A 119,262-nucleotide genomic window follows, 5' to 3' on the forward strand; every position below is an offset into this window, starting at 1 on the left:
AGAGGGGAAGTTCTTCCTTTTTGTGGATCTAGTTTCCCATTTGCGGAGAATTCCCCCCCTGCAAAAGGAAGATCCCAAGCTGTTCTATCTGTAGTCCACAGAACAGTCTATTCTGTTGTGGCAGCATTCTGCCTTTATTTCCTTGCAAGTGTGAAAATGATTTGGCTGTTTTGGTTTTTTTTCCTGCTCATGTCTACTGAGGTTGAACATCTTGGTCAAAACCAGCAGGTCAACTCTCCTGTTTGCAGAGGTAGTTACAAAGGGGTATGCACAAATAAGTTGTACTTCTGTGGTTCAGTAATCTACATGGAAAGGCACTTAGTTCTGACCTGGATAGCCCTGGCTATCCTGATCTCATCCATTTCAGAAGCTATGCTGGGTTGGCCCTGGTCAAGATTTGGTTGGGAGACCACCAAGGAAGTCTAGGGTCACAACATAAATGCAGGCAATGACCAATCACCTGTGAATGTCTCAATCCTTGAAAATCCTATGGGGTTGCCCTGTCAGTTGTGACTAAAACAAAGCTTAAAAGATCACTTAGGTACTTGTTGACACTCGCTTTTAATTTTTATCATCCGTTTCTCCTTTATCAGGACTCAAACCGGCTTTCACTCCCCTCCACTTTATCCTCACAACTAACTACCTTGTGAGGGCAGGTTAGGCTGAGAGTGTGGGGGCCCAAAGGTTGCCCAGTAGACTTCCATGATTGAGTGCGGCATTTTGAATCCAGAAATCCCAAGTCCCACACTCGAATCACTAAGTCATATCTGGACAGGATAAGGGAGGAAAGGCCATAAAGAAAATCTGCAAAAGGAGACAAAAGTTGAGGAGGGGTTTGAAAATCTGGTGGACTGGCAAAAGTTGGGACAACCAACCTGAAACTCATAACCCAAGACTCATTCATAGGACAGGAAAAAACACTTTAGACCAAGGGGAACAATTGGTCCATCCTAGGTCAGTATTCCTCCCCCCGATTGGCTACTGCCAATCACACACTCCTCCATTGACCTGCCACCCAATTTTGTAGGGGTGATTAACAAGAAGGGAGGTTTTGTAAGCATCAATGATGCTATCAGAAGGCAAGCAAATCTGCTTTTTGGCTACTAAGCCAGTGGGAGAGGCCACAAAGGTTCCTCTTTAAACAAAAATTGCTATTCCCTCATCCATTGAAAAACTAGTGCATTGAGAACTGTTCTACCCTCACCTTTTCCCTGATATGCTAGATTTCTGTGCAGTGCTGGAGGAAGGAACAGTCTGGACTGGAGGAGCATTCTGTTCTTTAAAAAACCATGATGCACAAGCCCACACTTCTGTTACTAATTCATGCAGAAATGGAACATTCCACAAATCCCTCAAATTCCGGGATAGCCCAAAAGGTGAAGCATCAAAGAAGCTCCTGTGTCCAGAGAGACATCTTGGGACATTGGATTCCCAAGATGAGCTCCTGGAAGAATTCTTCTGTTCCAAATCAAGCTTACTCTTTGAAAGGGAAGTTTGACAACGTGCATTTTGCTGGATGATGTCTCTCTGTACTTATTAACCTCAGTGCTACATTTCCCCCGGCTTTAAAATTCTACATCTTCCGGAACAGCAAACTCAAGCCTATAACCCCTACAAATGCTTCCAATCCAGTAAGGTTATTTCAATCCCCTCTTGCAAGCGAAGGTAGGGCAGATTGCAAAGGATGCTGAAGAACCACCTCTGACCCAGACACCCAGCTGCTGAGATTTCGGTTCCACCCACATATCTCAAGCCCATGTTGACACTTGCATTTTAAACAGAGGCTAGATAGCCATCTGAGGAGAGGCTAATTCTGTGAAGGCTCAAGGGAGTGGCAGGTTACAGTGGATGAGCGATAGAGTTGTGAGTGTCCTGCATAGTGCAGGGGGTTGGACTAGATGACCCAGGAGGTCCCTTCCAACTCTATGATTCTATGATTCTAATGCCTTCCTTCGGCCACGCACATCGGAAGGAAGCTTGATTGTGTCACTCTGCGGCACTCTTGTGGAACTGTTCTCAAGAGCCATCGTGCTGGAGGAGACCAAATGTGCAGCTAATGTAACAGCCCATGTCCGGCACTGGCCAGTCAGATGGCCGAGCCGGCCTACAAGCGTGACACAAAGACCAAAGCCCCCTCCTGTGGTTACAACAGGTAGAGAGAGGAACTCCATCTAGCCATAACGGCTAATAGCCATGTACGAATCTCTTAATTTGTCAAGCCGTCCCTTTGAAACCTAGCAAAACAAGTGGCCCGCCAGTATATCCGATATCAATGAATTCCACCAGTCCTTTCTTTCCTTTGAGAGAAATTTCCCTCCAGCCTTTCTAAATCTCCTGCTCCTCTTCTTCGCTCCCAGCTGTGTTCCAAAACTGACAGTCAAAAACACTCTTCCTTGTCAGAGAGGAACATCTTTATTCCATGTTTACCAAAAAAACAACAAAAAAAAAAGGCATTGTCGAGATACTTCCATGGATTCAACTGATCTTTTGCCACATATGCCAGACATTCCGAGACAAGGAACATTTCTGCTTCGAGGTGAAAAAAGGGGAAAAACTCGCATAGGGTTTTCCCCATCGTGTTGCCATCGGCAACCTCCACCTCTCACTGTGGAGCTTCCTTTTCAGAATGCGAGAACACCACTCACGGATCACCCCGCTGCATTCTGGGAGTTCCCAGGACTGGAGAAAACCTGGCAGGACTGAAAACAGGAAGACCAAGGCGATGGGAGGACATTTCAGCCATAAACGAAGCGTGGAAACCTTGCCGCTTACAACCAGTGCATAGCTCTGAGCCAGGTTGGCTGAGTTCAGCTGCCACCCTCCAAACATCCAAGGTTTCTGGAGCTGGCCTGCAGGGCACGGCTGAACAAAAGCACTGCAACATTTCTCAAATTCCAGGGGTGCAGCGAGGGAAGAAATTTGTTGTCCTGCTGCACCAAGACTCCCTGCTGGCCTCCCATGGACCCCTTGCCAAGCGTGGGCTGGTGCCTCCACCCACAGCAATCCGCACAAGAGTTGATCTGCAAATCAACTCTGGGCACCAGTTTTAAAATCAGCCTTTGCAAGTAGAAAAACAGCCCTGGCTGGCTTCTGTACCTTGTGGGACTACTTTTCTATTTGCAGGGAGGCTGCCTGAATTCCTATCATGGTTTCTTACTGCAGGGGGCCCTTGCACCTCATTCTAATGCATTTCTGGTCCAGACCCACCATAGATGAACAAGGTTGATAAAGGCTAATCGTATCAGAAAAAGGGATACACAGATAAGGGATACACCAAACCCTCCTTTCCTTAGATAAGAAGGGAGCATTCAACAGAATCCTCCTAACCTGGACTGTGGCAGACCAGATGGTGGACACAAATGTTTGGGGCAACCAAGGATCTCTGTTTTTCCTTCTGCGCCCCCCCCCCCCGGGCAGGCTGTTGAGGTAATGTAGGAACTCCAAACTCCCACAAGAAGTAACCATACAAGCATCCCCCCCCCTCCCCCTCACCCCATTTTGCTAGGCCAGTACCAAACAGCAGATCTCCTTTTGACAGCAGCAGGAGCTATGCCCTTGGTGTACTGCTGAAAGCTACCTGTGTGCATAGGAAAGGAAGGGCCAGAGACATGAAATGGAACGCATAATACTGGGGCACCGAGGGCTTCAAACACGCACAAGAAAAGGAGGCTCCAAAATAAGTTGGGGACGCTTACTTGCCTGGCGACAGAAACTAAGGCAGATTATAGGCAAAAACGAACAATTCTGACCGCAAGCTGACTCCCAACACAAATGGGGGGGTTGGATGCCCAGTACCCTGAAATCCGGACCCCAGGGGAAAAACCCAGCTGGGGGGAGGGAGCCCCTCCTTCGGTTCCTTGAACGCAATCCTTTGTTGTTTTCTTCTCGTTCCTTCCCCCAACCCCCCCCGAAAAAAATCCAAAAATAAGTTTGACAAAGATAAAGGGGGCCTTTTCATTAAAAAAAACCAACCTTTTATATATTCATTTTGTCTTTTGAAATCACACGAGTAAAGGAAGGGGAGGGGAACGAGGTGCGGATTGGGAGGAGGGGTGGAAAATAAACTGAACGGCAACAAAAAATAAGGGGGATTGGGGGGGGTGGAAGCGGGAGAGATACAAACGAAACAGTGGCCAGAGGTTGCCCCGGAAGTTCATTATTCTCTACGGGAGAGGGGCAACAGAGGACGGGAGGGAGGAAAGAGCACAGGAGGGCGAAGCGGGGAGGGGGCCTAGAATGTCATCTATCGCGTGGCTGAAAAAGCATTTCTGAAACACGAGGTGAGGCAAGAGGCTGAGTTTTCAGGCGCCGTGGCGTCATGGCGATCCTAGGGGAATCCTCCTGGCAGTCTCAGCTCTCGTTGTCCTCGTCGGCAGAGTCTGACTCGGCGTGGGACCTCTCCCGCTCTGTGGCTGGCCGGTCCAGCTTGGGATAGTCTTGCGCTCTGGAAGGAAGGAGGGAGAAGAGAGAGACAGAATGACCTTCCATGGCAAAGGCAGGAAATGATGTCACAGAGCAACAGCCAAGTAAATTGTAGGGTCCAACAGCCCAATGTAGGGTCCAACAGCCCAATTGTAGGGTCCAACAGCCCCAATCCCCGGGCCGCGGCCCGGTACCAGGCTGTAAGGCCCTTGGTACCGGGCCGCAGCAGGGGGGAGGCACGGACGCTGCACGTTTGCACCTGCCGACAAGCGCTGTGATGAGGGGGGGGGAGGCACAGGTGCAAATGCGCAGGTACAGCCGCTCCGCACCTGCATGTTTGCACCCACCGGCAAGCTCTACTCACCCCGCAGTGAAGCACTTGCCGGCAGGTGCAAACGCGCAGGTGCGGAGCTGCCACACCTGTGCGTTTGCGCCTGTGCCTCTCGCCGGTGCCCCACCTCCCTCTCCTCCCTGGTCCCTGGGCCTCCCTCTCCCCCCTCCCGGTCCCCGGCCTGAAAAAGGCTGGGGATCACTCTACACAATCAAGCCGTAGGACTCTCTATCTCACCCCTATTTCAAATTCCTTCTAGGATCCAATATGGAGAAAAGGAGACACTGGGGTCTGGACCTTCTTCACGCAAAGTGGATCCATGGCCAACAATCTACAATCCCTCTTAAAAAAACAAACAAAACCCACATACCATGCCTCGAGCATGGACAGTTCAGACAAACAGACTGCACAAGGCATCTGCCACGGTGTTCAAGGTCACCCTTGTAAGGATGGGCGCTCAGCGACTCGACCCCACAGCTTGTGGCCACCACGCTAAGCATCCCACAGCCCTTGTGCTGAACCTACCAGGCTTCAGCCCCACCCAAGAGCAGTCTGGAGACCTTTTCTCACGGCAGCTGAGGGTAGGACCCAAAGTAATGGCTTTAGACTACACGTAGAACAGTATCAGCTACATATCAGGAAAAACTTTTTACACTCCAAGTAGTTCAGCAGGAGAATGGGCTGCCTAAGGAGATAGTGAGCTCCCCCTCACTTGCAGTCTTCAAGCAGCGACTGGACAGGTCCTTATCCTGGATGCTTGAGGCTGATGCTGCATTGAGCAGAGGGTGGGACTAGATGGCCTGGATGGCCCTTTCCAACTATCATTCTATGAGTCTAGTTCAGCAGGAGAATGGGCTGCCAAAGGAGGTGGGGAGCTCCCCCTCACTGGCAGTCTTCAAGCAGCGACTGGACAGGTCCTTATCCTGGATGCTTGAGGTTGATCCTGCATTGAGCAAAGGGTGGGACTAGATGGCCTGGATGGCCCTTTCCCACTCTAGGAGTCTATGATCCCAACACACGCAAACACCTACACACCCCTGCCTGCTATCCACATCTCTTCCTCTGCCAACAAAAGGCCGCCAACTATCTCCTGTACTCCCTCTGAGCTGCAGTTAGCCCCGCCTTCTCTCTAAGCGGCGATGGGCGTGGCTCCAGCCTCCTGTTTTGTCCTGGAAAGTACCCGGTGAGGTGGCTCATGCTGAAACCAGATGCTAAACATTCTCAGGTGAACGTATGTGCTCACTGACTAGTAAGAGAGTTAGGCAATAGACCCATCAAACTCCCTGCGCTGAAAGGAGTTTGTTTCCGATCCTCGTTCATCTCTCCGGGCTTCTGGAACTGAACGTGAGCACAGATGAAGCTTCCTGATACTGAATCAGCCCCTGGGCCCATCAAGGTGAGTATTGTCTACTCAGACTGGCAGCAACTCTCCAGGGTCTTAGGACAAGGCCTTTCATGTCACCTCTTGCCTCTTCCTTTAGCTAGAAACGCTGGGGACTGGACCTGGGACCTTCTGCCTGCCACGCAGAGACTCTTCAACTGAGCCGCCCCCCCCCCCACCCCCAACAACAATTGGATTCTTTAACTTCCAGAGCCTGGGATGGTTACAACAGATTCAGAATCCACCGAGGGGCGTCCAGTCCAGCCCTCCACCTTCTCGGGGACCTAAAAACACACACGCTCCTGACAGGGGCTCATCCAATCTCCTCAAAACCTCCAACGAAAGGGACTCCACCACTCTCCGAGGCCGCATATTCCATCTATGACCAGCCCTCACCGCCAGAAAACGCTTCCTAATGTTGAACTTTCTTTCCCATCATTTGAACCTCTTGCTCCTAGTCCTTGTCTGTAGTAAGCAAGTGGGCCCCCTCTTGAACAGGTCTCCCCTTTACATAGTTAAAGACAGGTGTCTTCTCACCCCTGGCCTTCCTCTTCTCCGAGCGACACAGACCCAACTCTCTCAACCACGGATTCCCACAATTCCTGCCAATGGGCGCCATGGCGAGGAGCGTGCTCTTTTGAGCCATCTGCCAAACCAAGTCCCAACCCGCAGCCAATCCTTACTCATTGTGGGTGTCTTCGGGGGATGACCCTCTCTTGAGGTCCCCAGGAGTCCAGTCTTCGTCTCTGTCCTTGTTCTCTGTTGCACCTTCTCCTTTCTGGGCTGCCGACTCTCCATTAACAGGTGCTGGGACATCTGGAGAGGGGGGAGAAATAAAAATGTTCAATATAGAGAAGGAGAGAACCGACAAGGAAAAGAAATCCGGCAAAAAAGAAAAAAAAGCGTATTCTCTTCACTTTGCTAATACCCCACTAAGCCCTCTGCTCTCCTTCCCCTTTTTGGAGGCAGCCAAGGAGGGTATCAGTGAAGCTTCTGTTTGCCTTGCCTGGAACCAAGAAGGGGGGGATTATACCCTCTTTATCCCTACCTTCAGAAGTTTCAAAGTCTCTTCATCTCCCCACAGCAGGCACCCTGTGAGGTAGGTGGGGCTGAGAGAGCTCTGACAGAACTGCTATAAGAACAGCTCTAATAGGACTGTGATTAGCCCAAGGTCACCCAGCTGGCTGCATGTGGAGGAGGAGCGGGGAATCAAACCCAACTCTCCAGACTAGAGGCTGCCGCTCTTAACCACTGTGCCACACTGATTCTCTTTGAGCTGTCGTTCAGCTCCTGCCCTCCCCTTCCTGCAACTGCCTCCGTCAGGTTGCATCAGGAGAAACGAGAGCAAGCACTCGGGTGCCCCCCCCCCTCCCAGAACTGCATCCTGCCTGGGTGTTATTTAAATTCCAAAACGATTCCACATTTTTCTTTGGAAAATGCCTGTGCCCGTATGTTTATCTATAGTTGTAGAGGCTGTTGTGCTGCAATCGATCAAGTGAGAGGGAATACGGAATACGACAAACTAATGTTGCTTTTACAAACTCCAGGCTTGTACATGGCGTGTTTTCTTTGCTAGCCTTATTTGAAGCAAGAATCAGAAAGTTTTACAATCCACCGTTTTCCTGGAAAACTTGTATCTGCCTGGGGCAGATTGTCCAAAAGGAAGCAAATGAATACAGTAAAAGACACAACTGGAATCGTGGGCATTTCATCTGTTCTGCTAGAGTCTCTTGTGTCAAGGGAACAACTCAGATTTAACAGTCACAAGTTAAGAGACTTTAGGATGCTTAGGGCTGATCCTGCGTAGAGCAGGGGGTTGGACTAGATGGCCTGAATGGCCCCTTCCAACTCTGTGATTCTATGATTCTAAGAGACGTACAGAATTTTTAGGGTATAAAGCAGGGATTCCCAACCTGAGTTCCAGGGAACCCTGGGGTTAAGCCAGAGCTCCCCAGGGCTTGACATCACTGGATGTCCCTGGAGCCCCCCTTCCCCTATTTCTCTGCAAGCCTAATCTCTTCCTCCACAATGGAAACTCTCAATGGTCAGTTGATCAGCTGGCTCCCACATTTTATTCTTCTTATTCTTATTGTCTTTTTGTATTCCGCTCATCTACAGAATGCTCTGGGCAGATCACATCAGGCTTAAAAACAATCAAGCAAACAGTTTGCACATATAACAAATTAGGGGCCCGTTGCATTCAGGACTACAACAGACACTAGATTGAGGAGGGTGGGTGGAAGAACTCTGTGGATGGCCTCCCCCCAGGACCTGGAAAGGCTGCAGGCAGCTGTTAGGGAACTCACCAGCAGGGGCAGCTCTCACGCAGCAGGGATCTGCAGCCCCCGAGGCTCAGAGGGAAGGAGGGGGGTCGGGGGGGGAAGGTGATTGGCTGACCGTTGGACAGACAGGCAAGCTGGTTGGAGGAGGAGGAGGCATTCAGGGGCGGGACAGCCGCTCTGAGTGGCACTTAGGCCATGAGACACGCTCCTCCTCTTAGGCCTTACCAGAAATATACTATGTGGAACAGATACTTGGGTTTCAAAAGCATTTAAAAGCCGCTGCCTCTTTACAAATTAAAAACTGACTGCGACTAGCCAGGATTTGGAGGGCATGGTGGATTGGACGGGGTTTCAGGCAGGGAGGCTAACATCTTATGTTATTTCCTGGCCTCAACCATAGGCCTGGCGGAACAGCTCCATCTTGCGGGCCCTGCAGGACTGTTTGAAATTCCACCCCGCCCTGACCTCACTGAGCAGAGCTTCTTTGGAAAATTTTAAGCAGAGGCTAGATAGCCATCTGACAGAAATGCGGATCTTCTGAACTTAGGCAAACTGTGAGAGGGTGGGCAGGAAAGAAATGGCCGATTGCCACTTTGGGATGGTAGGTGCATCTCCTCCAGGCCAGGCTGGATTCTTGAGATTTTTGGTGGGGGGAATCATTTGGCCATGAAATTGGGGTCACTCTGGGTGGACAGGCAGTTGTGAGTGTCCTGCATTGTGTAGGCGGTTGGACTAGATCAGGGGTAGTCAAACTGCGGCCCTCCAGATGTCCATGGACTACAATTCCCAGGAGCCCTTGCCAGCATTCGCCAGCGAATGCTGGCAAGGGCTTCTGGGAATTGTAGTCCATGGACATCTGGAGGGCCGCAGTTTGACTACCCCTGGACTAGATGATCCTGGAGGCCCCTTCCAACTATATGATTCTAAGTCCACCAGACCAGGGCCAAAAAAGCCCTGGTCCTGGTCAAGGCTACCTTTTTGGGGCTGGGGAACTTGAGTAAATTTTGATCACTTGATCTCAATGCTCTTGGTGGCGAGCATAATGGAAGAGGCAGTCCTGTAGATACATGATCCCAGGCCATTTATTTATTGTATTTATATACTGCCCTCCTGAAACTAAGAATTCCGAACCTTGAACTTGATCCAGGCTCCAATCTGGAGCTAGTGCAGCTGGGACAGCATGGGTGTAATGCAATATTTCCGTAGGTTCCCTGCAAGGACCCGAGCTGCCACGTTCAGGACCAGTTGGGAGTTTCTGGAGCAACTTCAAGGACAGCCCTGCCTAGAGCAAGTTACAATAGTCTAGCCTGGAGGTTACCAGCAGGTAAGGCGCAAGTTGTCGTGGCTGTCTGAGAGGGTAAAACACCTGGCAGGTACCATTTGTGGCCTGGACCTCCAAAGACAAGGAGGCATCCAGAATCATACACAAGCTCTTGACAGTGGTCAATGGTGTCGACTGGACACCGTTAAGAGACTAAAAAGGTAAAGGTATCCCCTGTGCAAGCACCGAGTCATGTCTGACCCTTGGGGTGACGCCCTCTAGCGTTTTCTTGGCAGACTCAATACGGGGTGGTTTGCCAGTACCTTCCCCAGTCATTACCGTTTACCCCCCAGCAAGCTGGGTACTCATTTTACCGACCTCGGAAGGATGGAAGGCTGAGTCAACCTTGAGCCGGCTGCTGGGATCGAACTCCCAGCCTCATGGGCAAAGCTTTCAGACGGCTGCCTTACCACTCTGCGCCACAAGAGGCTCTTGTTAAGAGACTAGATGCTAATAAATTACTAGAACAGGAGGAAACTCGAGCTATCTTCAAAATTGGAACTATGGAACCAAAGGGGTTAAATAACTTGCTGGATTTTCGCTGCTTTCTATAACTATCTTAACTTTTGATTCATTTGGTGTTTTGCTGTGTCCCAGCTGTGGGCAATTATAGATAGTATTTAGTATTCCCTTCACCCCGATTCAGGTGTGTCTGGACGCCATAAGCTAGGAGTAGCTACTGTTATAATGACCTTGCAAGTCTCTGCTTTGTTTTTGCTTTCTAAAATTTTTAACTGATAATTCTGTTCTAGATACTCTGTTTGAGAGACATATATGTCTGAAGTTTGTCTGAAAACTATTATTATGTATTCATGACACAATACATCTAAAAGATACATGTCATTTATTTACTAATTACTGTTGTACAACCACTAAGTATGAGCCTCTTGTGGTGCAGAAATGCTGTCTGAAGCTGTCTGCCCATGAGGCTGGGAGTTCAATCCCAGCAGCCGGCTCAAGGTTGACTCAGCCTTCTATCCTTCTGAGGTCGGTAAAATGAGTACCCAGCTTGCTGGGGGGTAAACGGTAATGACTGGGGAAGGCACTGGCAAACCACCCCGTATTGAGTCTGCCAAGAAAACGCTGGAGGACGTCACCCCAAGGGTCAGACATGACCTGGTGCTTGCACCGGGGATGCCTTTACCTTTACCTTTACAACCACTAATTTCATCTTTGTATTTCCTAAGATTTAATGTCCCTTGACAAAGCCAGTGGGTGAAACGCGTTGGGACCGCTTTGTACAATAAATAAAGAAATAACAGAAGATTCAAGACTCTACAGAAGTCTATTTTGGATATTGTGCTTGCCACCTTGGTATCCCAGTGCCTCTATACTTGATTTGTATTTGATTCTTCACTGGGGCCTACCCCTCTTAATTTATCATTTTTGCTACTTCACCCTCAGCATGCCCGACTTAGCCAGAGGACCTCCATCTTAGCAGGATTTAACTTCAGTTGACTCCACTTGAGCCAGTCCATCAACAGAAAAAGCTGAGTGTCATCAGCGTACTTGAGGGCAACCCAGCCTGAAACTCTGGACCAGCTGGGCAAGGGGATGCGTTGAGATGTTAAATACCCACCCAGTCCCACCCCTTACCGGAACTCTTCTCTTCATCCTCTTTTTCATTTTGTGTTTCTCCTTCTGGCAGCTTCTCCTTGTCTTTGTTGTCACCTTCTCCTCCCTTGTCCTTCTCCAGGTCAGTTTTGTTGACTTTCTGGTTAGACCCAACCTTCGGCCCCAGGACCCGGGACTTCAGGCACGTGTACACCTCCGCTGCTTTCTCCATCACGTCCTTGTTGGCCTTGTAGCGACGGATCTTGAGACACACACGCAAAAGACAAGGATGAGCATGCCGTCTTCAAGGATTCAAAATGGCGAGCGTAACCCATTCCCATGGAGGGACTGCTCAAGAAGATAAGTGGCTTATTATAGAAATTAATGGGCGCTGTTGAGTCACAACTGGCTCATGATGACCCCGTGAAGTTCCACCTCAATGTTTTCAGGGTAAGTGACGAGCAGGGATGGATTGCCATTGCCTTCTTTAGATTCATAGAATCCTAGAGTAGCAACCTGATGTCCCTCAGCTAACGTGGGGCAGTTGGGGGGGGGGGGTTGGGGGGGTTAGTTAGGGCTCGCCTGTTTCCTAACGTTGATAACGCTGATAGTGTAAAGGTAAAGGTAAAGGTATCCCCTGTGCAAGCACCGGGTCATGTCTGACCCTTGGGGTGACGCCCTCTAGCGTTTTCATGGCAGACTCAATACGGGGTGGTTTGCCAGTGCCTTCCCCAGTCATTACCGTTTACCCCCCAGCAAGCTGGGTACTCATTTTACCGACCTCGGAAGGATGGAAGGCTGAGTCAACCTTGAGCCGGCTGCTGGGATTGAACTCCCAGCCTCATGGGCAGAGCTTTCAGACGGCTGCCTTACCACTCTGTGCCACAAGAGGCTCTATGCTGATAGTGTAGATTAGTTTTAATGGTTTTAACTATGGGTTTTATTGCAATTTTTATCTTGTAAACTGCCGTGAGCCTAAGGGAACGGCGGTATAAACGTTAAATAAATAAATAAATAAATAAATAAATAAATAAACAAACAAACAAACAAACAAACAAACAAACAAACAAACAAACAAACAAATAGGAAGGGGCCATCCAGGCCATCTAGTTTAGCCCCTGCAATAAGGAAGAGAGGTGGTGCAAGGAAAGCAGTCAAAGAACCAGCACAGTGCTATCAAAATCCGTCCAACATAGACTGTCCCCCCCTCCTCGTGTATCTAAACTGGAAAGAGGAGGAAGCTTATTTTGGACATATAACTGAGTGATGTTGAGTGATAACTGAGTACATATGTAGTTTCTTTTTAAGATGATTGTTTTAGCTTTGATGTTACCTGCCCTGAGCCAACCAGGAAATTTTTAAAGAATAAAATTATTATTATTACTACTTCTAGGGACAAAACCCACTGCATTGACAAATACAATGGGTGCTAAATGGGGTGTGTGTGTGGAAGAAATCTGCAGATGGCCTCTCCTTCCCCCCAGGATCTCACCAGCAGGGCAGCTCTCACACGGCAGCAGGGATTTGCAGCCTCCAAGCCTCAGAGGGAAGTGCGAGGAGGAGGGGTTGGCCAGAAGTGGGGGACAGAAGGCGATTGGCTGGCCACTGGGCAGACAGGCAAGCTGGTTGGAGGAGGAGGAGGCACTCAGGGGCGTGACTCAGGCACTGAGTGGGTCTTAAGCGCTGAGTGGCACTTAAGCCATGAGACCAGCTCCTCCTCCAAGGCCTTACCAGAAATATTAAATGGAACAGATTAGCAGTAGTAGCATTAAGAACCCAAAGGAATGAGCAAGCGCAGAACAGGATAACCTAAGAGTGGAAACAGTGGGAAGAGAGATAAAGAGCAGTAGAAACTCCGGAGAAGTCTTTGGCTCCCTCAAGAAAATGGAGTTTGAAAGAGATGCAATGTCGACAAAAGCGGGGCCAGCCGGGCAAGATGCTACGCCGACTGCGTTGCGTCTGGCCACGCGTCCCTCCCAATCGAGACCCTCCTACCTTTTTCAGCGTGGCCACCACGTCTGTGTGTTTCTGGAGGATCTGAGAGGTGACCTGCAGGCTCCCCAGCTCTTCTAGCGCGCTCAAGCACCTCTTGATGTCCTAACAGGAAGAGAAATCACGGTTACCATCTCTGTGCGCCCCGTTTTCCAGAAGTCAAGAGTGGTTTTATACAAGTTGGGCTACCGACTTCCTCGGACTTCGTGGGTGGAGGGGGTTTGTGTGTGTTAATGTTTCACTCTGTTATACAACAGCAACAATAACGCAGACTGAGGTGGGTGACGGTGTTAGCCTGGAATAGTAGAACAAAGGTTGAGTCCAGGGGCACCTTCCAATCTTTTATCGTGTAGGTTGATCGACAGCAGCCACCTGCCACGCTGGATAGCAGGGAATTTTCAGTCGTGGCACAGAGTTTTTATTGTATTGGACAAACAAACAAACCAAAAAATTAAATATGCATATAATTCAGCTAAAAAGATAATAACTGATACATTTCAATTGACCGTTTGAATATAATGTTCTAGGTAACACTGTGTGTGAACGAGACCTTGGGGTACTTGTGGATTGTGAGCAGGCAGTGTGATGCAGCGGTAAAAAAGGCGAATGCCATTTTGGGCTGTATCAACAGGGGCATTGCATCAAAATCACAAGATGTCATAGTCCCGTTGTATACAGCACTGGTCAGACCACACCTGGAGTACTGTGTGCAGTTCTGGAGGCCTCACTTCAAGAAGGACGTAGATAAAATTGAAAGGGTACAGAGGAGAGCGACGAGGATGATCTGGGGCCAAGGGACCAAGCCCTATGAAGATAGGTTGAGGGACTTGGGAATGTTCAGCCTGGAGAAAAGGAGGTTGAGAGGGGACATGATAGCCCTCTTTAAGTATTTGAAAGGTTGTCACTTAAGGAGGGCAGGATGCTGTTTCTGTTGGCTGCAGAGGAGAGGACATGCAGTAATGGGTTTAAACTACAAATACGATATAGGCTAGATATCAGGAAAACATTTTTCACAGTCAGAGTAGTTCAGCAGTGGAATAGGCTGCCTAAGGAGGTGGTGAGCTCCCCCTCACTGGCAGTCTTCAAGCAAAGGTTGGATACACACTTTTCTTGGACGCTTTAGGATGCTTTGGGCTGATCCTGCGTTGAGCAGGGAGTTGGACTAGATGGCCTGTATGGCCCCTTCCAACTCTATGATTCTATAATATTTAGAATTTAAGTCTTAGAATACCATTTTCCCTGTGGTCACTATAACTCTAATATTCTGGGCCACTAGAGAATCAAGAGCCATTCTACTGGATATATATAGCTAGCTAGAAATTCAGTTGTGTCCGACTCTTGGCGTAACTATGGGTCCACTGTCACCACTTCTGTTAGTTGTGTGGTGCTCCAGCCATGTAGTTTATCAGCTTAGTTTCCTTTTCCCACTGATCAGTCCTAGTATAACAGCTATACTGAGTTGGATCACATGATAATGGCCAAAGTAAGTGAGCCGAAGTTTCATGCCTTTGCCGTCCTGTGAACTAGCAGGCTTTATGTACTCTAGTATTTCCTTATTTGTGACTTTCAGCTGTCTATGGAATCCGCAGAGGACTTCTCCAGCACAAATTAACTCTCCTCCTGTCCGATTTCTTCAAGGTCCAACTTTCACGGCCGTAAGTGGCTACTGGAAACATGGTAGATCAGAATAATCCACATTTGATGACCAGGCTTATGACCTTGCTTTTCCATCCTCGGATCAATATCAGACAATAAAACATCTTGCAATCTGATCCCTCCTACGGGTTGACGACAAGAATAACGTCACACTGGTCAAAATTTTAGAAAGAAAAGGAATATCCAGCATTTGGGTCCTTAGTCTAATGGAATGGGAAGGCGACTGTAAGCCGCTTTGAGCCTCCTTCGGGTAAGGAAAAGTGGCATGTAAGAACCAACTCTTTTTCTTCTTCTAATAAGATCTGTCTAACAATTTGCAGATATAAACTACAGATTCTGCAGGGGGGAAATAAATTTCAGGCTAGAAATCATGGCACACTGCTTGGGATTTTAAAAGCGATAGGCCTTGTTTCCATAGCAGTCTTTTAAAATCTTTTGTCCATGGAGGAGCCCCTGAAATTTTTCAGGCTTTGAGGAACCCCAGAAGTGATGTCAGCTGACCAGATCCAATGAAATCAAATTAATTCAAAAGAAATTCAGTCTAAACATCCAGAAGAAGTTCCTGACAGAGCGGTTTCTCAGTGGAACAGGCTTCCTCGGGAGGTGGTAGGCTCTCCATCTCTGGAAATTTTTGAACAGAGGCTGGATAGAGGCTGATTCTGTGAAGGTTCAAGGGGCTGGCAGGTTACAATGGATGAGCGAGAGGGTTGTGAGTGTCTTGCATTGTGCGGGGAGTTGAACTAGATGACCCTGGAGGTTCCTTCCAACTCTATGATTCTATGGTAGCAACCAAGAAAATTGATTGCAGAGGTGCACGGGGGGTGGGGTGGGGGGCATGTAAAAGCCCTTTTGCTTTTGTTTTCAGGACAAAAAATATCTACCACATGTTAAGGCAGTCTTCCCCAACCCCCGGGTTGCAGACCGGGACTGGGCCGTAGAGCCCTTGATACCAGGCTGCAGCGGGAGGGAGGGAGGTGCGGGCACTGGCGCACCAGTGGGCGCACCTCCCTCCCCCCCAAAGCATGGCGCTCGCTCCTGGGCCCTGGCACAGCAAGCACCACGCTGTGTGGGGGAGGTGTGGCCGCCGGTAGCTGAGCTGCCATGCCTGTGCATTTGCACCCTCCAGCGCGCTGGCACCTTCCTCTCACCCCACCCCCCCGGTCCGAAAAAGGTTGGGGACCACTGTGCTAAGGGACGTCTGAATGGCAGCTACAGTTAATCTGCTTGGGTTTGGTACAATTAATCTGGGGGAAAAAAAACCTGAATCAATACTGATGCAGGTTTTCTTCGGGCTCCCCAAACCCGAATCACATATCCCTATAGGAATGGTCCACCCAAATCACCAAAACCAAATCGATTCATGTTTTGATTCCGGGCCATTTGAAGGAAAAGGGAAACAAACTTACCTTCTTCCCACTCTCTCTCCTTGGGCTCCTTCCTGCCTTCTGCTCTGGGGTTTGCAGGGCAACAGAGGGGAGAAGGAAGAGGCATCTTTTCAGACCACTGGCTGAAGCTCCTTAAGGCCATGAGGTCTGGAAACTTGAAGAAGAGCTGTTTCTTTTGTGCCCTGCTTTTTACTACCCAAAGGAGTCACCAAGTGGCTTACAGTTGCCTACCCTTTGTCTCCCCACAACAGAGGCTCTGTAAAGCAGGTAGAACTGAGGAAGCTCTGAGAAAACTGAGATTAGTCCAAGGTCACCCAGCTGGCTGCAAGTGGAGAAGTGGGGGTTCAAACCTCGCTCTCCAGATTCGAGTCTGCCACCCTTAACCACGACCCCAAACTTGCTGCAAACCTCACAGTGACAGGGAAGGGGAAGGGAGTGGGCAAATAGGAATACAGGTTTGAGGGAAACAGCTCTATGGCCAATCACAGAAGCTGGCTCTTTTTTGAAATCTTCTGTGCGTGGTCAGAAGGCATAAACGCAAGGGTCTGGCTGTTCCCACCTGGCTTTGCTGTTTAAGTCTGTTACTGGAGATGGGTGGCTTGCATGTTGTGTATGCTGCTGCTCTGAGCCTGCCTGACTCTGGCGTCCTCGAGAGACCCTGCGGGATTCTGGTCTGGACCGGTTCTTCCGATCATCGCTGGAGAAAACACCTACTGGTTTGACTCGCTGGTCTTTTTTTGTTTGTTTGTTTTAAGTGTGCATGTGTTTTTTAACTGCTGTTGTTTGGGCTGGGTGGGTGGATGCTGCTAGGTAGGGGCAAGGCCCTCAGGCTTGGGCCTTCTAGGTTTCTTCTTTGCTTTTCTTGTGGTTTGTTTTAAGGTGTTTTCCTTTTCTATTTCCAACTTGCTGGCTGTCGTTGGGAGGGTGCTGCTTGGTGTTGTGGGTCAGGCTTGGAGGGGCCTCACTCAGGCCCAGGCCTCCATGTTGCTTTCTTTGATTCTGTGGTTCTGTATATGTGCGTGTGTGTGTGTGTGTGTGTGTGGGGGGGGGGTGTTCTTTGGTTCCATTTTGGTTCTTCTAGTGTCTTTTCTGTTCAACTTCTGAGTTTTGCTGCTTTGGGCCTGCTTTTTACGGGGTAAAGGTATCCCGTGTAAGCACCAAGACATGTCTGACCCTTGGGGTGACGCCCTCCAGCGTTTTCATGGTAGACTCAATACGGGGTGGTTTGCCAGTGCCTTCCCCAGTCATGACCGTTTACCCCCCAGCAAGCTGGGTACTCATTTTACCGACCTCGGAAGAATGGAAGGCTGAGTCAACCTTGAGCCGGCTGCTGGGATCGAACTCCCAGCCTCATGGGCAGAGCTTTCAGACTGCATGTCTGCTGCCTTACCACTCTGCGCCACAAGAGGCTGTTTTTTACAGGGTGGGATGGGGCAAAATAAGGCCTGCTTTTTTGTTTTCTGTTTGCCTTTTTATGGTTTATTTTGTTTTTTCCTCTTTTGAAGTCTGCTTGGGATTTATAGGGAATGGTCTTTAAAAACACTTTCTATAAGCTTGGTTTTTTTTGGGGGGGGGGATATTATCTGTTGTTGCATCAAGAATGAGGACTTCTGGTTTCAGGGCCGAGACAGTTAGGCTGTTCTGCGGGACTAATTAGGCTTTTAACAGGGACTGTTAGGAATCTTTAACATTTTAAACACTTAAGGTCTAAGCAGAGGGGTTTTAGTGCCATTCTCCTTACATAGGCAACTTCTTAAGATATTGAAGGAGGAAAGGTTCTTCAAGTTAAAAACTGGTAGCTATTGTTTAATAATAACTAGTGACTATAAAAGACAATGGTAGACGGCACCCTGTTTTCTTGATAGAAGGCAGACACTCCTAGATTTCCAGCTTCCTACAGTTTTCTTGTAGTTTATCACTTTTCATGAGAGAGGGCTTTTGCATTTCCAGACAGGAAAGCAGGCTTGTCCCTGTAGATGGTGTCGTCAGGAAAGAAGTCCATACAAGAACATCTAAAGGTTTCCTTTCCACCTCTAGGCTAGTTCACTGAACCACAGTCAAGGTTTCAGTGTTGGGGCACTCGCTAGTTTTACAGCACCCACCGAAAACTGAAGTGATGGTAGGTTAGGCTCTCTTGGAAAAAAAAGCACACTCGTTTTGGGATGGGAGAAATACATTAAAAAGTATCAGTCTGTCCAGACAGGTTGCAGGGCAGGTAGTCAGGGGCATCGAATATCTTCTTAATGCAATTGGGAATATGGTCCAGGGTGACATAATGAGTGCCAGGAAGGGAGCACAGCAGGGTCCTGGAGGCAATGCCATGAGAAAGACCAGAGGGATGGAGGGAAGGGGACGGCTGCAGCTTCCCTCCCGTCTGCGCCGAGGTCTGCTCTGCAGCAACCTCCCAGCACTCTGGCCTCTGGCTGGGTTGGTGCAGTGATGGTTTCTTGCAGGGGGCTCATCATGCGAGGCTGCTGCTGAAGCACCCCCTGCGCAAAGGTGCAGGTAAGTGTAGGTGCTGGTATCAGGCAGGGGGTTCGCTGCTCAGGTAACACCTCCTCTGGCTGTTGTTGCTGAGGCTCGGGGCCAGGAGGAGGAGATCTCTCAGCCTCACCTGCCTCACAGGGTGTCTGTTGTGGGGAGAGGAAGGGAAGGCAGTTGTAAGTCACTCTGAGACTCCTCTGGGTAGTAAAAAGCAGGGTGGAAAAAAACCCAGCTCTTCCTTCTTCTGCTCCAGAAAGGGAGTCACTTCTCTCAGCAGCATGAGGGACACCCATCTGCTGCACAAGAAGCAGGCACCGATGGGCATGCAAAGCACCACCGTCACTTGTTGGGACTCTACCTGTGCCATGCTCAAGTGCTTGGTGGAGCCGAAGAGAGCACCAAACACCCTGGTTGCCTCCTAGGGGCAGAATATCTTTCTGACAAGGCTAAAGGAAGGATCTCGATTCCATTTGAAACCAGCTTGGTGGGCTTCCCAAGCGGACGTGAATCTCCCTTACCGGGTTATCGACTTTGAGAGCAAACTTGATCTCGCTGTGTAGCTTCTGGAGTTTCTCTTCAATTGTCGGTTCTGCAAAAGGGATAGCCAAAGAGGGCCGATTGAGCAAACCTCAAAATAAATATAATTTAAAAACAAAGAAGCAGACCTAAAATGAGTTTCGATTATCCATAAATCATGCATACACCCTAAGAACTGTTCTACGGCTGCCTTCATTAGGGATGCAATGAAACAATTTCTAAGAAATAGAAAGGTAATTGCCGCATACAAACGTATTCAATTGTCTCCTATATCAGCAAGCCTCCTAATGACTATTCATCGAATGGGAAGTGAGGAGAATTCTTACAGTCCACATTCATGACAAGGCCTCTTTGAAGCCGCATAATCCAGGGGTAGTCAAACTGCGGCCCTCTAGATGTCCATGGACTACAATTCCCATGAGCTCCTGCCAGCGTTCTTTCATGGGAATTGTAGTCCATGGACATCTGGAGGGCCGCAGTTTGACTACCCCCGGCATAATCCAATAAAAAATGACTAAAGTAGCATTCGGATAAGCATCCAACAGTATTAAAGGCCAACAGGGAAAACAGTACAAAATACATCCCATTAATCCAAATTTTAAAGATCACATGGAGCTGGTGCAGCTTGAGAAAAAGGCAAAGCGTGGATCGACGTGAAAGGAAGTACGGCAAGAATCAAGCAAGCAATCATGGGGATTCTACTAAAAGGCCATCAGCCCCTGAATGAAACCAGTTTACAGGGCTGGAGCGATCAGAGCAAAAAAATTGTTCTATTGTTCTAAATCCAGCTTAGCAGGGAAGCGGTTGGATTTCCTATGCTTAATTTCCTAACTGATCAAATTGGCCTTTTTGAGGCAGCCCGGATCTTTGTACCCCCCAAGCAAATCCAAACAGAACGACGGTCCTTATTTAAAGAAACGGCCAGTTAACGTGGCTATCCAAACAGTTTACCTGTGTCGGGCCAAAAACACAACTGTATCACCTATTATTATGTGAGGACCCATTTCCAAAAAGGATGGGTGGGTGTGTAATGCATTGGTTGACTGGATGGTGCTTTAACATGGACCCCTCCACCCCATCTGGCAATGGAGAAGCAAAGTGCCAGAAGTGACAGCTGAGCCACCACTGGCCACAACAGACATCTGAGCTTGATTCACCAATGTGCCGCAATTCCACAAAGAGCATGTGCAAATGACAGAGCTCAGCCTGTGCAAATGACAGAGCTCAGCCTTAGATGTTCTGCCCCCTTCTCTGTGTAGCCCTGCCTCCCCCCAAAAAGAGCCACTGTAATTCAACTTCCTGCTTAGACCCTCCCCTCTCACCTTTTTTCTTTTCCAGCCGTCTCTCAGGGACCAGGTCAAGTTTTTTCCTGCCTCGTTCTCCTCTCAACACTCTATGGAAAGGAATTTTTTTAAAAAGAGCGTTACAGAGTCTCTCCGCATGGGGATCGAGAAGGGGAGGATCGCAGGCTGGATGCCACAGGCAGGGCCGTGCGGAGTGAATGCAGCAAGAAACTGAACCAGCAAAAGTGTCTTCCCCCTCCCTCAAGCTGGAGCCTCCATGAATTATCCTGCAAAAGTTATTACTTTGCAATACATGCTCCTCTTTGGCACCTAGGGAAGAAGCAGATGTATAGGATGCTGAAAGCTCTGCCCCCACACAGCCCCTGAAATTTGGAGACTGCAGCAGGGGACCCCAACCACCATCACCAGTTCTTCTCACCCCACGAGGTCTGGAATCCCACCCCCAACAAGGAATGTCCAGATCCGCCACATGGTTCTCTGCCCTAAATATTGCCTAATGCTATATATCCCAGGTGCTCCTGCAAAACCACAAGGGTGAGAAAGACAAGAAACCGGGGGCAGGAGGGAACTAAGTGGAAGTGAGAAAGCACAGAAAGGTCCGCGTGATAAAAGGTACCATCTCTTCACAGCAGGAAGGGCAATACGTCAGGGGGTTTTGTAGGAAGCAGAGGAGCAGTTTTGTAAGAAACGTTTTTTTGGGGGGGCTCACTTGTTTCGGGGTTTCTCATCTCCATGGACCCTCTTCTCCTTTGGCTTCCTCATCAGCTCTGACGGTGGTTTTTTTGGATGCTTCTTCACCTAGAAGAGGTGTCGGAGAGGACAGTCACACAGAGAGAAACCCTTCCATGTTATTTCCCAAGATGCATTGGGCACATTCGCATCCTCCGCCCGGCTTGGAGAATGGGTGCCAGGCTGGTCTCAACGGAAGGAAGGCCCTGCTCCGTACGGCACACCGGGTGTTGACAGGAGTTTGGAAGCTCTTTGAGGGTTCAGTTCTTATATCTTACATGGGCTAGAAAAAGACCTTTCCCTTCCTTCTGGCAGCCAACACTAAGCTAGTTGACTGACACTCAGAATCAGAAGAGTTGGTTTTATATCCCATTTTTCACTATCCAAAAAAGTCTCAAAGCGATTTGCAATCACCTTCCCTTTCCTCTCCCCACAACAGACACCCTGTGAGGTAGGTGGGACTGAGAGAGCCCTGACAGAACTTCTCTGTAAACAGTTCTAACAGGACTGTGACTGGCCTAAGGTCACCCAGCTGGCTGCCTGTGGAGGAGAAGTGAGGAATCAAACCTGGCTCTCCAGATTAGAGGCCATCACTCTTAAACAAGCAACTTCAGAGGAGCTTCAAGTCCGTATCTGAGGAGCAACCTTTGAAGGACTTCCACCCCACCCGAGGATATTTGCAGCCAATCATCCAGGGGGAAGGGGGCACTTAAAATAAGGAACATCCCCTCCCTATCTAGGCAGAAGACAGAAATCAGTAAATATGGCAGGCAGGCACAAACTGAGCCAATGCCTCCCGCCCTGTAACCTTTATGCAACATACAACAGGATGCCCACATTTAGCCATCAAAATGAGTCTAGGAAACCTTTCTCCTAGAGAGCCAGTTTGGTGTAGGGGTTAGGAGTGCGGACTTCTGATCTGGCACGCCTGGTTCAATTCTGCGCTCCCCCAAATGCAGCCAGCTGGGTGACCTTGGGCTCGCCACAGCACTGATAAAACTGTTCTGATCAAGCAGTGATGTCAGGGCTCTCTCAGCCTCACCCACCCCACTGGGTGTCTGTTGAGGAGAGAGGGAAGGGAAGGTGACTGTAAGTTGCTTTGAGCCTCCTTCGGGCAGAGAAAAGCTGCGTATAAGAACCAACTCTTCTTCTTTTTACAGGGGGGGGGGGAGTTGAGGGGCGTGTTCCCTTGACCTTGATGTATTATGCTGAGGACTACAACTGAAAACAAAAAGGGGAAGGGGACTTAACCCAAACTGAATTCAGAACCGTAGGCAGCTCTTCATGTAAAGCAGTGGTCCCCAATCTTTTTATCACCAGGGACCCGTCAACGCTTGACAATTTTACTGAGGCCTGGGGTGGTAGTCTTTTGCCGAGGGACGTCACCACCGCCTGAGCCCCTGCTCCACTTACTTTCCCGCCAGCGCCCCTGATTTCCCACCACCCACTGGGGAGCGCTGCCTGCAGCAGCTGTGCAGTGCCATGCCGAGGGGGAGCCCCAGCCATGGCGGCTGCTGGAGAGCACCAAAGGTGAGCCAGCCGCAGACTGGCAGGGCAGCCCCCAAGGCAGCAGCCGGGGAGGAGGAGCTGCAGCCCAGTACCGACTGATCCACGGACCAGTACCGGTCCCGGGACCGGGGGTTGGGGACCACTGATTAGGACCAATAGTTCTGCCAGTCAAATTAAAAAAGTTAAATACTGACAGACATGCAAAAATATGTATTTATTACACGGTTGATTTTAAAAAAACAGACGTTGGCCCTGGTGATAGCCTGAAGGAATCAAACTGTACAGGGACTCCCTGTGTCAACACCCACTGAGGTCGACCATGCCTACAACCTCTGTTATTGCATCAAACTGGGTGGTCGGAAGGTTACTGGCATGGGAAAGGAGAAAACCAATGGTTCTATGGAATGTAAAAAGAACTACCAAGAGATTTTTTTTAAGTCAAAGGGAAAGGAACTTTGCTGTCTGAAATGGGACAGGAGATAAAAGGGCCCCCCGAATACTTCTCGAATGGCCTGGTACGCATGATCACCACCCCCACCCATCCCACCCTGCAAACCCACCTCTTTCTCCACTTCAGAGTCTGAAGAGGATGGGGCCTTGGGCCGCCCCTTCTTGTTCTTCTTTGGGACCTCACTGTCCATGCTGCCATCGCTGTCTGAGTGCTCCACTGTCCCCTTTTCCACCCGCTCCTTCTTCCGCTCCTTCTCCTCCCGTTCCTGCTCCCGCAGTCGACGCAGCTCCTCCTCCTGCTCGCGTTTCCGCTTCTCCTCCAGCTCCCGCTGGCGCTCCTCATCACGCCGTTTCCATTCACTGATGCGGTCCACATCGCTATCGCTGTCACTACGCGGAGCAGGGAACGAGAACGTGAGCCAAGAGAAAACAGAGGAGGGGGCTGCTCGACAAGTTGACTTCCTCTTTGGAGGTGAGGGGAGCGGCTGGTGCTTTGGAAATGGTGCTTCAACGATCCAAACAGGCCCGCCACCGTTCTCGCTTTCTGCTCTCAGAAACTGCCCATCTATCTGGGGTCAGATAGGCCTTTTGCTGGCCTGGGGTCAGATAGGCCGTCAGAAGGCCTTTTGCTGGACCAGTCCAAAGGTCCATCTAGCCCAGCATGCTGTTTAACACAGTGGCCAACCAGATGCCCCTAAAAGGCTCTACAAACAAGGCAGGGGAGGCCGTGTTCTGGTCTTGTTATGGTTTTTTGTTGTGTGATTTCTTATGCCCTTGTATTGTTTTATTGGGGTTTTAGCATGGACAACTTGTAACCTGCCATGAGCTGGTCTCGGGAGTGATGGGAAATAAATTTTAATCATCATCATCATCATCATCATCATCATCTGTTCCACATATTTCTGGAAAGGCCTTGGAGGAGCATGTCTCATGGCTTACGTGCCACTCCGTGCTTAACACCCACTCAGGGTGGCTCAGTGCTTAACACCCACCCTGAGTGCCTCCTCCTCCTACAGGTTTGCCTGTCTGTCCAGCAGCCAGCCAATCGCCTTCCGTCCCCAACCCCTAGTATTCAAATACAGACAGTCTCTAGGTTCCATTTACTCCAGGAAGGTTCCATTTACTCATGGCAGTATAAATCTATCCTCCCATCAATTTATCCAACACCTTTTTAAAGGCCCAGTCGACTAGCAGCAATTGCTACATCCTGTGGCAGTGAGTTCCACAGTTCATTACTTTGAATGAAGAAATGCTGTCTTGTCAGTCCTGAATCTACTGCCTGTCAACTTTGGGGGGGGGGGGGGAGATTTCTCTCTGTTACGTTTAAAAACAAGGCAGCTGGTCTCCCTAACACGGCTGAATGATACAAGGGTTTCCAAACGCGGTCAACTCCACTGAGGTTTTAAAGAAAATGCTACAGATTAGAAATAAATTGAGGTTGGCTATGGACAGGTCTCTCTTTCACTTTCTCCAGCCCCTGCCACACTCCCCCAAACCCTTGGCAACAAGCTCTCCCACTTGGGCTAGTAAGTGGATGTTCCTAAGCTGCCTGGGGAAGGGAAGGATTGTCTGCAGGTGCCCCGAGAGAAGGCTGAACAAAATTATACCTGTGGAAGTCTTCAAAAAGCCACAAGCAACTCTGAAACAGGAGCTGGTTCAGCCAACAGGCTCAAGTTTCTGCAGGCCTGCCTGGGCACTGGGAACCGACTACCCCACTCCCTGGCTGGCTTCCGGCTCCTCCGTTAACCGAATGGCACCACCAATACGCTCACCTGTCACTGCTGGAGCTGCTGGGAAGCCTCTCAGGTTTGGGTTTCCTCCCACGAGGCTTAGGAGGGGGCTTTTCTGCAGCTGTGGGGAGGGGGTAGCAAGAGAGGAAAAGGAGAGAGCGGAGATTTAACCAGACGGGAAGCAGGCAAGCAAAGCACGCCGGCCTTGTTCTAACACAAGGCTCCCAACACCAAAGTCGCACACATATTGAGCAAGCCGCGGCACTGTATTCGGCTACATTAAAGGTGATTCCGGTAGAGCTATCAGCCAGGAGAAGACAAGGACAGAGGTGGTCTGTTCTGCCTGGGAATTTAGAGGCAAGATTGGCAAAACAGATTGCATGTGAATATCCTGATAAAATTGTCCACATAGCAGCACACGACCCATGGATTCTACCATTCCTGACTTTTTAAGTTTTGGAGGGATAGCCACATTAGCTTGCTGGGACCAAATTTCACAGGGGTCTGGAAGCAACCTAAAGCAACATGCCAGCATGAGCTTTCACCAGTCAGATCTCACTTCTAGAGCAGGGGTAGTCAACCCGTGGTCCTCCAGATATCCGTGGACTACAATTCCCATGAGCCCCCACCAGCAAATGCTGGGAGGGGCTCATGGGAATTGTAGTCCACAGACATCTGGAGGACCACAGGTTGACTACCCCTGTTCTAGAGTACACATCTGTTTGGCTGGGTTACATCACCGGCTGGGGTTGGTGGTGGCAGCAGGGAATACTACAGAGGGTCTGGGATAAAGAGATGATTTTTAAAAAAGGGATCCTGCTGACCCAGAGAGGGTGTGAGACCATACCAGCCGATGGCAGACTCAACTAGCCATTAAAGCAAGCTGCAGGATGCAGTGAGACAGCAGTGCACATTAAAACATCTGCAAGGGAAGTTTGGTCTACTAAATGCAAAAGAAATATAAGTTGCATAATTTAGAACATCAGGAAATTTTCAACGCAAACTCCTCTGGAAAACCATCATCTCAGCTTTCTTTAATTTGTCCGTAAGGTAGACGGCCTCCAGCCATGGAAGTTCCAACCGCAGACATGGTTTACTTTACTCTGCTCTGGTTCGGCCTCACTTGGAGTCCTGTGTTCAGTTTTGGGCACCCCAGTTGAAGAGGGATGTAGAGAAACTGGAACGTGTCCAGAGGAGGGCAACAAAGATGCTGAGGGGTTTGGAGACCAAGACGTATGAAGAAAGGTTGGGGGAGCTTGGTCTGGAGAGGAGACGACCGAGAGGGGATTTAATAACCATCTTCAAGTATTTAAAAGGCTGCCATATAGAGGATGGAGCAGAGTTGTTCTCTCTTGCCCCGGAGGGACAGACCAGAACGAATGGGGTGAAATTAATTCAAAAGAAATTCCGTCTAAACATCAGGAAGGAAATACCTAAAGAATTGAATATATTGTTATTGTATGCCTTAACAGCAGCCAGAATGGTGGTAGCAAAAGTTTGGAAAACAAAGGAGATCCCATCGCTGGAGGACTGGAAAATGAAATTATTGGATTTTTCAAAAATGGCTAGACTCACAGCATTGTTCAAGGACACAGACTTAGAAAAGTATAAAAGTCAATGGAGACCATTTTGGAATTATATGGGGAAATCATATATAAATTTGGAGTGGGAATCCTCAGTTGAGATTTAAATAGGAGGTTCAGAATTTGTTTATTTGCATTTGTCTCAGTGTACAAAAATTATACAATATGTTGTATAAAGTGTTACTGGAAGTTTAATCATGTTATATTGGAAGACTACAAGATTTATGTTATTATGGGAATGTATTATTAATAAAGTTACTAATTATTAAAAAAAAAAAAGGAAGGAATTCCTAACAGTTAGAGTGGTTTCTCAGTGGAACAGGCTTCCTCGGGAGGTGGTGGGTTCTCCATCTTTGGAAAGTTTTGAACAGAGGATAGGTAGCCATCTGACGGAGAGGCTGATTCTGTGAAGGTTCAAGGGGGTGGTAGTGGATGAGCAATAGGGTTGTGAGTGTCCTTCATAGAGCAAGGGGTTGGACCAGATGACCCATGAGGTCCCTTCCAATTCTATGATTCTATGATTCTATGATCATAGCACTACGTTCTCCGATCTCTTCCCTGTTAACGTTCTCTCTGAAGCAGTGTCAAAGCTCCTGCTTTAGATTTTTCACATCTCTCCATTTGAAGACTGCATCGGCCAGGAGGGCAAAGGATTAGTCAAAAACAGCTCTTCTGTAATCAAACCACCCCACCCACCCCTGCTGCGGGCTGTGCAAGTTCACTCCTTAAGGGGGGAAACGTCCGTTAACAACACCAGCTACAGAAATACAAGACAAGGCACCTACCTGGTTTCCGGCCCCGGGATGGCTTCTTGATGGACTCATCCGAGTCAGAGTCGGAATCCGATTTCGGTGCTGGAGCCCTGGCGTTCTCTCTGGCCTCCTCGTCTTCCTCCTCCTCCTCTGAATCTGGCTTGGACTCCGAGTCAGAACCTGATTCTACTTTCTGCTGTTGAGTCGAGAAAACGGTGTTAGGCCAGAAATCTGGCAGTCAAAGATAGACAGTGCTGGGAAATCCTCCTTCAGCAGTTTGCACTTAATACTGGGAGAGGAATCTGCAAAGAACTGCAGGTGGCAGGAGACAGGCATGACAGTTGAAAGGGCCAGGATCCAACACTCTGGCGCTGAAGCAGAGAGATGGGGTCAAGCTTTTGAGCAGAGAATTTCCCATTGTCAGATATGAGTAGGAATAGAGACCTTGGAGTCTTTCTATTCCAATCAGAAGATGGAAGGGACACTATAAAGAAGGGACTCAAGATGCAAGCGTACAATGCATACTGTGATCAACTTGACTGAAGCAGAGGAGAAGTTAAAACCACCTTTGAGATCACAGGACCTTTTGATTGAGTGTGTGGGGGGGGGGTGCACCCAAACGAACACCCACATATCAGACATCTGGGAAGTGCTGCAGCCTCTACTCCCCTCCAAGAAGGTGCTTGGGATGTCAAGAGGACGTGCACATAACATCCATCAACCAGTGACTGACAGGCCACGATTAATACGTCCTGCTGAAAAGTCAACCTTAACGTAATAATCTGGACATTAGGTTTGGCTTTTCTGAAGCCATTGTGTGGGGACGGAGGGCAGCTGCCCTTTTTTAAATTTCATGGCACAAGCTTGGAAAACTCCAAGCAAACCGTCAATTCCTTGTGGTAACTCCAATCCAAAATATATGAAAGCCAGTTTGGTGTAGTGGTTAGGAGTGTGGACTTCTAATCTGGCATGCCAGGTTCGATTCCGCGCTCCCCCACATGCAGCCAGCTGGGTGATCTTGGGCTCACCACGGCACTGATAAAAGTGTTCTGACCGAGCAGTAATATCAGGGCTCTCTCAGCCTCCCCTCCCTCACAGGGTGTCTGTTGAGGGGTATTGAGGGGCGTGTTCCCTTGACCTTGATGTATATAATATCTATATCTATATCTCTATTATATCTATCTCTATATCTCTATATCTATCTATCTCTATATCTCTATATCTCTATCTATATATCTATCTCTATCTATATATCTATCTCTATCTCTATCTCTCTATCTCTCTATCTCTATCTATATATATATATATATTGGATACAAGCTTGGAGAAGCCTAGCAGTACACCACAACTTTCTTCGCAAGTTATCAATGCAGGAAGTTCAGGCTCGATATATGTTTTTTTTAAAATAAGGAGCTGTTTTGCATTATTCCCTCATCTCTCACTTAGAAACTGTGGGCTGATGCCACAGGACAATGCAGGACAAAGGCTTCAGACAGAAACAGTTCGGAAAATGGGTCACATTTATAGAAACCTGACTTTGCAATCTTGACAGCTGTAACGTTCACTACCGTCTTCATCATTTTGGCGAATCTTTTAAGGGTTATTCAGCATTCAACCAGACAATGATTAAAACATCTCTCTTTTTTGCCGTTCTAAATTAAGTGCTTTAAAAACACTTGGCTGGTCCACTTTTTTTTGACACCCCTTTGGGGGCCCGATGCCCAAGCTTACGTTCACTCAGTGGAAGCAGCTTTCTACCTTTGTGAGCAGGCCAGACGGCAAAGAGTTAAATAGTGAGGGCACAGATAGGAGGAGTCAAAAGAGGGCAGGAACTTCACAAGCTCCTCCCCTCCCCTTACCTTTTTCTTCCATCCACCGGCAGGTGCCCTCCGGGCAGCCCGGGGCAGTGGCTTCTTCTCAGGGGTGAAATCCTAGAGTGGGGGAAAGCACCAATTTACAAGGAAGTCCCACCCCACCTTGACCCCTTAAAAGAAGAGGTGCTGTAAACTTGCATTTTTACAAACAACAGTATCTTTCATATAAACTCTCCAGCCACTTCACTGAGCATGGAAAGAGCACATTTCTAGAACTATATTATATTCTTGCACAATGTGTTTTGCTCTGCTGAGTTATGGTTATTTGTCACCATTTGTAACTTGGATTGGCCTGTGCTTTGTGTGTTGGATCTTCCCCTGCTTGTTTGTCCCATTAGGCCAATGGGTCAGTTAGTGAAGCTGAGCAGGAGAAAGATTAAGCTAATATACTCAAGCATATTCTGAACAAGGTAAGGCTCCCCTTTCTTCCCAGCCCTGCCACTATGCAAGTCAATGTTACTGCAGGCCCTGCAAGGGAACCGGGGTTACATAATTCTGGGGTGCTGGGGTCTCCAGGTTCTCCTTACCCCGTGTTTTCAGAACAGTTATCAATAGCCAGTTTGGTGTAGTGTTTAGGAGTGTGGACTTCTAATCTGGCGAGCCAGGTTCGATTCTGCGCTCCCCCACATGCAGCCAGCTGGGTGACCTTGGGCTCCCCACGGCACTGATAAAACTGTTCTGACCGAGCAGTGATATCAGGGCTCTCTCAGCCTCACCCACCCCACAGGGTGTCTGTTGTGGGGAGAGGAAAGGGAAGGAGACTGTAAGCTGCTTTGAGCCTCCTTCAGGTAGAGAAAAGTGGCGTATAAGAACCAACTCTTCTTCTTCTTCTAGCAAATCAGAGCACCAGAGGAGTCCAGATGAGATGACACAAATCTACCTAATTCAGCATCCTGTTATCCGCAATGGCCGACCCACCCCTCCCCATAATTCAATATTTAGGATTCGGATGCTGTAGATGAGGATTTCTATTAAACCATATAGTTATCTGCAGAGAGGGCTGCCAGCTCTGGGCCCGGAAAGGGCAGGGTCTGGGGAAGGGAGGGTATAATGCCACTGAGTCCTCCTTCCAAAGCAGCCATTTTCTCCACGAGAACTGATTTCTGTAACCTGGAAGCCAGCTGTCGTTCCAGATCTCCAGCCATCACCCAGAGAACAGCAGCTGTATCTGCAGATCATTAGTGTGTCTGATCCCCTGTTAAAGCTATCGAAGGAAGAGGCGGCAAATTCCATAAGATAACCCTGAGCTACACGAAGGAGAACGTCCCTTCATCTGTCTGCCGCCTCTGCCCACAAATCCCACCAAGAAAAGAAACATGCGGCTCAATAAATCCTGCACGTTTCCGAAGCCTTCGTATCAACTGCCTTAATACGGTCTTTTGTTTCAATTGGAGGTCAACATTAAGCTGAGCAAGAAGTATCCTGTCTTCAATATCTCTAAAAGTAACCATCAAACACGTCCTAGGTATAAAAGAGTTCCACTGACTTCCTCAGTCGCATGATAGTTGCACGCAGCCAATACATTCAGGCAGAACTCAAAGTCTCCTACATCAGCCTTTCTCAACTTTTTTACTGTTGAGAAATCCCTGAAACATTCGTCAGGCTTCATGAATCCCCAGAAGTGGCACCATTGTGCAGAATAGCAGAGCTGTGTCCTTGTCCACCCAGGACCCCTCCCCTTCCCACCCCCTCCAGGCCTCTCATTGGCCATGGGGGGTGGGGTTTAGGTCAACATGGCCATTTATGGTCATCCCATCCAATGTTTCACAAATGTAAAATAGATAAAAACAATTAATATTTTAAAAAATCACACTCTCCCCCATGCTTTTTAACATCTATATGTGCCCTCTAGCCCAGCTAGTCCGGGGCTATGGGCTGGGTTGTCACCAATATGCGTATGACACCCAGCTCTACCTCCTAATAGACACATTCACCAGCTGGTTGGAAGCAGTGGCTGGATGGCTCAGGCAGAGTCGCCTGAAACTCAACCCCTCCAAGTCGGAGGTCCTGTGGCTGGGTAGAAGAGGGCAGGGTCAGGAAGCACGACTTCCCTGCCCGGATGGCATACAGTTAACTCCTGCACCAGTCGCCAGGAATTTGGGAGTGACCTTAGATGCTTCCCTTTCCATGGAGGCTCAGGTCATGAAAGTAGCCCGAACAGTGTTCTTCCATCTGCACCAAGCGCAACTACTAGCGTCCTACCTGTCCTCCAACCACTTGGCCAAGTGATCCCTGCAACAGTCACTTCCAGATTAGACTACCATAACTCGCTCTACGGGGCCTGCCCTTGGCTTTGACCCGGAAACTGCAGCTGGTACAAAATGCGGCTGCGAGGGTTATCACTAGAATTCCGTGCAGGGCCCATATTCAGACGGTGCTCAGACAACTGCACTGGTTACCAGTCTGCTTCCAGGTAAAGTTGAAGGCATTGGTATTAACCTTTAAGGCTATATGTGGCCTGGGTCCCACTTATTCGCAGGACCGCGTAGTTGTTTATGCCCCCCACAGGGCTCTTAGCTCTGCAGGTATGAACCTACTGGTTGTCCTGGGCCCCCAGGACATCCGCCTGGCCTCGACCAGGGCCAGGGCATTTTTGGTCCTGGCCCCAACCTGGTGGAACGACCTCCCAGAAGAGCTGAGGGCCCTGACGGACTTACCAGCTTTCCACAGGACCTGGTTGAGCGTTACCATATGAGGATCCCCTGATAAAATGATGTAATGTAATACAGGATTCGATCTGGGCTGTCCAGAAACCCTGGTTGAGAAAGCCTGCCATAGAGACTGAGCTCTGCTTGAAATATAAAGCTGAAACTAATTTTTGAGTTGAAAAAGTTGAAACTAATTTTTCGGAAACTTTCAAGATTTTATTGAGCAACGTACTTTGTGTGTTTTTGTGTGTGTGTGTGTGTGTGTTTTTGTCTGCACAAATCCCACCAGGCAATCCCAAGTCCTGGCGCTTGATGAAGGAGAAAGCATCTCTATCCATTGCCTAAAAACTAGACATTAATTCCCCCTTTTAAAAGCCAGCATGTGGGTGCCTCCGACGGGTGAACTCACCTGGTCGCTGTACTTCTCGGACTCAGAAGAGCTTTCAGAATTTTCCTCGGACGGAGATGCGCTTGCCTGCTCAAGGTCACTCGAAGACTTCCGGGGCCGTTTTGCTGCTGGCATCTAAAGGCAAACAGAGGTGCGAGGAGAGGTGTTCATTTCTTGGGCAATTGTGAGGCGACAATAAGCCACTCCTGTCCCAGGGCCTCGTGGGGTTAAAATGGCCATCTGAAGCCCACCAACTTTGGGAAAGCTCCGCCTACTCCAGCATACAGAACATGGACTGCCTTCTTCCAAGACTCACTTGAAAAAACAACATTTTTTAATTAACTGTTTCAGTACAGATTAAAAAAGAGAAAGGAAATAGAAGAGACAGGATCCAAGGGGGGAAAAAAGAGAAAATGAAAGCACGAAGAACAGATATATCGGTCTCGTTACACTAGATTTTGAGTTTCCAGCCTTCCATACCTTAAATCAGGCTTTCTCAACCAGGGTTTTTGGCCCCTGGTGGCCCTGGAGGGGATGGGAAGGCGCCCCTCGGTGGGCATGTACACAGCTATGCTGGGGTTTCTCAAAAAGTTGAGACTACCTTAGAATTACTACCTTAGATATCACTTATTAATTCAGATTCAATCTTTACTTCTAAATAGCTTTATAGTTATTACAGCAACTATCTTTCTTGAATCTTTAAAACCACAAGTCCTCAAATTGCTTTTCTCTATGTATTGCGAGAAGTCTAGAAGAGATTTCCAATTAGTAATGAAAGAAGTTGTTGATTTTTCTCAAATCAATAAGTGTAGCCATTTCTACAAGTTCTCTCATTTTCATCAGCCAGTCTTCTAAAGTTGGAATATTTATAGCAGGGGTCGTCAAACTGCGGCCCTCCAGATGTCCATGGACTACAATTCCCAGGAGCCCCTGCCAGCATTTGCCCCTGATTTATAGCTTTCCAGCTCTGAGCATGCAAGAGTCATGCTGCTGTTAACATATATAAGAACCAAGTTCCATGGCAGCTCAGGGCCACTGCAAAGTCCAGGCTCCCAGGCTAGAGACTCGGGAGAGTCACCAGGGCTGGGTGATCTGGACAGTTCCCCCCCCCTACATTTCTATCAATCAGACCTAACAGAGATACTTTTGGTTACATCTGAAAATTAGCCTTTAGGCTCTTTTGTATACATGCATGTATTCGTATCCTTTTCTTCTTCTTCTTTTTTTTGCTTTAGTGCAAGTCCACCACATGTGATAAAACATTCTTGGTCCAAAACTCACTTTCATGGCTAATGGTTTCCGCTTCGCACCACTGCGGTCGCTCCCCTTATCGGACTCGTCCTCACTCTCCAGCTTCTCTGTGGCTCCTCCCTCAGCCCCGACTGCCACCACTGGCTCCTCTTCCTCTGCGACGTCACTTCCTCCGCCAATGGGGTCAATGTCAGCAATTTCACTGTCGGAGGAACTCACTGGCTGTTGTAATAGGAACAAGGAGGGAAGAAGGGAGACAAATGACAGGGCATTTGGTGCACACAGACTCATCAATGTATCTCCCAATCGGATCTCATGAAGAATGCAAGCAGGAAGGAGATCAAAGGAGGCAGATCAAAAAAGAAAACTAAGGCTACAGCAAGGTAAGTATTGAGGAGAATGGACTAAGTTGACATAGAAATCCAAATCTACATCAAGGGTTGAACACAAGTTCCAGTTTTTCCTTGGCCAGGACAAATTCTATCTCTCCACATGAGCTATGTCACGGCTTTGTAGCAAAATTGGAAACTCCTGCCCACACAACATACTCAAATCCTTTGGAGAAGGATGGTTCTGAAATGTCAAGCATCCTGCCCATAACACCCAACATTACTTTAAAAGAAGATGATGCAAACACACTTGGAATCCCACAGATTATGCTCAGCAACCAGCTATGATGCTCTTATTGTTCACTTCTTTCTTAGGCACAGGTAGGGATAAAGAGAGATGAAAAGCACTAGAGCAGTGGTCCCCAACCCCCGGTCCGGGGACCGGGACCGGTCCGTGGATCAGTCAGAACCAGGCCACGGCTCCTCCTCATTCTCCTCCCCGGCTGCTGCCTTGGGGGCTGCACCACTCTGCCGCCGGCTCACCTTTGGTGCTCTCCAGCAGCCGCCATGGCTGGGGCTTCCCCTCGGCGTGCCACTGCGCAGCTGCTGCTGGCAGCGCCCCCCCCAGCGGGCGGTGGGAAGTCAGGGGCGGCTGCAGGAAAGCAAGTGGAGCAGGGGTTCAGGTGGCAGCAACATCCCTCGGCAAAAGACTACCTCCCACGGGCCTCAGTAAAATTGTCAAACATTGACTGGTCCCCAGTGATAAAAAGGTTTGGGACCACTGCACTAGAGTACAGCATGGTGCAATGCACACCTCCTGAATGCAAGGCATATGCCTCTACCAACTGGCTTTGTCTAACAGAAGAATACAATCACTCTTGTTCACATTGCTTATTCTGAGGCTGATTCTGTGAAGGTTCAAGGGGGTGGCAGGTGACAGTGGATGAGCGATAGGGTTGTGCGCGTCCTGCATATTGAAGGGGGTTGGACTAGATGGCCCAGGAGATCCCTTCCAACTCTATGATTCTATGACATACGCGTGAAGCTGCCTACTTGCCCAGCTGACCAACCTCTGTGGCCCAAGAACTCTTAGAACAGGGATCCTCAACTTTTTTGAGCCTGTGGACACCTCTGGAATTCTGACACAGGGTGGCTGGTGCCACCACAAATATATCTGCAACAGGAGGTAGAGCCACACACAGAAAGAAAACCCAAGTATAGGAGACAAGAGAAGTTATTTTAAAATATATACTGGGAGAAAAGAGCATAAAACCAACACCACAGTGGTAGCTGCCACCAAAAGGCGGTTACTTTAATCTGCACAGCTCATCAGATGTCCAATAGCCAATCAGTTCTGCTTGGCAGGAGCCCCACCTGCTTTCTAAGAACACCTGATGGACTCCAGGAAAGATGCCAGCAGGCGCTGTGGTGCAAAGGGGCTGCTACTAAGGCATGGGTCACCATCTCTCTCCTCCTACCACTAGATGCATGAAGATGACTAACTGTTATTTCTCAAGGTCCATCCCTTGCTCTCGCTGCTCACCGGAGGCGCGCTGTAGCTGGCGTGTGGGTTGTTCTGGATCTCCCACAGTCCCTCATTGAAGCCTTTCCGCTTGTTAGGTTTCCCATACTTGTCCTTATATTTCTCATAAGGGAAGAGGTCTTTTGGCCCCAAGAAGGCCCTGTGAGGACAGGAGAAAACGCATCCAGTTCAAGGTCAGTGCTGGGGAGGCAAACAGTAAAGAAGGGGCCCCTCCCTCCAGAGACCAGAACTCACGTCTCATGGGTGCCAAAGAAGAAAATGGGGTATTTGTTGGGAGGAGGCTTCACAGCGCCATCGATGATGTCGTCAATCTGAAAACGAAAAGGTAAGAGGGAGAATGGTTAGAGGTCTATGCCCCCCCAAGGTTTGCAAACTGGAGTTCAGACTCCAGTCAGCAGCAAATGAGATATTCGTAACTCCTGGTATCCTGCCGAAGAGGAGGCAAGCTGCAGAATAAAGGATTTCTAACCCTCCCCTCAAGTGCTGCTTTTCCTTAGGAATCCTATCCCAAATTACCATGCTTCTGAAGCATTGGATACTGCTTATCCAATAAAGTAACTTCCAATAGAACAACTAGTGAGCATTGCCCTGTCCATGTCGGCATGATTTAAGGCTCTGTCTTTGCCTGTTTCCAATCAGTCTCTAACTGGGTCAGATATGTGTGCACTGGATGAACTGGATTCTCCAGCAACAAATTATCTAACCTTTGGATCAGTGGTCCCCAACCTGCGGGCCGCGGCCCGGTGTCGGGCCGCTAAGGCCATGGCTCCCTCTCCCCCCCCCACAGTAAAAAACTTCACAGCCCGCAAGGTTGCGGCCCGGGAAGCTTCTTACTGCGGGAGGGCGGGGAGAGGGAATCAGGGCCGGGCCGCGCCCGTGCAGGCCATGCCCGCGCATTACGCATGCGCACGGCGCATTCACGCATGCGCAATGCGCGGGGCGCGGCCTGATGTACGGGCGTGGCCCGATGTGCGGGCACGGCCCGCGGGCGCGGCCAGATGTGCGGGTGCGGCCCGCGGGCGCGGCCCAATGCATGGGCGTGGCCTGCGCGGGCGCGGCCCGATGCCCTGCTAGTCCCCAGCCTCAGAAAGGTTGGGGACCACTGCTTTAGATCATTTCGGATTACGATTCGAAGCGATTCAGATCAAATCTGATTAGTCCAAATCATCCATAGTTTTTTTGGATTCAGTCAAATTGATTTGACCAAATACTAATCAATTCAGCACCGCTGAAACCAATGGTGCCATTGAAGTCTATTGGAATGTCCCCCCTTTAGTCTTTTCCATGCTCTTGGGACGTAGGTTGAGGTAAAGACACCAAATTTGTAGTGTGGATGCAGGAGCCTCTCCTCAAAAGAACCTCCAAGGTGCAAAAAGATTGGACCAGGTGGCCCAATTCTAGGGAGCACCCAAAGAAGATGCCTCCTTCTGAACTCCATTATTTCCTTCGATGAGGGGGAAAAAAGATTCACTGGTCTGTTCAAAAATTCTCATCATAGGAAATGATGGAGGTCAGATGGGGGCATTCTCTTTGGGTGCCCCTAGAATTAGATTCCCCTGATCCAGTCTTTTTGCAACTCGGCAGTTCTTTGGAGGAAAGACTCCTGCAGCCACACTGCAAGTTTGGTGCTTTTAAACCCAAGCCCCACTGAAATCCCACAAACCCAAGAGCCCAGAAAAAATGAAAAAGGAGAACTCCCCCCCCCCCTTTCTCTTTCCCTTTAAAGCAATGATTCTCAGACATGGGGTCCCGACCCCAAGTAGGGTCCCCAGGACAGGTTGGTGGTAGCACCAGAGCCATGACACTGGCCACCTCCATATCACTGAGCACCTACTTGCACACCTGGGTGCGTCCATGCATGGGGCGCCCCCTGCTGCAGTTGGGGTTGTGGTGCTACTGTGGTTGAGAACCGCTGCTTTAAAGTTTAAACAGCCACTTGTCTGAATCGACGAACTGTGCCAAATCACAATTTGGAAATTTGAGCAAAGTTGATTTGGCTAATTAAACATTGGGGAACAGCGATTCAGATCAGATTTGGCTGATTCAGGTACTGGAAGGTACTTGGGCGGATCAGTTTTCGAGTTGCACATTCCTGGTAACAAGCCATGATCTCACAGGCACCTCCATCCAATCAGGATCTCTCAGAAGCACACAAGGTAAAATAACAGAGCAGGGGTGTAACTGGTGCCCACCAAGGGTTTTTAGAAAGTGCTTTATTTTCCTACTCTTCTTCCCCAGGGTATTTTGAATGACTCTTCTCCTCCTTTGCCTCCAGCCTCCTATGGCAGTCATTTCACAGAATTCCAAAAATGCTGGAAGACTCCAAAAAGTTGGGATCCCTGTCCTATGACGTGCTGGTTCTTAATAAGCTCTGTTTTTCTTCCAAACCTTCTGTTTGGAACACAAACTCTCAGAATCAGGAGGAATGGGGTTGTTCTCTTCGCACATGTTATCCTAGAATCTTAAAAACGGTGAACAACTGAATTGTATATTTGACGGCTGTAAACTCCATCTCTGCAAGGCTAGACTGACCAGTGATTCTGGTTAGAGGGAGGCCTCATCTGGGCATGAATCCGGGATCACTGTGGGTGGGCAGGTAGTAGTTAATTTCCTGCATTATGCAGGGGGTTGGACGAGATGAGCGTGGAGGTCCCTTCCAATTCTATGAGCTCACAGAACCGGCTCCTCCAAATCTCTCCACACAGAGAGCTGGGGCTGAATTAACCAGCCACACGGGGCATGAAACTCAGTGAATCTAGGAAAGAGGCTTGTAAGACACCTGCCCACCATTCATAGAATTCAGGAGCAAGATCCCCAGAACTGCAGAGATGGGGTTGCAAATGACAGGATGCAGCAGAATCTTAAACACAGTGCAAAGTCACAGGTGACTGGAAGTGCTCAAGGCTACATTTTCCCTCTATGAGTTAGGGGTACACAAGTCACTATTAGGCTTGGGGAGATGTCTTCATCAGCAGCCCTGCTCCCCTCATACCAGTTTAGTCTGCATAAGTAGAATCCCAGCCCATAAAGGCAGACACAAAGTCAAACTCTAGGGCTGCAGAAAATTAGCTACGCCCTGCCTTGTACTTGGGATGGGAAACCACAATGGAAATCCAGGACTGGGACACAGAAGCAGGCAATAGCAAATCACTTCTAGTTGCCTCTCAGCTTGAAAACCCTATGAGGTTGCCATAAATTAGCTGCATGCATGGCATCAACACAAGATAATAGAACACACAAAAGCAACAGTAAACGGCAGGAGTCCAGTAGCATCTTAAAGACTAACAAAGTTGGTAGCAAAATGGGTGAGTCACTGCTCACTTCTTCAGACTCACAAACGTTCAAACTCTGCCACACATTTTGTCCGTCTTGAAAGTGCTCCTGGACTCTTGTTCTTTTCTTCTGCTGCAGGCAGACGAACATGGCTACTCATCTGATCTACCTGCGTAGATCTCAATTATTACATGAGAAGGAAGACGCTTTCTAGAACTGCCAGTATAGAGGCTCAATTTCTCTCCTTTTATTCCCAGAAACCAAAAATGGGAGGAGACGAAGTCCCACACTACAGCAACAGATATGGACAACCCATTCTGTACAGATTTTTAAAAAATGCTCTCTCACCCCAAAACTGGAAGATTCAAAAATCAAAACATTCCAGCATCCTCACTAAAACTGAGGGCTAAAGAGGACATGCGCATAATAGAGGGGGATTGTAACACAGACGACCAACAAATTTGGGAAGTAGAAATATGCAACTTATTCCCTCTCTGCATAACTATCTCCCCCAATATGGAGGAGGGAAGGTATAAGAGGCACTCCTTGTGTAGCAGTTATGTGCAATGTCCCCCGGCCGCCCAGCTTCAAATAGCCCACATTCTCTTCCAGAATGATTTCAGAGGTGCAACCAGCCTACTGCCCAAAGCAGGGGTAGTCAAACTGCGGCCCTCCAGATGTCCATGGACTACAATTCCCAGGAGCCCCTGCCAGCAAATGCTGGCAGGGGCTTCTGGGAATTGTAGTCCATGGACATCTGGAGGGCCGCAGTTTGACTACCCCTGGCCCAAAGGATAAACACACAATGCTTATCACAAGTTCAATCTAATGAATTCCACTTCCCAACCTTGAACCAGGAAGCACATGCATGAGATACTAATACAGCCTCCCTGGTTCTAATCTAGCCCTTTTGCATTGCCCAATCCAGGCACTCTTGCCCACCACACGGTGATGGTAGATGCCAAACAAAGTAACTGTGGCTTCCACCCTTGGCAGAGTCAAAGAATTTCCATGGAAGTGCTGGTTTACTGAAAGGAGGACTACAGTTATCTCACGCCCACATGCCATCAAGGGGGGGGGGGCTGAATGTATACACATAACAGGTTGCAGTTTTAACATTAATACAATTTGCGTGTGCGTTTTGGTGACGGTGTTACATTCAGGGTCACAGACATCCCCTCTATGGCCTGAACCAGTCTGAGCTTTCTAAGGGCCTTAGCTAAGTTCCTGTTATATTGTTGTTTAAGATCACCGAAATCGTGTTATCTGGAACCACTGTTAGATTATTGTTGTTCTATTTGACTATATGTTAATTCGTTCCATATATCCCCCCCTGTGATGTTGTATGTAAACCGCCCTGAGCCATATGGAAGGGCAGTATAGAAATCAATCAATTAATCAATCAGGTACATAGGTGCCCAATCCACCATCTCCCTCCCTTGCAAATGCAAAATTGTGGACGTTGGGGAAACAAACCATAAGAAAGCTCCCTACATACGAAAATATACACATGGAGCTGCCATATACTGAATCAGACCACTGGTCCATCACAGTCAGTATTGTCTGCTCAGACTGGCAGCAGCTCTTCAAGGTCTCCGACAGAGGCCTTTGGCATTACTCCCTACCTGGTCTTTTCAGCTGGAGATGCTGGGGGTTGAATCTCAGAATTTCTGCACCCGAAGCAGACCCTCAACCACTGATCCCCTAGTGGCTAGACCCTCCCAAAATAAGTGGTGAAGGTTCGTCAGCCACATGGCTGAAAGCTGTGACAGGCTGGCTCAAGCAGAACTGTCCGAAGCTTAATCCTCCAAAGACGGAAGTCCTGTAGTTTGGTAGCTGAGACGAGGAAGTGTGCTTGCCCTACATGGATGGGGTACAACTATCAGTGCCTGGGCATGATCCTCAATACCTCCCTCTCCATGGAGAAGCAGGTCACAAGAGTAGTAAGGCTAGCATTCTTCCATCCACATCAAGCCAAGCTACTACCTGGACCCAGAACAGCAACCACAGTGATCCAAGCAAGGGTCACCTCTAGCCTGAATTTCTGTAACACTCTATACACGGGCCTACCCCTATCCCTGACCCAGATAGTACAACTGGTCCAGAATGCGGCAGCCAGGGTTCCTATGAGAACACCTTGGAGGGCCCACACTCCAACAGCTCCGTAGCTGAATACTGGCCCCAGGAAGGCTCATCTGGCCTTGACCAGGGCCTTCTCCATTCTGGCCCCCACCTAGTGGAATGAGCTCCCAGAAGAGATCAGGGCCCTGCTGGAACTAAAGCAGTTCCACAGGGCCTGCAAAATGGAACTCTTCCAACAGTCTTTGGTCAAGGCCAATTGGTGGCAATTCCACCAATCAGAGCCCAGGGACCTCTCTCACCACCAACTACATCTTGCAGATAGGTGTGTCGAATCACAGAGCTGAAAAACACAAAATAGTGAGTTGTGAAATCAGAATGTTATAATTAAACATGATGACATTCTTTGTATTATGCTAAACCAAAAAAGGAACAAACCCCAACCTTAACAGGTAGGAACTCATAAGTTGAGCTGAACAATAAAAATAATGTAAAACTTGTTAATTATTTATTATGGGGCACAATTAAAAACAGAATAAAAACTTCTTAAAAACTATACCGAACTAACAGCACATAGAACCAAGGACCAAACGTGTTTTGACCCTTCCGGGTCTTCCTCAGTGGTCAAGATTATAATAATACACTCTATATATAAATATACCTATATAGAACTCTCTATAATGTATAGCTGAATGGTTCAGTGGGATTTGTAATGTGTAAATTTTATCGTTTTTGGAGACCAATTCCTATGTTATTTCCCTAAAGTCACCACTCTTCGCTGTCATTAAGTTCTGTACTCAGAGTGTAATCTCATGTGCGTCAGAAAAAGCTTTATTATTATAATCTTGACCACTGAGGAAGACCCGGAAGGGTCAAAACGCGTTTGGTCCTTGGTTCTATGTGCTGTTAGTTCGGTATCATTTTTATTCTGTTTTTAATTGTGCACCATAATAAATATTTAACAAGTTTTACATTATTCTTTGTATTATACCATGAATTTCAGTGTAAACCACCCTGAGCCAAGGGTGGGAGTATGCAATGAAATATATAAATAAAATAAAGGAGTAGACTTTCTGAAGAAAAATGGAAGTAAAAATTACAAAACCTCAAAGTGTAGAGAAACGTTCCTCTTTTCTTCCACTGCCAAGGTCAATCACAGAATCTCCGAGATGGAAGGGGCCATACAGGCCATCAACCCCCTGCTCAATGCTGGATAAGCCTAATGCATCCAGGATAAGTATCTGTCCAGCCACTGCTTAAAGTCTGCCAGTGAGGGGGAGCTCACCACCTCCTGAGGCAGCCCATTCCTCTGCTGAACTAGACGCATAGAATCTTAGAGTGGGAAGGGGCCACACAGGCCATCTAGTCCCACCCCCTGCTCAATGCAGGATCAGCCTCAAGCATCCAGGATGAGGATCTGTCCAGCTGCTGCTTGAAGACTGCCAGTGAGGGGGAGCTCCTCATCTCCTTAGACAGCCACTGCTGAACTATTCTGACTGTGAATTTCCCCCCTGATATCTAACTGATACCATTCTGTACAGAATTTAAACCTACTGCTGCTGCCAACAGCATCAAACTTTCAAATACTTAACAGAACAATCATGTCCCCTCTCAACCAACTGTTCTCCAGACTGAACACTTCTCAGACTTTCCTACTAGGGCTTGGTCCCCAGGCCCCAGATCATCCTCATCCCTATCCTCTGCAACCTCGCAATTTTGTCCACATCTTTTTTGAAGTGAGGCCTCCAGAAGCACACAAAGGACTCCCGGTGGAGTCTGACCAATGTGTTATACAGCGGGACAGGTGCTGACCGAACAGGAAGTCAAAGGCTTCCGCAATGCAAAATTCTGCAGGCAGTAAGGCTCAACTCCTTCCAAGTAAACATTGGAAATCCCTCCCCAAACACCCCGGTCACAAAATCAAAGCTCTGTATAATTGCAGCTGTGCAAGCTATGGGGATGAAGGACCCTACAATGCAAGACCATGCGTCTCGGAGAAGACAAAACCAGAATGCTGAAGTGCCCCGCCACAACGGAGGAAGAGGTTTCGCTACCATGCTTTGGGACAGACACGCATGACCAATCCTGCACAAAACCTCAGGGTATGGAGAATGCACCTCCGATACTACCGATCGCGTCGAATTCTGGATTAAAACAGGAAGACCAGCCTCTCAAAAATGCTGGGCAGGCCATGCACGGTCAGTCCCTCCTAAACAAAAAACAAAAACAATACCTGTATGGTAAGATGAAAGATTACCCATTCCAGTTTCCCCTAATGGTACAAGCTCGGAGGAAGATGATATGCCCTACAAAAGCTAAACCAGTAGGACACAGAACCAATTTCTGGGCAAGAACAATGTCACCAAATGCAGCTGACCCCGTTTAGGAAGAGCCCACTGCTCACATCAACAACGTATGCCTACAACCAAACCCGTGCAAATCTCAACAGTACAACCCAACCAACATTCCTTGCAGGACTGACCAAACCTTGGACATCTGGAGAGCCACACTTTGGCCAACCTTGCAAGGCATGATTACAGACGCAACAATAAATGCACTCTTTTGGTGGCTGCAAAAGATCCCATTCAATCCAAGGCAACCGCAAACACATACCAGAAACCCACAATTACGAGACAGAAATGGGATGTTCCCCAATGCAGCACCCTTTAATAGCAGGTAGCACCCCTCACCTCAAAAACCATGGCACAGATACCGGTGCAAGCCGACGCAGCAGCTGAGAACGCCAAGCAACAATAACAATGCAACCCTCCAGCACAAAAATCCTGGGGCACGGTCACCACACGGCGTGCCTGTGCAAGCGATGACCCGGGGGGCTGAGTGCAAAAGGAGCGCGCACCCCAGAACCTTTGCAAACCCTACAGGCTCAACCGCGTGCAGAATCTCACTGGGCAGCGCCGCTCTTTCCCATTGCAAAATAAGACGGGCAATAGCTGCAAGGTGTAGGGAGGAGGGGGCGGCGGGTGGGATTGGGGGGGGACCCCATTGCATGCATGCACGCCCATGCACCCGCTCCCCAGCTCCTCCCCTGCAGAGCCTTGCCGGGTGCGCTCAAAGGGGGCTCGGGGGGAGCGCCTGCCCTCCCCGCGCCTCTCACCCACCCGGGCCGGCCAATGCGGGTAGCCCTTCATCTTGGCGAAGACGAGGTCCCCGGCTTTGAAGCCGTGCGGCATCTCTGCGTCGGCGGCAGCGGCGAGAGGCGAGCAGGCCCCAGCCAGGCCTCAGGCTTCGCCAGGCAACGGCGGAGGGGGCGTGGCCGCCGGGCAGAGGGAAGGCCCGAGGGAGGGAGGGAGACTGGCGGCTGACGATTGGCCCGCGCGCTCGCCCCGCCTTCCAGCCCTCCGCAGTGGATTGGCCGGCGGCTGAGTCGCTCGCGCGCTCCCCAATGGGGACGCGGAAGGGAAAGCGGAGGAGGGAGAGGATTGGGTGGCGGCGCGCGAAACGGGGAAGAGGGCGTGACCGCGAGGCAGGCGTGAGGGGACGGGACCAGGGAGGCTTTTGACGTTGGGCTGAGGGGGCCGCTGAGCACATGCGCATAAGCTGTTCGGCGGTTTGAGGCCTTTTAGGCCCCCCCACAAAAAAAAATAAAGCTTTGCACATGCTCTAAAAGCACCCGTTTCTTTGTTTTTTTTTAGCGTCACCTTCCCATCAAAAAGCACTTAAATCTTGGGTGAGGCTCAGGGTGGGTAACCTCAGTGGATGAGACACAGTTATAAATATCAATAAAAATAACACTAAAACACTTCTCCAGTACATCTGCCAGTTTGGTTTGGGGACTGAGAAAGGCTTTCATTCCTTGGATGGGTCAGTCTGCCCTTTGGTGCTGCACAGAGGAGGCCAGCCAACAAGTGCATTAGGTGTTATATTCCCTGCCTCAACCCTAGGCCTGGCAATAGCTCTGTCTTACTAGGTAAAAGGTAAAGGTATCCCCTGTGCAAGCACCGAGTCATGTCTGACCCTTGGGGTGACGCCCTCCAGCGTTCTCATGGCAGACTCAATACAGGGTGGCCTTGCCAGTGCCTTCCCCAGTCATGACCGTTTACCCCCCAGCAGCAAGCTGGGTACTCATTTTACCGACCTCGGGAGGATGGAAGGCTGAGTCAACCTTGAGCCGGCTGCTGGGATTGAACTCCCAGCCTCATGGGCAGAGCTTTCAGACAGCTGCCTTACCACTCTGCGCCACAAGAGGCTCTGTCTTATTAAGAACACCCAAAACAACAGAAAGCATATAAGCTTTGGAGATCTGTTGAAGTTGCACCATAAGGCACCGTATTTGGTAATGAGACAAAGAACGGAAGACAAATTGGGATATATTACATAGTGAATGGGGGACAGGATGCCCGTTGCCTGGCAAATTCCCCTAGAATTTTTTCATATTAATATTGAAGAATATTTATTCATTCAGCTGTCCACAACATTCTTTATGGGTCCTATCTTCCAGGAGTTGGAGATTCCTTCTCTTTGGCAGCTAAATTTGGTATTTCATTATCCGTCTTGTGATGCAGCCCCACATTGGGACTGTGCAAGTACAGGCCAGCCATGGAAAGCTTTCATCAGCTAAGTTCCTATAAGGGGCACTACCACCCCGACATGGTGCACATGCGCCCTGCCAAAGCGCACACATGATTTGAGGCAGAGCGCCCCACTCCCTCAGTTCCTTTTTCACCACCACGAAGAACAGTCGCGTATTTCAACAGCTCCTTGTTTTATCCTATGGCCTCAAAGGCTATTTTCAAGAAATGCTCCCATTGTGGGGTTAAGACAGGAGTAGTCAACCTGTGGACCTCCAGATGTTCATGGACTACAATTCCCATGAGCCCCTGCCAGCGTTCGCTGGCAGGGGCTCATGGGAATTGTAGTCCATGGACATCTGGAGGACCACAGGTTGACTACCCATGGGTTAAGAAACCCCACATGGATGAACATGACCGATGCCTTCTTTTGTCTTGGTGAAGCACGTAATGTCGGTGCAGGCCACATCTGCCAGAAGTTCAACCCGAAGGCCAGGTCAGATCATACTTCCAGACTGAGTGTGCTATTCGGTGCCTGGTGACCATGAGGTGATTTAGACTTCGGATGCCTTGTTTATGGGTTTGGGTGCGCATTGTATGGACAGAGCAGCCCAGGGTCTGTCGTCCCCTTCGGAACGGTCACTCTATATTAACTTCCTAGAGTTGCATACCGTTTGTTTGGCCTTAATGCAGTTCTCAGATATACTACGGGGCAAGAACCTCCTAGTACAGACCGACAGCACTTCCTGCAGGGAGGAGTATCTTCCTGGCGCCTCTGCCTGGAAGCAATGAAAATCTGGGACATTGCAGTTGGGATGGGAGTAGGCCTCAGGGCGATACACATAGCTGGGGTGCTGAACGTCCAAGCGGATGCTTTCAGCAGAGCCTCACGATTGGTCCATGGAATACAAGTACCTCCTCCCAGTGGTCAGTCTATGGGGGTTGCCCTAGGTGGACCTCTTCACTTCCCCACCCTCAGACAAGTGCCAACAGTTCTGCTCGATGGCGGGCATGGGTCAGAGTTCCATAGAGAACCCATTCAGTTCCACTGGGTGGGAACTCTGTTCTATGCCTTCCCCACTCTGCCCCTCTTTCCCAAGGTGCTTCAGAAGACACAACGGGAATGTACCTCCATGATTTTGATTGCTCCAGATTGCCACATCAGTGCTGGTACCCGGCCCTTCTCGACCCTTTCCAGAGGACGAAGAATCCCCTTTCTGGAGAACCCCAATTTGATCTCCCCTCCTTTCCTTCCGCTCCAGAAGTTGCACCTTACTGCTTGGAGGATCCATTAGGTTCCAAAGCCCTATCTCAGGAGGTGAAAGAGGTGCTCTTACAATCAAGATGCCCATCTACTAGATATGCATACAACCTTAAATGGGCCAGATTTGAGCAATGGGCCCTGTGATATTGGAGTAACTGTTATCTCTAGCTCGCCAGGGCTAGTCTCCTCCATCCGCACTCACTTGGCGGCTCTGTCCACTTTTCATGACCAGTTCCAGGGATCTCCTCTGTTTTCTCACAAGTTATCCCAACATTTCCTTAAAGGTTTACTTAATATGTTTCCCCCTGTACTAATGTGGCCTCCCCAGTGGTCCCTGTCCTGTGTCCTCTCAGCTTTAATGCTGTCTCCCTTTGAACCATTAAATGCGGTACATTAGGGTCTGCTGACCATGAAGACGGTTTTCCTGGTTGCAGTCACCTCAGCTAGAAGACTGGGGGAGATAGGTGCTCTAAGATCTGATCCCCCTTCTTACAGTTCTTTCCCAGCAAGGTCACCCACGCTTCCTTTCCATATGTCTCAGCCTATGTCTTTTCCCCTGAACCGTCCTCTGAGTCTGAAAGGTCCCTGCATTCCCTCAATGTCCGCACATCCCTTTTAGATTACCTACACAGAAGTTCAGAAAAACAAATTCTTTATTCATTTGTTACTGGGGCCCTAACAAGGGCAATAAAGCATCTTGCAGCTCTATCTCTTGGTGGATGGTGTCTGCAATCAAGGAAGCCTATTTATCTGCGAAGCTTCCTTGCCCTGCTGGAGTCGAGGCTCACTCTCTCCAGGCGATGAGTTCATCAGCTGCCTTCCATCGAAGCTTCCCATGAGGGACATCTGCTGGGGAGCTACCTGGGCAAGGGAAGAGACCTTTGTGAAGCACCATGCCATTGACCTCCAGGACAGAAGAGATTCGGAGTTTGGGAGAGCGGTCCTCCCAAGAGAACAAGAGTTCTTGCTCTCTTAAGGGCTTACCCCGCCTCCTCAGGTATTCAGCTCATGAAGGTCCCAATGTTGGGCTGCACCATAAGACAGACAATGAAAATGGGGTTGCACTTACCTGTAACCATTGTTCATTGACGTCTTGTGTGCAGACACATATTCCCTCCTTCTGTCCTAGCTGTGAGCCTTCTTTCTTGGAGGTCTCAGCTTGGCTTGTTCTGGCCTGGGCTCTCGGTAGCGATTTGGAACTGAGGGAGTGGGGCGCTCTGTCTTGGATCATATGTGTGTTTCGGCAGGAAGCTACCTGCATGCAAACTGTGTCAGGGCACAGCGCCTACTGTAGGAGCTTAGCTGGAGAAAGCTTCCTGTGGCTGGCCTGCGCTGGCACAGCCCCAATGTGTGGCTGCACACAAGACATCAATGAACAACGGTTACAGGCAAGTACAACCCCGTTTTCCCCATTATTCCTTTGATCTGAGCTTGGCCGAGACCTTTTAAGAACTTCCAGTTTTTGGCAGAATGGCATTTCTTTTGCTGTCTGTCTTCCAAGAGGCTGCCAAGTTTAGTGACTGGAAGGCCCTGCACTTAATGTTCATGCTCCCAGGGCCATTTTGTCATCATTTCCTTTGTTCTACATATTTCACACTTCACAACATCTCTGTCGCTCCAGTTTGATTTGTGGTGTTTATGGCATTTAATACATGCAGATTCTGCATCTTACCACTATGCCTGGATTTTACAATGGGCCTTTCTGGAAATATATAATGAAAGACTTAACTTTTGGTGATGCCATTTTTGGGGGGCATTTTACACGATGTTGTCAGCATCCGGCATTCCAGCAGCTATCCAGGAGCTATATTGCCCATTTTAAAGCACTAGTTGGATTCCCCCAGCCATGTAGTGCGAGCAAGAGGAGAGCAACCAGCAAACACACGCGAAGGAAAGGTGTGGAGGTGACGCAGCGCTACATGGATGATGATACATTAATAAAACTTTACTTTTGTATTCCACACTTCCCAGATAGTTCAGGGTAGTTTAAAACATCAAATTCATAATAAAAAAAGATTAAAATTAAAATTTTAAAACCTACGTTTGGCTCACTGCTTTGTTTCCGCTGAAGGTAGGGCCTTGGAGGGTCAATGGTTTTTTCTTTTTGAGGAATGGGGGAAGCACTTTCTGATGGTCTATATATAGAATCATAGAATCATAGAATCATAGAATCATAGAGTTGGAAGGGGCCATACAGACCATCTAGTCCAACCCCCTGCTCTATGCAGGATCGGCCCTAAGCATCCTAAAGCCTTAACCATAAGCTTAATGGGACTGTTCTGTCTCGCCAGTCTACCCTCAATAGCATCCATTTTCTCCAGGGAATCTGATCTCTGCATTCTGGAGATGAGCTGTTATTCCAGGGGAATCCCCAGGTCCCACCTGGAGGCTGGTAACAGTACAGTCTGAGAAAGTGTCTTCTCCATTGTGGCATCAAAACTCTGGAACTCCCTCCTCAGGGAATGTCATCTGGCTTCCTCTATTGGAGTCTTTCACCAGCAGGTGAAAACTTTATACATTTCATCTGACATATCCCTCAATAACTTTTTTTGGCTGTCCTTCTAGTGTTATGTGTTTTTAATTTTATTTTATATTGATAACTGTAACTAATTTTTAATTGTCTAAATTAGCGATCCCCAACCTGTGGTCCGTCGACTAATTGGAGGTGGGCCGCGGACGCCTTCTCCCCCCCCCCGCCCCTTTACAACACACTTCGGGTGTCATTGTCTCCCATCACTCCCAGATGGGACTATCTCGTTGCAGAGAAACAAGCTCAGGGTTCCCATTGATTTGTCATTGTCATGAGTTAAAATTTCCATGGAAATAAAATGTTCCTTATGTTCATTGTCGTGGCATGTCTGTATCTTATTTTGAAGGGATGTTTAAACATTACCATAGTGATCAGAGAGCGTTAGGGCAGGGGTTGAGAGTAGAAGAGTAAACTACCCCCCCCCAGGCCTCAGTAAAATTGTCAAGTGTTGAGTGGTCCCCGGTGATAAAAAGGTTGGGGACCACTGGTCTAAATCAGTGGTCCCCAACCCAAAGTCCGTTAACCGGTACCAGACTGTAGATCAGTCGCTACCGGGCCGCGTCTCCTCCATGTCCTCCTCCCCGGCTGCTGCCTCGGGGGCTGCCCTGCCACTCTGCTGCCAGCTCACCTTTGGTGCTCTCCAGTGGCCCCCATGGCTCGGGCTCCCCCTCAGCGTGGCACTGCGCAGCTGCTGCTAGCAGCGCTGCCCAGCGGGCGGCAGGAAATCAGGGGCGCTGGCGGAAAAGCAAGCGGAGCAGGGGCTCATGCGGTGGTGGCGACGTCCCTCGGCAAAAAACTAACCCCCCCCCGGGCCTCAGTAAAATTGTCGAGCGTTGACTGGTCCCCGATGATAAAATGGTTGGGGACCACTAGTCTAATTTTGTGGACCTTCATTAGGTGGAAAGGTGGCATGAACATGTTTAATGTAAACAAATCGATATTTTGGTTGGCCCTAAAAATAGCTTGACTTTTGCCTGTGAGAATGAAGGAAAAATTGAAATCCTGCACATCCAATGCATACACATGTTGTTGGTGCCCTGGCAGCTACTTAAGAAAGAGCCTGACTCACTTTTCCCTTTTGCTTGAGGCCTCGAAATTGCTGTCACACACCCACACCGGCCTTAGCTTGTGTAGTGTGCCTCAGGCTTCTACAGCAAAGGTGTTTTCACATCTGGGATTTGAATGCAGAGAACGTCACAAACCTTCATTTGCATGACAAATGCGAAATATGCCTGCTTTCTCAGTGGACAGATTTTAACTCTGAAGAAAATTCTCCAGGATTCATTTCCCTTCTTTCCCTCCCAGATCTCCGGCAGTGATGCTGTAATGCTTGATCAGAGGCTGAAATTGCAGTTTTACTTGGTGGTTAAACCATTTTGGAGTCAGTAGGTCTTACATGTTGAGGTTCAGCCTGGGACTAGGATTATTAACTCTAGGTTGGAAAGGTGACCTTCATTTCTAGTGCACTGTACAACATGAATTTATTGGGTTTAATTAGTGTTTATATTGTTTCTGCTCAATCTTCATCGTACCTGTTCAGTTTTTCTGTTCTATTTGGGGTGGGTGCCAGGGGAGGGAAGGTGCTAAATATAGTACCATGCCATAGCATCCACCCTCCAAAGCAACCATTTTGTACAGGGGAATGATCTCCATCATCTGAAGCTTAGTTATCATTAGTTATCATTCCTGGAACCTGGCCACCTTAGGAATGGCATGTTACGCGATAGGGTCAATTGGGAGAAAAAAATCACAATTCCTGCATTTGTATCCCCACATAGAAGGGTTAACAGCTCTGGGTAGCAAAATACATGGAGAATTGTGAGCTGGAGACCTGGAAGGGTAGGGATTGGAGAGGGGACAGAGTCTAATGCCATAGACTCTGCCTTCCCAAGTGTCAAGACCCTGTTCACATATTCACTGGTTGCCTGTTCTGATGTTCTTGCCATGGGATGTTTCCTTACCCTGTTTATGCCCTGCTATAACAGTGTAATATCTTAGCTCCTTTACATAGACAAAACCTTAATAATAGGCAAAAAACACTGCCTGGACTGTTATATAGAGAAAGGGACCAGATCAAATAAATGAAAGCCTCTAAATTCTCAAAAACAGACCTTGGTCAAGGCAAGCATTAATAGCTTGCATTTTCAGCATCCATATAAGTGTCATCCAATAGAGTAGGGAGCCAAGTTAATAGAAATTATCTGGTTCCTTGGAGCAGCTGTTCCGAATCCCCGGTCTGCAGACTGGTACCGGTTCGTGGATCAGTCGGTACCAGACCGTGGCTCCTCCTTGTCCTCCTCCCTGGCTGCTGCTTCAGGGCTGCCCTGACACTCTGCCACCGGCTCACCTTTGGTGTTTTCCGGTGGCTGCCATGACTGGGGCTCTCCCTCGGTGTGGCACTGCGCAGCTGCTGCTGGCAGCGCCCCCCAGCAGGCGGCGGGAAGTCAGGGGCGCCAGTGGGAAAGCAAGCGAAGCAGGGGCTCGAGTGGCGGTGGCGACGTCCCTCAGCAAAAGACTACCTTCCCCCCTGGGCTTCAGCAAAATTATCAAGTGTTGACTGGTCCCCAGTGATAAAAAGGTACTCCTTGGAGGACATCTGTGACTAACAGTCCACACAGTATTCACACAGTGAGCTCCCCCTCACTGACATTCAAGCAGTAGCTGGACAGATCCTTATCCTGGATACTTTAGGATGATCCTGCATTGAGCAAGGAGTGGGACTAGATGGTCTCTATGGCTCCTTCCAACTCTAGGATTCTATGAGTCTAGTTCAACAGTGGAATGGGCTGCCTCAGATGGGGAGCTCCTCCTCACTGCTGGTCTTCAAGCAGCGGCTGGACAGATCCTTATCCTGGATGCTTGAGGTTGATCCTGCACTGAGCAGGGAGTGAGACTAGATGGCCTCTATGGACCCTTCCAACTCTAGGATTGTATGACAGATCTTCAGTTGACAGAGATCAGTTCACCTGAAGAAAACAACCACATTAGAAGGTGGACTTTATGCCATTATACCCCATTGTAGTCTTTCTCCTCTGCAAACCCTGCCCTTCCCAGGCTCCATTCCAAAATCTCCAGGTATTTCCCAGCTCTGAGCTGGAATTCCTTTGAAAGAGGAGGCTCCCCTCAGTCACTACAGCAAGAAGCTACTGATAGACCCGTCCTCCATGAATCTATTTATCTAATCCCTTTATATTTTTTTAATGTTTATTTTAATATAATATACCGCCCTCGTGGCTCAGGGCAATTTACATTTGAACTTGTGATGCAATCCAGGAAACGCCACTTGTGATCCAATACAAAGGAAAAACATCATAATTGTAAATGAATAACATTACTAATGGCTAATTCAAGTGGATAGCCGCATTGGACTGAAGTAGTACAACAACATTTGAGAAGATCAATAAAGATGTATTCCAGGGGTAGTCAAACTGCGGCCCTCCAGATGTCCATGGACTACAATTCCCAGGAGCCCCTGCCAGCGAATGCTGGCAGGGGCTCCTGGGAATTGTAGTCCATGGACAGCTGGAGGGCCGCAGTTTGACTACCCCTGATGTATTCCATTGTATCGGTGGAAGCGTGCACAAACATGGCCGCTCATACCTTGAATAAAACTTTGTTGCTCTTAAAGGTGCCCCTGGACTCTAACTTTGTTCTGTGCATAGTGATGTCGCTCTGTCCCAGAGGCTAGACTACAATTCCCATGAGCCCTTGCCAAGGCGCTCATGGGAATTGTAGTCCATGTACACCTGTAGCGTCACAGAGTTTGACCACCCCCGCTAGTCCCAACCTTTTCGGACTTTATGGCTGATTTTAAAAAATATTATAACGCCATTTCCGCTTTGGCCCGGAAGAGGCCGAAAGGAGCGGCCCGGTCTTCGTCTCTATGCTCCTTCCTCACTTGTGGAGCCTTCCCTCGGCTTTACATGGGAGTGACATGTGACCGGAAGCTATCGGGTCATTGTTTCCGGTCCACCCGGAAAAGCCGGGAGCATTGTTTTGTTTTGGTTATATTGGGGGAGGGGGGCGGAAGTTTCAGTCGCGGCGGCGCCATGAAAAAATTCTTCCAGGATCTTAAAGCAGATTTGCAGTTCCGGACGGCCGGGCCGGGCCAGAAGCTGACTGAAACGCCTCGGTAACTGCGGCTGCGACTGGAAAGCTTCGGGGAGCGGGTGGCCAAACTGGGGCGCTCCAGAGGTCCATGGACTACAATTCCCACGAGCCCCTGTCAGCATGGCGCTGTCAGGGGCTCATGGGAGTTGTAGTCCAAGGACCACTGGCCAGTTTGGTACCACCCCTGAAGGGGTGAAGTGATGAAGCAGAGAGGATGTGCGGGGAGGGGAAAGCAGTGAGGGGAGTGGGGCTCGGGGGGACTGTGGGGGTGCTAAGGCAGAGGGGCACGCAGGAAGTCTGGGAGGAGAGAATGGGCAAGAGAGGGCAAATAAAGGGGGGAGGCTCTGGGTGGGAAGGAGGAGGGAGAGGGATGAGTGAAGTGAGTTCTGGGGGAAATGGTGCCACCGGGAGATTAAAAATTTAATTTTGTTATTATTTATTGGTTTTATACACTAACCCCACAAGCAGATTCAGGGCGGTTTAGGGATGCTAACTTCAGGCGGGACCTGGGGAGCCCCCAGTAACTCGTCTCCAGACTACAGAGACCAGTTCCCCTGGAGAAAAAGGCTGCTTTGGAGGGTGGACTCTGGCATTACACCCTACTCAGGTCCCTGTTCTCGCCAGGCTTTGTCCTTAAATCCCCAGGAGTTTTCCAACCTGGATCTGGCAACCCTACCTTCCCAATCTCCTGTTGGCAGCCATGCAGGACCTGGCAACTGTATGCATATCACATATCAGACATACATTATGCTGTCAGAATTACAGTTAAAATAATAAAGCTTGCAGTGCTCCAATTTTTCCCTTGAGCTCACCTTTCGGCTTGAACAACCCCTTTGAGTGGATAGAGAGTGAGTATTATGAGGAGGAAGGAAGGTTTGTTGCTTCATAATTACTTTATTTGTATCCCACTTTTCTCCCAAATGGGGCCTACATAATTCTACTCTCTTCTGTGTTATTGTCACAAATAGCCATACGAGGTTGGTTAGGCTATGATTAGAGAGCTTCTGTAGCTGGCTGTGGCTTTGCAGCTGAACATCCCAGATCCGAGTCTGACACTTCTATTACACCACACTGGCTCTCTGGCTTGATTGCATTGCAGAGCATCATCGTGGCAGGGAAAAAGTCCCAGGTTCAGACGCTAGTATCTTCAGTTAAAAGTGAAAGACTGTGACCCTGGAGACCTGCTGCCAGTCTGAATTGTGGTCTGATTCAGGGTGGCAGCTTTGCGTGTTCATGAAGCCATGAGAAGGAAACGGCCTCTCTTCTTTGTTTCAACATTGCCTTCTTTACAGTTAGGCTGGCATATATAGTTCTCCTTTTCCTCTTTTTATAGAATCATAGAATAATAGAGTTGTAAGGGACTCCATGGGTCATCTAGTCCAACCCCCTGCACTATGCAGGACACTCACAACCCTATCGCTCATACACTGCCACCCCCTTGAGCCTTCATAGAATCGGTCTCTCCATTAGATGGCTAATGGCTAATTAAAAAAATTCCAAAGATGGAGAACCCACCACCTCCCGAGAAAGCCTGTTCCTTTGAGTAACTGCTCTGTCAGGAGCTTCTTCCTGAGATAAGGTTGGTCTGACATGATTTGTTCTTACGAAAGCCATGCTGAGTCTTAGAAATCACAGCTCTCTGTTCCAGCTGCTCAAGGATTGACTGATGATTTGTTCCAAAATTTTGCCAGCTGCAGATGTCAAGCTGATAGGTCGATAGTTACCTGGATCCTCTTTTTTCCCTTTCTTGATGATGCGGACCACATTTGCCCGCCTCCAATCATCTGGCACCTCACCTGTTCTCCAAGAAGTGTCAAAAATAATTGACAGAGGTTCAGAGATTACATCTGCAAGTTCTTTTAGTACTCTTGGATGCAGTTTATCTGGCCCAGAAGACTTTGTTTCATTTAAAGAAACTAGGTGTTTGTGGACTGCCCCAACAGTGATCCTAGGGCACCATTCCCATCTCCCCTGTTGTGTTACGTTTTTTCCACAACTTCTCTGTGAGGAGGCTGGGCTGAGAAGGGAGGGGCTGGCTCAGGGTCAATCGGTGAGCTTCCATAGCAGTTTTGGAGCTTGGTCTCCCAGAACCGAGTGTGACCACTATGCAGCACTTGTTCCTTGTTTTGAAACTTAAAGGCACAATTAACATTTGTGGTGCTCAATCGTGGGGTGGGTGAAAACATGGGGGAATAAATGAATGTAGTTTTTAAATCATGTTGAATTCTGATGGAAGAATAACATTGTAGAGAAGTTCTGATAGATTGACTGTATGTCAGTGGTGAATATTAAGGTTGTGTTGTATGGAAAAGTGAAACCGTCCTAGTGGGAAGAAAGAAGGGAGAATGAAAAAAAAATCTGGGCATAGGAAGGACAGAAATAGGGAGGAAAATACTCCCGGTGAGGAATAAATGTGCTTTGGTGGGAGGTGGTGACATTCCATTAAGTGAAATGGTGGGTCAGAGCAATGATGAAAATGTAAAAGGAGGGAGGGAGGGAAGGGAGGGTGACTTCTTGACCCCCCCCCTTTGTATGGTAGCCTTGTGAGACAGGCTAGGTGAAGAAACAGTCTCTGGTACCAGTTCATCCTGTGCCTTTCCTGGTACAACAGGATAATTGAACCCAGATTTCATCTGTTGATCTCTTTGTTGAGCAGGTAGGAGTGTGAGCAAGAAGGGCTTGGTAGACTGAAGCCAATTTGGGGAATGATGGAGATTCTGAGAGTTAGTTGGTAAGGTGAGGCATGGAGGATGTTTGGCTTGCTGTTTCTGTAAGAAGCTCAGGGTGACACCCATGGTCCTCTCCATCACTGTATAGCCTCCACAGCAGCTTCCTGAAGTAGGCTTGGTTGAGAGAAAATGACTCTTTCATGGTCGCCTGTCCAAACCTCAAAGCCAAGTAGAGATTGGAATCTGAACATCCCAGTCCAGTGCTTAAAGCACACTAAAGAGGAAGGGTAAGGGATGGAGGGATGTTCACAGATCTGTGGTTGTGCAGGTGGAGTGGAGCGCTGATGGGGGGGGGGGACAGAGCAACTTCACTGCCATTGATGGAGACCAAATGGTCAGTCTAGTGCCCCTTTCTCCCCATCAGAAGAAAGTGATCTGCATGGCAGGGCCTCTGCTTACAACCACCCACCACCCAAACCACCGCATGTGTCTAGGAGGTGTGTTGCAGCAGAGTGGTTCCACAGTGCTCTTAGTGAGTGAGCCAAGTTTCACACTCTGGGTGCAGCTGACTTGAGGGGGTTACTGAATAAGCCAATGCCTGTAGTTCCTCCCTGTCCTGAAATTCAGTGGCCAGTTGGACCTCAGTATCAAAGCAGAAACGTTTTGCTTGCCTTCTCTTAGCCACCCCTTCTCCATCTTCAGCCTGGTAAATCTCTTAATACAATTTACTTACGTAATAATGTTTAGCCAGTCCCAACAGCGGACTTCGAGATGGCTTACATAACCTTAAAAGATATTTGGCAAAGGCCATTAGAGAACCTGTTTTTGGAATCTTTGCATTGGAAAGTTGCACTGGAAAACTATAACAGCAAAATCTTCTAGGATTCCTCCTCTCCAGATCTGAATTCATCCAAGTTTCTGGGCTTCTAAAAACTTGGAGATCCCTCCCCTTTTTTCATGGCAGTGGGTCACCTTAGGCCCCTTTATGATGCTGAGGCAGAGGGGTTATGACACTCTTGGGGACCGTGGTGGCTGGGGAGGGGCCCACACTGTACTATACTGTTTGCTTAGCATATGTTCAGGCACTCCTGAATCCTGGACACCGTCTTGTCATTTGCCTTGAAACTGCTTGTTCTATATGAACAGGTTTGTAGCTTTCTCGGGAGGGAGGGAATGATTTCAAGGAGGCCACAAATTACTCTAATCTCTAAGCACCATTCCCACCTCAGCCTGATGTTTTCTAGGGAGATCTTGGCTATGTTGCCCCAGGCATTTGAATAGTTTGCTGTGTGCTCAATTATGGTGGCCATTGCTTGGTTCCAGTTGATTAGGCAAAGAATCCAGCTACACTCCTGTGGTGTGTGTTCTCAAGCATGATTTTTCCTTTCAACTAGGGAAAGAGCTCCCAAAGAGAAAACCAAAGCTGCAGAATCCCCCAAGCCTCGACAGGGGCCCACAAATGAAGCCCAGATGGCAGCAGCCGCAGCGTTGGCCCGGCTGGAGCAGAAACCCAAGCCTCGGGCACCGTTGTCCCAAGATGCAATCAGGAATCAGGGTAAGAAGGGTAACTTTTGGAGTGCGGCCTCGGGTGGATGGGTGGGTTGGCATGTTAACACTGCAATTCTACGGAAAGCCAGAAGGGACACGATATAGCTTTCTTCCCTAAGAATGTAAGAAGAACCCTGCTGGATCAGATTAAAGGTTTATCTAAACCAGTGGTTCCAAACCTTCCTAATACCGCGACCCTTTAATATGGTTCCTCATGTTGTGGTGACCCCCAACCATAAAATTATGCAAGTGTTCTTTCACAGAAATTAAACCGAAACTGACCAAAGGCGTGAAGATCCATTGTTCATGATTGTATATAAATTGGTTTTTTTCCGGGGTTTCTCAGTTCAATTCTGCCTCTTGACCCACCATACTGATCTTACACCTGGAGCACCTGGTGGGAGACTGTGCCGCACAGGAGTCGCTGCTGGAGTGGGCGCCTGTGGGAGGAGCGGCAGCAATGGTGGCAACCCCCCCCCCCAGCCAAGCTGCTTGCCCTGCCGCAACCCCTGTTAAAAGGTTGTTTGACCCCCAAAGGGTTCCTGACCCCCAGGTCGAGAACCACTGATCTAAACTGAGCTTCCATTTCTGACATCGACTTAGTGAAATTCGCAATCAGACTAGGATGGCAAGAGACTTACCGTATTTGCCGGCGTATAAGACGATCCCCCAACATTTCCACTCAAAATATAGAGTTTGTTACATTACAGTGCTATGGGTCACTATGGGCAGCTATGTCTATCCCAACTGAAGTGCACCCGGCGTATAGGACGACCCCCCCACTTGGAGACATGTTTTTCAGGGGGGAAAAGTAGTCTTATACGCCAGCAAATACTGTACTCAGAGTGTGCTCATGGGAATTGTAGTCCATGGACATCTGGAGGACCACAGGTTGACTACCCCTGCATTAAAGAATCACTTAAATTTTCTTGGCCTTGCCAAGATGGAGTCTGAGTTGTTTAGTACCAGTGTTTTTAGGGACACAAAAAGGTTATTTTTGGATAACTCCCATCATGTCCTCCTCCTTCGTTACCTTAAAAACAGACTTGGTAACCTTGCAGCCATTCAGCTTTTTCTCAGGGCAGCGACACTCCAGCCTCCTGATTATTGTGGTTGCCCCTTTCAACTTCTTTTCCGGCTAAGCCATATCCATTTATGAGATGAGGAGGCCAGAATTGTATACGTCAGGTGTGCCAGAGGCCTAAGCAAAGATGTGCCAACAGCAACAAAAATTCACAACGTTCTAGTCCTTGAGGAGAATGTGCGTTTGAAAGTGTGCATTGCCTGATAAAATTGCAGACGCTAAAAGACACAGTGCTTAGAGGTAGCTCCTTAGCTGTTTGGTGACTAGCAAAATTCTGGCCTGGCATTTTAACTTTTTTTAAATATACAGTTTGCTTCTGCATCTTGAATGCAACCTTGCCCCTCCCCTTAAAATTTCAGCTTGCTGGTAAGTCTATGTCAAGCTCCTGTTGTCACAAGTTCTTGCCATGTTGCTACCATGACCTGTATTGTATATTTGATATCACAGTTGCATTTATCATGTGTACATTTGTGCTATGAAATTGCTGCCATGTTTTAGCTGTGCTTGACCAAAGTACAGGGGCAGCTGGGAAATGTGAACTATGATGTTTCAACTTTGTAACTCCAGGGAGGCTGGCAGAAAATTTTCAAGAGTCTCCTTAGTGCCTCCCTGTCATCTTCTGAACTTGGGCAGCAGATACTGTGCTCTGGGTCCCTTTGTTTTGGCAGTGTGGCGTGGGAACAGTGAGTGATTGCATCTGGGTTTTGGTGCCAAAGGGTTCCTGGAGAGGGGAGCTGGGAATAGCTTTGAAGCTCAGCAGACATCTGCTAACTTTAGATTCAGTAAAAAGTTTCATGTGTCTATTTTGTTAACACTCCAATAAAGAGATTTCTTCAACTAAGAGTCTGCTTTTGGGGGGACTTGACTGGAATCTGACAGTCTATTGTCTTTTTCTCCTTTAACAGTGAAAAAGGAGCTAATGAACGAAGCAGCTGCAAGTGACAAAGAAGCAACTTTGGATCAAAAGGTAGAATGGATGCATAGAGAAACAGAAACATAGAGCTGGAAAGGACCTTAAGTTAATCTAGTTCAGGGGCCTCCAACCTGAGGCCCATGGGCCACTTGTAGCCTCTGACTTCTTTCTGTGTGGCTCTCCAACCTCCTTGTCTGCTGCTATCACCCTCAGGGCATTTTCTCTCAGACCTGTACTGTTCTTCCTGCCTCAAGAGGCACCGTCTACTGCTGTTCATCCTGTCCCTTTCTTGCAAAAAAGACAATAGCAACATTGTTTTGGTTTCCATGGTTCCTTCTGTGAGGGCCCTCTTGTCCTTATCCTTATCCTCCATAATACCATTTTGGTCATTCTAGGTGCTTTGCTAGTCAGCAGAGCTCAAGCACTCATACCACTCAGCTTTTTAACTCCCCCTCTCCATGAATTACCATGTTGAAGCTATGTATGTATGTATATAAGGAAGGTAAAGACGCTGTGTGAATGGGTTCAGGAGATTCAGGTCTGCTTTTACAAAAAAAAGGCGGGGAAAGGACAGTAAAAGGCCTGGTATTTTTGCAAAAAAAGGATAAGAAGTGTTTTGCATACTGAACATTTCTAGAGCTCCACCCATGAAAGCAAGTGGCTTCCAAAGCTACTGGTGAGGTTGCTGCTGCCAGCAAAAGCATTCTTCCTTCCACAAGAAGAGCTGGTTGCTCTGACTTCTGGCCTTGCTTGCTTCTGCCTCTCCTCCCTTCCTCACTCAGGCTAGGAGTCTCTTATACTTCTGTGATCGCAGGAGTCGGTGAGTGGCCCCTTGAGTACTCTCATAGCAGGGAAGCTTATGGCATTCCCCTTCTCACATCTTCCTCCTGCCAAGTTCTACTCCCTCTGGCTGCCATTTTTCTTCTCATGATTGAGGCTTGGCTGGCAAGCAGTGATGTGTATGTGCACCCTGCATTTAATTTGAAGTCAGCTTAATGGCATATCCTCTGTTCCAGGTGGAAGGCTGCCCTCATTCACTCTTTCTGTTTACTTGCTCTTTTTTGGAGGGCCCCCAATTTTTAACGTATTAAAATTAAAACATATTAGCAGGTGTATATTTAAACTTCAAGAGACTGTGTTTATTAATAAATGAATCTCTGTAGTAGATAGGAGGGGAGCAGGGGGCTCTTCTTTGCCATGGTCAAATTGAAAATCCCCAGATAATAGCAGCTAGAGTGGAGTGGATTTAATGGGAAAGGGAAGAGTTAGGCTCCTAAAATTATACCACTTATATTTTTATTTATTCAAGGATAACATTGAAACCCTGCAACTTCTGCTCTGCTAAAAACCCCGTAAGATGTCTGCAAAAGAAAGTTCGGTTTCAAAGAAACGAAAAATTGCAGATGAGCACCGTATCTCTAATGACAAATGGACTACTGAGTACTTTGTTTTAAACAAGGATAAAGCAGTTTGCCTAATATGTGTTGAAACTCTCTCAGTATTAAAGGAATGCAATATTAAAAGAAACTGTGGATCCTGTCACAAGAGCTACTCAATATATCAAGTAGAGGTGCAAGAGAGCAAGATAAACTCTTGTAAAAGATCAATGTTTTTGCAGCAAAATATTTTTAGAATGCATGTTGAAGAAAACCTTCTACTGTGAGGGCCAGCTACCATGTCGCTAAATGTATTGCTGAGAGTGGTAGACCATTCTTTGAGGGTGAATTTGTTTAAAAGTGCATGGTTAAAGTAATGGAGGAAATGTGCCCTGAAAAGGTATCTTGTGTTAGTTGTGTCAGTTTATCTGTATCTACTATCACCAGGCATATTAAAGAACTAGGAGAGGAGCTGCATATGTCACTGGTTGTCAAGGCAAAAGGTTTTTTTTTCTTTGGCATTAGATGAGAGTAATGACATTACAGATACTGCTCAACTACTGATTTTTATCATGGGGATAGATTCCAACTTCAGAATTACAGAAGAGTTGTGCGCACTGCAGAGTTTGAAAGGCACCACAGCTGCAGAAAACATATTCTTGAAGGTGTGTAAATCAGTAGAAAACCTTGGTCTGAGTGGGTTTCATTGAAAAGCATCACAACTGATGGTGCAAAAAATATGGTGGGAAGTAAAATTGGTGTAGTTGTAAAATTGGTGTAGTTGGTGTAAAAATCAGTGAAGAGATATTGAAATTAGACAGTACAGTATTGAAATTAGACAGTTTCACTGCATCATCCATAATAATAAGCAAGCCTTGTGTAGTAAGATTCTTTAGTGGGAAAGCCTGTTGCGTATTGTTGTATCCAGCATTAATTCCATCAGGCATCGTGGCCTTGCTCATCGTCAGTTTCAAAATTTTCTCTCAGAGATAGATGCAGAATCTGGGGGTTTATTGTACCATGCAGAAGTCAGGTGGTTTAGCAGAGGCAAAATCCTCAAACGTTTTTCCAGTCTTCATCATGAAACTGATGTATTTCTTAAGGAGAAAGGAAAAGGTCCAGAAACACTTTCTGACCCTGAATGAATTTTTTATTTGGCTTTCTTAATGGATATCACAGAGCATCTGAACACATTGAATCTAAGGTTGCAGGGGAAAGGAAAGCTTTTGAGCAAAATTAAACATTTTTGTGAAGCAGGTTAGTGAAGGTAACTTTTCAAACTTCTCATGCTGCAATTGACTAAATTTTGAGAAGGATGGGAATTTACAATTCATTTGTGAAAGACATATCAAAGCACTGAACCTGTTGCAAGTGGAATTTCAGAACAGATTCGCTGATTGCCATAAGCTTGAAAAGGAAATAGGAATATTTCAGAATCCATTTGAAGTAGCACCAGAAGATGCAAGTAACTATTTTAGATGGAACTAATTGATTTGCAAGCCAGTGATCATCTCAGAGACATTTACAAAGAAAATAGTCTGTTAGATTTCTATTCTGGTCTATCTGATATATTTATCAACCTAAAGAAATTTGCTGCAGGCATGTTCACAGTCTTTGGTACTACATACATCTGTGAACAAACCTTTTCCAACATGAAAATTGTGAAATCAAAGTGTAGGTCAAGGCTTACAGATTAACATTTACATGACATTTTAAGAGTGTCTGTCACAAACCTTGACTTGGACATCAGTGCTTTGACTAACAGAATACCCACAAAAATCACCCTGACTAGGTAAGCATGTGGAGCTAAATAAAAGTCTTCCACAGTAAAATATTGCTCCAAAATGGATTGCATTAAAGTTAACATTTCTTCACTGACCTTTGAATGTTTACTTTTGACCTAAATAAGTAGGTCAAATAATAATTTTGTTACATTTTGGTTTAAGATGTGGCCCTCTTTAGGTACTGGGAACGCTCATGTGGCCCCCATGTGCCAAAAGGTTGGGGACCCCTGGTCTAGTCTAGTCCTCTGCCCCATGCAGAAAAATCACAACTGCCTTCTCTCCACTTATCCAGTGACCCCTGCTCTATGCCCAGAGGAAGGAAAAAGAGATCCAGTATCCCTGGCCCAACCAGGCCTGGAAGACAATTTCTTCCTAATCCTAAAGTGGCAATCAACATTCGTTACCCTTGGCTTATAAGAAAGGGCCACAAGAGCTGGAGAAAATGTCTGAAGCATTAGAGACCATGGTGTGAATTGTATGGATGTATTTATTGTTAGAGCCTCTTGTGGCGCAGGGTGGTAAGGCAGCCGACATGCTGTCTGAAGCTCTGACCATGAGGCTGGGAGTTCGATCCCAGCAGCTGGCTCAGGGTTGACTCAGCCTTCCATCCTTCCGAGGTCAGTAAAATGAGTACCCAGCTTGCTGGGGGGTAAACGGTAATGACTGGGGAAGGCACTGGCAAACCACCCCATATTGAGTCTGCCATGAAAACGCTAGAGGGCATCACCCCAAGAGTCAGACATGACCTGGTGCTTGCACAGGGGATACCTTTACCTTTACCTTATTTATTGTTCAGGAGCCACAGGAGTGTTTTCCATATGTTCAGACATGTTAAATAAGCTCTGTTTCTACTCCAATGCCAAACCCAGGCAGTTTTGTCCATTCAGTCTGCAATTTGGCTCAGGAGATCTGATCTGGCAAGGAGTATAATCTGGCCCAGTATCGGGGGGGGGGGAAAGGGCAGGGGGAATCAGATATGAAATTGCTAACAAGTTTTGTCAGATTTCTCTCTATATTATATAATAACACATTTTGATTTATGACGCGCCTTTCTTTCCCCGGAGGCTCACGACAGGAACAACATTAAAATGCCCATTAATTCGTTTCAAAGCCTCCCTCTCATTTATCCCTTGGTGGGAAGAGCAGTGTAGACATAGGTTTGCAGTATGCAATAGTTTGAAGTAGTTTGGCTGGTATTTTAAGCAGGGAGGCAGAATTTCGATAGTGTTGCTGGCCTCAGCCATAGGCCTGGGAGAACAACTCAGTTTTGCAGGCCCTGTGGGACTGTCTTAAGTCCTGCAGGGCCCGGATCTCACCAAGTAGAGCGTTCTGCCAGAGCCAGGGCCAAAAAGGCCCTGGCCAACACCAATATGAAAGACTAGGGCTTTATAGCTAATGCCCAATCCTTGAACCTGATCCAGTCCTCAATCTGGAGCCAGTGTAGCTGGTGAGCACAGGTTGAATATGTGCTCTCCATGGGCCCCAGGAAGGACCCATGCCACTGCATTCTGGACCAGTTAAAGTTTCTGGTTTGTTATTCCTGTTTCACAGCGGCTTCTTCATACAGCATCAGACCAAGCTTGATATTTACATGCGTTAAAGCTGCATGTTGGATGGACTGCATGTAATATCACAAGCTTTGTCTCCACTACTGTATGAAGAAACCTCTTGCGAAACAGGAATAACAAACTTGGAAGCCTGTCAGTATCTGATCGGATGCATTTCCCAGCATATGTGCAATACACTTTTGTCAATTCAAATGGGTAGCCATGTTGGTCTGAAGTAGCACAATAAAATCAGAGTCCAGTAGCACCTTAAAGACCAACAAAGGTTTATTCAAGGCGTGAGCTTTCGAGTGCAATTAACTTTCATCAATGTTACGTAGCCTTGCATTGGGTTTTGGTTTTGCTTGTGTATTGTCCCAACACTGCTCAGGTTTAGTGCCGAGAGAAAACTCTGCAAAGCTGCAGTCTTACTATTTACGGACCTGGAATTGCACAGCACCAATGTGGGAGAAAGGAAATTTCTCCTAGCCCCACTACCTTGATATTTTGGGATGGAGTGAAGATTAGAAGAGGTGCGAGCGTTACCATATCTCCCAGCCCTTCATTTAAAACATCTCCCTTTGCCATACCTCCTGCATCCCCCAATTCCTGGGATCCCCAGCCCCTTCCTGGCTTCCCTGCAAGCCATTCACCTATCAGCTCCCTCCCTCTCTCTTCCACCAACAGGCACAAGTGATCTACAGCCAAACCCACACTGATGGGAAAGCCAGTCGGTTGACCTTCATCTCTGTTGTCTCAGCCCAGTCTCCCTCACTGGGTGGTTGAGAGGATGGAATGGGAGGAAGATCTCCTACACACGCTGTCCAGAGACATGGTGTCGTCATAAAAATAAATCGAAAGATAATAATAATAATAATAATAATAATAATAATAATAATAATAATAATAATAATAAATGTGCCACTAACCTAGCGAGTGTTGTCTACTTGGTTAAAAGAAGCAAGAAGAGTTGGTTTGTATGCCCCACTTTTCACTGCCCGAAGTCTCAAAGTGGCTTCCAGTTGCCTTCCCTTCCTCTCCCCACAGCAGACACCCTGTGGGGTAGGTGGGGATGAGAGTGCCCTGACAGAACTGATAGAATGTTACAAAGTCAGATTAAGATTTGGGAGAACCAGGTTCAAATCCCCACTCTGCTCCAGGAGCTTGCTGCGTGACCTTGGGCGAGTCGTGTACTCTCAGCCCAGCCTACCTAGCAGAGCTGTTGTGAAGTGGAGAGCCACTTAGAGTTCCTATTGAGGAGAGGTTCGATATCGATGAATAAATATTTCTGTATTAAGAGGTACGCTTGCAAGGAAGCCCCAGAGGTGTTTTGCGGTGACTCTTAAACCACATTTGACAATCCCAGTTACTAACTTTCCTGTGTTTGATTTTGGTGGTGGTGGGTCTTGCAAGCTGAAGATTATAAATAATTCCTTCTCTTTCTCTAGAATTCCTTGCCCGCTGTTGAAGACCCAGCCGCCCTCTCTGTCTCTGGTATCTACTTCATTTGCCCGTTAACGGGGTCCTCTGTCCAGAAAGACAAAAAGGAGGCCCACATCCGTCAAGCCATCCAACAGGTCAGTTTTGGGAGGCCAGAGCCACCCTCCCAAGCATAGCACTTCCTCGCCGTTTTTGTTTCGTGTTTCTGATGGACCTTTCCTTTGCTCCAGCACGCTTCCCAAGACCCTGTGGGCGCTTCCATCATGGAGATCCACACGTTGAATCGAGACAGAGAGAAGGTCAAGCTTGGAGTAGAGACTATTGCCAAGTAGGTACCTGCTGTTGGTTCTAGGTAGAGTCCAGGTGCCTCTGAACTTGGCGCGGGCGTGGGGAGAAAGATGGGGGGACCGGGGGGAGGAGATCAAGCCAGTACCATTCTACACATAGTTTATGGTGCTGGCTAGATATCAGAAAAAAAAAATTTCACAGTCTGAGTAGTTCAGCACTGGAATCAGCTGCCTAAGGAGGTGGGGAGCTCCCCCTCATTGGCAGCGGCTGGACAGATACCGTATTTGCCGGCGTATAAGACAACTGGGCGTATAAGACGACCCCCCAAACATTTCCACTCAAAATATAGAGTTTGTTACATTACAGTACTATGGGCCACTATGGGCAGCTATGTGTATCCCAGCTGAAGTGCACCCGGCGTATAGGACGAACCCCCCCCCCCCACTTGGAGGCATGTTTTTCAGGGGGGGAAAGTAGTCTTATATGCCAGCAAATACTGTACTTATAATTAATGCATTATAATTAATGCATTAATGGACTAGATGGCCTGTATGGACCCATCCAATTCTATAATTCTGTGAAAGATTGTCATTTGGAGGAAAAAGAAGAAGAAGAAGAGTTGGTTCTTATATGCCAATTTTCCCTACCCAAAGGAGGCTCAAAGCGGTTTACAGTCGCCTTCCCATTCCTCTCCCCACAACAGACACCCTGTGGGGTGGGTGAGGCTGAGAGAGCCCTGATATCACTGCTCGGTCAGAACAGCTTTATCAGCGCTGTGATGAGCCCAAGGTCATCCAGCTAGTTGCATGTGGGGGAGCGCAGAGTCGAACCTGGCATGCCAGATTAGAAGTCCGCACTCCTAACCACTACACCAAACTGGTTCTCTTTCCAAGGAGAGCTTGGAATGGTTTCTGAGGATAGAGTCTATTCTGCACGTGGGATGGTACTGGTTAGATATCAGGGGAAAAAAAATTCAGAGGCAAATAGTTCAGCAGTGGAATTGGTTACCTAAAGGAGTAACAGGGCCGATACTTGTCATGGATGCTTGAGGCTGATCCTGCCTTGAGCAGGGGACTGGACTAGAAGACCTGTATGGCCCCTTCCCACTCTAGGGTTCTATGATAATCAGTGGCTTTGTGGGCGGGTGTTCAGATCCAGCCAATCACTGCGTGCTGCTGAATTAACTTTGTTTTCCTTTCGTAAGGCATTCTTTCCATTGCCAGTTCCCAGTGTTTAGCTGTAGGTGCTGAACATAAGCTGCCCTTCCGACGTCTGCTTAAAATGAAAAGAGTCAAATGTTGTGACTGCCCAAAATCATGTGTCTAGTTTATTGCTCTGCTTTTGTACACACGTGTGCCTGTAGCTCTCCGGCACAGTAAGGCGTGAGTTTTGTGTGAGCCGTGTTCACGCCAACACGTCTTTAGGGTTGTGCTAATATTTATTGTCGATAGTGAATATTTTGTATTTGACCGCTGACAGTGGCTCTTCTTACTGCGTAGGAGAAGGAAGTTGTAATGCCCACTTTCTGGCAAGCAAATTCCTTCGAAGGAAACATGCAGCAAGTCAGGCTGCACTAACATGCCTCCATCTAGCCATTTTCTTCTTCCTCGCCAGGTATCTGGATAACATTCACCTCCACCCCGAAGAAGAGAAGTATTGGAAAATCAAACTTCAGAACAAAGTATTTCAGGTGAGTCTCTTTTGCGGGGAGGTCTGGCCATTGTGTTCCAAAGCATGGCAAACAGGGAAGACTAGGCTGGCTCAGTTTGCTCTGTCGATCATCCCCCTGAATCCTGGGTGATATCACCATATATAGTGATGTTGGTCTGCCTCCCTCTCCAGTAGCCAATGATGGACCTGGAGGGGGTGGGAAGGGGTGGGGCCCCGGGTAGGCACGTACACAGCTACCCTTTCCAACAGTATTCTGCTCTGTCGTGCCTCTTCTGAGGTTTCTCAAAGCCTGAATAATTGATGGGGTTTCTCAATAGTAAAAAAGTTGAGAAAGGCTGACCTGTAGTAAGGTGGACCATAAGGAAGGCCGAGCGTCAAAGAATTGAGGCTTTTGAACTCTGGTGCTGGAGAAGACTCCTGCGAGTCCCTTGGACTGCAAGGCGAACAAACCGGTCAGTCCTAGAGGAGATCAGCCCTGACTGCTCTTTAGAAGGCCAGATCCTGAAGATGAAACTCAAATACTTTGGCCACCTGATGAGAAGGAAGGACTCCCTGGAGAAGAGCCTAATGCTGGGAGCGATCGAGGGCAAAAGAAGAAGGGGACGACAGAGAATGAGGTGGCTGGATGGAGTCACTGAAGCAGTCGGTGCAAGCTTAAATGGACTCCAGGGAATGGTAGAGTACAGGAAGGTCTGGAGGATCATTGTCCATGGGGTTGTGATGGGTTGGACATGACTTCGGACCTAACAACAACAAATAGTAAGGTGATGCATATTGTGATGAAAGAATCCCAGCTTCAAGTATACACTAAAGTCGGGGTAGTCAACCTGTGGTCCTCCAGATGTTCATGGACTACCATTCCCATGAGCCCCCTGCCAGCAAATGCTGGCAGGAGGGTCATGGGAATGGTAGTCCATGAACATCTGGAGGACCACAGGTTGACTACCCCTGCACTAAAGGGACCTGAACTTGCTGAGACTGAGAGGTGGAAAAGATCTTGGGGGTCATAGTGGACAGCTCCATGAAAATATCAACCCAGTGTGCTGCAGTGGTGAAAAAGGTAAGCTCTACGTTAGGGATGATTAGGAAAAGGATTGAGAATAAAAGTGACAATATTGTAACGCCCCTGTGGTGCAGCCTCATGTAGAATACTGTGAGCGGTTCGGGTCACCATGTCTCCAAAAGGACACTGCAGAGCTGGAAGAACAAGAGATGAGGACAGCCACGATGATTAGGGGGTTGGGTCACCTGCTCTATGAGGAAGGGCTGAAAAGCCTGGGGCTTTTCAGGTTAAACAGGAGACAACTATACGGGAGATAGGGGGAAAGGTTTCTAAAATTCTTGACAAAGAGAAATTTTTCTCCCCCTCCCAAAATCTGGCAGCGGATTCCGTACTTTAGTCACTCTCTGTGTAAGGTGGTATTTCCTTTTGTTCCTCTTCAGCCACCAAGGGGCGGGGTAAGGAAAAATTTACATTTTCAATCCTGATGTTTGCAAAATACCATGCAGTTAGTAAAACTCAACTAGTTTGACCGCAGAATGAGCTGATTGATAGATTTTTAATTACAGGGGCTCTGTTGTATTTGTCTCTTTCGCATAGTAGAATGCACCCCCCCCCTTACAGTCTAAAATGGCACAGTCTGTTTTACTGTTTTCTTCTAATCCATTAGTTTGCTGGGCCTCCGGCTATGTGGCGTTTGATGCTAAACATTTTTGGGTCTGCTTGTGTCTCGTAGTCATCATTTTCTAAGCTGCCTTTCAGGGCTTGCGGAAAAGGTTATGCCATGAATGCCCTGATGGCTGTCAGCAGGATGCTTCCACCCCTTGGGATGTTATGCTGGGATGATGGCAGGAAGATGCTAAACTGGAATGAACAAACTGCATTTAATTTTGGTCATTTTTTCCCTCCTCTAGGAAAGAATCCACCCTCTGGAGGGAGCAGACAAGTTTTTCCAAGCTGTAGGATTTGAAAAGATAACCTTGAGTGTTCCGGAGCAAGGCAAGTTGGAGGGGCTGAAAGAATGAGTCCTGAATCGGGAAGCCCCCAGTTTGAGGCTCACCTTGGCAACAAACTCACTCAAACTTTGGCACGTCAGTCCCTTCTCCCCTGCCTCAAACCTGGGGATGGTAGCAGCATAACAAAGGCCCATTGTGAGGGTTGCAACTCAACACTTTGACCATTCCATAGTGCTAAATGAATGCTAAGTGTTGTTAAGAAATTGGGTTGGGGTTGGATACTTAAATGTGAGGTAGTATTTGTCCAAGGGTGCCTGATGAAGCAAACCGAATTCCTGGGTTATTGGCTGTCTTCCTGACCCTGATCCTTTCACTCATTCGGGGGGCTTTTTCTTCTTAACAAAAAAATGTGATCCCACTTCTGCCACCTGTCCTTGTCAAAGCACTTGACTTCTTTATTCCTGAGGGTGAGAAATGCTTCTGTTCATTCCTAGCACAGCTCAGCCAGGCAAGGCAGTGAATGGAGTGAAGAGTAAAGCTGGCATGGGGCTCCGGAGGCTTAGAGGGAGAGGCTCTTGCTCCTACAGCCAGTTGTACTCTACAAATTGAGTGGGTAATGGCAATGGCTGAAGAAAGGGTTATTCTAGGAGCAGAAGGAAGAAGGTGGCTTGGGACATTGAAGCATCTGAGCTTCCAGCACAAAAGGTGTCTGATGCTTGGCAAGGGCCCCTCCGCATTCGCCATTCTCACCACCCCCATACGTGAACTTGGAAGCATTTTTTGTAGGGTGACCTTGGACGGGCTGCTTCTGTGGGGAAACCACAGAGCTGTTGCAGTTTGAATAGTGGCAACCTGGAGCTTGGCTGGGCAGGATGCCAGTTTGGATCCATCCAGGTGTCATTGCCACTCACTGACCCTGCCATGGGGTGCAAGAGGGGAGGCTGGGTCTTGTGATGTTAATAGAAGGTGCTAGAAGATAAGCTACCTTCTCCTCTCACCTCCCCACTTCTTTCCTGACTGCAAGAGCTGTGTCTCTGCTGCTTCCGACTCTTAAAACAGAATCAAATGGTTAAAGGGTCTCCCAGTTCCCTTCTGCTCTACCCCGGCATCCAGATTATATCCACCCCCCCTAAACTATCAGGTAAAGCTGGTTTCCGCGGGCAGAGGTCAGAATACGGTACAGGAAGAGAGCATTTCAGACGCATTCCATACACTTTGGAGAATGCATTTCCACAGGGTAATCCAGCTGCAAAAAGCACAATGAAAGTGCATTATCCATCGTGTGCAGAATGGGCCTCACTTTCCAAAGCCTCCCACCTCTGTTCAGCTGCGAGAGCATGGGAGGAAAATACTCCTGGTGAGGAATAAATGGGCTATGGTGGGAGTTGGTGACTTTCCATTAAGTGGAAAGGTGGACCAGAGCAATGATGAAGGGTGACTTCTTGAATCCCACCCCCCTTCTCATGGTAGCCTTGTAAGAGAGGCTAGGTGAAGAAAGCCACAACATTGCATTCCTCTCTGCCGTCCACCCCTCAGAGGACCCGGAGGAGTTCTACATACTGAAGGACGAAGCCCTGGAGAAACTGGACGACCTCAAGGAGCACAAGGAGAACCTGCTCAGTGCTGAGCCAGTGCGAGCCCAGCTGGATCGGCAGCGCTGCGTTTTCAAGCCATCCGCCCGGGCCTCCCACTTTGAGCTGCCCAGCGACTTCTTCAACCTCACCACCGAGGAGTTGATACGGGAAAGACGGCTCCGGTAAGCAAGCGGGGTTGCAGAAGGCTGAGAGTCTCCTGCTGGCCTCAAAGCAGCAAAGAGAGGGACGGTGTGGCTGTGGGATTGAGGCAGCTGAATTACGTTTAGCTACATCAGCCTTTTGATTGCGGAAGAACCCCTGCAATATTTTTCTGGCTCTGAGGAACCCCTTAAGTCAGTGATCCTCAACCTGTGGTCCTCCAGAGGTTCATGGACTACAATTCCCATGAGCCCCTGCCAGCCAATGCTGGCAGGGGCTCATGGGAATTGTAGTCCATGAACCTCTGGAGGACCACAGGTTGAGGATCCCTGCCTTAAGTGGTGACGCCCTTCAGAAAAGTGGGCGTAGAAGTAAGATGTGGGAGCCAGCCAGCCAGCCAATCTAGCAATCCTTTACTGTTTCCGTTGTGGAGGAAGAGACTAGGCCTGTAGAGCAACAAGGGAAGTGGGCTCCAGTGATGTCTAGCAATGTCAGTAGCCATCTGAACTTCTGGAAAAGGCCACAGAGCCCTAGTTGAGAATCCTGAGTCCCCCAATCTCCAGTGGGAAGGATCTCGAGTAGCAACCATCGGGAAAAAAAGGTCTTTCCTGGAAAGTAGCTTCCTTTGGTGGTCTAGATATGCTGGATACTGTTAATGGTGTGGGTTGTGTTAAATGCTTTTTATTTTCAGAACGTCTTTTTCTGTTCCCAGTGTGGTCTTGCCTTTGTGGCATGTGGAGAACCAGGTGGCAACATTTTGCTGAAGGTTTTAGCTTCTTTAGGTATTTAGAGCAAGACCCAAGGCCAACGGTACCTTAAGACCAACAAGCTATTAAAAGTGAATGCTACAAAAAGTGCAGTGGATACAGAAGGCGTTCATTTAGACCGCATGCCTTCCTTTGCATTGGGAGGACTTGTTTAAGGTTTTGCTCTGGGTTGGAGTATCTTTTATTTCTCTCCCCCCCCTCCTTTTTTATTTTTCCTTTCCCTGCCCCCACCCCCTTACCTCTGAAGGGCAGAAGCTGTTGAGAAGATCACCATGCTGCGAACAAAGGCCATGCGGGAGAAAGAAGGGCAAAGAGAGATGAAGAAATACAACTACACGCTGCTTCGGGTCCGTTTTCCGGACGGGTACATCCTGCAAGGTAAACGGGGCAGCCGGGCGATCTTGCTAACCGCAGGGCTGAGCTGGACCCATTTTCAAACAGTGGGGCTGATCCGAGCAGCACTTAGCTGTGCCAGGGAGAGAGGAGTGGGCTTCCTGCATCTGAGGATTCAGTTCAAATTCCCTCCATTTGGAAGAGGCCCTGTCCTTCCTGTGCTTCTTCTGGAGCTTATGGGCTGCTGCAGAAGGGCAGTGCCTTAGTTGAGTGTCCTTGGGATCACACCAACTCTGACTTTCAGTTAACATTTAGAGAATTGTTGGAGACTGCTAAGCCTGTGGGGAAGACTAGAATTCTGTGCTGGGGGAGGATTGGGTTTTGAGGCATGCTTGTCTAGGTAGGCTGCCAGGGTTGAGATGGAGAATGGAGAGCAAAAGGAAGGATCCCTTGACTGCTTGCAAGGAGTCTCGATGCTGAATGTTTGGTGTTTACCAATGAAAGCAGTGGGGTAGAGGGGGAAAGTGCAGTGATCTTTGGGGCAAGGCTTCATTTGCTGGGGATCCTGACCTGTAACTCAACCTAAAGTGGGCCAGAACCATTTTTTAACAAGTCTGTTGCTCTTCCTTGGATTATTGCCCCCTGGTTTCCAGTACATCTTGGCTTCTGCCGTAAACTGCTGGTACTGTGGGTGGAAGGGACCAAGCCCTATGAAGATAGGTTGAGGGACTTGGGAATGTTCAGCCTGGAGAAAAGGAGGTTGAGAGGGGACATGATAGCCCTCTTTAAGTATTTGAAAGGTTGTCACTTGGAGGAGGGCAGGATGCTGCTTCTGTTGGCTGCAGAGGAAAGGACGCGCAGTAATGGGTTTAAACTACAAGTACAACGATATAGGCTAGATATCAGGGGAAAAAAATTCAGTCAGAGTAGTTCAGCAGTGGAATAGGCTGCCTAAGGAGGTGGTGAGCTCCCCCTCCCTGGCAGTCTTCAAGCAAAGGCTGGATACACACTTTTCTTGGATGCTTTAGGATGCTTTGGGCTGATCCTGCGTTGAGCAGGGGGTTGGACGAGATGGCCCGTATGGCCCCTTCCAACTCTATGATTCTATGGAACCTGGCTGCCACCTTTTCGCACTCACTGCCATCAACAGCCACTTTCTGGAGAGCAAGCCTCCCTGGAAAGAATCTGTATGCCAGCTTGAAATGTCTTCTTGTTCTTAATGTCTCTGGTATCAGTGCATGCGGGCTAAGCTAACTGCTTCACATATCAGACAGACCCCACACAGAGGAAATCTTTTTGCTGTTTTGACTGTTTACAGTGCCTGCTTCCACCAGCACAGGCCGAGTCCTCTCCCTCGGTTTCCTTCTACACAAGGTTTCAAGGGGGCAGGGGGAGCATCTGCCTGGCTCCAGTTCTGGCGCCTCTATTTTAATGTGTTAAGAGGCATCATGGTTCCCAGCTTGCTCAGCGCACTAGGAGGAGGAGAGTCAGACTGCCTGTTTGGTTCTGTTGCAGGGACGTTCTTTGCCCGGGAGCCTGTCTCGGCCCTCTACCAGTTTGTGCAGGAGGCCCTGCAGGTCGACTGGCTGCCCTTCGAGCTCCTCGGCCCCGGGGCCCAGAAACTGACAGATGAGAACATGGCGTTCAACGAGTGCGGGCTGGTAAGCATGGCATTTTGTGCTGCTGCAGCTTCCTGCAAGCAGAGGGCTGTGGGATTTTGGTCTTGGTTTTGTTTCCTCTGCTGTAACTCTAGAGCAGATTGGCCCAGTCTGGCTTTAACCATTGTATTCCCAGCAACTATATGGGCCTGGGGAACAACACTATGTCCTGCGGGGTTCAAGCCACAGTGGACTAGATTTATGGATCCAATGTTAATGAAAGTTCAGATCTGCAGGAAGTAGAATGGCCAGCTCCCCCCCCCTTTTGTCTACCTGTGGAATGGCATGCTAATGGCAGGGGGTCCCTGTATGTGGTATCAGCAGTCACAGGAGCTACTCATAACTGTGTCCACAACTCAAGACCACAGTTACTTGTCCGCCAGTAAAAGGAAGGCTGTGGCCAACCACCTCGGAAAATATCTTGCCTTGGAAACCCTACAGGGTGACCATAAATTGGCAACAGCTTAGTGGCACTTTCTGTCTACTACCCAGTCACTGTATTTGTATATTCTTTAAAAAGGGATGCTTCACTTAACAGGACTTTCAAGTAGACACCACTTGGGAGGAGACAGCATTTGGGAATTTAGGAATGTAAAATGCTTCTTTCGCAAGAGCCCAAGAAGCCTTTAGCGGCAATAAACGCTGGTTTATTGAACTGACTATGTAGCAGACAGTTGGAACTAACCAGTTTAAGTGGAAATCCTAGACTTTGGCTGCCAGTATGAGCCAATGACAAGTAGAAGCAACAGATTTTTGCCCCCCTCCCTTTCTACAAGTCCCCTGGGGTGCATCACAACTGAACAAACTAGGGCTCAGCTGCAATTCGTGCCTGGAGGTACAGTGATTAATCCCAAACGGGGATTCCCAAACTTGTATTTAAGAATTCCAGTTTGTGTCCATCTTCCAGGCTAGGTGAGCAAGCTGGTCAGCATTTTTATGCCACACTAAACGAGAGTTTATTGTTAAAGCATGGTGTGGTGAGACATAGGAATGCTGCTGAGAGAGCTCAATCAAATGAGGATTAACACACACACCCTTTGCACCCTTAATGATCTCTGTTTCAAATGCTCCTTAGGTGCCCTCTGCCCTTCTGACCCTGACGGGAGATGAAGACATCATGGCTGGCATCAAAGAGCAGATGGGCAGCTTGCTAAAACCAGAGCTCCTCTCGGACGTACAGGTTCTGTCCTGAAAATAAACGGGCCCTGTGCCGTTGCGTGTGAGTTCCCTTCTCCCCCAAGCCCCGCCCTGCCTCAAATGAAAGCTGCTTCACCCACTTCCGTCTCTCTCGTCCAGTGAAAAGTAGCGAGAAGAATCACTGACCCCCTTAGTGCTTGTGGGCAAGAAGCTGGACTCAAGAGTGGCCTGTGGGCAGGCAGCGCAATGCACCATTGAAGAACAGGTCGAGCTGATTTGTACATAGTTTTGGGAGGAAATTTATTTAATATGGAAACACATCTACTGGTGCACCCCTGAAATGGAAATGACTACGGATGTGACATCTGTTGTCCTGCCCCAGGGAACATACCAGTAGATGGTGCCTGGCCAGGCCTGACGCCAATCCCTCCTCGCTGTGCCACCACCGCTGTCCATCTTGGCCCTTAGGAGTGTGGGGACAGGTGTTGGAAGATGGGTGGTGGCGGCAGAGTGAATGAGGATCAGTGCCGGGCCTCACCAGCCACCATGCCCATTATATGGAATGTATTTCCACATAATGGGTGAGAATCCACTTGCTGCTAGATTTTTTCCCCCAATGCTGCTCTCCCCTCTCCCTATTTATAACGGTACCTTTATCTAACAACTGTCCTCTAGGAAGCCTTTAGCTCCCTATTGGGCCATAAATAAAAAGCATGGCTGGGCAAAGAAAAGAAAAGGAACCACCTCCCCCAATGAGAACATGATGTGGCTCAGCGTCCTATTGGCTTCTGCTTTACAAGTGCTGCTTGATGCAGGTTTGACACGCTCGTTTCGACAACGGGAGAAGTCATTCAGCTTATTAAAAAAAACTATCAGTGCCTGCTGTTCTGGGCCTTTGGGGTATTTTGTCTTCGTGGATATGTGAATGTTTGAAAGCTGGGGGGTGGGGAGAGAAAGAACAGCAGGCATGAGATCTGTGACGTCTTTCCATTCCCACTTTTGACTCAGGAAGTACTTGAGCAACAAGGTGATTTCCCATTAGTGCAGTTTAGGGCGGTTAAGTTGTGTTTATATTGGTGGGAGTGCTGTTCTCTTGCCACTCGAAGAGTCAAGCTCACCTGTCTCAAGCTCAGCTCCTGTAAAGGGAAACCTGGACTGAATCTGCACTTACTTTGTGTATTCCTGTTGAATTCAGATTGATTTGAGCTCGGGTCTTCCTCGTTACTTTCCCCTGGCTTGAAACAGAAAGTGCTCTGCACTTCATTCGGGGAGCTGAGAAGAGGGGAGGGCGGAGGATTTCTCCTCTTTTGACTGCCAGTGGAGAAGCAGCACGAGGCTCTTTCTCTAACGAGCGCTGGGGAGAGGGGGCCGAGCAGCCAGCCAGCCAGCCAGCAATCTCTCAGAGAAGAGGCAAATCTCTGCTGGTTCTGGAGCACAGATTCCAGAAGGAAACAAAGAGAAAAAATAAATCTTGGGAGGAAAGTTTCGCAACCAGGAAGCATTTGAACTGACACCCCGACCAATCAGGGCTTTTGTACAATGTTGGAGGCTCGGCAGCAAGTTAGTTCGGAGAAAAACAGACCTGCTCCTTTAGTCATGCAATTTTTCAAATATCGAGGGTTAAAAGCACTCCAGGATATCGCAAGGAAAAGGTCACTCCAGATCAATCATGTTTGTCGCAGAGGGAAAATTTAAATCGCCCAAAATCAAAATGGAAATCGCATTCCCTGTAGACGGCAGGGACTGAATCTACCTGGGATTGCAATAAAAGCTCCGTGCAGTCTCCACCCTGGAGGGGTTTCTGGGCAGTTCTGAGCTTGCAGGTTGCTTCTTCCCCTGCTGTTCCAAAGGGGAGGGTAATGGACTCTGGGTTAGGTAGCTTTAAGGGCTGCCTAACAGACTTACTTTGGAGTAGAGTAGCATCCATATCTTGCATCACAGCCTCACGTGAATGCTAGATGGCTTCCAAAATGAGGCTGCTGACCTGGCAACTTTTAGAGATTGAATACTACGCTATGTAGACTCTTTGGTAATGCATAAGGGCCTTCAAAAGAGCCACAACGATTGCCAGCTTGTAGGTATATATTTCGGTTGCTTATAGAATTATAGAGTTGGAATCCAACTAGTCCAAGCCCCTGATCAATGCAGGATCAGCTTACAGCACCCATCCAATGTACCTGGGATTTTTTGGGAGAATGGGGGAACCTCCACAGATCCCAATTATATTTGGGAATTACTGGCAAAACCAGGTTGCACAGCAGAAGTCCCAAGTGCGTGTGCAAGAAGAACTCTTCCTGCATCAGCTTCTTGGAGGGCTCTGTTGGGCAGGTTCCCTTCAGGCACTGTGGCCAAACAACCATTGATGGACCTCCATTCCAGGGATCTGTCTAACCTCCTTTGACAGCTTTCTGTGCTCATGCCCATCACTACACCCACTGCCAGTCAATTCCACAGCTCAGCTAGCAGCAGCATTTTCTTTCATCTCTCCTGAATTTTGTGTGTGTGTGTGTGTGTGTGTGTGCAATACTCTGTCCATTTTCTCCACCCCATATAGAATTTTATGAACTTCCACTGTGCTTCCGAAACATTTTCCATCTGTAAACTGAAAGCTTTTTTTTGCACAAAAGGTATTCAAACCCCTTAATCTTGGCTGCCCCGTGGAGACACTGACCAGGACTGCACACAATATTCCAAATGATGACACCACAGACTTAAAGAGGGCATTGCATTAGTGATTTTATATGCAGTTCCTTTCTTAAGCTGGAGGCGTGGAATTTGCCTTTTTCACCACTGCTATGCACTGAGCTGACATTTTAATTAATGCAATCTCAAGGTCTCTTTTCCCCCTTGATCTCAACCAGTTCAGATGGCATCAGCATGTGCTATTGAGAATGTTTTTTGTTCATGAGACTGCACCTGCACTGAGCTTTATTTGCCATGCTGTTGCCCACGTCTATTTTGGGAGAGCCTCCTGCCGTTCTTCGGAATGCGTTCGGCCAAGAATGTACTCTGGGGTGCAGCAGGGCTTCTGGGTTTTCACCATCTTGGATGATTTAGTGTCATCTACAAGTTGGGCCACTCCATTACTCACCCCCAATATAAATTCTTAAACAGTACTGGTGCTTGTGGGACCTACTGCTCATTATTGCCCTTGCAAGAACTGCCCCTTTAGTCCTGTGCCCTCTAGTTTGACTGATATTAACCTGCAATTGAGATGTTGGCTCAGGAAAAGAGGGGAGACTAGATTTTTTAAAAAATTAGGTCACTGTTCTGTAAGACGAAAAGCACATATGCACACATGCGCTCGTGTACACACACACACACACACACACACACACACAACAAAGAAGTTCCTAGAAGGCACCCAAAAACTTGCATTTCCAGTTAACAAAAAAGGGACACACGACATCTAATTCGCTTTTTGTATGGGCCCCGTCCAAAATTTCAATAATGCTTTTATTAAAGAGATTATGTGTAGTACTTAACTAAAAAAACAAAAACCCAATAGCTAAGTGTCTAAAAATACATCTTGAGCTTCCACTGATCTGAAGCAGTACAAAGTGCTGTCTTCTCTTTACAAGGAATACAGAGTTATGTTCAAGTATCTTGTACAAAAAAGATAAAAGTTTTTAAAATATTCTACGGAATTCTACATACATACAGAGCAGTAAAGTTAGTCGGATGTCAAGTCGACAGTGTCTTGTTCCACAGCTGGATCCGTTTCTGCTTCCCCTTCTGCCTCTGCTGGGGCGGGCGGGACCCTCGACGCAGCCTCTGCGGAGACATGACCTTTTCATAAGGGAGCCCACAGCTTGGCTGCTCTTCAGCTTCAGGGCAGGGCAAAATGCCTCTGCCTGATCCCTTTAGCTTGGCATGCCAAGCAGACGCTTCTCCACTGAGAAGCCAAGACAGCAAGGGGACAGAACAAAACCCCAAGGAAGGAGAAAGGACCTCGATGGGCTCAACAAGACCTTTCAACTTGTGGTTTGGCTGATCCGAAGGAGTTGACGCTAAAACGGATGGCCCTCACCTCTGCCGCAGACTCAACTGGCAGCCATGGGCAAGCCACCCTCTGTGTCAGTCATGCCCCAGTCAGCATTTAAGGGAACAGTACAGGGCTGCTACTAAGATGTCAGAATGTCCATGAAGTGCTTTGGCTACATTCAAGCCCTCTTGAGAATGCCCACTAGTACTGCTGCCCATTTGCTCACCAGAGGCCCACTGAGAAGCTCAGACCCCTTCTGCTTGGGAAAAAAAACCCACTCACTAAACCGAACTACCCCAAGCCAAGCTCTTGTTAGAATGGAGACCACTGAAAGTTGTCCTGGACTTGGCAGAGGTGAACTGGGGGACACTTTATTCAGAGGGATGCTGGGTAGCTGTACTGCCAGCTCCTCCCACCCCCCATCAGCCCCAATCAAACACAAAACCTTAGCAGCTTCATTTCTTTGGTGTGTCTCTGGAGAGAGCCTCAGGAAACACTTTAACACACACTAAATAATGCGCTTTGCAATTGGATATTACTGTGTGAAACAGCAAAACCCACTTGCAAATGATTGCTAAAGTGCATTGAAAGGGTATTATTTATTGCGTGTGAAAGCACCCACCTGGGTCTTAACTTGAGTTGTATGCAGAATATAAGATCAGATGCAAATGTTCATTAAGAGGGGATTGTTCTCTCCACTGACCCAATATGCCTTCCATTCCTTCTTTTCTTGGTAGGAGAGTAATAATAAAATCAGAGTCCAGTAGCACCTTTAAGACCAACAAAGACCAATCTTTGTTGGTTTTAAAGGTGCCACTGGACTCTGATTTTATTGTGCTGCTTCAGACCAACACAGCTACTCATTTGAATCTATCCTTATGGTAGAAGAGTGTGTGTGTGTGTTGTAAGAGAGAGAAAGACTGAGACTGACTCAGAGGAAGGGAAAGATGTTAAGGATCAATGGGGAATTCTTCAGGTTTGCCAACCCAGAGCAGGCACACAGGAGCAAGAAAAGGGGAGTTGGACTAGTCCTTTGAAAATATTCTCGGAAATGACAAGGATGTTTCACCATGAGACTGTTAGTTTCTATCTCCCCACCCCCACCCCAGCCTTTAAAGCAAAAGCAGAAAATCTCAAGGATCCTCAAGGAAGCCCATGAGTGTGCTGTACCTACGGTTACCGTATTCTGAAAAACAAAAAAAGAGGACTTATTTCCCAATTTACTTCCAACAACTGCCCACTTTGACTAATCTAATTTAAATACCCTTACTATTTAAGCTGGGATAATTGCTCCTAACTAGGAATATTCTTTCCTTGTTTTAGAATAACTACAATTTCAATTGGTTTACTGAGGCTAAATAATAGCAACATTTAACAGTAGCAACTATTGATCTGGTTACAATTATTGACTTTTCAACACACTGTAAAATGAAATTGTATAACAAGTTCTTGTATATGTACAAATAAAAATATACCTTCTGGACAGCCTTTCAGGTGCACTTTCTTATCCTTCCTTAAGCTGACTAGCCAAAATGTACTTCTCTGCAGATCGTATCTTTTTCAACAACTGCTTATTGCTTAAGAGGTGTGGAATTCTTTGCAGGTAATGTACCCATAATTGGTCTGGACTAACAGCCTATCCAAGGGAAAGTTGCTTCCTTTTTTTTGCTCCGCTGACTTTGCATCAGAGAGAAAAGACTCTTGTGCATTATGGGATGGAATAGCAAAGAACTGGGCAATCTTCAAAAGTTCTGAGCAATACAAAATGTTTTTGGAACTCTCAACATACTTGCTCCACTCCTGATGTAGCTGAACACATCACCTTGAGATCCATTCACAAATTTCTAGCTGACTTGGTTGAAGCATTTCACATCATCTGTGGCCACACCCCTATCCCTATGAAATCATCTGAACTGGCTAGGTCATGTCTCCTCTCATTCCAGGCAGGGCTATGCAAATACATAGCGACTGTATTGGCTCAGAGTAAGGCTGACCCAGCCTAAGTATATAGCTCAGCTACATAACTGATTTTACATCTAACTACCTTTTTTTATTTTTTTTCGGTGGGGTGCAGAAGAATTCGCCCCACTGAAGAGAAGAAGCTGTCACATAAATTCCAGTGTTTTATTCTCCTTCAGTAGGGGAAGCCATCCATACTTGTTATAAGCTCAAGCTACAACCTGGGTGGGATCCTCATTTTTATTCTGTTCCGTTGCATGCCTTTCTACCAGATGGATAACTTTCACCAATTTTAACTGATCGCACATAAAAGTGTCTCACACAGGTATAAAATGTAGACCCGGTTGCAGTTCTACAGATTTCTTCCAATGGAACGCTGCTGGGAAAAGAAGATTCTTTAGCCTAATCTGTGCCGTTCCATTTAAGCAGATGCATGGAGCCCTGCATCAATGTGCTTTGTGCCAGACTCTCCCTCTGGGATAATATGTTATGGGACGGGGGTGGCCAAACTCTAGATCTCCAGGAGTCCATGGACTACAATAATCATGAGCCCCACCAGCTGGCACGGGCTCATGGTGACTATGGTCTATGGAGGAGGGAACTCAAAAGTTGAGCTGAACAATAAAAAAAATAATGTAAAACTTGTTAATTATTTATTATAGTGCACAAAAGAAAATGAAGAAGAAGAAGAGTTGGTTCTTATATGCCGCTTTTCCCTACCCGAAGGAGTCTCAAAGCGGCTTACAGTCGCCTTCCCATTCCTCTCCCCACAACAGACACCCTGTGAGGTGGGTGAGGCTGAGAGAGCCCTGATATTCCTGCTCGGTCAAAACAGCTTTATCAGTGCCGTGGCGAGCCCAAGGTCACCCAGCTGGCTGCCTGTGGGGGAGCGCAGAATCGAACCCGGCATGCCAGATTAGAAGTCTGCACTCTGAACCACTACACCAAACTGGCTCTCAGTTAAAAACAGAATAAAAACATCTTAAAAACTATACCGAACTAACAACATCTAGGACCAAACGCATTTCGACCCTTCCAGGTCTTCCTCAGTGGTCAAAATTATAATAATACACTATATAGCACTCTCTATAATGTGGAGCTGGATGGTTGAGTGGGGACTGTAACTTATGGCTCCAACCAATATGTATAAATTTTATCCTTTTTGGAGACCAATTCCTATGTTATGTCCCTAAAGTCACCACTCTTCGCTATCACCACTCTTCGCTCTTCGCCTATTGGTCGTTCCCGGCCCCAAGGAAGCCCGCCTGGCCTCGACCCGGGCCAGGGCCTTTTCGGTCCTGGCTCCAACCTGGTGGAATGAGCTCTCAGAAGAGCTGAGGGCCCTGCGGGAATTACCAGCATTCCGCAGGGCCTGTAAGACGGAGCTCTTCCGCCAGGCTTATAACTGAGGCCGGGCGGAAAGAAGATCAGCCCCCCCCTCACAAACTGGCGGTAGAGAGCGTCACCCCCCTCCTGTAGTTGAGGATGCAGAGAGCAAATGAGCAGATTAAGCCATCGCTGTTGCCATTATTGTAAATTATCGGATCTTATTGTTATTTTATGGTTTTAGGGGACAGGGTTATGTAAGCCGCCTCGAGCCTTCGGGGGGAGGCAGGGTATAAATATAATAATAATAATAATCATTAAGTTCTGTACTCAGAGTGTATTCTCAAGTACGTCAGAAAAAGCTGGCAAGGGCTCATGGTGACTATGGTCCATGGACATCTGGAGAACCAGTTTGGCCACCCTTGGTGTAGGACAAAAGGAAGGAGCATGAAGGATAAGAGGGTGTGGCTTCCCTGCTGGCTCTCACCTGTGTTTTCCTGCATGTTCACGATGATGCATTCGTCTTCCTCCTCCTCCTCAGTGTCTGCCTGAAATCCGTCCATCTCCGTAGCTTCAGCCTTTGAATTAGAAAATGAGAGGCTGTCCGATAATCAGGTTAACTGTGCCAGGTTAGCATCAAGCATGATTATATGGGGAAGACCAGACAGGAGAGGGTAAAAACCAAAACAAAAAACACACCATTGCTTCATTGAACCAAGGCAATGAGGCAGCCTGTGTGTGTGTTGTGGCTCTGAAGGAGTGGGTGAGAGGCCTAGAATCCAGCCTCCTGTTCTTATGTAAAGCATGAGACATGCACAAGAAGAGCAGCTGGCTTTTTGTACCCCACTTTTTACTACCTGAATTAGTCTTGGTGTACAATAATCTATACCCTTCTTCTCCCAGTGTGGTGTCATGGTTAAGAGCAGCAGCCTCTGATCTGGAGAGCCGGGCTTGGTGCCCCACTTCTCCACATGCAGCCAGCTGGGTAACCTTGGGTTCCTCACAGTCCTGATAATGCTATTGGATTGAGTAAGTCCTGTCAGAACTCTCTCACAGCCCCACCTCCCTCTCAGGGTGTCTGTTGTGGGGAGAGGGTAGGGAAGGTGATTATAAGCCACTGAGACTCCTTCTGGTAGTGAAAAGTGGTATATAAAAACAACTCTTCCCCACAACAGTGAGGTAGCTGCAGCTGAGAGGTCTGGGAGAATGGATGTCAAGCAGCAGGCCCTGGGAAAACCCCTTCTCCCCTTTCAAAACCACTGATCCAACATAGCTCTCTGACTCTCTGCAGAAGGAAGAGTCACATGTTTGGAAGGAACTAGGGATGCGGTGGGGTGAACAAATTTACAAAAGGTGGCAAAGGAGTCCTGGAGAGTTTATGGGTGCAAACCATGCAATAGGGAAGCTTCACAGCTGAAGAAGCAGCAGCTGAATTACACCTTTTGATTTGAATTAGCTAGATCTGGCAAGACTCTAGGTTGGCTGATCCACCGCGGAATGCCATGTTAGGAGGCCAGCATGGTTTTCTACGGACAGAGTTAGAGAGAGAGAGAAAGCACACAACAGAACAGTAGGAGCTTATCCTGCAGAACCTCACCTGTCTGGCACCCCAAGGCCTCTTCATGAACTTGGTGATGGACATGCTTCCAGTCGACTTCCTTTTTCCAGAGACCGAGGGGGTCTGCGTTGCCACGACTCCCGGTGAGCTGCTCCCTTCCTCTTTATTCACTGAGGGGACCTGGGTGACGTAGTTCCACTGACAAGGGACGGGCAGGTCCTCCTGGCCGAAGCTCTTCAGGACTTCTGGGTGGACATACCAGCACATCCGGTGTTCGGGCCTCTTCTCGTACACGGAGTTCTCGGAGATGATCCGCTTCAGCCTGGCCTTGGAGGGGACCCCATTCCCCTCGTGGACCGGAGTCTGGGCTTGGGAGGTGTTGGGACTCGCAGGGTTGTTCTCGACGCTGCTGGGGGTGGTGGCAGCACTGTCGTTGCTCGGCAGCAGCCCCAGGCGACAGCAACCCTGGAATTCTTGGATGATCACTTTGCTTCCGTTAATGTTCCCGTGGAGCAGTGGGAGCAGCTGTCCCAAGACTACAGCAGAGCAAAAATGGGTTTAGGTAGGTCTTGTACATCTACAGCCCAACAACTCAGATTACAAGGACCCACTGTCCTAGAGGAGATCAGCCCTGACTGCTCTTTAGAAGGCCAGATCCTGAAGATGAAACTCAAAATACTTTGGCCACCTCATGAGAAGGAAGGACTCCCTGGAGAAGAGCCTAATGCTGGGAGCGATCGAGGGCAAAAGAAGAAGGGGACGACAGAGAGTGAGGTGGCTGGATGGAATCACTGAAGCAGTAGGTTCAAACTTAAATGGACTCCGGGGAAGGGTAGAGGACAGGAAGGTCTGGAGGATCATTGTCCATGGGGTCGCGATGGGTTGGACATGACTTCACACATAACAACAACAACACTGTAAGCCTCTGGCCAGGGCATCATTCCCAAATACTGAGTTAAATCCCAGAGATGTTGCAGGGGCAGTGGTGGCTTTGCTCTGGCACAGAAAGCCTTTCTCTGATGCGGGACTCTTGTACCCAATGGAAGCACACAGAACCTCAGCCAGTGGAGCCGATCCACTGGATCCAACACATCATGGATAATGACAATGACAACGTGCATTGTACCTTTACCTCCCGAGTCCCGTCTTTATTTCTTTATTTTTTAATTAATTATATTTTTATACCGCCGCTCTCAGCATTTGACGGTCCCTCCCACCTGCTGACTGGGATATAAAGCCTGAGCTCTCCCGTTCTACTTTTATCTGATGAAGGCAGCTTAGACTCTCAAAAGCTTATATCCTGAAGATGGTCTCTGAGCTGTTATTAAACTCAAATCAATCACACTAATCTATCACACTGTGGAGTTGCTTGGCTGTTAGATGCTTGGTTGAGGCCAGAGCAAACTATACAGCTATACCCCCCCCAAGAAAATCTATTATTCCATTGTTAATTGCTTCCGGGTCAGCTGGATGAACCCACACTCAGGACCAATGGGTTGGAAGCTTGTTGTTTATTCAGTCACTGGATGTGTGCTATATTAATGATAACCGTTTGATGGCTTTTGTTATTTGTATTGTACTTTTAATAATTGTTAGCCACCCTGAAATGCTAATGAAGGGCAGGATATACATTCAATAACAAAATTTAAATTTAAAATCCTCCCTTGTCCAAAAGTTTAAGGCACCTTACAACTAACGCCTCAAAAGATCGATGCAAAGACAAAATCTAAGGAGAAAAGGCTGCCCTGATTTTTTTTTTAAATTTCAATTGTTAATTAGGTCAGCACTGCAGGAGAGAGGGAAAACAGATGTAGGGGGAGTGTGGTGGGGAAAGCTCTGCTTTGCTGGTTGAATGGCAAAGGTTCAAATCCTGACATCTTGAGTTAACAGGGTTGGCAGGAACACGTATTTGGAAAGACCCCACTCTGCCCAGAATCCTAAAGAACTATTGTCAACCAAGTGATAGACCAATCATTTCACCTAGCATGTGGTGTGAGATGTAAGTTTCATAGATGTTCATAAAGTTGTCAGGGAAAGGACTGAGCATGCTTACTACCCTCAAAATATTGAGAGCCACTGAGAATCAAGTGGGGGGTGGGGGGGGACAACCCAGGGAGACGAAGGACACTAGGCTACTAAAACCCATAACCATATCATGAAGCTAGATGAAATTTCCCTCTTGCCCCCAACCAATCTATAATTTCTAAGCCTACAGAGGGTGCCAGCAAGTCCTGTGCCAGCAAGCATCTGCAAGAGGCCAAAGCGTTCTGGGCTCTTCACTATCTTGAAGACAAACCTGCCATTCTCTGCTCCTCCCCCCCCCACCCCAATTATAAGCCTATTACGGTTCTGGTCCTGCCGAGTTCAAGAGGCAGGGCTTGCTGGCACCCTCCGCCTGTCCCCCTTACTTTGCTGGTCTTTTGTCTTCTTCTTCTCGCTCTTCTCTATTTGTTCCTCATCACCAAGGCTTGTGTCCAGGATGGAAGCCTGGAACTGCTGGAGGAGCTTCAGATCCGAGCTTGAGCAGCTGCTGCCTTCCTGGCCTTCCCAGACACACCCGATCTTAGCAGGCTGCAAAACTCGAAAGCGCTTCCCCTTGGCGATCAGCTCATCCCACTCTTTGGCCTTCAGCTTTTGACGAACTTTCTGGTTCTCGGGGTCGCATTCCTGCCAAGGAGAAGAGAAAATATGGCTTTCTGAAGGTCAGCCTCCAGACAGACTAAGGTGCGAAGAGCAAAAGTGAACACCTAGACTTGAGTTTGCAATGGTCTTTGGGCTACCAGCATCCTCCAAGTCTCATGGTGCAGGACCGATTTAAACATGTAAAAACAGAGTTCCCCTCTCCTGGATTGTTCCACTTCAACGTAAAGGAATTGTATGCTCAGGACTCTCTGTCGCTTAACAAAAAATAGAACACACACATCCAGATTAAGGGTGTCCCCTTCCCCAAAAGAGCCGTAGGACTGCTGGGTGAAAATCAGAGAGCAAATGAGAGAAGGCAACTGTAAAGAATCCTATATTAAAACCTGATAGGTGGGGGTTAGTTTGGAAAAGCCCCTCCGGGTGTTAAATCCCTGAAAACTACCACCTGTAGCTTGTTGAGGCAAGCAGTTCTCCCCCAAGGTCATTCTTGGAGGAAGGCTTTGTTTTCAAGTAAACTGGAATGATTAATCAGCAAATTCTTTTGTATTTTGATTGGTGAGTTATTGGCCAGACTCACAATCCTATAAGTTGATCCCAGAAAATGGCTTTAGTGTTCCCCTTTTGGCGTATTTTTTAATCCGCCACTTTGTCTGTTTGGATGAAAGCTTGAAGGGGCTGTATTTATGCCAGGAGAATAGAAGTAGTTAGTAAGGTGCTTTATTAATTTGTTATTGGCTTATTAATGAATGTTTTGCTGGCTAGTGTTTATTTGCCTTAAAGCTATTCATGAAGAGCCTTTTCTATTTATTTGGAACTAATTTTTAATTTTTTCTGTTATATATTTTTTTCAATTGTGTCTCGCTTGGCCTCTGAAACAGGATAAGTAACCCAAGCAAATCCAGTACTGAGATGACTAATTTAAGTCTGTCTTGTATTTTGTTGTAGGAGTGGTTAGCTTGCTCTGCAGGGCTGTATGCCCTGGTGAGTTAGGACTACCTAAGGCCTAGTGGGAAAATCTGCCTTGGGCTGGCTATACAGGAATAACTCCACCAATGTGCATTACAGCTGATGCCAAAGCTTACTTCAGTCACGCCTTCGTCTTCTGAAAGGTAGCCGTGGGGCACAAAGAAGCCGTCGTCTTCATCTTCCTCTTCCCCTCCGTCCTCATCATCATCCTGCGAAATTTAAGACAAAACTTAAGACAGAAACAAAAGAAGCGATTAAAAAAAACTGACAAACGTCGGGAGCAGCAACACAGAACTAAGGGGAGGATCCAAAATGTACCGCCGCAAGAGTGATGGAGGCACTTTTGCTATTTAGTATTTTTGTCTCAACAAAATGCCAGCTAGTCAATGCTGTTGTCTTCCCCATAACAACCTGTGGATGCAAAAGCAGACCCTGAAGAAAGAAGACGGGAGGAGAATAGATGCTTTAGAATGATGGTGTTGGAGACGAATGCTGTGAATACCATGGACAGCCCAAGTTACCAACAAGATAGTTTTAGAGAGGAGCAAACCAACTATGTCATTAGAAGGGGAGATATTACGGCTAAAGCTCACTTGTTTGGACACATCATGCGATCAGGCTCGCTAGAAAAATCATGAATGCTCGGCATGGTCAGCGGCAAAAGGAAACGTGGTCGCCAAAGGATCCGCTGGCTCGACACGATCAAAGCCAATACAGGGATGACCATGGACCAGCTAAAAGAAGCAGTCAGAGATAGGGGCGCATGGCGAAGACTTTCCTATAGAATCGCCGAGGGTCGGACACGACTGAACGGATGACATCATCATCATTTTTGTCTCAAGGAGAGTTCTAAAAAACCCTCCTGCCTCAAAAGAGCTCTTCTGGTATTCAACCTGCTGGATGAATGGTGTGTGTGTGTGGGGGGGGGGACAGATCTGAAGTCATTGCCCCTCCATCCCAGCGAATTTTTCTGTAGAAGGCCAAAGTGCAAGACACTAATATGTCAAGGCTGCACATTCCACTTAAAAAAAACATCCCCAGTTTTATAACACACCAAATCTCAAGCATATATTGCAGGCATGTTTCTAACGTACTTCTTCAAGAAAATTCAGGTTCACTCTGCCTGCAGGCTTACTGTCTCTGAAGGAAAAGACCGTTAGGAAAAGGAAAAGGAGAGAGAAATGGGAGAGTCAGAGGCTCAGGGAGTGTAGTTCAGCAGGGGATTGGGTTGCCTAAGAAGGTGGTGAGCTCCTCCTCACCAGTGGTCTTCAAGCAGTGGGGCTGGAAGGATACTTAGCAAGGATGCTTTAGGCTGATCCTGCATTGAGCAGGGGATTGGACTAGATCGTCTGTAGGGCCCCTTCCAGCCCTATGATTCTATGAAAGCAGTTTGTCAGAATCCTGCGGCTTCTGCCATGAAATAGGTTTCAGGTTTGTTCACTTAAGCCTGCTTTGCGTCAGTCATCCATTTTCCTTGCTTCCAGGCAGCTTCTAGAGTGTAGATGCCGCTCACAGCTTCAAGGCCATTTAGCTAGTTAGTTTCTCAAAACATTCCACACTGGCATAATTCCCAGAAACTGCACCTGGCAGTTTCATGTTATGTCTTACCCTGACGCCCAAGGTACCAACTGCTCATGGGAGAGGTCAATGGGTTTTATACTGTAATGCTTTGCCTGTATCATTTAGTTCTGTCTATATGAATGAGGTGGCTGGAAGCAGTTGGTGCAAACTTAAATGGACTCCGGGGAATGGTAGAGGACGGGAAGGCCTGGAGGATCTTAGTCCATGGGTCACGATGGGTCGGACACGACTTCGCACCTAACAACAACAACAACAAATATGATGCTAGATGTTTCAGCCTGAAATAAAGGATTTTTTCTCAAAGATTTCTTGTTTACAAGTCTGGGATTCTGACACAATTTGTGTGTGAGAAAGACCATCAAGTTTCTTCTGGCTTATGGTGGCTGTGTGAATTAATGTCCTATCATTGGGAGCCTAGCTCAGGACTTCAAAACGGAAGGTTGTGGCTTGTATATTGATTTATTTACCTAATTTATACCCCTTCCTTCCAATGAGGGCCCATCTTTGTGGTCTTCTGTGCAGTCCCACATGGGTCTGCATCTTCACAGGCCTGCCACAGAGAACAGCTAGCAAGCTTAAAACAAGCTTCCAGAAGCTCCCCAGAGTGCCCCCCCCCGCACAGAGAGTGACTTTCCCACCCAAAGTCCCATGATGTGGGAGTGGTCTGCACTCTCCCCCCAGCTCTCTTTTTTGCTGCCACTGAGAAAGGGCTGTTCAGCAAGTTGAAACACGAGATTTCCCTCCGATTCAGAAGGAGAGGCGAACAACTTAGAATTCTGATATTGGCCACTGTTGTAAAGACATGGCCTTATTTAAAGAAAGACCGAACGAATAAAGGAGGGTAAAAATGGCTCCAAACGGAGAGCTCTGAGTCTGTCACCTCTGTTCTATCGGAAAACCTCGACTATACCTCAGCCTTGCTGCCAAGCCACCCCAGAAATCAAGGGAAGGAAGAGCAGCTCATCTGCAAACTCTCTGGGAAATGGCCTCAACACCTCAAACCCCAAAGGAGAGACAGCCCAAGCAGCTGATGTATGAGCCAACAGCCACCTCGGTGAGCTCAGTACCAGGCCCGGAAGAGGAATCTGCCCTGTCTAGGGACGCACCTAGCCCACCGGTGAAGGAGATGGAAGAAGAAGTCAGACATTGGACCATTTATTGTTCTCATTTAGAGGCGATATGTCTCCTCAATGTTCTGCTAGCGTTGGGTGTCCCTCGATCGATGCTGGTAACCCATGGGCTGCCTGGAACCGGGAGTTCTCAATCATATAAGTCCTCATTGTATGCAAAGCTAAATGTCATCATTTGGTGCTGAGAGTCAAGATGCAACACACCGTTTTGTTGGCTCTTCAACAATAATAACCGAGCATGCTTGCCACTAAAGCATGGCCGCCAAGCATCAGCACCAACAGTTGCTGCCAAGCGGCACCACTGAGCATCACTGCCAAGTGTCGCCACAGAGTGTGGGCAAATTCAAGGGCCTAAGAGTAGTGAACTGCAAGTCACTAATGAGCATGAATCAAAGGTCCCTTTGAGGCAAGGTATCATCTGTCACCGATGCCTTCCTGAGTAGAAGGATCCACTGGCAGAGGCCATAGTGGCTGCAAAGGGGGACAGGGGAGTTCCAGAGAATGAAGGGGGAGGGGGCAGAGGCGAGAAGTAATCTGATGTCTAACAGGAGAGTCGTGAGCTGAGAAGACAAACAAAAGAACAGAGAAAGTAAATGAGAGGGGAGAGATATCTAAAAATAAGCATAACAGAATTGACCTGCTAAGGCAAGGGTAGTCAACCTGTGGTCCTCCAGATGTTCATGGACTACAATTCCCATGGGAATTGTAGTCCATGAACATCTGGAGGACCACAGGTTGTCTACCCCTGTGCTAAGGAAACAAAAGCCAGTGAAGGTCTCAATCTGCAGTAAGCAAGTCGGGCACCAAATCTGGGAGTATATATTCCACCTATCTGGACAATCCAGCTACAGTCTTACCCCTTCACTGTGAGAGAGAGACTCGCCTGGCTCCTCTTCCTCCCACTCCTCATCACTCTCTACTTCGTAGTCCAGGAGCGTCTGCAAAAAAAACACAGCACATTCTAATCATAAAGCTGTTTTCGGTTTAGAAGCATTGCATGTTGTCTCAAAATGACATCGGACAGGCCTACAGTTGGTGTGTTCACAAACTCTCAGTAACACAGCAATGTATAATCAAACATTCCAAGTCCTGTTTATTGTCCAGTCCTTGGAAGCCAAAGGAAAAATTCTCTCTCATTCTGAAGGCTGAAGAGGAATCATCCAGTATAACAATGTCTGTTTCATGATTTTCTTCAGCAGCATTAACCAAGGTATTTCTCGGGTACCTTCTGAATGGCATGGGGAAATACCTCCTGCAGTCGCTCAGTTTAAAGGTGAGACACGAGCTGTTGTGAGCCAGGTGCGATGGTGAGCTTATATCCTGACTGGTTAATGCTGCTGAAGAAAGACATGGAATGGGCATCATTATACCGGATTCCTGTTCAGCATGCATGATAGAGAATTTCACCCTTACCTTCCAAGGATTGGACACTAAATAGGACTTGGTATTTTTGATTATACATAGCTGTGCTGTATATTTGTGAACACACAAACTTTAATTTTTTTGCTGTTATCTTCTTTGTGTGCTCCTGTTGATTTGAGAGTAGCTAACACAAACACAGTGCACGTAGCATATTTCTTTTATTTATATATTTGAGATTCATGTACTTTGAAAGGTTAGAGTAAAAGATGATGGTCCACACTCTTAATATTCTTGCAAAGCAGATGCACCCATATCCAAAAGCCTTCTGGTGAGTGCCTAGAAACATTCTGGCATAGCTGCCTGCTTCTTCTGCCCACACAATTCCAGTTCTGAAGCAAGATAATTAGATACCACATTAACTCTTGCATAACAGGAAGCTTAGATTTGGGAGCTTCTGATATGGCCCAAGCCTAAATAGCAGCACATTAACATTTGTACATTACTATTTCCAACTTTGAGATAATTCAGATATTTTTTTAAAACCTATCACTGACAAGGAAAGACAGCCAGTTAAGAAACTAGGCTTATCGCTTCTCAGTCTTTGGCTCAGATCAAGTGAAAATACTGGCGGAACGAAGCTTGGAGATACAGCAAAACCACCATTAGAGCACACGCTTACAAAAGCGCACGGTGTGTTTTGTTTTGTTACTTAATTTTTGCTCCATTAACCAGCTCGCGTTTGAAATAATTTCACTTCGTTCATTATTGTTAATCTAAGTTATCTGTATTGTTTCTGTTTTGTTTTATGTGAACTTCCCTGAGCCTTCGGGGAGGGTGGTATATAAATTAAATAAACAAACAAACAAACAAACAAATTATACTGGATTAAAATGAAGTAGGAAAAATACGTGACAGTTTATACAGACGCAACACTATATTCTGGGCAGAATAAAAGTCACTCACGGCGTCTTTCGACCAAGGGTTTCGTGGCTTTATGAAAGAGGATTTCTTGTTCCACGTGCCCCAGTATGCAGGCCGGTGATTCTCACAGAACTGCAGAAGTTTCATCCGGCCAAACTTCTTCCTTTCGGGGACGTCTCCCGCTTGGCTGCTACCCACTATGACCACATCACTGTCGAACAAAAATCTACTCTCAGTAATTGACGGGAGCCCACTAGGGTTCCAAGGTATCGAGAAAAAGACCTTTGGCACGTTGGTGGAGGTTTTGTCATTCAATGACACACACAGTTACGCTTGCAATTAAAAAGGGCTCTTGAACAAGCCTCAAATGGCAATGCAGCATGGGAAACAAAAGAGCTTTTATACCCATTAACCCCTTCAATTGAGCTAAACCAACTCCATTTAGTGAAAGTGTATACATGAAATTCAAGGAAAGTCCTGTTTCAAAACAATACAAAAAACGGGGGGATTAAGGTCTTGCTATGCTGCACCCTGCAGAGTAGGATTCTGAGAGAGGGGGCCACGGATTAATGCATGACAATATATAGTTTCCTTCCAGTGACAATTCAAGTAAGCACAGATCTACCTTCTGATGGTCTAAGCAAGACTCAGCTTCAGACTAGTCCCAGCACAGCCCTAGAACTTTCGAAGCTCAAGTCTGGAATATGCAAAGTGAGAATTTTTAAAGAGGCAGTACTTTTCAACGTGTACTGCGTAACCGGAGAGGAGGAGGAGGTGACTAAGGAGAAGACAAAGAAGTTTCATATGCTTGGGAGGGTGACGGGAAACAACTGATCTAACTATCAGAAGAGTCCTGCTAGATCAGAGGTCCCTTGAACCATGCTGTCTCAGTCTCCCATAAACCCTTGCAGGTGCCCCTAGAAGGCTTAGAAAGTGAGACCAAACCTTCCCTGCTTCTGCCCTGCAACAACTAATCATCCGAGGGACAGCAGACCTTGAATACAGGGATCCCTCTGAGTCACGCTTTGTCAACCAGGGTTTTGTGAAACCCAGCTGTTGAGCCAGCTTGGTGTAGTGGTTAGGAGAGCAGACTTCTAATCTAGAGAGCTGGGTTTGACTACCCGCTCCTCCTCCACATGCAGCCAGCTGGGTGACCCTGGGCTCGCCACAGCACTGATAAAGCTGTTCTGACCAAGCAGTAATATCAGGGCTCTCTCAGCCTCGTCTACTTCACAGGATGTGTGTTGTGGGGAGAGGAAAGGGAAGGCAACTGGAAGCCGCTTTGAGATTCCTTCGGGTAGAGAAAAGCGGCATATAAGAACCAACTCTTCTCCTTTCTTGATAGCCCTGGAAGGTTTTCCTAAGCAGGTGGGAATTAATTAATCTTATTATTTTAAAATTTTGTTAAGCAGTTATTGGGTAATATGACCATATATGTGGTCATGTCAACCCCCCTCCCCAAATGGCCACTGATGGGCCTGGAGGGGGTGGGAAGGAGAGGGGCCCTGGGTGGGTGGTGTGCACAGCTATGCTTCCTAACCATATTTGGCATGATTGCACAACTGGGGCTTCAGGGGTTTCTCAGCAGTAAAATAAGTTGGAAAAGGCTGCTCTGAACCATCCTGGCTGTCAGCTGTAAACAGAACTGAGCTCCATTTAAACCTACTGATGGAGAAAAACTACCATCCCCTAAATGTTGATCAAGCTTGCTTTGGTATGGTACTATTCTCATTTGACTGAATGGAATCACAAACAGTTGTAAAATGTTTAGTACTTCATGTAATTATGATCAAAAATAATATTAAAAAAGATAAGCTTATTTAATTTATTTACTCCATTTATGTGAGAGCCAGCATGGTGTGACGGTTCAAATTTCGAACAGATTGGGGTAAACCCAGGTTCAAGTCCCCACTTGTGCCTGGAAGATAGTCACACACCTTCTCAACTAAGCTACATCGCAGGGTTGTATGAGAATAAAAAGGAGAATGACATAAACTACTTTGGGTCCCCATTGGGGTGAAAGGTAGGATATAAATCAAGTTAAAAAAATTAAAGTAAATATATTTATACCCCACGTTTCTCCCTGGTGAGAACCCAAGGTGGCTTATAACCAAGAAGAAGAGTTGGTTCTTATATGCCACTTTTCTCTACCTGAAGGAGTCTGGCTTCCAATTGCATTCCCTTTCCTCTCCCCACCTGGTGAGGGTGAGGCTGAGAGGGCTTTAAGAGCACGTGTGCTAGGTTAGAACAGTTCTATCAGTCCTGTGGCAAGCCCAAGGTCACCCAGCTGGCTGCATGTGGAGGAGGAACAGGGAGTCCAACCTGGCTCTCCAGATTAGATGCTAGCACTCCTAACCACACCAAAAAGGTTGAGACAAAAAGAAAAAAAGAAACTAAAATACAGCTAAGCACACTGCACTCTTATACAAACTATATATAATCTATTTAATCATACATTCAAAGATGCTAAAATACCATTTAAAAACCACATTCCTTGGTTCTGCATATAAGTACCTATGTCTAACATAAAAACAAATATATATCCAAATATATAAGTACAGGTTAAAAGGTACAAGTCATGTCCATATACAAGAACCATGTCTCAGCCAAAGCCTTCCTCCGTGGCACAATTCAAACGAAGCTCTCCAGAAGTTAAACAACAATATACAGAAAACACATAAGATACGGAATGAATCCACAACTCATTACAGACAGCGTGGGATACCCAGATCCTAGTTTGATACTGGCTCTCTCTCTACTATGTCATATGCATAATTTCATAAACCTCTTACTTCGTTTTTACCCCCCACTCCAGTCTCTTCTGATAGTGTGGCTAATCCAACCCATTGCCCTTCTTTCTTAACTAAAAAGCACCACGCTCTTTAGCCTTTCTTCATGAGAAAGGTGCCATCACCCCATCCCAAGGAAAAGCGACCAACCTGTTGACATCGACGCTGGTACTGGTGCTGCGGAGAAGCGTAGGTCCGGATTTGCCCGGCTCCCGGCCCTTCAGTTCTTTCAAGAGTGAAGCATCGCAGCTCTGAGCTTGGAGGAGGCCATCTAACTGGTCCACGAGATCCTGGTCGAAGGCCACGCGGCAAAGCGGGGAAAGCACCATATTCTCCTTGATTTCAAAAGGAGCAAACTTCCCGCACCAGCCAGCGAGAGTCTGGAAGAGTGAGGAAGCAAGATTTGATCCCGCTTCTTCGGGTACGTTTTAGGCTGATCTATCACAAGTATGGTTGACCACCCATATCAGCTGCCTATTGTCAGTGGGGAATCACTCCAAGCCCAGGAAACCATGTCTCATCCACTACCATTTCAACAACTGAAGTAAGGAACCCCCTGAATGTCAGCCAAATTCAAGCATCAAAAGCATGAAGGATTCTTCCCAATGGCTTCCCTAAGAACTTGGGCTTACAGTACACCAGAGCCCTAGCCTGCACATATTTTGGAAGCAGCAGCACCATTTTCATTGGCAAAGCTTAAAACATTTTTGAAAGATTATTTACATACTGCCTTTTCACTTACCATCAACAATTAAAAAAAAATTACAAAGCCAGTAGGAGAAATTTAGAGTCCAGGGGCACCTTTAAGACCCACCAAGTTTTATTCAAGGTATGAGCTTTTGTCCGCACGCACGCACTGGCACATCCCTTCCTGCCTACCCACTCACTCACAATCTGCCTAAGAGTTCATAAAATCAGCATTTCTGTCAGATCTAGCCTCTGCTTAAAAATTTTCAAAAAAATAGAAGTCACCACCTCCCAAGGAAGCCTGTTCCACTGAGGAACCTCTCTAACAGTAAGGAACAGCTTCCGGAGGTTCAGCTGAAAATTCTCTTGAATTAATTTCAACCCATTGGTTTTGGTCAGACCCTCTGGGGCAACAGAAAACAACTCTGTTCCATCTTCTATATGACAGCCCTTCAAGTATTTGAAGATGGTTATCACATCACCTCTTAATTGTTTTCTCTCTAGGCTAAACAGACCAAGCTTCCTCAACCTTTCCTCATATGACTTGGTGTCAAAACCCTTCACAATCTTTGTAGCCCTCTTCTAGACACACTCCAGTTTCTCTACATCCTTCTTCAGTTATGGTGCCCAAAACTGAACACAGTACTCCAAGTGAGGTCTAACCAGAGAGGAGTAAAGTTGTAACATCACCTTGCGTGATCTGGACACTATGCTTCTTTTAATACAGCCCAAAATCCTATTCGCCTTTTTAGCTACCGAGACACACTTCTGACCCCCAGATCCTTTTCACACACACTACTGCCAAGACAAGTCTCACTCCTCCTATAGTGATGCATTTGATTTTTCCTACCTAAATGCAGAACTTTACATTTTGCACTGTTAAAATTCATTATATTCATTTTAGTCCAGTTTTCCAGCCTGTCTAGATCATCCTGTATCCTGATTCTGTCTTTTGGTGTGTTTGCTACCCCTCCCAGTTTAGTTTCATCTTCAAATTTAATAAACACCCTCTCTATTCCTTCATCTAAAACATTTATGAACAACACAGGGCCCAGGACAGATCCCTGAGGCACTCCATTTGTCGCTCCTCTCCAAGATGATGAACCATTTACAAGCACCCTTTGGTCAACCAGTTCTCGATCCACCTAACAGTAACAAGTAGGAAAAAAGCAAGGAAGATCTGTTACCTTCTTCCATGCTTGTGGGGCCTCTCAGAGGCATCTTACTGGCCACTGCTGGAAACTGAATGCTAGACCAGATGGACTTTTGGTCTGTTCCAGCATGATTCCTTCTAATGTTCTTAAAATATTTTCTAAAAAATACATGCCTTCATGGCTTCATTACCATAACACCTTAGCAGGATTTCATATTTGTTTCTGGAAACCATCCCCTTTTTCTTCATTAACAGGTAAGGTGAAAAAAGTATCAAGTTTCAGTCAAGTTATAGTAGCCCCTCATGGGGTTCTCCAGGCCATTGTCTGTCCCTGCATAGCAACCCTGGATTTCCTTGGTGGGCTCCCATTGAAATATTAACCAGGGCCAACACTACTTACCTTCTGAGATCAGATAAGATCATGCTAGCCTGGGCCATCTCAGTAGGAAGCTAATTACAAGTTCAACATCACACCATTCAATCCCTTGTCCTCTCTGTCAGCTCTCCAATGGTGTCTCTCTCAGTTAGACTAACAAATTGGATCAGAGGAAGAGGGTACACAGAGACTAGTAGGTATGTGTCTTGCAAGAAAAAAATGTTTTAGGCTTGCAAACAGTGCTATATACAGCTGCTGAGATCTCCCAAAAACCCAACATATTTCATTCCAGCTATAAGAACTCAGATAAACTATTCACACATTCCAGGGGGGAGTGGGGAGAACCTGCATTCTTACAGTGCTTAAAAGAAAGTACTAGCTCCTCTAAGCTTTAAGGGGAAACCACAAAAAGCAGTATTACAACAGACAGTGCCCTGAATTGGTTTAAACAAAATGAAAAACATAGTAGATAAAGAGCTATCTGCATCAGTAAGAGCCTCACCTTCGGAACAGGTAGGGTCTTTGGTTTCTGGAAGAACCGAGTGATTTCCGCTTTCTCTGCCTTGATGCGCTGTGAATAAAGTTAAGAAGATTGTCATAGCAGCTTTAAGCACAAGACAAGGGAACATACCCATCCCGTTCACTGCAAATACCAACCTAAAGGACAGAGAAAATGATCATTACCTTCTCTTCCTCTTTCAACCGTTTCTCCTCCTCCTTTTTCCTTTTCTCTTCAAGTTTCGCCCTTTGAAATAAAGCCCATTTTCAAGAAAAGACACCAAAACAGCACTCCAGCATGACTTGCTAAGCCATGATCGGCACAGAGGTGGAGCCAGATGTTTGGAGGTGTGCTTTGGGGACACAAAGATGGCTATGCTAGGGGAAGAGGTAGTCAAAAGCTGCTGTTTACCCACCCACAAGACTGTGAGATAAGGCAGGCCTTAAATCTTAAGTGATGGACAAAATTAACAGCTGTAAGATTGCCAAACGCCACATGTGCCAGGATTCCCCAACATGGTGTTCCTGGCCGCCCCAATGTCAGCCAAGCTTTTCAGAAAATGGGTGTGATCACTGTAAGGCTAGGCTTGTTATTGACTTTCCAAGGCTGAAAAGGAAGGATCGCAAGGACTGGTGAGCTCTTAAGCTTTTAGTTTCCTTCTTCCTTCAGGCTTTTCTTCTTTTATTCCCTATTCTATTTTTCTCTCCCTCCTTCTGTCTGTGATTCTTTTTGCAAATTGAAGCTGTTTTGGCCCTGTCTGCTGAAAAGGGGTGCTCACCACTCTCTCTCAAAATTCACCAAAGTGCCACAGGCTCAAACATGTTGGGGATGCCAAACCTAAATTGCCCTAGTCTCCTTGGAGAAAGGGTAGGATTTTTAAAAGTACTAGATTATTTTATATATATACATACACACTCAACAGACAACCTGCTATAAGAAAAAGGAATCAACACCATTTTTTGGGGGGAAGGGGGGCTTTGAGCTACTGAGAGAACCTGAAAACTTCTCATTGAACGCTCATAAGAAGACCTACTTACTCCAGTGCTTCTTGCCTCTCCTTCCTTTTTTCTTCTTTTGCTCGTAACTTTTCAGCCTTCTCTCTTTCATCTTTTTCCTTTTTCTCCTTCCTCTCCTTCTCCTTCAGTTCCTTCTCTTCTTCTTTTTTCCTCTTTGCCTCCTCCCGGGAGCGTTCTTTGGCAGCTCTTGCCTCCTCTTTCAGCCTTTCCTTCTCCTCTCGTTCAGCCTGCAGCTTCTGGAGTTTATCTGCACGTTCTTGATCCTGGGTAGCCAAAGAGAGAGGACTCAGCCGGTATACTTCCAAACAAGAACGTCACAGAAAGAGGGGGCAATACAGGCATACAACTCAAAGTGGGGGAGAGAAGAACTAGGAAACAGATAACAGCTCGGCCCATTATCAAACCAGTCAAATGTTTTTTTTTAAAGCAGTTGCTTCATCTACAACACAAAAACTGCCTAAACTAGCCACAGGTTTGTTGCTCAGACCAATTCCAAAAAAAAAATAATAATTTGTAAAGTAAGGAAATTACCCAGACAGTCACAAGTAAATCTCCAAAATAATCACAGTTAAGATGTCTTGTACAAATGTATCCAAATATACAGTTTGGTGCAGATGTAGCACCAAGCTGCGGTTGGCATCTCAGTGCGCCCCGTTGGCTGGAGGGCTCCTCCTGCTTTTAATCACACTGGCAAACTCTGGTTTGGTGCCAGCCGTGGTTAGCAAAAATGCTGGAATTTCTGTGTGCGGGTGGCCCCCAAGACCCCTGGACTTGCAAGAGGTGAAGAGGAGAGGATCTGCTGTAGCAGCCTACCTGGCAATGGCCTGCATACATCAGGATTCAGCCTCGTCCCTGTCAGCCAACATGGCTGTGCTGGGTCTGCCCAAAAGCTCAAGGCATGTCTTGGGAGAGCCCTGAGCATTGGAGTGCCTCCAAAGGAAGGGCAGGCATACTCATAAGGGCCAGATTCAGGCTGAGAAGACACCCTAGGCTTCCTGCTAGCTAATCAACTACAGGGGAGAGCAACAGAAAGGGGAAAGAGACCTAGGATACTGTTAACCCCTTCTGATCTCTAATTTGCAACCTGGAAGGTGCATCTGTCACAACCAGCCCTGAGGGCACAGTAGATGCTAACTTCTTAAACAGAAAGAGAATTTCCACAGGGGAGGAAGTGCAATTCCACAGGGTACCAGCTGACCCTAAACACAGATTAGCAAGTTATTCCAACATCACCACCTACCATCAAGAACACATTTCACAGGACACTTTGAAAAGTCTGAAAAGAATTATCACTGACCCTGGGCAAGCATCACTACAAAATCCTCTGAAACGGCAATGTTTCTCCACCGAGAACGGTCCAGTTCAGGTACTGAATTAACTCTGCCAACTGAGGACTATAGTCTGAAAATTCCCTCTCAACTGCATTAGAAACGGCAGCTTGGTGCTAACCATGTTTACATCTTCAGACAGCACACTGGCAATGGCCCTATCACTAAAACGGAGGACAGAATGCATGCAATACTTAAGACGGACGCAGAAGTCCATGAGGCATTTGATCTCTGTATTCAAACACAAGAAAGAGCTTCTTCCTCCTGTATGTCAGTCTCAACTGACTGCATTCCTGTGTCTTCTTTGCCTGGTCACTCTATGGCTTGCTGAATCCCCATTTGGGTTGTTGAAAGTAAGCCTTTTTGATACCGCATAGAAAGTGAAATCGTGCCATCCATAACACATGTGTGCGCACAAACACACACAGTCTTGTTCGCAGGACAGTGGAAACCAACCAGGATATGTTCACACAAGCAATTTACATACCCCTGCACAATAAAATCAATTGGCACGAAGTTGAGAAATTGGCAGGGGGGGGGGGGGAGAAAGGAGGAGAGTGTGTTAGGGTTTGCATCCTTTTGAGAAGTGACCCCGGCAAAAGGACCCAACATTTATGCAAGCTACTGAAGAACGGAACTGAGAACATGTGGCACCAGACAAATAAAGCAGAGAGGTCCAGCTTCTCGGTAGAAGTCCTACCACATGGAGATGAGATCCAAAGTTGAGCACGGAAAAGCAGAGAGGTACAGCTAGGTACTGCTAAAGAATGGTAAACCTTTTTTATTTTGATTTTTTTGTAACCAGAAAAAGCCTTACTTTCTGCAGCCTTAGCTTCTCCTTTTCTGCAGCGCTCCGCTGGCTTTTCTGGTTCACCTGGAAATGAGAAGCACACAGATGTATGTACAACACTGGTGCTTCCGTAAAGCACCAAATTGCTTATGTGCACCACTAAGACCAAAGAGGGAAAATTGGGGCACTCAAAGTGAGTGTAGCACTTTAAACCAAAATTTGGAGGGGGGAAAGGAGGAAAACGGTAGACACACCTATAAGCTCAAATGCAAAATATATCCACATATCAATGTAAGATACTAGGAAAAACCGGTGCAGTGGATGGAATATCTGATTTGGTGCTGAAATCATCTTTTGTTCAGGGAGTTTAGTGGATGACTTTGGACCAGTGATTCACTCTCAGCTAATCCATCTGGCAGGGGAACTGGGAGGATAGAATGAAAAATGCTTTATGCTGATCTGAATTCCTTGGAAGAAGCGTAGGATACAAATGTGATAAATTAAGATGAATCCGTCAGTGCTGTAATCAGAATTTGGAAAGAGTCCTTTGTAGGCCACCTCAGGTAACAATAAATTATGCGAGAACTTTTGTAAATTGAGAGAGTGGGTTCCTTTGGATATCAGTGAGTTGTAAATAATTACCATAGGTCTGTGGAGGGTGATGTGGAAGCTTATTCACCCTACAAAATAGAAACAATGGAGATTTGGAGGGGGGAAAGAATCTTAGCTGCCCTTTCTCTCAGGAGATGACACTCTGTACATAATTGTCTTCTCTACTTTATCCTCACAACAACCCTATGAGGTAGAATAGACCAAAAGGGAGCAACCGGCCCAAAGTCACCCTAGGAGCTAAAGGTTTGAACTGGGTCTCCTCGGTCCTAATCTAGCACTAGCCATTATACCACACTGGTTCTAAAAGTGTGTTAGGATTGCATTGGTTCTACAGCACCAATGGGGCAGTGTCCAATAACTCTTGTGACATTTTTGCTTTTGCAGTGACTGATGCTGCCCCCTTGAAAGCAAAAAATAGTTACACAATCAAGTTTACATCATGACTAAATCCTTTAGGGTCAAGATCTAGAAACAACTGTATTGACAGCCTTTTCACTGCTGTTGCATTTGACGAAATAGTGAAAGAACCAATGCACTTATGTTGATATTGGAAAAATACTTCCACATGTGGTAGAATGCAAAATGCAAGAGGTACTCAATGCGTTTCAGAGAGCTACTCCCACAATACAGCTTCCAACACCTCTTGCTTCACACCTGCCTTGGATGCAGAATGTTGTTGAGTGTTTCAAGACAAAATTAAGGAACAAAGATGTGAGGAGAGCAGGGAAGCCTATTTCAACCGCAAAAAAGCCTCCATTTTTTGATATCAGTGAAACTCAAAGTCAAAGGCTGAAATAAACAGCTGTGGATTTTTAAGAAACCAACTTTAATTAGAACAACAAAAATTATGTCTTAAATTTCCAAATTTTCCCTCAAAACATTCTATTAACCAGAGCAGGACCAGCTATTAATGCAACAGACAAAAGTAACCATCTCCCTCTTAATGTATTCTGATGTTGTTACCATACATACTGTAACTGTGCATAGAATTTATATCCAAGTAAGAAGTCACAGGATTGAAGCGCTCCCAAAACAAGACTGTGCAACAATGAATTTTTCAACAGTAACAAAATAATCCAAATTTGTCACTTCCTTATTCAAATTATCATGCATATTTTCCGGGCTCTTTTCCCCTCCAATACAACCAATGTCTTCTTTCTGGTATGATCAATGAGGTCTACCTATCCTTTTCTAATGCAAGGTAATGAAGCTTTCCTCTTCCTTTTACACAACATCACTCTGTTGCTATTTGTGTGTTGGCAGCCAGTGCGGTGCTGTCAATCACCCAGCAGATGTGCGGGGGTATTGTAAAGTGTTTTTAATGTAATGTATGGTTTTAATGTTTAATGTGATCTAGGACTACATTTTATTGATTTATGTTACCCACCCTGAGCCTCACAAGAAAGGCAGGCGGCATGAATAAAGATTTATTTATTTAAATTAGTTACTGGGAGATCTGGGTTCACATTGCCCTTCTGTCATCAAGCTGAATGGGTGACTTTGGATTTAAACTCAAGGGCAACATTCGGCTGGCCAAAACCCCAAGAATGCTACTTGATTCTTGCACCAGACAAGGTCTTAACCCAATGTGTGATGTTCACTGCAGCCCCTATGAAGAAATTTACTCCAATCTAAGCCCAATGGGATTGAAGTTAATTCCACAGAGAATTCTGCTATAAGCAATACGGGATCCATTACATTATCCTATTCCTGCTTCAAGAATAGAATTGTTCTTAAATTTACATTTTGACCTCTCTTCAAGGAAAAGCCATGGACAAGAGAGATTCTTCATTTGAGCTGTAACAAAGCTGGCACAAGTACCTCCCACTTCCCACGCAGGAACCATTAAAGAAGAAGCACCCCCTATGCAAGAGAGACACAAACAAATGCTTTAGCCCCTCTCCCTACCCCCCCCCCCCCACCTTCCAATTTCGGTATATTCTTGCATTAAAAACACAATTGAAAAGCAAACTGTCCAGATGCTTCAAAACACGCCCCCAATCGGCCACAAGGTTTTAAATCAAATCAGTTGGAAGTAACCAGCCCATTAAAGCGGTGCTTTCCAGCCTGAGTCAAGACCCAAAAGTGGGTCAAGGGCCCACCCATCACTTAATCCAGCCTTTCTCAGTTTTTTTACCATTGAGAATCCCCTGAAACATTCTTCAGGCTTCGAGAAAGCCTAGAAAAGGTGCAATATGGTTGGGAAGCATAGCTGTGTACATGCCTACCTAGGCCCCCTCCAGGATAAGCCAGGCTTATCAATGGCCATTTTCGGAGGGGGAGAGGCTGACGTGACCATGTGTGGGTTTAACAAATGTTTAAAAATATAGGAAAATTTAATTCCCACCCATTCACAAAACCCTTCCAGGGCCGTCGAGGATTTTATTAAACCCTGGCTGAGAGAGCCTGACTTAATCCCTTGCCTTTTCCATTGCTCTGTTTTATATTTCGGAAATCAAGATCTGACACTGGGTGCAGTCACTTCCATTTCATACCTTAGTTCAGTGGTCCCCAACCTTTTTATCACCGGGGACCGGTCAACGCTTGACAATTTTACTGAGGCCCGGGGGGGTAGTATTTTGCCAAGGGATGTCACCGCTGCCGCCTGAGCCCCTGCTCCGCTTGATTTCCCGCCGGTGTCCCTGACTTCCCACCGTCCGCTGGGGGGCGCTGCCAGCAGCAGCTGCGCAGTGCCACCAAGGGGGAGCCCCAGCCATGGCAGCCACTGAAGAGCAACAAAGGTGAGCCAGTGGCAGGGCAGCCCCTGAGGCAGCAGCCAGGGAGGAGGACGAGGAGGAGCCGAGGACCGGTACTGACTGATCCACGGACTGGGACCGGTTCCCGGACCGGGGGTTGGGGACCACTGCCTTAATTGGTATTTCTTCTTCACTGTATGTACATGTGGATCAAGTAGAACATGTTCTGATATTTTTGTAGTGTATTTCTTAGAGAATCAGATGGAGGAATAGAGAAGGAGAGGGTGGTTGAAGGCTGGAAATCCACCTGCATATGCCTGGCATTTGTAAAAGGGGCAGCTGCACCCTTTGTGAGATATTTGTTGGCTTTTAAAGAACATCTGGATTAGCCACTGTGGAAAATGGGAGTGCTGAACTAGGTGGGTGCCAAGGTTATAGTTTGCCTAGGGACCCCAAAAACCATGGGGGTTCATTATGTAAATTTGAATTTGTGGATCACATTACCCAAAACGGTTGGGAACCACTGACTTAAATGATGCCCAATCCACAGTGAGAGTCTGCTACTGTGGATTGAAAAAAAACTAAACACAGCCAAAGATCCTCACTCTACACACAAGCACAAAATCTTTCGACAATTGGAGGGGTGCACAATAATCAACTGGACCCATTAGGCCAGGGGTAGTCAAACTGCGGCCCTCCAGATGTCCATGGACTACAATTCCCATGAGCCCCTGCCAGCATTTGCATTTACTGGCAGGGGCTCATGGGAATTGTAGTCCATGGACATCTGGAGGGCCGCAGTTTGACTACCCCTGCACTAGGCTGTGTTCAAGAGGTCATTTCTCCTTGGGATGTTTTCAGCATGTGGTGACCCTTGGGAGGGTAGACAAGCAAGCAGGATACAATTTTTGTGAAACAAATTAAAGACATACAGTATTATAGGAAAAGGAGACCCAAAGCAATCATGTTAAAATTGGTTGTTCCTGAAGCCTCTTTAAACCCTGAAGGAGAGAATATTGCTTTGTAACTCAGGCACCTGTCTCCCAAAAATGGCCATTCATTTCCATAGCATGCCACCACCTATTTTAGTCCCATTCCAACAGCAACCTAAACCACATCCTTCCTCTCCTGGGGCTAAAGGTCAATGGAAAGGAAGCCTATGGATGCAATTATCTGAGCATTTAAAGAAATGAGACACCCATTTTCTGCTTGAATTGCTGGCAGCACCTTGCAACATGAGAATCTTGGAACCGAGCCAGATGATAAATGTCAGTTTAGCCAGGATATCAGGAATGGCCAACTGACTGCTATTAAGTCATTTTACCTGGGCTCCTGCTGGCATCCCTCCAAAACTGTAAGCACAGTACAGATACCTGAGCATCAGCCTAACTCATGAGGAAAAATAGTGTAGAAAGAGAGCTAAATATTTGAAACTTTGATCACCACCTGTCTCTCCGAGTTTTGTTTGGCTCATGCTTGATGAAATGTGTTTTATAAAGCTAATTTACACTGGCTTTAGGAAAAGATATGTGAGGGTCCAAGAAAGGAATGGCAGGAAAACCCTCTTTTTCTCCCAAGGACAACCCTCCCCACCCCCACATTTTTCCAAAAGAAAAGCTAGAAACTCTGGGAAGCACTAAAACAAAAAGTCTAATTACATATTTTCTACTAAAAAGAATTTTACTCAAAAAAGTCTTGCTCATCTAAAATGTATTCTGTGTAAGCTAACACAGCTGTTCCACGTAATATATTTCTGGTGAGGGCTTGGAGGAGGAGTGTGTCGCATGGCTTAAGTGCCACTCAGTGCTTAACACCACTCAGGGTGGCTGTCCCGCCCAAGTGCCTCCTCCTTCACCCGGCTTGCCTGTCTGTCCAGCGGCCAACCAATCGCCTTCTGTCCCCCACCCCTGAGCAGCCCCTCCTCCTCCCACTTCCCTTGGAGGCTCGGAGGCTGCAGATCTCTGCTGAGTGAGAGCTGCCCCTGGCGGTGAGTTCCCTAACAGCTGCCTGCAGCCTTTCCAAGTCCTCCACCCCCACAATCTAGCACCCTGTGTATTCCTGAATACACTGGACTTGGCCCCTAGTTTGAAGATCATTCCTATATGCATATTTGTCTGTGGCCTGGCCTGGATGGGCCAGCCTAGCCCAATCTCATCAGATCTCAGAAATTAAGCAGGGTAGGCCTTGGTTCATACTCTGATATGAAGCCATCAAGGAATCTAGGACTGTGACGCAACGGCAACATGTCTCTGAAAACCGTATAGGGTCACCCTTAAATTATCTCCCAGTTGACAGCATGGCCCACCACATGCATGTGTGTGTACACCAGCATGGAGAATACACTCAAAACCAAGATAAATCTGTTCATTAAAGAGGCTGCTTTTAGCTCCAAAGAGAGGAGCAGACATTTGTAACTGTCTGTGATGGCTTTGATCTGGCCCCAAATCCACTATCCTCTTGACCTAGCCCTGTGGTCAATCTCTGCAGACAGCAAGCATGGTGTTGTGGTGACTCTGGGCCAGTTACAATTCTCTCAGAACTCTCTCAGCCTTACTCTCTCTACCTTGCAGGGTTGTGGGGAGACAAAGGGAAAGGGAATTGTAAGTGGCTACGGGATTCCTTATGGCAGAAATAAGTAGGGTATTAAAAACTGACTCTTCCCTTTTCCTCAAAGAGCTAAAAAACCAATGCACAGACTGGGAAATAAACGGGTTATTGCCCTGGCTTGCTGAAGGCATTTTCCAATACCGTATGTGTTTTTGTTTAAGTGTGACAAATTTTGTTCATAGTTAATTTGTAACAGAATACTGAAAGAGTTCAATGACGCAATGGTATAAAGCTTCTTTCAGAATCTAAATATGTTGCTAATCATATTGTGGTGAAAGACTCTTTCTGTCTTTTATTTCGCCCTACTTCTCAAATATCGAACACGGAGATACACATGATAACATTTAAGTAACCCAGGGTATCACAGCATACATTGGGTGTTTGACACTTGATCTGTAGAAAAAGAAGGCTTTTATATTTAAACTAGCAGCCCATTATATAAAAAAATACAACAGGCTGTTGTTTCCACCCCCACCTCCCTGGCAAGGCTGGCTGGGGTGGGAGCAAGCTCAGGTGGGCGCCTCCTGCCTATCCCTCACCCAGGCAGCTCCACCGAGGGCTTGTCAGGCTGCAGCGAGGCTGGCTGGGGTGGGAGTGAGCTCAGGCAGGCACTCCTTGTCAGCCCTGGCAAGGCTGTGGCAGGGCTGCTCGGACTGGGGCTGTCTTTCCTGACCGCCGCCTCTTCGTGTGCTTGGGAAGCAGAAAGGCAGTTAGGGACAGTGTATCCCCTACTTGATTAGTCCTCTAGGGGTGTGAGTGCCCTCCCTGAGAGCCAATCAGGGAGGTGGAGGCAATTAGAGGTAGGCCATCCCCTGCCTGATTGGTGCCCTGCGGCAAGTGACTCTAAGGGCCCAATCAGGTAGGCGATGAGTTCCAGCTCCTCCCACCATCCTTTCCTGGCTTTATTTAGGCTACAGATTTTTTTACAAATATGCCAATTAGTACAATCATCTAAGTCAGAGGTGTCAGATTCATTTGTTACAAGGGCCAGATCTGACATAAATGTGATTTGTCTGGGTCACGTGTGACATAAAATCTAATGCGAGGTACCAGAGATATAAACTTTAAAAACAACAGAAGCTGTCGTAAGCTCGGAGTTGGTGTGTCCTCACGGGTTGGGAGTGGGGAGATGCAGAAGAAAGCCTGCATGGGCAGACTGCAGCCAGCTGTGCGGTGCTGGGCAGATGCTCTTATGCAGCCGGGAAGGGGGCAAACCCTTCCCAGCCTGCTCCCGAATCCAATGCCATGAGTTCTAGGGTCAAGACACAGTGGCTGGGTGCTGTGAGCTCCTCCCTGCCCCTGAACCATCATGGAAGAGGACTAGGAAGACATAAACTAACCCCCTCCCCCCACGCCTGACGAAGTAGGGACACTGGCAGCCCCAGTCCAAGGCCAAGCACATGGCAGCACCCAGACCAAGCAAAGCTCAATAAGCTGGAGAGGCCTATGTGGTGGTGGCTGCCTAAGCCACCAGGTGATCCATGGTGGGGAGATGCTGAACATTCCAGCCAGAGATTGTTTGCAGGCTGTGTTACACCCATGTGGCCAAAGGCAGCTGTATCACCTGATGGGGGAGCAGGCACTATGCACACAAGGCCATGCATGTGGCTGAGGCTCCAGCCACCACCATCATCCACCTCACCTTAGAACCACAATCATTAATGCGGCTGCAGTGGCTCTTAACTTACTAGTTAGGTGACCCCAGAAGCAAAGGGGTTCTGCTTGACTACCGCAGGCAAGGTTGTTCTGCTGTGCTGAGGCCACAATCAGAGTGACTCTGCCCACTCACCCCCCACCCCAGCTGCTTCCTGTTCCCTCCCTCACACCATTTGCTCATGGGCCAGATAAGACACCTCTGGTTCAAGTTATAAATGATGCATTATATGTTGTCAGAGCGTTAAAGTAAGTTTTGGCTAGTTAAGTATTGCACATACTTCCAACTTTTCCACCAAACTTCCATCCCCACTCCCCACTCATGGCTACAAAATTTCAGGACATTTGACATCTATATAGAAGATGAGTCTGACCACCTAAGGCTGGGGCTGAGCTGCATGCAATGATATACTTTTGGGCTGCTACGACACCCATCAGGCAAACCAAGGTGCAGCTGGGCCTAATATACCCTGTGACAAAAGGCCAGTTTGGAAGAACTCACTTTATGCCAGGGGTAGTCAAACTGCGGCCCTCCAAATCTCCATGGACTACAATTCCCATGAGCCCCTGCCAGTAAATGCTGGCAGGGGCTCATGGGAATTGTAGTCCATGGAGATCTGGAGGGCCGCAGTTTGACCACCCCTGCTTTATGCCATGCTCTGCCAGGAAAACCCACAGATGGCAGACTAGAAACAGGCAAGTGCTGTGTCTGAGAAACATGGAACAACAACAGCACTCAAGGCAAGACCCCTGAGAGACGGGAAAAGGGAAACAGAAAGGACCAACCCTGCAAGTTCCTTGAACCAAAAAACAATTCCTACTATATCTTTGCCACTTTTCCATAACAGATACTCACCTTTCGGACAGGTGTTGAAGAGGCTACGGGAATCGTGTCTCCTGTTTGCTCGTGGGCAGGCAGAGTCTCCGGGGAGTTGGTAGAAGAGAGAGAACTGAAGGAGGAGTCCTCTACATGAGAAGACCCACTCGTGTCGTTTCCAGAAGGCAGGCTCCTTTCCAAAGGTGTCGCTGGGAGGGATCTGACGGCCATGATATCCTCCAAGAGTACCACGGGCATTTTCCTCTGGAACACGACATTCTTGAGTTCACCCTCCTTGGCCTTGTTAACATCCGTCTCCAAAAGCGACACATCTGGTAATTCACCTCGGTGTGTCGTAGCGGGGGAAAGAGGAGCAGTTTCTGCCAGAACATCCACTTGGCTATTGCACACGTGTTTGTGTGAACTACGCTCGCTTGCGATCTCTTGGCTAGCTTTCTCTGTCAAGACATCTTCTGCTTTTGATGTGCTGCGATCTTCCTTATTGCTCGGTCCGTCACTAGAATCCTCTGTCAAGTCTATTGAGGGTAACGACAGGCCTGTGTTGTTTTTCTGCACGTAGCTATCTAGTGGACCCTTCCCGTTAACAAGTTTAGGAACAAACTGTGTTTCGGTTTCCACCTGGCAACTGTTCTCTGCATCGTCCGGTGACAGATGCGACAAACTGGAACACTGAGCATTGTTTTGATCGAGAACATTTTGAGAGTTCCTTGATTTTTTGACTCCAGAGTCTTCCTCAAGCTTCTCCTTTGGCACGGGATTCAAACGCTTGAAAGGCAGCCGAGCTGGAACAGCAAGGGGTCACACTTAGGAAAAGGACTAAACATCCGGCCAGAAGGGGCTCTATCTCAGTGTGGCAGAACACCAGCTTTATATACACAAAATGCCCAAGTTTTATATTCCCAGGTAAGGAAGCATGGCTAGGAAAGAAATTTTGATACGAGTTCCCAGAGAGCCAGCTTGGTGTAGTGGTTAGGAGCGCGGAGAGCCGGGTTTGATTCTGTGCTCCCCCACATGTAACCAGCTGGGTGTCCTTGGAATCTCCACATCACTTATCAAGCTGTTCCAACCGAGCAGTGATATCAGAGCTCTCTCATCCCCACCTCCCTCACAGGGTGTCTGTTGTGGGGAGAGGAAAGGGAAGCTGAATGTTAAGTTGCTTTGAGACTCCTTCGGGTAGAGAAAAGCGGCACATAAGAACCAACTCTTCTTCTTCTTCAGTAATATCAGGGTACTCACTGCCTCACCTCCCTCACAGGGTGTCTGTTGTGCGGAAAGGAAAGGCAACTGTAAGCCACTTTGACACTCCTTCAGGTAGAGAAAAGCGGCATATAAGAACCAACTCTTCCTCTAATAATAATAGCAGACAGTTTTGAGTTACACAGAACCATAGTCTGACTCAAGATGTCCCACTCCTCAGCGCTGACTTCCCAGGCAGAAAACCACAGGTTTAATCTCAGACCTCTCTGGTTACATGATCCCTGGTAACTGTTATTAAGAATCACACTTCTTGGCCTCCCAAGGGCTTACTGCCAGTCACAGCAGAGAATACTATGCTAAAAAAATAATATTATGTTCTTACACTAGATGTTACACAATTTACATACAAGGAAGCAGAATCCTATTTGAACTATGCTTTTCATTCTCAAGAACAGCCCGCTCCCCCTCTGTATAATCATATGTTGCCATGGGCAGAGTAGATTCAAGGACACTCCAGGTTAAATCCTGGATAAGCTACCGAGTTCAGAGAGTGCCCACAGGCCAAGCATAATCTCTCAGCCTAACCCACTTCACATGATATCAAGTAGAAATACTATTTTCTAAAATACTAATTTTATATGTGTGTTTATTAAGTGTCGTCAAGTCACTTTCAACTTATGGAGATCCTATGAATTAATGACCTCTAAATAACTCATTAAAAGACTTACTCATGGTTTCCTTTATTGAAAAAGCAGATCAAATACCTAGGTACCGGATAGAGTTATAAACAAACAAGGGCTCACCTGCAGGTTTAATATTCAATGATAAAAGATTCCCCATCCCCCACCCCCTACATGCCACTACTCAGGGCATATTTTTCCCTCCTTTTCTCATTTTTTGCCTTTAGCCATGAAAAGATAAGAATGTTGCTCCTGATCCTGTTAACATAAATAAGATGATTCGCAGAGTCTCATCAGTAATTAGTTGGAATAGTAGCATCTCACGTCAGCATACCAAGGTTTGAAATCAACCAAGTAAGCAAACAGCACTTATGTGGGTAGTCTAAACATAAGATGCTAGAGAAAGAACTGTCTGTAAGGGAAAATAATTTAGCAAGGCAATGCCAAGACATCAAATAACTTCCTCTCCACCCCTCATGTGAGTGCGTTTACCTTGTATGAGTTTCCTGGTTGGAGTTGCTGACTTAGCTCGACACTCCATAGCTACGTAAGAACAGAAAGGACGTATTTAATATCACAAACAAAATCCTACACACAAGATTACTGAAATTAGATGTGCATGCAGACATCAGGCTCTGATCTAATGGAACCTTCCCCAGTGCCCCCCAGCTATACTCTGTAAACATGGGATCAATCCCCACTCCATGTTGACATCCCCACCCTGCTATTTATTGGCTCTGAACAGAATTACCAGTTTCCATATCCACATCCTCAGTCCAGTTTCTGAACCCTGCACAAGCCTTACTTTCATAAATGCTTCCAGTCACCTTTTAATTCCTCCCCAATCAATACTTTAAATCCCCTTCCAACCATATTACGAGCCTCTTCCTCTTCTAAATCTCTGATCCCAAATGAGAACCTCTGTATCTCAGCCTCACCCGATCCCTTAGCATCACTACCTCGCTCCAGGATTATCCATATCTCCTTGTCACCAGGGCTGGCCATGTACACATATATATTGTGCAAGATCCCAGACTTACTCAGACCCACACATCAAAGAAGAATTGGCTTTTATACCCTGCTTTTCATTACCCTAAGTAATCTCAAAGAGGCTTTCAAATCCCTTCTGCTCCCCACAACAGACACCCTGTGATGTAGGTGGGACTGAGAGAGCTCTGATAGAACTGATCTGTAAGAACAGCTCTAACAGGACTGTCAGTAGCTCAAGGTCATCCAGATGGCTGCATGTGGAAGAGTGGGAATCAACCCGACTCTCCAGATTAAAAGCCATTGTTCTTAAACACTAAGCCAAGCTGGCTTTCCGCCAAACAGATGTCCCTCAGGACAACCCTCACCTCAACATCCTGATAGCTTGGTGCAGTGGTTAAGAGCAGCAGCTGCTAATCTGGCAAGCCAGGCCTGATTCCCCGCTCCTCCACATGCAGCCAACTGGGTGACCTTCGGCTCATCACAATCCTGATAGTGTTATTCTCACAGAGCAGTAATATCAGGGTTTTCTCAGCCCCACCTACCTCACAGGACGCTTGTTGTGGGGAAAGGAAGGCTATTGTAAGCCATTTTGAGACTCCTGGTAGAGAAAAGTGGGATATAAAAAGTAACTCTTCTTCATCCACTATGCCCCTCCCACAGCAGCCTACACTTTCTTCACCTAACTTGACACCCCCCTCTCAAGAGGATGTCTCCTAAGCTTTCCTTGCCACTCTCCCCTTATCCCATCTAATATCAATCTCCTCTACCCATCCACCCTGCCCTCCAGCTTCCCCACCCCAATCTTTATTTAAGTTTATTTATTTTGGGATTCATTGTCCACCCTATCTTTGGGAACTCAGAGCAGATTACATTGTATTTTGTATTCCACATAAAATTTAAAATTCATTCAAACCTTCCAATTCACTTTCTTTCATCCTATCACCACCCCCAAACCTTCAGATTTGGTTTTTATTTTAATTCCCTACAACCAGAATTAACCCTTTATGCGAATTGAAAGGGGGGTTACCTTCCCACACTGAACCTCTAAGGAGGGAATCAGAACGAAAAAAGTTAGGGGGTGCAGATTTAAGGGGACAGTGACCGGTGGGATAGCCACTTCAAACATGCTTCCCCCCAGATCAAACCCATGGGGGAGGCAGATTTGTTGAGGCGGGAGATTTCTCCTTCCTCCTATTGTTAACTTAACAGAAAGTATGACAATCCTAGGAGGAGACAACAGAGTCATATTCCAGGTGGGGCCTGGGGATCCCCCAGAATTACAGCTCTTCTTCAGGTGACAGAGATCCGCTCTCCTAGAGCAAATGCCTGTTTTGGAGGGGAATATGCTGGGATGCCAACCTCCAGGCAGGGCCTGGGGATCCCTTGGAATGACAGCTCATCTCCAGGCTACACAGGTCAATTATCCTGGAAAAAATAAGAGGTTTTGGAGCAAGCACCAAGGATGCCAGCCTCCAGGCGGGACCCAGAGATCCCCCACAATTACAGCTCATCTCCATTTGACAGAGATCAGCTTCCCTGGAGAACACGACTGCATTGAAAGTGGGGGGACTCTATGTAGGGATGCCAGCCTCCAGGCAGGACGTGGTGATCCCGCGAAATGACAGCTCATATCTAGACTACAGAGTTCAGTTCCCCTGGAGGAAAGGCTGCTGTGGAGGGGGGACTCGAGATGCCAGTCTTCAGAGGTCAGTTCCCCTGGGGGAAAAGGAGGTTTTGGAGCAAGGTCCAAAGATGCCAGCCTCCAGGCGAGGCCGCGAGATCTCCAGACCCCAGTTGCTGCAGAAAGTGGGGGCTCTGGAGGGCGGGCTCCATAGCGTTATACGCCCCCGAGGACCCTCCTCCCACCCCCAAAGTCTCCAGGCCTCCCCCAGCCCCGTCCTCCCCGGCCACTGAGGCGAGGGCTTCCGCCACCCCCCATCAGCGCCGGGTCTCCCGCCTCCTACCTGCCGCTCGCCGTCCTCCGCCGCCCGGGGAGAAACCAGTGCCGTTACCGGGGCCGCCTCAGGCCTTTCGCCCCCCAAGTGACATGCCCGCAGGGAGGGGAGGGGGGGCAGAGGCGAGTGCGCGCGCGCGTCCCCGGCCGGGCCGCTTTTCCCTCCCGCTCTTCCCCCGCTCGCGCTTGTATTTGGCGGGAGTTTCGGCCACCTTCGCGGTCCTCGGCCCTGATAGGACGCCGCCGAGGCGACGCGCCTGCGTCACACGCACGCGCGCCGAAGCCAACGCCCTCCCCCGCCGCGAACGCTCCGCTTCCCCCTCGTCCTAGGAACTCTCGCGAGAGTCACGGGGGAAAGGAACCGGAAGCTCACCACAATCCCCTACCTCTGCGCGACCATAGAGAAAGGGAAGGCTAGAAGAGTGTTTCCATTCATCAAATGTGGGCGGTGCAAGATGGGCTAGGGAACGTGGAAAGAATAGGGGATTGACGTTGCATTTATAAATAGCGTTTGCGCGTTAACAAAACCCACGTGCTGCAAATAAGCCCCGCCTCCAGGCGCAGGGGTGGCCAAACTGGCTCTCCAGATGTTTGTGGACTACATTTCCCATGAGCCCCTACTGGCGTTAGTGTAATTTAGTTCATGGACACTTGGAGAGCTACAGTTTGTCCGCCCTTGCTGCAGGGGCTGTAGGTGTTCAGGTTTACCTACATGCAGGAGGGCAGGCAGGTTGGTCTGAAGCAGCTGAACAAGCAGCTGAAAGGAGTCCGGTGACACCTTTCAGACCATACTTTTATTCAGGGTGTGAGCTTTTGGGTGCATTCACACTTCTGCAGATCCTGTGAAGTGGGGATCATCAGAGTACACATGTGAGAAGAGAGTAAATGAGCAGCGTTATGTATGCGGATCTGCCGGGGACCAAGCTTGATGTCTGAGTCAGGATCCAGACAGATGCAAAACCAGCCAATGCACTGAAAGGATCCCTGCCTGCGGGATCCCATAGGTTTAAATCAATTGTCCTCAACCTAGCCAATCACATGTGGCCACGGGTGATCCCTTTGTCTGCCAGGTGTATATATGTTGGGGTTTTCTGGGGGGGATTTCCGTCTTGTCCCCTGCTACAATGTGTACTCACTGCTGAGATCACTAATAAAAAGCTAAATAAAATCAGAGTCCAGTGGCGCCTTTAAGACCAACAAAGATTTATTCGAGGCGTGAGCTTTCAAATGCAAGCACTCTTCCTCAGCACTCGAAAGCTCATGCCTTGAATAAATCTTTGTTGGTCTTAAAGGTGCTACTGGACTCTGATTTTATTGTGCTACTTCAGACCAACACGGCTACTCATTTGAATCTATCCTAATAAAGAGCTGTTTGTTTGCCCAGTAGTGTGGTGTTCCATCCGTGAACCCACAGATATAACAAGCAGTAAATTAGTAAACAGCATCATGAAGGTATCCCAGAAATATCCAGCAGAATAAAGATGTTTAGCCTAATCAGGGGCCTTCCTAGAATAACACCAAGTTCAAATCCAGTTCCAAAAATCATAAAAGGAATAACAATGTCCAGATTAGTGATTAATGGCAGGTGCATTCCCATTTTTGAAAAGGAGTAATTAAAAGAGTCCTACTTTGTTCATTAGAGCCTCTTGTGGTACAGGGTGGTAAGGCAGCTGACATGCAGTCTGAAGCTCTGACCATGAGGCTGGGAGTTCGATCCCAGCAGCCGGCTCAAGGTTGACTCAGCCTTCCAAACTTCCAAGGTCAGTAAAATGAGTACCCAGCTTGCTAGGGGGTAAAATGGTAATGACTGGGGAAGGCACTGGCAAACCACCCCGTATTGAGTCTGCCATGAAAACGCTAGAGGGCGTCAACCCAGGGGTCAGACATGACTCGGTGCTTGCACAGGGCATACCTTTACCTTTACCTTTTACTTTGTTCATATTCTACCTTTCTCACTGACATGTATGGCTGCTGGCTCTGATTTCAGAAGTACCTGGAGACGTTTTAGGGGGCGGGGAGCTGGGAGTGGGTGGGATTTGGGGTGGGGAGGGACCTCATCGCAGTGCAATGCTATGGAATCCACCCTCCAAAGCAGCCCTTTTCTCCAGGGGACCTGACCTCTGTGGCCTGGAGATGAGCTGTAATTCCAAGGGATCCCCAGGTCCCACCTGGAGGCTGGCATCCCTACCATAGGTATGTGGCTGTGTGTGTATGGAGACAAAGCTAGTCCACCAATATTTATGGGATTGTTCCCCTAAAGATCAATATAACCAGTCAGGTATTAAACTGGGAATTTTTTGTTGATGGAGTATAGCACACATACAGAAATATACTAAAAAAAACATACAAGGCTTGTTAAGAAAATAAGGGAGGAGAAGAGTGAGAGGGAGTGTTTTGGGGAAGGTGATATTTAACCAATCATAACATGCCACAGATTAAGCAGTGAAATGACCAGTGTGTCACAGAGGAAGAAGAATGCAAGTGGGGGTGTATGTGTAGGGCCCAGCACACGCACACACAGAGTCTGAGGCAGGATATGGAGAACATGTTCACCAGGGATTTGCTGATGTAGGCAGGAAGGCAGCCTGTTCCTTAGGCAGCCTGTTCCACTGCTGAAGTACTCTGACTGTGAAATATTTTTCCCCCGATATCTAGCCTATATCGTTGTACTTGTAGTTTAAACCCATTACTGCGTGTCCTCTCCTCTGCAGCCAATGGAAACAGCATCCTGCCCTCCTCCAAGTGACAACCTTTCAAATACTTGAGGGCCATCATGTCCCCTCTCAACCTCCTTTTCTCCAGGCTGAACATTCCCAAGTCCCCAGTCAGTCATTTGCTCCCCAGACATATCTCAGCTCATCTTCATAAAAACTCTGACAATGGGATGTTCAAGCTACCGCTCCATGCAGAAAACAGGAATGTAGACAAGAAAGACTCCGACGATAATTCTAGAGATCTCCAGGAAATGACTCTTCGACCAAGCCTGACGTAGTGGAGAAAGAGAGGAGATAAAAGTGGCACCAAGAAAGAATCTCTCAATAGTTTTCTTTCAAAGGCGACACAAGCTTAAGGTGACCAGATTGTCCCACTTTTGAAGGGACATCTGGGGGTACCTGGCAAATTGTACTTATGTTGAAATTAAAATATATATATATTACAATACAATGCGTTTTATGAAACTTTTTGTTGCTCTATATAGACCACATTTTTAATCAAGAAACCCCCCCCCCCGGTCAATGGTGTCCCGCTTTACCAATGTTTAAATCTGGTCACCTTACACAAGCTATCCAGGCCTGGCACCAGTCAAAGAGTGGTGCTTCCATGTTGTGGCATTTTTGACATCTGTCTTGAAGCATTCAGTTGCCATTTGGACCATATGAACTATTGAACCACCATGGCCTTTGTCAGTGGATCCTTAAACTCAAGAAACTATCCATGCTCTATGACATCTTATCCCAAAGGGACCTTCAATACAGGGTCATTAATGCACTGCTCTTATGCCCATGGCACTTCACAGGTAGGTGAAAACAATATGTATTTGTTTTCCCTTTATTTCAAAAAATGGGGAGGGTGACAAACAGATCTAATCATTGCTGGGTGTACATGGGAAATGATGGATTTAGTTCTGGGATGTTTAGTTTAATACAATCTAAAATAAACACAGCCATCCCTACCAAGCCTATACATCCCATTTTCTGACAATGCATGTGAAGATGGAAGTTTATTTAGAGCCTTTATAGATGGGACAGCTGTCAGATCGCATTGGGGAGGAGAGGCACAGACGTCCCCTTGCTTCCCCTCCCCAATGCAGTCTGACAGGGAACCTGACGCAGCTGCAAGCTTGGATGGAGGAAGGTGTGAAAGGATTTCTCCATGTTCTTCTCTCCCTTTTTGTCCTTCAGAAGTCAGCTGTGAGCTTGGATGGGGGAAGGGCAGCTGGGGGAAGTTTGTGCCTTTCTTCTCCAATCCTCCATGGACAAAAAAACCCTTGCTTTGTTACAACCCCACATTGTAACACGATAACTTTGTTTAAAAAAAACAAAACAACCAAGGAATCCTGAAAGGAAAGGTTACAATTAAAAGAAACGTGTAAGCGGGCACCATTTTGCAAAAACAAACAAAGAAAACCACAATCCTTTTGGAGCAGGGAACGGACCCTGATCCTGCGTTGAGCAGGGGGTTGGACTAGATGGCCTGTATGGCCCCTTCCAACTCTATGATTCTGTGATTCTGGAGTAAAGCCTCTTTCCGATCACAATGCGGAAAATATATAGTGAATTACAGTCTATAAAATGAGAGGAGGAAAACCCAAATGAGTGCCAACTCGCATCATCCAATCAAAGTCCAAAGCGAGGCTAAAATGAGGTATATCTCCTAATGCGGAAACTGTCAGACAGAAGGGCCAGGAGTAAATGGAGACAATCTTAGACATTGCTATCTGCTGCCCTCTTGTGGAGAGAAGCCTGGTTGCATCAGGCGGACCGGCCAGGAGTAAATGAAGACAGTTTTAGAAATTGCTATCGGTTGCCCTCTTCATAGAATCATAGAATAAAAGAGTTGGAAGGGACCTCATGGATCATCTCGTCCAACCCCTTGCACTATGCAGGACACTCACATCCCAATCGCTCATCCACTGTAACCTGCCACCCAGAATCACAGAATCACAGAATCAGAGTTGGAAGGGGCCATACAGGCCATCTAGTCCAACCCCCTGCTCAATGCAGGATCAGCCCAAAGCATCCTAAAGCATCCAAGAAAAGTGTGTATCCAACCTTTGCTTGAAGACTGCCAGTGAGGGGGAGCTCACCACCTCCTTAGGCAGCCTATTCCACTGCTGAACTACTC

At 47.4% G+C, this 119,262-nt stretch overlaps 3 protein-coding genes across 8 annotated transcripts; 1 reads left to right on the top strand and 2 right to left on the bottom strand.

Moving 5' to 3' along the window:
• Window positions 1-3,951: 3,951 nt before the first annotated feature.
• Window positions 3,952-44,090, bottom strand: HDGFL2 (HDGF like 2). 3 transcript variants are annotated; one of them, XM_077332168.1, is made up of 16 exons: window positions 43,907-44,089; window positions 35,670-35,746; window positions 35,436-35,574; window positions 33,594-33,785; window positions 32,334-32,447; window positions 29,262-29,333; window positions 27,436-27,595; window positions 25,110-25,188; window positions 23,448-23,727; window positions 21,359-21,447; window positions 20,668-20,738; window positions 19,327-19,397; window positions 13,287-13,388; window positions 11,334-11,553; window positions 6,818-6,950; window positions 3,952-4,444 (listed from the first exon to the last, which is right to left on the bottom strand). In XM_077332168.1, exons 1-16 carry the CDS (start codon window positions 43,976-43,978, stop codon window positions 4,351-4,353), a joined length of 1,965 nt encoding a protein of 654 aa, XP_077188283.1. In that variant the 5' UTR covers window positions 43,979-44,089; the 3' UTR covers window positions 3,952-4,350. The 3 variants fall into 3 exon arrangements, 2 of the variants coding, with proteins under 2 accessions (XP_077188283.1, XP_077188282.1); XM_077332167.1 differs by having other exon boundaries at window positions 27,436-27,598; window positions 43,907-44,088; XR_013229976.1 differs by lacking the exons at window positions 3,952-4,444; window positions 6,818-6,950; window positions 11,334-11,553 and adding an exon at window positions 16,346-18,954 and having other exon boundaries at window positions 27,436-27,598; window positions 43,907-44,090.
• An 8,968-nt stretch (window positions 44,091-53,058) lies between these two features.
• UBXN6 (UBX domain protein 6) lies at window positions 53,059-80,594 on the top strand. 3 transcript variants are annotated; one of them, XM_077332171.1, is made up of 11 exons: window positions 53,059-53,242; window positions 57,284-57,444; window positions 59,427-59,488; window positions 65,587-65,715; window positions 65,809-65,906; window positions 67,481-67,556; window positions 69,452-69,536; window positions 71,030-71,249; window positions 72,241-72,371; window positions 73,842-73,987; window positions 75,060-80,594. In XM_077332171.1, the coding sequence occupies exons 1-11, from the start codon at window positions 53,160-53,162 to the stop codon at window positions 75,174-75,176; spliced, it is 1,308 nt and encodes a 435-aa protein (XP_077188286.1). In that variant the 5' UTR covers window positions 53,059-53,159; the 3' UTR covers window positions 75,177-80,594. The 3 variants fall into 3 exon arrangements, with proteins under 3 accessions (XP_077188286.1, XP_077188287.1, XP_077188288.1); XM_077332172.1 differs by lacking the exon at window positions 53,059-53,242 and adding an exon at window positions 56,895-57,035; XM_077332173.1 differs by lacking the exons at window positions 53,059-53,242; window positions 57,284-57,444; window positions 59,427-59,488 and adding an exon at window positions 60,797-61,475.
• On the bottom strand, window positions 78,535-114,687 carry CHAF1A (chromatin assembly factor 1 subunit A). Of its 2 annotated transcripts, XM_077332169.1 has the most exons (15): window positions 114,428-114,684; window positions 111,966-112,016; window positions 109,615-110,378; window positions 101,218-101,274; window positions 99,094-99,335; window positions 98,242-98,302; window positions 98,060-98,128; window positions 95,492-95,721; window positions 92,595-92,763; window positions 91,127-91,207; window positions 87,675-87,767; window positions 86,358-86,616; window positions 83,989-84,485; window positions 82,879-82,969; window positions 78,535-78,895 (listed from the first exon to the last, which is right to left on the bottom strand). In XM_077332169.1, exons 2-15 carry the CDS (start codon window positions 112,012-112,014, stop codon window positions 78,795-78,797), a joined length of 2,763 nt encoding a protein of 920 aa, XP_077188284.1. In that variant the 5' UTR covers window positions 112,015-112,016; window positions 114,428-114,684; the 3' UTR covers window positions 78,535-78,794. The 2 variants fall into 2 exon arrangements, with proteins under 2 accessions (XP_077188284.1, XP_077188285.1); XM_077332170.1 differs by lacking the exon at window positions 101,218-101,274 and having other exon boundaries at window positions 114,428-114,687.
• Window positions 114,688-119,262: the final 4,575 nt, after the last annotated feature.

Source organism: Paroedura picta, chromosome 4 (genome assembly GCF_049243985.1).
Source record: "Paroedura picta isolate Pp20150507F chromosome 4, Ppicta_v3.0, whole genome shotgun sequence".
Classification (NCBI taxonomy): domain Eukaryota; kingdom Metazoa; phylum Chordata; class Lepidosauria; order Squamata; family Gekkonidae; genus Paroedura; species Paroedura picta.

Excerpts from the sequence above, each read along its gene's own strand:
- UBXN6 (XM_077332171.1), top strand. The coding sequence starts at position 53,160 with ATGAAAAAATTCTTCCAGGATCTTAAAGCAGATTTGCAGTTCCGGACG. Across the intron at positions 65,907-67,480 it reads GGAGTAGAGACTATTGCCAA|GTATCTGGATAACATTCACC; the intron begins GTAGGTACCTGC and ends CTTCCTCGCCAG. Across the intron at positions 72,372-73,841 it reads GGACGGGTACATCCTGCAAG|GGACGTTCTTTGCCCGGGAG; the intron begins GTAAACGGGGCA and ends GTTCTGTTGCAG.
- CHAF1A (XM_077332169.1), bottom strand. The coding sequence starts at position 112,014 with ATGGAGTGTCGAGCTAAGTCAGCAACTCCAACCAGGAAACTCATACAA. Across the intron at positions 110,379-111,965 it reads AACCAGGAAACTCATACAAG|CTCGGCTGCCTTTCAAGCGT; the intron begins GTAAACGCACTC and ends TTGCTGTTCCAG. Across the intron at positions 98,129-98,241 it reads GGTTGAAAGAGGAAGAGAAG|CGCATCAAGGCAGAGAAAGC; the intron begins GTAATGATCATT and ends CTTTATTCACAG.
- HDGFL2 (XM_077332167.1), bottom strand. The coding sequence starts at position 43,978 with ATGCCGCACGGCTTCAAAGCCGGGGACCTCGTCTTCGCCAAGATGAAG. Across the intron at positions 35,747-43,906 it reads ACCCGCATTGGCCGGCCCGG|ATTGACGACATCATCGATGG; the intron begins GTGGGTGAGAGG and ends TTTCGTTTTCAG. Across the intron at positions 32,448-33,593 it reads GGAAACCATTAGCCATGAAA|ATGCCAGCAGCAAAACGGCC; the intron begins GTGAGTTTTGGA and ends GTTTGCCTTTAG.